The following is a 107794-nucleotide window of genomic DNA, read 5'->3' as shown; positions in this document are numbered from 1 at the left end:
AAATGGTTATCGGGAAAATATTGGGGCATACCCGGTCACATTCTATCGACCCTGATCCTGACACACAATTTTCATAGACGTTTTATGATTACCAACTTTGAGGTCAATGTAAAATCAAGTTGAAAAATCCCATTCTCGTGCCATCTTTCTATTTATAAATTTATTGCAGATAAAACAAATATATGGTTTATTAAAAGGTTAATTTGGTAGTGTTGTTGAATGGCGGATGTAAAGATGGTTTAGGTAGGCATACAAGTAAGTGATGCAGGGGTCTAGTGCTATTGAGCACAGGGGGGCCCCCCTTCTTAGCTATAATCCAAAAGTTTCTACTTTTGCTATTGTTTTTGCAACATTTTGCACAAGAGCCCCCCTTCATATTTTTATTGCACAACACCCCTGAATTTCCTAGCCCGTGTCATTCATTCAACTTGTATATTTTTCATCCATCAAGCGTTAAGTAAGATTTCATATCATCAGAAAAAAAGACCAATCTAACAATTTAGGGCAATTTAGTTTTCTCTTTGCCACTATGAATGGTGTTTAGTAATATTAATTTCTGATTTCTGTTGGTTGATTTCACCCATCAGTTGAAAACGGACGTAAAAAAGGACATTGTATTTCAACCCTAAGGGCAGAAGTCTTCGTTTTTATTCTTTACTGACTCTAATAATACCAATGTTAATTCTGCCAGTAAAGGCGAATAATCAGGAAAAATGTATTTGATTTCTCTAACAAGATCCTTCAATTTTTTCGTCATTAAACTACGATAACCTTTCTGTGTGCGTGAATTGCATCTAAATTTTTGGTTTTTTGTCTTTACTTCAAGAATCTTTCTAATGTTAATTGTTCCATGTTTCTTATTGAAAATTAGTACAAACAGTGGTAGCATGCATGGATGAAAGTTTAGTGCTAAATTCAATTTTTGTTCAACATAAGGAAAGGCTAAATGAAATAATCATTTGAGGTTCTACATAGAAAAGTAAAAAATTAGCATTCATAACACTGATTAAAAAACCTCCGAATGAACTATGTTTATAGAAATCACCTGTTTTAATTCTTAATTACCTTATTTTTAGATGTGAAATTTCAACATTTTCCTTTTGTTTATCACGCAGGAACAGAGCCTTGGTGATAATAGTGCATTTAGTGCTCGAAAATTAGAATATGAAACTTAATTTCGCATACCATCTTAATATCGTTTTATATTTGGGCGTCTTTTCCTGCTCAAATTGGACTAAGGCTTTGCATAAAACATGCATTGAAAAAAGTTGTTGCCATTTATAATGATTTAGTGTCATTAAAAGCGAAGTGTTGTACAGAATTCGTTGTTAAGTTAGTTAGTCTTCAAATCCAAATGGAGCCCTGTCTAGAGTAGCTGTACCATAAAACCTTGAGTAAAGGGACAACAGCTTTCATTCTTTACTTTGAATTTTTCCTTTGCCCTTTATAATCTCATGCAGTTTAGATTTGCGCTCGCAGTAGTACGAATCCTTTAAGGATTTAACAAAAAATAGATATTGGGAAAGTCTAACAAAGTTACGAAATTTCTGATATTTTCCGACAAAACTTGGTGTTTTGGGAGGAGCTGCCCCAGTCCCCCTACCACCACAGCAGATACATTAATAAAAACGAGATATATATTTTAATCACCCAATTACTGTGCTGGCCATTCCGATAGTTTCTCTTCCCAGGGCTTGGCCTATTATCAGCCGCGGACAGAAACACCTAGCTCCTATCGCCGCGACTCTTTCAACCTACAACTATCCGTATCTCTGGTAGAAAGTAAACCCGAGCCGTATAGGGCAATCGTCAGGCTCGTCAGCATGATTATTATAATGAAAAAAGCTCAAAAAGGGTTTTTCTGTGATTTTCCCAAGATGTTTAACGAAATTTCACAAAACTCGTGCTCATTTAGGTGTCTTTAAACAGTGAGCTTGTTTCCGTAATCTTAAAATAATCGAAGTACCTTTTGATCTCGTGTTTGGTTTCGGAGATCTTTGTTTTTGGTTTTCAAAGAAAGATATGTCATCTCTATCATACCACAAATTGAGAATTTTGCAGACCACGGCATAATAGAATTTCCACGAACATTATTGGTGGCCAAAATTGCTTTTAATTAAGAACAACGTTGAGGTTGCTTATTTCATTCATTAAAAGAAATATATTGTTCATACATAAGACTCACCTGTTAGGAAGAGAGCCCACTGCCATTGATTTGCGATACAATTTTTGTCTGTGGGTGGTTGATGAGTTTCGCCTGACTGCATTCGCAAAAATCATTAAAAATATACAATTAACGAGGACGCTGACCTGCTCGACTGATCCAAGATAGTGATAAATTGAGAAATGTCAATCTCCCTGACCCCTCCCTCCTGGCCAGTGCGCATTTACGAACACCATTGGGCCAGAAAAGAGCAACCATAGGAAACGAAGGAGTTTGGACATTAACGTTAGAAGCATGGCCCTCTCTCGATCGACAAATTCTGAACACTGAAGGGGGCAGTGAGGTTATCCCCCTCCAATGTACCCTAGATAAATGAACTCAACATTTCACTAAAATTGCCTCTTGGTAACTATCCGACCCTTATACTCTGAGGTATGCCTGACAAATAGCAATGAGTATGGTTAGCTTCAACTTCTCGTGCTGTCTTCAAACAGAACAAGTTATACCATATTCAGTGCCAAATGGCCTATGTAATGGGAAATGTCTTTGTTTCCATACTGCTCGACCTGATGATGTTATTAGTTTACCCTAACCCTCATCCTAACCCTATCCCTAACCTACCCTGGGTACCAGACTCACTATATATAAAAAATAAAATAGTGAGTCTGGTATCCCTAACCTACCCAGGGTATCCCTAACCCTACTATCAGGTCGAGCAGTATGGAAACTAGACAATTCCTATGTAATGTGTTAAGCATTCTACTCAAAATGTTTGACCTTGATTACATAATGTTATTTTGGTCCAAAATTGATAAAGAAGCGAAAATGATATATACCCAGAGTTACTGCAGCTAGATATAAGACTATTGAGAAAAAAATAAATTCTTCCCACATAATTCATTACATTGCTTTACTGGTTGATTCATATTTCATTATATCATATCTTTTAACATATGCCAAAAGTGTAAAAAAATGCGAGGTCTGTTGTAGCAGTACCCCGGCTACTAGGGCCATATAAATTCGAGCGTGGAAGGAGCTGACTCTCCTCCGCTTCTCCACTTGGATTTCCATTACCGCAGTTGAAATATTTAGCTCTGGTACCCAGAGTATTATAACAGCTACACTGTTAGTGAATGAAAAGCCAAGAATCACAATAAAACTGAAGAATAAGCGGAGATGGCATTTGTGCAAGGATGGAGAAAATTTTAATTTCCAAGCTTTCTTTTTAGTGCTAATGGGTCGCAGTTCTTTTCTTCAAAACATTGCAAAACAAGTTGAAGACCATAGCGACATTAAGAGAAACTTTACGAGGTGTGGCTAAACCTACTGCAAAGGCTTTGCAAACTGTTATTTTTTAAAGTACTATTATAACAGCTCTTTAGAAGAAACAGGTTGAGCTTGGGGGCGGGGTCTATCAGCGTATTCGGCGAGAACAGCTGATCCATCTTTCTAGGTCATCAAGTATTTATGATCTAAATTTTCATACATTTTTCCAAAGCATGCTTCAAAGAGTGAGACTTTCAAAGGAAGAACATGCTTCTACATCCTAGAAACATGGTGCGTCTTTTTATTTAGTGGGTGTACACGAAAAAGATAAATACGTCATTCATAACCTCGAAAATTTAACATGAAGAAGGAATCTAAGAAAGCGGACTGTTATATTAAATTGCTTTTTGCAACCATGCAGAGCTAGATCATGTTAAATTATTCAGAGCACAACTAAAATCAAACCTTATTATCTATCTAAAAAAGCTCCAACGATTGACTTCTTGTTGTACACTCATTTTTTCAAATGATCGACCAAAGATTCTTGTTGTACACAAATTTTTTCATAAGAAACAGGTTATAAGAAACAGTAAGCTCAATTTTTCGAATATTAAGAAACAACCCTACCCAAATTGAACAAAGCTGAGAAACTTTAATAATTTCCAGTTTTGATTTTCCGAGTTGACACTCAAAACAGTCTTGACATTGAACACCGCTGTATATTGCAACACTACACTAGAAATGCAGTTTGCATTCATTCTCAGTAAACTGCACCCTCAAGAAGTTTCCATTTAAAGATTTGTTTTGACTTCAACTTGACATTGATGAAGTTCAATGAGCTTAACTGTTGACAGACTTCAAAAGAGGTAGTCATTCTAGGGAAAAAAATTCCTTGATCACTTTGTTAGTTTATCTCTGAATGTGAGTGAACTATTTACTTCACCTTGGAAGCATGTTTAAAAAATTCACTACCTAAGAAATTAAAGAAACATGTAAGAAACTTTTCATAGCACAATGGCCGGAAAATTTAAGAAACTGCCTACCAGCATCGGACCTTAGTTTCTTATAAAAAAATACGTGTATATGAATGAATTTGGCCCTTTTCATACTTGCGTCAAATATACACGAAAAAACACCACCAACTTTTGATTGTTGATCTTCCATGTGATTGAATCATATTTACCTGGTGCTTCTTTCTACGAGTTTTTTCAGTTATATGTCGTTTAATACAGAACGTGTTATTCGTGAAATTTCTGGAAACTGTCATTTACAAACAATTGGTTAACATATTATCCAGTCAGACAAGTTGTACCAGATAAACATAAATCCATTTTAAGCCTAAGTTAGATTAATATTATTCTTTTATAATGCTTCCTTGTTTCAATAGACCACAACCAAATGGGAAACATCTTTTTCGTTATTACTGTTTGGTTGCCCTTTCGACAGATTTAAAGCAACCATTCCCTGGACGTCTCTGGCTAGGGACATGGAAGTAAACAAGGGAGCAAGATTTCTAGGGTTCCCGTAGCTAATAATTGATGTGGACCTGCAGTTTGTGTCCCCAGATTGATAATACAGAACGAATACCCTGGGCATTCATTTACCGAAGTCGAAAATACGGACAGCTGAGTTTGCTGGAGGTTTGTGGAAAGTGATGCCGACGGGATTCGAAACCACGATGTTCAGATCACGAGCCGAATCCCTTCACCGCTCGTCCACATTGGCTATGTGGCTACTACCGAAGGTTATTAGTTTTCACAAAGTAAGCTTCATTAATATATTAATAATTGCTTCTACATTGACAGAATCATTGTATTTGTAAAAACATAATTGCAATTTCTAATAACAAGAGGAGGGAAAAGAAAGAAACATCATGTTGTCGTTTCATGTGAGTTCAGCTGTAGCATGCAGTTGCAAAGAAAATATATTCAGAGGGCAATGAAATTCATGGATAACAAAGCTCTACCCTGATCATAACACCGGCTTGCGAATTCAGGTGAGCACACCACGGCTTACACGCGATGCGATCAAGGTGTCAAAAACAATTGGACTCGAAATGAACCGTGGTTACGAGAAACTACAGTCTGTCTTTGCTGGGTGTGTCCTATAGCAATCAAAGTGGACACTGTTTCCGACGACCATAACTCCAAAACAATCCTCGGTATGGCATCCTCCCTGAGCTCTTGAGATGCTCCGCCATGCTGTGTGATCGTGTCGATGTCGAGCCAAACCAATGCTACACCTACACCCTTTTTTTATAGAAACCATTAACTTGAATTTCAGGCTGGCTGTTCCTAATTTTCCTAAAACTATTGCGCTCTAGGGAGGTGTTCAGCCCGCATTTGCCAAGAAAGAAAGAAAATTCACCAAAAAAGCACCTCTTCATGTCAAAAACCTCTTCGTTTTTGAGATGAAACATTGTTCAAGATTAAATTTTACAGTAGGTCAGCCCCAGCCTGTTCTTAACTTGTTCTTAACTTTTGCCCAATTTTGAGGTTCTTGTTCTTATGAAATTGTTCTTAGAGAAAAGCATTTTCGAAATTTGCCTTTCTTTATTTCGTGCGAAAGAATGGCTCCGGGCATTCATGAACATGGATATGATAAACAAAACCTGCGAATGATAAAAAAATCAGTGAAAAGTCAAACCAATCTCTAATTTACAGTAAATTACGCCTTCGGCTGATTCTTTATGCCCATGCCGTGAGCATCGAGCAGACAGAGAACGCTAAAATTTGACCTAAGTTTTGTAAATGGGTGGCAATCATCTTTAAATTTAAATCTATAATTAAAGCTTTTTGTGAATTAGAGAACAGGAAATTTTATCAAACTACGATAAGCATTGACCTGAGAATTCGTATCATTGGCAAATTGAGTTGCCCTTTTAAGAAAAACCGACTAGGACTTGGTTTCTGAGTTTGACCATTCACCGATAATGTCCACCTCATGAATTTATGAGTGCAATCATTGATCATTAATCGCGGGTCAATATGGATTTGAAAAATCGTTAACCTTCTGTAACAATTTTGATCGAAGGCTCTGCATTTCTAACTTTTCTGAAGTGGATCCAGAGCAAATTTGAAGGTGCGGATCCAGAGCAAATTTGAAGGTGCGGATCCAGAGCAAATTTGAAGGTGCGGATCCAGAGCAAATTTGAAGGTGCGGATCCAGAACAAATTTGAAGGTGCGGATCCAGAACAAATTTGAAGGTGCGGATCCAGAGCAAATTTGAAGGTGCGGATCCAGAGCAAATTTGAAGGTGCGGATCCAGAGCAAATTTGAAGGTGCGGATCCAGAGCAAATTTGAAGGTGCGGATCCAGAGCAAATTTGAAGGTGGGGCAGTCGGAAGTGGGGGCGCTGAAAAATTTCCAAAAATTGGTGACCAGAGTACGCTGAATACAACAATTTCAGATCCATTTTCAGAATAAACATTATAACTTTAAGGTAATCTATGAAGCAAATTAACCTATCGGTCTCAAGAAACTTTTCACCTGATTCTCATTCTTCCAAAGGGACAGAAATTTCCAAAAAAGGGGCGCCAGACTTGCTTCAACTCGTCGAGAGAGGGGCAACTGCCCTTAGTTGCCCCCTTTAAATCCGCCACTGAAGTGGAGGAATTTGAACATTTCCTTTAGAATCGTAGCAACCTTCTATTTTTTCCATGAGCAAACTCATTGTGTTGATTACAAGCAGGTCTTGATTAGCACTGTGTCTTGATGTTGGACCTTATAGTGTTTGTATATACGAAGTAGTGGTGTTTCTGTGTTTAGGCCCACAACTTGCTACTTTATCTTTGAATTCATACCAGTTTCGATATTGTGGGCTTAACAGTGTTTCTGTATTTTGGAATTAAAAGTTTTTCTGTTTTTTAAGCCTGAAAGTTATTTCACACTTTATAATTCATCAGTGTTTCTATACTTTGGCCTAACGGTGATTCTCTATTTATGACCTAAAAGTGTATCAGTATTACAGTCATGCTTCTGCTTTTAACGATGCATACAGAAAAAACTGGCTCTACAATTTTTTCTCTATTTCAGATATATATAACGGTATCTCCATATTCTGCGCTAAACCGTGTTTATGTATTTTATCTTCAATAAATATTGCCCTCCTCCCTTAATTTTAATTGGTGGCTATATAAGATATCTAGAAATCTAAAGGAACTACATGAAATGGGCGACCAAAGACAGGAATTTCGTGAGGAAAAACTGCGGCTGACAGGGGCTGGGGGCTAGATGTAGCCCACCAATAATTTCTACATTGTTTTTCATTTGTCGTTTTAACAGAGTGCTGAATTGGAAGCAATTCAATTGGTAGCCCCCTCCCAAATATAAAATTCGTTTAGAAGAGACTGTTTGAAGCTCGTTGTGAAGCTTATTGTGTAAAAAATGAGAATATCTTATTTTCAAAATTGAGATATTGTTGGCAGAGAATTTGAGAGCACGAAGACTTTCTCTGCCTTTCTGGAAAACAAATGGATATCTCAAAGCATGAAGGCAGGATAGCACAATAGGAAATTATGATGAACTGCCTGGATGTGATATCCTGGCGCTATCGTGAATCAAGAACATGTGGCTTTGAATTAATAACAGCCAAACTCAATCAACGACAAGAAGCAATGGGATGGTCATCAACGAGAAGATTGTTCTGCAAACTCGTCTGCAAGCTGGAAATGAATCATTTTGACGAGAAAACAATAATCATTGAAGAGAGAAAAAACTCACGAAAGGCCACGTAGCAGGAAAATGTCTTGCATTATTGATATGCACTGCCAACAACTCGACATAAGCAGAACACGTTCTGGGAAAACGTGGGAGGGAAAGTTGCAGATAAAACGGAAATTTAGCATTATTCATCAATTATTCAACCAAAAGCAACGTGCTTGATGCAGGGTATTTTCGTTGAAAGAAGATATCAATAGATGCTGCAAATTGCTGGCGATCCTGCTACGCAGAAATTATTGCAGCAAGTATAATGAGTATCATCACGAAGGCCGTCGCTAGCTATTGTTTTCAAGGGGGGGGGGGGGGGGTACCAGGTCCCATTTGCCGAAAAAGTGGGTGAGCTATCCTTTAGTTGCCGATAGATTTGAAAACAAAGCACGCTTTGATGACAAAAAACTTCGTGTTTTTGAAACAGGATTTTTTCCATGGGCTGTTACACCCTTTACGCTCTCCATAGCGGTCTCCACGTCTACATATATTAACTCTCAGGGTATCAAATAATACTTGGACAAATAATAGGCGTTGAAAAGAATAAAGTCAACTGAGAAGAAGTGAACCACTGGCTTAATTTCAGTAACTCTAACTAACTACAGTCATTTATTTTCGCACATAAATCCACGTGTAAACGATACAAACCAGTTTAGATCTGCTTAAATCCCTATATCGATAACAACTACCGGCTTCTTTTCTACCCCAAGTCCGTATGTTGACGTTAATGCCAAGGAGTATCGACTTGTTTCCATGAGTGGATTATTCAGTAGATTTTTTTCTTATGGCAGTTATCCCTATCTGCGTATCAATTCATTCTTTTTCCACGATTCAAAACAATGCAATTAGCTTACAGTAACTGCAAAGCGTCTTGGAGCGCCATCGCCTTTTAGAGGGTCGTACGCAACCATCCCCCTCCTCCTTTAAATAATGTTAGCCTGGGGGAGGGGGGGGGGTGGTCGGTAAGAAAGTAATTCTTTTAATGCTACTTGTACGATATTCACAAATACTACCTACATTCAACCAATTAAAGTCTCAGCACTTGAAGTATTTAAAACTCTGCAACAGAAATCAAATCTTTCATGAAGGACTATTTTCCGCCAAAACTAACGAGTCATGACCTTCGTATTCAAAATCCCTTTTTGATGCCAAAGGTTAAAGCTACAAATTATTGAATCAGATCACTGTTTCAATGGGCCGAAAAAACCAGAACTCACTCGAAGATGAAATCAAAACAGCACAAAACTCTGAAGAATAAATGCATGTGTCATTTTGCAATGAATGAAGTAGCTCCGTGTTAGTGTGAATTAATGTTTATCCACAATTGTACTACATTGAATAAATCATATAATACAATACATCACCATCATTGTTCAGCGGCGTGAATCGAATAAATTGAGAATAGGAGCAAGTGGTATAAAAACAAGACTCGTGATGTTGGCTGTTCCAAATAATTTTTGCACGAATTGTAGCATTCAATTCTTCAATAGACGTCAATAACATATTTCATACTCAGTAGGGTTGCAATAAGCCTGTTGCTTTCGTTTAGAAGTTAATTCAGCTAATGACTGCATTAGCCTAAGCAAAATGCATACAATCTATGAACAAAATGGAAGATAAAAGTCAGAAATGTCAGTCACATGGCTACATAGGGAAATGCACGCCAAGGGACAAAGTCAGTGACTGTTAGGTACTAGCCAAATTGCGCAGGTCATCTTAAAACTTTTCAGATCCCTTCTGAGCTTACATTCAGTATTATCATAAAACCATTAGTAGCATACTTTAATGGGCTCTTCCAAAAAATAAAAATAAAAATAGGCCATACGTTATGCAGTGACGTCATCATTGCCCCCGTCTCAGTTACTTGCCCCAGTCCCTAAAAAGGCTGTTTGAGTGCTTATGCCACCCCACAGAAACGACATTTCCAATCCTATCACCTTTCATTGGACCTATTTCATTACCGTGTAAACGTCTATTAAAGGCCATTTCCAAATAACGGACACCTCCTAACAACGGACACCTTTCATAAAAGACACCTCCTCATAACGGACAACTCTGCATACCAGCTACCCCCATAACAGGTACCTCCCATAGCGGGTACATCCCATTACTGCAACATCATGATAATGTTCATCTCCCAAAAAACGGTTACCTACTGTAACTTAGCTACTATAAAACTTCTCATTTTTGCATAAAATAATGAGCTGGCACAAAAGAGTGGTGCACACCGGCTGCCTCTCAATCATCTCTGACATACGTAACGCTTGTCCTCCCTTCTTTTATCCTCAAATAAATTTTTCCTACTGGAATATAAGATGGTCGATAGCAACGTCGCAAAGGTTTATAGGGAGGCAGGTGAGGTGATATGTGTTTTTTTCTCTTATTTGTACGTTGGTCTTGCTAAACAAGCGATCTTCTTTTAAGCTCTTTATCGCGCTCCGGCTGCCTCTCAATCATCTCTGACATACGTAACGCTTGTCCTCCCTTCTTTTATCCTCAAATAAATTCTTCCTACTGGAAAATAAGATGGCCAATAGCAACGTCACAAAGGTTTATAAGGAGGCAGGTGAGGTGATATGTGTTCCGCTTATTTGTACGTTGGTCTTGCTAAACAAGCGATCGTCTTTTAAGCTCTTTATCGCGCTCCGGAAGCTGAGAAGATTGAAGATTGCAAGAATAAAGAACATTAGTGCTCTGGTTCTTTGTTGATTCAAATTATATTGAGTTTCGTAACACATTGAATTAGTTCTGTTTTGTCCTTTATCTCACCCCCAACTTATAACTTTGTTTAAGGAAATGTAATTATGAAACTTGCTATATGACAGCAATAGAAAACCCTACAAATGTGCATCAGGGGCGGCTTAAACAGAATATCAATGAGCTTCATACCGAAAAGGCGCCATTGTAATTTACTTTGCAAGATTCAGTTTTTGTAAGCCACTATAACTTATACGTCATGGTGCTGAGGGATTGCAGCAAAAGACACTTTTCACTTGGCGAAAACATTAATTCTCTCTGATTTTCCACCGGTGTGGATTTACATTCAACGAATTTCTTGCAACATTTTCAGCCTTCTAAGAACATGAAAGTCACAAGGACAGGAATCGACAATGTAGATCCCCCTACTAAATTGGCTCCGGAGCCCCCGTGAAACAGTAAAGATTGAAAGAGATTTTTCAGACAGAAAGAGCCAGGGGTGTAGAGTTTGTAAATGCCAAAAATTGACAGATTTTCACTTTTGCTATTGTTTTTCGCAAAATTTTGTGCAAGAGCCCCCCTTGTTATTTTCTTAGCACTACACCACTGGAAAGAGCGTTGATAAAAAGCTACCCTCAATTGGATGTCTTCTAAATATTAGTAATTTCACCATAACATGCTTCACAACTAACGCAGACAAGCAGAAGCAGCGATAAGGTGACAGCATCAAGCTCTAAACCCCTCTTGCTGGTTACTGTCAGTGGCGTACCCAGAGCTGCAACAGTGGAGGGGGGTCTGGGGCCCCAGAAATTTTTTAGGACCACGCCCTTCAAACACTCGCAAATGCGAGGAAACGCCGTTTTTGTTATTCCCCCATCATTTGACTCATGTTGGCTACGGTAAATAGCAAAGTATTTTACAATTGTTATTGACACAAGCATACAGTATACTACCTCCCCCCCCATAAGTTTTACATCATTTTTGGAAAAATCTCGAGAACCATATTTTAGAAATGTGGGGGGATACCAGTGATATCCAGTTACGAAATGCTACAATGCATTCAATATAAAACATTTTGTAACACATTGTAACACTTCGTAAACCGTGGTTATCTATGGTTACATTATACAACAAGAAAAGTTAAAATTGGTACTGCAATATTTTGCATCACGGTGTATACATTTCTTGGCTGAAACACGGGACGGCTGTTATGCATGTTCAGGGTGATCAACCATCTGGCAAATGATTTAAACTGGTTGCTTCGGGCACAGAACATATTTAATCACCAAAGGCTACTTTACACAACATATATCTTAACTAATCTTACATCAGTTTTAAAATACGCATATCAGATCTTGCTAAGATATCCTTTATGCCATCAATGGTATGATGCTGCAAAAGGTTGCATTTGTATGACTGTTTCACAGCGCAGTATATTGCGCAATTGCATCGTCCTATTAAATAGTTACAAGAAGAGTAGATGCAAGCAGCGAAACCATTCGGTGTATCAAGCTATCATAGGCTTCAGTATAATCAAATCTACAAAATTCTAAGCAAGTATAAGCCATTTATAGTAATACTAATGTATATTCATATATCGTCCAATACAAAATCTGATTCAAAAAATACCTTCTTTGTCTTCCCGTAACAGTTTAAATTTCGACATCAGAATTCGGTCATGAATGGAAAATGAGGGTGCTTCCTATCCCTAGCAACCTCTTTGCCATCAACCTACACAAAGATAATACAATTCTTAAACAATCTGACCCAGGTATGAAGCATGCAAATTTACAGGTTTATCATGCAAATAGACAACACATACGAAGAGGTTTGGAGGCTAGAGTCCCCTAGAAATTTCCACTGAGGACTAAGCCCTCTTACGGCTCTTTACTGGCCAGCTGCATTTGAGAGAACAGCAAAGAATGCTGGATATTCTCTCCACTAGAAGTAATCTTAATCATTTGAAGCAACGATACGAGGTCTCCGAAAATGCTGCAAAATTTTCTCCCTGCATGACACATTTGATCAGACCATCAGAAAGTTTAATCAGAAAGTGGTCATTAACCAACGACATAGAAAATCACTTGAAGTCTTAATCATGATGAATAATCCAGGCTATACATCTATAAATATATAGAAGGAATTCTGAAACGAATTGGAAAGCTTAAATAATACAAACTTCATAGCAGAAATGGCGAAGGGTATTAGGAAGCATTAAACTCGCACTGTAGATTCAATTTGGTTAAATTGTTATACTTTAACTTGATCAAAGCTTGTTTAAAATATTTTCTGAGCCCTTCTACGTAAACAACGCAACAGTAACAGAAAAGTAAGGAAACATAATTTTTGAAATCGTCAAACGTTAGAAAACGTCTTAAATAATTCCCTCATCATTTATGACTTTACTATCAAGCATAGATATCAAATATCAAATTGCAGTAAACACCCAAGCAAGGATAACTTCTTTGCTATTCTTCTAAGCGCCACAGGTAATAAATTGAATGAACCACAGAAAATGAAATTTTCCAGCAGAAAATAGAATATTAGCGCTTCTTTTAAATGTCATGTCAAACTGAGTTTAGCACAATCAAATTACAAAAACACTCTGGATATTCACATGGTTTTAGAAAAGATATTGTGTAACGGGCACAAAGTTGCATATCAAAATGCATTGTATCCAGGTTATATTTGATAAGACCTGTAGTGGGAAAGATAATAGCTAAGACACAACCCACTTCCGTTTACATGTTTTATTAACTTAAAGAAACCAATACAAATCAGCCTTACAGTGGTTTCTTTCCGGAAAGCATTTGAATTACTGACCTGCCACCACATTACGTGACAGGAGATATATTCACCTGAAGTTGAACTGACTCTGAAAGTTCCAAGCGCGAGATTTAACCTTCCTAAGCTTCTAAATCGTGTTAAGGAGTTTCACGTTAACTGGCTTTTTAACACGATTTGGAGATCTTGGAAATGCTTCTCTTTAAATTAATTCTTGATCATTGCATCACAATGGTTCTGATCAGCTCTTATCAAACCACTTTCAATGTTCTTCAATATACGAATCAAAATTGATTCTTTTACCATCTCAAAACAATAACCCTTCTGATACTCAATTTAATGTTTTCAAAACTGATATATTTTATCAGTTAAAAAATCTATTGAGTTGTTGATGACGAAAATTTGTGCGATTCTCTCAATTTTCTCATAGTTTAAAAAGGAAACCAAAGAAATTTGCTATCGGGAGAGTAGCAAGGTGCAATATTTTATTTGAAAACAAACATCAACCTATTTCATAGTTGCAAGAAAACTGTTATCATTTGGTAACCAAAAACAAAAGAAATATTAAAGATCTCTTCTTGTGTGGCAAAACCAGGTCTCAACACAAAGAGGCCAGAGCCTCAGAAACAGAGCATACAAGTATTTCGTTTTATAAGAAATGGCTTTTAAAAAACGGTAGGATCAGTTATTGGAAAGTTAAGAAACCACCCTGCCTGAATTTGAAAAGCTAAGAAACTTTTGTAAATTGAAAAATCTAAATTTCCCGGCACTAAAAACAGTTTTGGCATTGAACGCCACTGTATACTGCAACAATTGACATGCAGATTGCATTCACTGTCAATAAACCACACACACACAAGGAGTTTCAACTTAAAAGTTCTGATGATGTACTGTACATGCTAATTATTGTTGTATTGGCCTATTTCGATCCACAACTGGGTATATATTTTTCATCGTGTTCTTTCGGACCCTTATTCTGACGTTTTATGCTCTGTGGAGTGTCAGACGAAAAAGCTTTTAGTATGTTGTAAAATGTTTGCTTTTTTCAAAGCCATTTTCAAATTCTGTGCCGCAAAAAATTGTTTAAATTATTGTTGTAATTAACACATTTTATTAATTTCATCTCTGTACCTTGGAAGTACGTTTACAAAAATTCTCGATCTTAAAAAAATTTAAGAAACATGTAAGAAGCTCTTGGTATCATAATTGTCCGCAAATTCTAAAAACTGCCTAAAAGTAGGTGTATAGTTTATATAAACGGTTTCAAGCGATAAAATATTATGATTTTATTGTTTTACAGATAGGCTTAAAGATAACGATTTCCAAGTAGTCAACAAGCTGAATTGTTAACTTGTACGCAAAAGCAATGAAATTTTACTTACAACTACTTTTGGAATACATGCTCTCCATGGGACATTATACGATTCAATCTCTTCCATTTCATGTTTTGTCAAACTGAAGTCAAAAACCTGCGAATAAATCAAGGAAACTAACATTACTTAGCATATGGGGCGCATTTCCTAACGAATTTTAATAGTCACGAAGGAACACATTTATTCTTGATATGGATATGCTAGTCAGACAAACAGCTAACAGTCTACTATAAAAAGTCTGTTATAAAAACAGAAGAAATTGAAAGACCGAATAAATTAGAAGATGGAAAGCCATTTGCTAAAAAAGCCTGTCCGATACATACCAAAGCACAAGATAGAACGAGTTTACCTAAATGCCTCGAGTAAGCGCCCCCCTCAAATAAGAGCCCCCCATCGAATGAGCGCCCATCCTAGAGGTGAAGTTATTGAATAAGCGCCCTCCTCGAATAAGCGCCCACCCCTCGAATAAGCGCCCATCCTTCAACCTTCAGAAACGGTGCTTATCCGAATTTTAAACGAAACCATAATTGGATGGCAATTCAACAAGAAAGATTAATGCACAACACAATTTGCACTCAAATTTAATAAGCGCCCCCCTCGATCAAGGGCTTCCCTCGAATAAGCGCCCACCCTGAGCCTCAAAAATTAAATAAGCGCCCGGGCGCTTATTTGAGGCATTACAGTAACCGAATTCGTGGAATTCTATGACCTTTTCTTACAAATAATGTCAAGTGAACAGTTTCAGCGTTACGGTTATAAGAAATTTGAAACGAACACATATTTTCAAGATAAAATTATCTTGATATTATAGAATTAGAAATTAATGATATCATAGAAGTCTTTTGCAGATTTCTTAATTTTGATCACTTAATCCGTATGAACGCCATATATAATTCTAGGAATGATAAAACAATCGAAAATAATCTACATCAGCTGAGATATAGCCCATGGAACTCTTTCATTTTACCTATTTGTTGTAATTTGGTCTCAGTTCTAAATGTCTGCAAACCAAACCCTTCTGGTCATTGGTTATTTATCAGTGGTCAGAACTGCATTAACTGATTCTGGGGTATTCTATAGCTGTCTTTTAGATAGCATGGTCCAAATTCAAAAATTTCAAAACATATTTCTACGAATTCCTGATTTTTTAAATCTCTCTTTCGCTTAAATTTAAGAGTCTTTTAATACGAAACGTAATTTCGGTAATGCCGATCAAATGAGAAGAATTGTTTATAGATCTTCTTTCTGTTTTCCTTTTTCACTAGTAAACTGGGAAAATTATTGGAAATGGTGGTACTTCATTAAGTATGCTACAATATTACAAATCTCTACCATCCCAAATTAAATCAACTTTCAAAAAATGAAATAATTGGTACTGAGAATTCTCCGCGTTCTCATAAAATAAACTTGTGTAAGCTCGGTTAATCATTGTCCAATTATGATCAAGGGTCTACCTTATTTTAGATTAATTAGAGGTGTTGTCCCCTACACAGTCGATTTATAATTTTTCAGCATAACAATTTTAAAGAGAGAATTTAAGTGAGGCACGAATGTTTGAACAAAATATAGAGAAATAATAAAATTTGGTTTAAAAAATCAACAAAGGATTTTTCGTCATTTTTAGAATACTCTGACAATAGACCTGGAGGTTTGATAAACTACCCCCGGTCAAAACATTCCCTTACTGACCTAACTGGGGAGACAAGCAAACAAATAAAAGTCTTCCCATGGATAAGCCTCCCCCCGTGCTTGTAGCCAGCATGCAGAATGATTGTCGAGTTCAGTGCGCAGGCTTTTTGATTGCAAAAACGGGTGACTGCGCACTGGCTAGATGACATCTATTTTTTCCAACTATTTTTTCATTCTTCTAACAAATCTCAAACAGTGATCAAGGGCAGATTATCCTCATGATAAAATCAATACCCGAGAAAAGTAAAATACAGGAAAATGCTAGTTAGCTACTGAGGAGAACTTAAGGAAAATTTAAGGTTACGGAACTACTCCACGATAGAAGGGCGTAAAAAGCAAAAACTATACAGTAAGTTACTTGGCGTAAAATGACACTTTTCAAATTCCGAAATTTCTTCCCTCGTGTGCCATTTTGAGAAAACCAATTAGTTTCATGTTAAACCGCTCAATTTTATCAGTATATCGATTTTACTTGATCTCTATCATTTCACTATAGACTAAAGACATTTATATAAATATCAACTTTCTTGATTGAAACTTGAATGACATTGGGAAGCAAAAAATAGCTAACGGATTAAAAGATGGAAAAATTGAGAAAATCATACTTACGCCTGTGTTTCCCTAAAGTTAGAAATGACATGCACTTTAAACAGCTAAAAACTCGGCATATCCTCAATACAAGGATTTGAGGAATTCAAAATATGCATGTAATATTTGTTGCTTGTAGGCATGCAGCTTAATATGATGCCAAAACGAGAATTCTTAATAAAACGACATTACATGACTTTATTTAAATGAAATAGAATACCAGATGATTGGGTGCGAATAAGACAGTAAAAGCTAAATACATACCTCTGAATTTTGCTTGATTCTCTCTGGAGTGGCACTTTTTGGTATAACAGATACTCCTCTTTCTATTTGAAATCGAATGCAGATCTGCGCTGGTGATTTATTGTGCTTCTTTGCCATTTTGATGATTTTTGGATCATCCAAGAGATAGGGATCGCCCGGTTTGGCCCAAGGACGATCAGGTGATCCGAGAGGACTATATGCTGTGACTGGTAAATGGAAAAAGGAGAATAATCAATAAAAAAGATAAAAAATCAATTAATATGTGGAATATCTAGCGGATAAAAGCAGCTTTAGTGAGAATGGCTATTCTCCAGCAAATATTATATTTGATAGTTGGATATAATTTGCAGGTTGGAAACGTCTTCACGAAAGCAACAATGCCTGCCAAAAGTCTCAGTACAATAACGTCATCTTTTCAGAGCAAATTCAGCCATTCCCCTTCCCCCTTTGAACAATGTTGGTTCACTACAAAACGACGTCTAGGGGATTAGGAAGAATGTTTTCTTCCGTGTCTTCTATGGTATTTTTCTACTTATCAACATTGTTCCGGGGGAAGGGGTGCGGAAATAGGAGTATCCGGGAAAAATTGAAAAATATAAAAACACAACGCAAATTGCTGAGTGTTCCAAGAACTTTTGGCAATAATTGAAGTCCGGGATAACAATAATGCCTGCCAAATGTCTTGAAACACTAAACGCATTTTAACAATTTTCCCTCTACCCTTTCAAACAATGTTGAATTATTCATAGACAAACTCTAATCGAACGCAACTGTTCTTTACTTTCTAAGACTAGGATGGTTGAGGGGCCTTTTCAACATTGTTTTGGAGAAAGGAGGCAACTCGGCATTTGCTATAATGGTGAATTGAAAGTAGAGAAAGGTAAAAGAACAAAATGTAAATAACGCCAATAAAGGCAAAAACAACTAGGCCATTTTCTAATTACATTTCAAAGAACTGACTTGCTTTTATCTTTATTATTTGCTCAGCGTTGCCGAGTTGAATAAGCCAAAGGAGATTAACTAGGAAACTAGTTCAAATAAGAAAACTAGGGAGCAAACAAGCAATTCTAAATTTTGCTGCACTGCTTGCAAATACCACCTCTCATTTTGTTTACACAATATCTCAAAGTCAAAAAAATTACAAAAAATTGCAAAAAACCTAATAAAATTGCTTTAACCCTTTAACCGTTAACAAAGTGAATTCAAAAGGTTTTTTCGAAGTAAGGGAGTGAAGGTTGATGAGATTTTGCTTCATTGCTTGCAACGCATCTCTAGTATAATTTCAAGCAATTGTCAGATACTAAAATGGCCATCTATCAATAAACTATAAGCCAATCAATAAGTGTCCAGGTTGGTATCACACTTAAGCGTCTGGATTAGCCAAGTTTCGATTTAGAGATGGCTTTAGCCACTTAACTATCTAACAATAACCTTTAATGATAATCTCTTATCTATGCAGCCTTTATTAAAACCTGACTGAAAACAGGACAAAAATGACTATGCTAAAATTTTCAGCAGAAGAATTTGACAGGACTTACCAACAATATTTTTCTTTTTACAAAATTCGATCAGCTTGCTCTGATTCAAATATGGATGACATTCGACCTGAAGAACCGCAGGCTGGATTCTTGCTTTGCTGCACACTTCCTCGACTTGCAAGCTGTTGAAATTGGACAATCCTACAAACAAAAAAGTTACCTTAATTATATATAGTTTGCTTACCAAAAGCATACTCAAAATATAGAACATAGATTGTGAAAAGTGCACTTTTCACAATCTGAAAATGGTTTTATTCCTTAAGCCAAAACTAACCAGTGTTGCAAATGGGTATGAAAAAGGTAAAATCACCAAAATTGACTATAGGTGAGACAATTCAGGATTAAGATTGTGCAATTGGATTGCCTTGGCAGCTTAATCCTTATCTAATGCCTTCCAGAAATGTTGAGTGGAGTCCTTTTGTGGGTTACCTTGCTGCCTTCTTTTTGGGGTTTGTAGGGGGAACACTTAGAACAACAATAAAATAAGTTTTTGGTACCGCAAATTTGAAGATGACACGAAATAGCTGGAACATAGCATACTCAAAAACAAAGGAACCAGTCAAAAGCGTCTTTCTTTCTCTCGCGTTGCCTTTGATCCACTCCTGGATATAAATTTCCTGCTTACTTTCGGTCATTTTCCGACATTTATTCTCTGAAAAATGTTGGATAAAAAGGAGTTCAGTATGCTGTGTTTCCGCTATTTCGTGGCAAATTGAAATATAACAATAATTAGGCAAACTATGATACCAAATCAAAACAGGGCATGCTTATAGGCAGCACAAGATAAAAACCAGGCAACACAATTACGAAATTTTGTGAGGAAATATGCTGAAAAAAGATAGTATTGAAATTTGCGACCCAATGCTATTTCTAAACTAGGGTAAAAGTGTCAAGTCCCTTTTTATAACCATTAGTATGCTGTAAATAAATTATGAAGCAGTTCTGAATTTCCAGGCTACGGTAGAATTCTGGAACAAGAAAAATAGGGTAGGTCTAAGAAGTTTCATCCTGATATCACAATATGGATAACTGCCCCTATTTTCAGTTGAGGGCCTCAGCTATAGAGAACACTACACTACAGGACACTACAGCAAGCAGGCAAAATACAAGAGATGTTTAGAGAAATTAGTGATTAACAGGAAGATTACAGGGTAGCAAATTGACAGGAGATGCTTAGCTACAGAACTAAAACTGATTTTGCTGCATTGCAGTGGTACTCTTTTCAATCTTCAACCAGAATTATACACACAGCTGACATACAAACAATTTCACAAATTCCAATTTCTTTATCTTCGAAAGAGGGGTTAACCTAATCTGCCACCAAAAAACAATTCTTGGCACCTTACCTATTGATTTCACTAAACCAGCATCAACACATTTCTCCAAGGCTTCCCATGTTTCCAAATAATGTACATCTGAATAGAGTAAATGACCATGTTCATCCTTTGGAAATGGATTGTCCCCAGCCTTCAGACCAATAGGCCAATGAATGAGATAGAGATCCAAATACTCAAGGCCTAACAGTTCTAGGGAGGTCTTCAAAGCAGGCATAACATCTTCTGCACCATGCTTTGTGTTCCAAAGCTTTGATGTAATGAACAAGTCTTCTCTTTTTAAACCCTAAAAAAAAGTTACTATATTAATTAGAGTTTGCTGATTCTACTTAAATGACCTTTGCTTTCGAAATGATAATAATAATATGCATAATGCATATTTCTGCAAACATAATCCTATAAATCCTCAAGTAAGTCCCTTGCCACAAATAAGCCCTAATTTAGAAATTCCTTAATGCAAATAAGTCTTCATCCTTGAAAACTCTTGGATGGGGACTCAACTGAAAGTTTCTTTACCTCGTGCTAATGAAAAACACATTTTCAAAAAGAGCTAAAAACAAAAAAATTCCAACTTAAAAGGATTATAAAGGTTTTTCCCAGTGACTGTAATAGGTATCAACGTGCAAATCAAGCCAAATTTTACAAACAGACTTTTTCGCAAATCTAAAGATTTTTATTCCACCTTTAACAGAAATAAACAGAATTCTCTATTGTTGTGCACTTTTCCATTAATTGCATACTTTGTTATAATTTTTTCTGGCAAATTTTTGACAGAATATAAGAAAAGCTCTCTGTGAAGTTACAAAGATGTTTTGTTGAGCAGTGTACTTTGTTCCAACTTGATAAGCAAAGACAGTCCCTTCTGTGTCACTGGAATGCATAAATGATCAAAGGTTTTCTCTGGTACAAAAGAACAGCACCCAAGTGAACTGTCAGTGTCACAATCATTAAGAAAACTAGCCTCTTACAGTGCATTTGAGCTAAATATTAAGCTTCAATGTCTAATACAACAAGTTATGGTATTTAGGTGTAAGAACGCATCCAGACTTATAATAGGAATAAATATGTAAATATACAAATAATAAATATGAAATTATGAATAACAAACAAGAATGTAGCACTTCTAAAAGAAAACAAAGAAAAATCCTAGAAAAGGATTATATACAATTTTCAGCTTTATTTACAACTGTAATGGCAGCAAAGATAAAGAGTTAAGATCTTTCCCAATCTTACCCAGGGCCTCTTGACTTCAGCTTGGCCAAAGGACCATGGCCCCACTATTTTGAAAAAAGATAACAAAAGATCATATTTTACAGTGGCTTCGCCAGCTTGAAAAAACTGGGGTGGACAAGAAAAATTTGCTCAGCTTCAGACTCTTGGAAAAGCCTTTTTTAGTATATTTTTATCTATTTCAAAACCTTTGGGCAAGCAACTTTCTCAAGCAGCTTTTTTCGTAACGGTGGCCTTTTATGCAAGTGCAAAAATCGAAATGACCTTTGGGAAAACTGGGGTGGACATGTTGTGACGCTACTGGTAATTTGTCTTCCAATGGTGGTGTGCTAGTAATTACTGTTTGACAGAGTTGCCTATTGAAAAAGCTAATTTGTTTGCCTAGTTCAATTTTCCCAGTTAAAAAGCAGTCCAGCGCTTCCCTTTTTGCCCAAACCAACAGATTGATTTTGTTGTTTTTTCTCTCCTTTTTCTCATTTTTGCTCTTTTCTCACTTGCCTAAATTTAATGCCTTTAATTTAATGTCTCACTTGCCTAACAAGAAGGAAGTGGCTCCCTTGCCCCCACAAATTTTATCAGTTTTCTTCCTTTCACTATTGCCTTGCTCCTTTCCTTGGCGCTTTGCCCCAATCACCCTTTTTGAGTGCAGGCTCCCCTGCTTTACACAGAAGGCTTTCATGTGCCTATACAACAACTGTTTTTTGCGACAACAACTGTTTTTTGCCTTGAAAGTTCTTGTTCAGGGTATGCATATGAGCCTGTTATGATAAGTTGAATCAATTGCCTTTAACCATTCATGAGTGGACCATATTTAATTACATTTTTAGAACCTGTTGCGGGCCAGCAAAAACTGGACCATGATGGCCTGCAGGCCATAGTTTGGACATCCCTCCCCAACACTATCAAAAACTCAGAATAATCACAGAATAATGGGAAGAAAACTATACCCTAAGCTCCTGAAGATGAAAATTCTTTGTGGCCTTTAGAATAGAAGCTCAATGTTGTACCAGACAAATTTCAACATACTGGATAACAAAAATTTGGATTTTTTTTCTTTTTACCAAAGTAAGTAGCTCCCATTGCCAAAAATATTGCAAAGTCATTTGTTTCTTGTTTGAGCTCAGTTATAAAATTTAAAATAAATAATATTTGTGTTTAAGTTAAAGTATTTCTTCCAACTTTTGGAAATTTCTTGAGATTTCTTTGGACCTATGAAACTGAAGATCAGCAGGTTAATCCAATCAACTTTGCATATATTCAATTGTTTGACATCATACTGATTTCTGCTTGATTCTACTTCACAAAAAGCTATTCTTTGCATTTACCTGCATGACAAATATTACAGGAATGACCAGGCCTTATTCTAAGGAAATTTCATCACTGCACAATCAGTGTGGTTTTATAAAAAGATTACCTCTAGAGGTAGGCTGTGCAAAGTGCATGTCAGAAGCAAGCATGCAATAACCAGGGGTCTGGGGGCGCTGTAAGCCCCCCAGTGGGTCAAGGGGAGAGCCCCCAGAAGCTCATGAGATTTTGACATCTCTGGGGCCTTAAAATGGCTTAAGATCCTGAAAATTATCTTTCTGTACGATGATATAAAAGCACAAGAATACACATATAGCCAACCCACTAGCAGAATATCCCTGAATAACCGACCCACTAGCAGAAAATGACACTCACTAAGTGCTCTGACGTGCCGCTAAATTTGATTGAATGTTTTTAATACCATCACAAATCTTCTTTTTCCCCTCCGCATGAATGGAATATCAAGTCCATATTAACTATTTTGGGGCAGTGAAATGGTCGAAGAAAAGGGGAGAAAAGACGCAGAAAAGGATATGAGAAGACGTTTTTGAAACATAGTAGCTGTGAACTATTATACACCAGAAACTGTTGATTTGTTTGCTTCGCTTTTCATATCATTACCGTTATGTTCTGTTTGTTTATTTTTTGTTACTTTTTGTCGTATGAATTCTTTATGTTGCTGTTTCAACTAATTCATCACTGCACAATTTTCCATTTATCACGGCACATTTTGGATTTATCACTGCACCAATTGGTTATCACTGAGCCTTAAAACAAGGCCTGGGAATGACCAAGTGAGTCAGCATCACCATCTCTAGGCCACAATAAGGGTATTTGATTATGAGATGAGATCTACAAAATACACCCTCCCTCAGTCTCTGAGAGAGATTCAAATAACATCATAATACCAGTAAGCACCAGGTAAACATACCCCTTTTCCGATTTTCTGTTTCAGTGCATGCCCAACTTCTTTCTCATTGCCGTACACCCATGCACAGTCAATATGTCGATAGCCAAAATCAATGGCGGCGGCAACGGCCGCTTCAACTTGCCCCGGCTTGCTTTTCCAGGTCCCTAGGCCAAGTGTTGGGATCTCAGCTCCATTAAAAAGCTTAAATTTCTGAGTGGAAACCATTCTTTTAGTCGTAAATTTTAGCACAATAACTTTAATCTCAGTGCAAAACGCCCTCTTAGCTGTCTTGATTCTGTGAAGATGAAGCTCATTCTCTTCTTGAAAATGAGGCTGCAAAATAGCGCTGTATTCATTTTTTAAGGTCAGCGCTAAGAATTAAAATCCCACGTTTTTAGTTTTTCAAACGTTTCTTGCGAAGCATAATGACATGGGAAAGACTGAATGGCTTGGCTGTTCTGAGTATTGTAAATGATTGCTTAAAAAGGTGACTTTGGTGATGTTATCGACACTTTTGCCTTTAAGAAGCTCGCAAAGTTGCACTGCAAAAGTTTTGAAAATGAATGGGTAAAAAATTGAACAAAATATGTCGGTGAGAGAAGGACTCAAAAGTTGACTCCCTTTGACTGTCATGTAGCTGAATTTTCTTCATGATTTTGTCTTATTTTCAATTCAGCATTTATACCTATTTTGTATAAAAGGAACTCCTGTCCGAAGGTTTGTGAGAATTAAAAAAAGATGAACATTTAAACAACGCTACAAGCAATGCATAAAACCCAATTCAATTTCAATTTCGCTACAAGCACTGTATTCAATTTCAGAGCAAGGATGTCCCCAGGAACGAAGATTGTGTTTGGTTTGCCGCGGGCTATTTTCCATATGATTGTACCCTGTCGGCTATCGTCCACCGCGAAACTCAGGGACCTCGGAAACAGAGGGCTTAGGAGGCTTAACCCCCCGTTGATTTCCAGTATATACTTATAACCATACAAAAAATCACTTAAGGCTTTATTTTTAGAATTCTTATCCCCCAAAAAATTGTTTTCGCCCCCCCCCCCAATCCGTAATATGCTCCGTGGTCCTTGGTGAAACTCCGAGCATGGCAGAACTTTTTTCCACGATAATCCTACCCCCCCCCCCCCCCCCGTGATTCTTCAAGAGCCCCAGCAACTACGTTGTATGAGGGTCTGTCAGGTTAGAGAAGAGATTGGTACGTGACATACGCGAGAGGCGATGGATCAATGATTTCTTTAGATGTATAAGAATTCCAGTTTTGTAGCCTGAGCTCCAAAACCAACTACTTTTAGTAAGAGGTCTTGAACTCAGGCTACAGTTTTGCTGCTTTGACAATTTCGGCTTTGACAATGACAGCTTTGACCCTTCAAGGAATTTTTGCCTCGGGGAAATGTGATTTCATTGCCAGAGTACAAGGGAGTAAAGCGACAAACTTATGGATTCTCTTGTAAAAATGATATGGTGTCTGCAAGAATTTTCTTATCACAACCAAAAAAATCTTCGATAGGTTTCGAAATTGGGAGGAAACAAGAAAAAATCGAGAGACTGTTTTGAAATCAAAAGAAATAGATAAGATTCTGGAAGAGCGGGAAAAATCAGCCGAAATCGGGAGTTTCTCAGCAAAAATCGGAAGAGTTAGCAGGTCTGTAAAAATGAATATTGAAGAAGCATCTGTTTTATTTATCATTTTTACGTGTTCTACGATCATTCATGTTTATTCTGTATAAAACAATGGACGAGGATGAGGAAAGTGTGGTGCAAAGACGGAGCAGTGCTCAGAATTGTAGAAGACAGTTACGTAGTGACGTCATCACGCAGTCGGTATCTCTGATGGCTGCATTCCTGCTAATACGGTATTAATGATAAAATCAAAATCATTTGATTTTCCTTCCCGTTAAATGGTTTTTTATCATATGAAATATCCTTTGGGCATGTAACACTGCAAAACATCAAGATAAAATAAGAGTTCCATTATTTTATCTTGGTAACATACATACTAACAAGGGGGACAGTTGCCCCACCAGCCTCAGTGACTGTTCATATGAAAAAGATTTGCCCCCAGCTATGCTGAAAAGTATCCGCAAGTATCCTATTTATGGTGTTTCTAGCGAACATCCGAAGAAATTCCTTTTAGGATAACTTTAGAGCCAAAATTAAATTGAACGAATCAATATTAACTTGAATGAATAAGGATTAAATTGAATGAGCCAAGACAAAATTGAATGAATATCGGTAATAAATCAAACACATACATATATATATATATTGAAATCAAGTAATATCTTGTAATGAATATTGAGGCCCTATAAGAGGTGTTTGAAATCTGAAATAATTGAGATTTTCAAAATGAAAATATAAATATTTAGGTTTTTAAGTCTTGAAATATGAAATAACTTTGGTTCCCAGCATATTTTGGCTTATGTTATCTCAACGAAATAGATATAAACATGTTTTTATCTACATTGCTTGTTCAACATATTCTTACAAGGAATTCTTCCTATGACCACCAAACCACTGTTTTGTAAGCCATTTAAGATGCAGGATTTATTTGCTGATAATAATATTCAGAAAGATATTGTTCATTCTTCAATTTTTTTATCTAGAGCTAACATGTTTACCGAAAAGTTATTCTTATCTTGAAAATGTTGTTTCTGACCATATCTTTGAATTCAGTATGGCACCAATAGGTAATGCTAAAAGTGATCATAAGTTACGCAAAATGATCAAATAATAAGGCAATATTATGAAAAGCCACAAACACGCAACAGTGAAGAGAATTTGGTCCACTCCAACTGTTTTTTCAAACTCGATGTAAGTTTAAATCATAAAAATAAAGGCCACTGATCATTTTAAGCAGTGGCGGATTGGCTACCATTCGACCTACCGGGAAAAGCAAGCAAAAAAAGGCGTCAATAGGTGCTAAAGTTTATTAGCTTTTGGGCTTGTAAAACGGGCCCGGAAAAACTTTGCCTTAGCTCATCAAACAGTTATATATAACGTTTTGCAGCATATCTTTGAAAAATGTAAAGGGGTGCCTCAGCACCTGCTAGCTTAATGCTAGCTAATTGCTCCTGCCTCTATCCTGCAGTTACAAAATCATTTGCAAAAGATAGACATCAGCGTGTGGAATTATGATAAGGTATTGAACATGTGCTTAAAACTGTAGACTTGTCCGAAAGACATATGATAAAATATCTTGGACAAATGAATTCTAAGAGATTCTGTTGCCATCCTTTTCGTGCAAATTTATGACTTTGTGTACATTGATAGGCTCCTTCTGTATGAGAAACTGTGCGTAGACATGGTGAAAAGGATAGCGAAATTTCTCAAGAAAAAGTACAGTCTCTATTCCGGGACAGAAATTCTTTAAATTTGAAGAAAGAATGGAATACTTTAATAGCTAGTTGTAAATTTGAAACCAGTTTTTTCCAAAAAGCCAGTTTAATTTTCTATTAAATTTTTCTGAAGTTTCTTACATGAGGACATCAATCCTCAACAAACTCTGCTTGAATTTTTTTAAAAATTGTACAAGATTTTTTTTTTCAGCTAGTCATAATTTCTTTTGGTACGAAACTCCTGGTTTTAACGTACAAAAAGCAAGATGACTATGAGTTGTTAGTTGAATAAAATAGAATAGAAATAAAATAGCTTGCCACGGAAGTCTTGTTCAGAAAGTATTATTCTCTATCATACCTAGAGCAGTTTTCACTATCAAGGGATAGTTGATGGCCCAAAGAAAAAGGACTATTATTCAAGAGAGACAACACAAGAAATGTGCACATACTACGCAATCAAAAATCGGCAATATTTGAAAAATCCCCCTTCTCCCTAAACAACTATTTTAACAAACTTCCACAAAGATCATGAACGTAATAGCCATAACATTTGTGTAAGTCCCCCCTCCCCTCCCCATCTTTGATTACGTAATATATGAACGTCCTCATACCCAATATTCTTTCCATACCCAACACATCGATAATTTTATCCAGTTACAACCATGGTGATTGGAAGGAGCACAGGGTAGTGCTCAGTTAATTTTTCCAAAGTGTGAGCCCTCGGTTATTGGATATCAGGCACTGGGAATAATTTGCATTAGTCATAAGACAAAAAATAATATGGTTAGTCATAAGTCATTGGTTTCACAAAATTATTAGTCATTAGTAAGTTGGCAAACAGTCTAATAGTTAGCTAGTGAAATCCCTTACTACCTCCCTCAACAGATATCGAATTAATGTATGGCGTACTTGCTTTAAAAAAATACAAGCTAATCAGGTTTGTAGTGAAAGTAGGCTTTCTGACTGCTACCACATTTACTGCTGTCAATAAAACAAAATATGAACAATTTTTTGGCGCTACCAAATTTGAAAATTGCTTTTAAAAAAGCAAACAATTCAACTATACTAAAAACTTCTGAACCTCTTCAGAGTATAGAATGTCAGAATTAAGGTCTGAAAGAACAAGATGAAGAATAAATACCCATTTGTGGATCGAATTTTCCATCTTGTTCTTTTGGACCATTTTTTGACACTTTATACTCTGAGGAGTTTCAAACAACGAAAGCTGTATGTTTAAAATGTTTAATTTTTTCAAAGTCATTTTCATAACAAAATGTGTTTTTTACAAGATTTTCAGAAAATCTTACAGAATTTGCTGATCAACATTTTGTCAATAGCAAAGATTGGGAAACTTTGCAATATGGCTCAACTTAAAGGTGAAGCTAAACTTTTTACGTTCAACTGCTACAGAACTGTTAATACGCAACAATTCTCGCAAAAGTTTACAATTATGCTACAGGGTGAGAATATATATCTAAAAATCAGGGTGCGAAAAAAATTTCTTCTTTTGTCCGGCAAAAATCCTTTATCCGCCGACGGACAAAGTGTTGGAAGGTACAGCGCCCACCCCGTACTCCTTTGGCGATGCCCCTTTGGAACCCATCTGATAAAATTTGAAAATTAAACGATCATTTACCGAAGTGTGAAGTTTGATTGGGATTTTAAGTCAAGTCTTTGCGTTTTATTTTAGCACCTCTGAGCAAAAGAGCCAAGCGATTCACACCTCACCTACCAAAATACAAACAGCCAGGCTTGAAGTACGAAGCCTCCATTGCTTAAAATATAGCAAAGAAATGGTCACGTTTTCTTGCTTCTGCTCATCTATTAAACAATGTTGGTAAAATGTTTTTATTATACAGTGAAGTTGTCTGCTAAAATTCAAAGGGAATTTCTCGGAGTAATAAAGCAGCAGAAGGAATATTAAGTCGACTTTGCAGACAGTCAGTTGTTTGATGTTTGAATGATTTTTGCTTGATTCTACTTTACATTTCACGGTTCTTGTTCTCAGTGGCGTAGCTTGACCCTCCAGACTAGGGGGCGGGGTGGGTGGTTTGTCATGAGTAGTAAAATTTACCAACGAAGACGTAGATGGAGAGAAATGTAGGTGCTATTTCACCTACTGGTAGATGATGATACTACTGGTAGACAAACCAGAAATTGTTTGCACCAACTGAAGATTTACCGCCACCAATTCATGAAAAAATGGGGGGTCGGTCACACCCCCCGCAGGCTACGCCCCTTCATGTTCTCATTTATGATTTTCAAGAACTATCTTCAATCAACTTGAAACGAGGTAAATACGAGTACTATAAGTATTACAGGGATAAAACGTGTTCCTTTGTAATAATTAACACACTACAGAGTACCCATATCTATCCAGGCACCGTGGAGCGTTGAGAAAAGTGGGACGGGGGTCTAAAAAGTGGGGGGGGGGCTAAAACCGCCGTATAAAGAGAGACTTTACTGGTAGTTAATTTCTTAATATTTGGCATTTCTTGCAAAAAGTGGAAGCCTCCCCAGCCCCCCATATAAACTCCCTAAATCTCTGAGCAATAGATTAAAAAGACATCATAATACCAGTAAGCACCAGGTAGACATACCCCTTTTCCGATTTTCTGATTCAGTGCATGCCCAACTTCTTTCTCATTGCCGTACAACCATGCACAGTCAATATGTCGATAGCCGCAATCAATGGCGGCGGCAACGGCCGCTTCAGTTTGCTCTTGCTTGCTCTTCCAGGTCCCTAGTCCAAGTGCTGGGATCTCATCTCCATTAAACAGCTTCAAATTCTGATTGGAAACCATTCTATTCGCCGTAAAGTTTTGCAGAGCAACTTTAACCTCAATGCAAAACGCCCTCCTTAGTAGGTGCCTTGATTTTGAGAAGATGAAGCTCATCGTTTAAAAACGCTTGTTTTTTAAACAGTGAAATTTTTGGGTCCAATTTTTTTAACAAGTAACGGAAAACCAAAGAGGCTTCTTGTATTTACTGTAGCCTGGCTTTAAACGAGACACCAATGAGTTTATGCGTACGGGGGTCTATACGGTAACTATGATTACTTTTATATAACATCTTGGTAGGAATTCTTTATGACCTGCTACTTCAATCTAAGGCCCTGTTTCACACGATACCGGATTCATTTCATATCGGATTCACTGACCCAATCCGATATGAATATCAAGCTCTGTTCACACGATACCGGATTCATTTCGTATCGGATTCACTCCTGTACACACGATGACGCTACGCTTCAACACCGCTCCGAAAAATCCATTGTCTTGAAACAGTTGCATAGCAATGTAAATGCACATTCACAAAATTGTGTATGCACAATCAAAAAATTGTGTATGCAAACATAAATTCAGGGGCGGATCCAGAGGAAAAAAGATGTTCTCACCAACAAGAAAGGGGTTGTATGGGCGTAGACCCTGCAAAAAGAATTAGACCACGCCCTTTTAAATTTCTGAGAAACTTTTTTTTAAAAAAGTGTTTCATATCGATTACACTCCTTTTTACATACAAACTTGAAATTTTTCAGTACTGAAAGTTTGTTAACTTTCCACAGAATCCAGCACTTGTTTTTTGGAAATGGCAGAAAACCAATAGAACAGGGAATTGACTGTAATTTTTTGTGCATTTTACTTTTAAATTGTTAAAATAGCATCACACCAAACCCTTCTAAGGATTTTTATTTGGAAAAGTACAAACTGGAGCAGTATTTTCATGCATGCAATCCTCTTTTCTTATTACACAGTACATCTTTAATCTAGACAGCTAACATAAACAACGACGGTTCTCCGCAAATTTCATACTAAGTAACAATATGTAACGAGGCACAGCGCAGTCTTTCTCAAGCACTGCCTGTCCTAAGTGCAAACTGGGCCGTTTCTAAGCGCAAGCCTCTGTGGCGAAACGGTTAGCTTTCTTCTGATGTGATGTTTAGTCTTTAATGCCTATACCTTCTGAATTTCTTTCCGAATCTCCTTGAATCTAACTAACTACGTATATTCATATGTACAAGGAAAATACCAGAAAAGCACAACTAAGCATAAAATGTTACCCAATATAACTAATGACTACGCAACATGATGTAATCCTAATGAGGAGTAATCCTACGGAAAGGAAAAGTATAGCCGCTCGCAAGAAACCGCCATTCTTTAAAGTATCAGTCTTCGGATCATCTCTCGCGATTTTAAACCTCCATTTTACAATGGTAAAATAACAGCTGTATGGGTGGCACTGTATTCAAGTTAACATTTCATTATGTTACCCCAACCTCCCCCCCACTCCCACCTAGGAATACTCAATATGTTAGTAGAAAAATTCCACGATTTGCCCTCGGCACCAACACTGCCCCTCCTGCCCTTATCTATTGCAGGCATCCCTGTGCAAAATTATCGGTCACATTTTTTCAGACATTTGCAGAATAATGTGTCCTAATTTTTTAACCAAAATGGCACGTCTGTGTTCAAAATAGGGCTTATTCAATTCTCACTGAAGAACTTGAGATTTTATATATCTATTCTATTTACAAAAACACAGTGCCAATTTCACGCCGTTAACCCACCCCGCCCTCCACGGCACCACTCTTTAAATTCAAGTAAGAGCTAAGGAAAGTCTAATTTGTAAGTAAAGATAATATAAATTATTTCTATACACTTTCATTTATAATGTTTCCCTTTTAAAGTTGTAGTAAACCTCACTGAACCTGTGACAACAGCTCTCCATTCCTTGTTTTTAAAAGCATTATCAAACAGTGACGAATTGGCAAAAATTTTATTTCTTTCTCTCTTCGATAGCTACCAGCATTTTAATAAGGCATTAGTGCAATTAAATAACAGAATAATTAACACCTTTATTACTTTTCAAGCGTATCTAGTTCATTTCTAAATTCCATTTGTTCATCATTTTCTATTTCAACTCAATTTTTCGCGTCTTATTGTTTTCAAGAATACTGATTTTTTGGCGCCATTTCAGTTTTGAAAATGGAATTTATTTTCCTTGTTTAGACCTATTAGTTTTAAATCGCATAAATTTTGATTTCATACACAACTGGTCTCAAATCATTGCTTAAACTGCCCTGACCGTATGCATGTACCATCTTTGAAACATTCGAATAAATGTTTCTTGCTCCCCCCCAACTACCTGCTCTATAGTCTATAAAATCTTATCACATCTTCAATGTATTCTAAAGTTTCAGTTTGAGTTTCATCTCTATCCTCGAGACAAGGCTAGGCCCTTAGTGTTATCACTATAATCACTCCTTTTTTATTCGTTACTCTTCTGTTATTTCCTGTTCTACCTCCAGAATTCACAGATTTACCAATAGTTGAAAATTAAGGATTCGGTCAATAATTATATAAGGGGATTCGCTCGAGTTAACCCGAAAGAAGGTTGCAAGTAGTTTATTGTTGATAACTTTTGTGACTTACCGTAAATCCCCGAATTAGCCCCCTGGGTGATTATTTATTTTTAATATTTTTGGGTGGGGGCTTATTCGAGGGCGGGGGGTCTTATACGAGGGAGGGATTTATACGAGGGGGGGGGATTATAAAATTATTGTAGACATAAGAAGACTTTAATAAAAGACCTCGTTTATTTTAGGAGGAATTTCTTAATGAACATTAAATTAATTATTACAAAAAGTATGAATTTGTGTGGTAATTAAATAAAACGCCAAAGGCAACCTCAGATGGCAAAAATCAACAAATTGAGGGGTCAAATTCGAGGATTTACGGTACACCACAACTTTTAAAGGATTAATTTTTCATATTAATTTTGCAAGTGCATATAACGAATCGTGACGTATTCTTTTGCTAAACATGTGACATTTCAAAGCAATCAGTTTGTGTAATTTCTGATTTGTGTAATTGATGAAAGATTGAAAGCATAGAAAAAAGACTTTTTAGGAAACATCTTTCATCGCAAACACTCTACAGAGGGTGCTATTCCATCGAATTATGTTTACTTAGCTAACTCATTATAATAACTTAATTGAAAGGATAGTTAATGTAACATTACCGAACAGAATAAATGCTTCAACTTACGACGTGATGCATGTTGTCTAATTAAATTGCAATTATTTATCATGCAGCACTGAGTTAGGGGCATTGCCTGGAACACAGCCAGCTTGCTTGGGCCCTGGGCTCTTTGGGCAAGAATGAACAACTATGATGTAGGCTGTGTTGTTCTGCAGAGAGACCAAATGAATTCCAGGCGCAAAGAGGGAATTAAAACAGTGAATTTTTGTGGGATAATAGGTTAAGATGCACGGAATGAAACAATCAAGATTGGCAGTCCGTCAAAGCTGGTCTCTAAATCTGAATCGGTTGGTCAAAATAGTTTACTAATTAAAAGTTGGTCAGTGGGTCTTTAGCTCAACAAATCTTACAGAGATTAGGGTTACTCAAAGTTTACATGCCGTGAAGCCAAACGACCAAATGATGAAGCTTAAAAAGACGAAATGAAGACGGAAAAAAACCTGACGAAAATGTTATTCAAACAACAGACTTACCCAAACACAGCAATGGCGCTGGGGTTTTTGTGGGTTCCACCAATTAAAAAAATACTCCCCTCCACCAGAGGATTTTCAAAATTTTTTCAACATACAAAAAATTTGGTGTGAAGAATAAAAGGAGAAACAAAAAAACTTAAAAACAAGAGACAGCCTGTGCGGTAAGAGGAAATAAATAAAAATATTCAAATTTGGAATCATCAAACCTGGAGGTTTGCTGCGTCTAAGTTCCAGTAAATCAGGTTATTCAACTTTATTTACGCAAACATACAAATAAAAATTTCTGAAGAGAGTTTCAAGGACTGTTCCACGTGCCTCTCGAATAATCTAATTACTAGAACATCTAAATGTGAAAGAATATTCGTTACAAAAAACACGAAAACCAATTTACAATCTGTTATACAAAAGCATATTATCATTTGCGAATAACCCGTCAAAGTGATGTTGTCAGTCGATGGCTCGATGGAAACAGTAGTGGGCTTTAAGCTGCAATAAGAGAAGTGGATTTTGAGTTTACAAAAATACATAAGTACCTTACGAAGAGTAAAGGAAAGGTGGCAACAAAAAAAGATATTCTAAAATCTATCTTTAAGAAAAAGAATCTGGTTGGGATACAATGTTATATTTGTAAAGTTGAATAGAAAAACTAAGAAGTATTGGATAATGAATGCAGACTTGGATTATATATAAACCCATGGATATTCAGATTATTTCGAAAGCCTAGAGCTATATTTCATGTCTGTCTTTATTAGGTCATCGTTCTAAACAATTCTTTACCAAAACGTATGGAAAGAGAAATGGCACGATAAGAAAAAGCATGAATCGAGTTCCAAGCGAGAAAAACGTGATAAATCTCTGTAGTATGGATGATATATTGATCATCAACACTCTTGAAAACAGTGAAAGAAATTTGTCATTGGCCAATCATAGCTCTAACGCTATTTAAAAAGATTTCCCAGAACACGCTCTTTTTTCTAGGAAGATAAGCCGTTAAGTTGGCAAGATAAGCTGAAAGTGTCAAATAGAGGTATCGGTAAACTTACCTGCATCATCGAGGCTATCGAGGGCATCAAACCTTCCATTAGTGTCATCTGATTCTACCCCCTTGCTTGGATCTGAAACAGTACTGTCTGGATTTTCTGGCATATTTCTCCTGGGATGGTCTTCTTCATTCTTGGACCTAAAGTTTTTACTGCTATCGCTTGCAAAGTGGTCCATTCCTTGTGGGTCTGTCTCTCTTTTTCCTTGAAATGACTGTCTTTCCTCGTCATTTAACGGAGCTTCTGAAGATCTTGAGTCCTCCATCGGTTCCTCGTCAGCTACTTCTTCCTTAACAGGATGAACTCCAGTAGTGGTTGCTCTAGTTTTATTCAAAGGAGCCTTTGGCGTCGACTCTGCTGTTATTGGGTTTTGTGCCTTTGACTTAGGCGCCACGAGAGTTACCGGCACTGTTAAATCAACATTAGTAACAGGGTTAGTGACATTATAAGCATCATGATTACCATCAGTTGCATTAACAACAGCTAGGGTCGTTCCTTTGCTCTCAAGCTTTTTTGACGGACCTTCTGTTGATACGGGAATGGCGTCTGTGACAACAGGAGGCTTTGTGCTTACGAAAGCTTTCGAAATAGCAGACTTTGTGGTCAACCCTAGCTGTTGAGAGCTTGGCTCGCCAGAGGTTCCAGTAGGGTTTGATGTTGTTGCTGGTGGCTTTGATGATTTAAGGTCATAGGGTACTGTGATGTAAAAACAGAAAAATTGCAATGGTTTAGTTGATTGTAGAACGTAAACGAATGATCTGGAGTGGCTTCAAATAATCTGGAGTTGTTTCAGAGAAGCTAATGAGAAGGTCATTACAAATGGCAACCAGAAACATCCAACAGACAAAAGCTGAAAACACCTTTATCAAAAGTAGCATTCCTTGACCTTTTCCAAGGAGAACGAGCTACAAAATTTTAAGCAGTACGACAACGCCAGGACCTTAGGCGAATTATAGATAGAAATTAAAAACTGGAAAATATCTTACAATTGCCGAAAAATGTTCAATTCAAGGACAAACCGAAAGACTTGATATAATACTGTAGTAGTGAGCAGGGTATAGATATATTCCCAAATTCATAGAATACAAGCATAATGACAATTGAAAGCACTGCTCAAACCATTTAGTTTTCAGACTTCAGAATATCTAGCTTTCATTATTAGCAACAAGATTAATTATTATAAGGCGGTCGATAATCCATTGCATGACCGATGATTCACGATAAAACAACATCGCCAGTGACAGGAATTATAGGGTTCGGAGGGGTTTAACAACCCCCCCCCTCCCCCTACACTCGACATGGTATGAGTCTGACATTTTACTTCGAATGCCGAATATTGTTTCCATAAGAAGTCGAAAGCTGCACAAAAAAAAACTCAAAAATTAACTGAACTGGCCCCCATTTTAAATACTTAATCTCCTCCAGTGCTAAGTCCTCATAACTTTTGCAGCTCTGTCAATGTAAAATTGACAAAACATCGTGAAACAACTTAAAATGAATATTTACAAAAATTAATCAGGCCAATACAGAGAAAGAATTTTGTGTTAACCTTCAGTTGTTGCCTCTTTTTCAGGTGTTGTTGCCTTTTTTTCAGGTGTTGTTGCCTCTTTTGGAGGTGTTGTCGCCTCCTTTGCAGGCGTTGTTGCCTCATTTGCAGGCGTTGTTGCCTCCTTTGCAGGCGTTGTTGGCTCCAATGCAGGCTTTTCTGCCTCCTCTGCATGAGGTGATTTGGTTGGAGCACTGGACAGTTCTTCTCTTTTTTGACTATTTACCCCCTCCATATTTTCTATTCGCCTTGTCTAGAATTCAAACAAAACTTCACTGGTCACGGCACAAAGGTGGAATAAAAATGACAAAAACACTGCACAAAGGTGGAATAAAATATTTCTTATTTGCACATCGTTTTAGAATAAGCGGAATCTAGCCAAAGCAGCTTTCAGCACCTTGCTTGCAGAATCAGAGCCTGAATCTCTGCTTACAGGGGGAAAGCATAAAACTCTATACCAGGGAAGTAATTGTCAACCATTGATAATTACATTTTTTCCAGCCTTGCTGGTATCACCTTGAAACCATTCAGAATGGTAAGTGCGGATTGTATACGTGCAAAGGAAATCTATTTCCCCTTGTTTGGCATAAAATGCTTTCTTGTGTGAATGTGTGTATTTGTTTGGTAAAGCTACATGTATGGCAGGGTCTCAGCTCTATATTTTCTATGCAAAAATTGGTAGATAGATTGAAGATAGCTCTTACTAGCACAAAAGCAGAGATGCAAAGATTTTTCAATTGATTCATATATGATATCATGAAACTTTCAAACCTTGAGTGTTACAAAGCTTCCTACATAATTGAGAGTCTAAAAGCCAAAAAATGAACAAATAAAAAGGTAGGGAGCATACCAAGTTGCTGATCATGACCTGGTGCTTCTTAAGGTCAACAAGAATTTCTTTGACAATACCAAGCACTTTGGTCTCGGATGATGTATTCCCTTGCTGCATTGGTCCAGAATCTAGCTTCTTAGCAATTGCATTGATTCGCTCCTAAAGTATTTAAACCAATACAAAATAAAGATATGTACCACATGAAAAATTGCTAATGTCTTGCTTCTATATAATATGTCTGCTTATGAGTTTACTATGAGTACCATGAGTTTTTAACAAATGTTAACACAAGCCAGAATGAAATATCATTTGGTATCGACAGTCCCATAAAGACTTGCAAAAAAGCAAGAAGTCAGAAACCATCAGAAAACTTCTCTCAAGGAGTTTCAATAAATTAGTTGCTATTTATTTCAATGCATTGTATATTGCTTGCCCTTACCCTATGTAAATTGCTTGCATTACTAAGAGCAGCAATGTTGTGTTCAATTGTGATGATATTTGATGTATGGGTGTCGTTAATAGCCTTCAAATGAGCCTTCACACTTTCAAGCTCCTGTAAAAAGATGAAAACACAGATTACTAAGTGATAAATTTGCTTAGACACCACAATAATTTAAGATCTACAGAAGCAATTTGGAAAATTTTAGTATCTGCAATATCAAGGTGGTGGAGAGGAGGAGGTTGTGGCTGATGCTTCTATGAAAAATGGAAACTTTAGGAGCCTTGATTATGAAGGTACAATTGTATATTAGCTGAAGTAAAGTGGAGGAGAATTCACATAATGAGGCATTACAAATTCTCAATATTGAAAAAGATTAGGAACAGCAAAAACTGCCACAGATCAGGTCATGCAAATTAGTAGCCTGAAAATGTTCACATGAATGGATCCATAATTCATAACACAGAGATAAAAGAATCTACCTTATTCATATGGCTTGATTTATTTTTGAATAATTCACTATAGCCATCAACAATTTTTTTGACAAGCTTTGTAACCTTGAGCAATGATTCTTGTTCACTGTTTGCTTTGTCCAGTGGGGATGTTGTTACAATCAATGGTTTCAGAGTATCTGGTACTTCAGTTGGCAAAGGACTTCTGTCCCATTCAGAAACAGATTTCTGTAATAAATTAAAGGTAAATAGACACTTAACGACATAAAACTTGTTGTAAGGACTATTGGAACCTGTGGGGTTGAAAGGGCTTGGCTTTGGGATTTCACAAACCCAGTAAGGTTTTCACTAATGCTGCTATCTAAGTATCTGTAACAATGTTAGCTGAACTCTCCAACACTTGGTTTCAACTTGGTGTTTCATGCATTCTGGAGAGACGTCTATACACTTTGTTTGCAGTTCTCTACACATGTAGATTACCAGTTAGAAAATACACCAACACAGATTATAATAGTATGATTTTGTCAGGTCATTAAAGGGTCATTAATTACAAAACAGGCATATAAAAGTGAAGAAATACAACCTCAATGGCAATTAATGCGATTAAATTTTATAATGCTCATGTCAATATACAGAGCCATGCTAACATCAATTCAAAGGATAGGATGGTGCTTAGTTGCAGCTTGCAATAAAAGTCCATTCACATAAAAAGAATTAGCTAATAAAAATTATTTGTTTTGATAAGAGCTTAGACAGTTAACAAGCACTCAAAACATATAACAAAGAAACTTACTGATAGTTTTGACATATCTGTTTTCAGCGACTTAACAATTTTGGAAAGAACAGTGATTGTGTTCTTTGTTCCTTCACTGTCATCTGAAAGTTTTTTAATTTCTCCACCAGTTTCTGCCATTCCTTTTTGAAGCATTTTAATATCATTGCTTACAGAAAGTACTGTCTTTGATGACCCATGAGTTTCTTTTGGTTTGCTGATTGTTGCATTTAGCAGCTTCACCTGAAGCAACATAATCATCAAGAGATAAATTGTGATACACAACAGAGACAAATACTATCAAAAGGATGGCACAAGCCAATTTTTACAGACTTATCTGTATTCTGATGTGGCTATTAATTTCATTATGTATCTTACACAGGGCTGTTAACTTTTATAATTTAAAATTATCCCTGTAATATATGTTGAATTATATGAAAATAAGATGCTCCCAGAATAAAATCAACATTTTAAAAAAAACTTGCTATAGGTAATTCTCATACTTGGAAAGAATAAAAAATGGAATATAAGGTCCTAATCTTTGTCAAGTTGAAAACCCTTCTTGTTACATATTTTGTCATGCAGTGGACACACTGCTTTAAAATACAACCAAAAACAGAAAAAAGATGATAAACTTTGTTGAACTCAAGCTACTGCTTGCTTTGTAGCTGATCATAAGCAGGGAACAAAACACATTCAACATTTTGCAATAAAAAGCCATTTGTCTCTCAAAACTTCTCAAATGGTGCTTCAATGCCAGATGTAATTACAGTTGATTTTAATGGTAGAAAGATCTAATAATAGCTGAGAGATCATACCTGTGAAGAAAGAAACTTTATTTGTCCTTTGAGACTTTGTATTTCCTTTTCATTTTTGTCTATTGCTGCCAATTTACCCTGAACATCACCTTTTAGGCTTTTGCTTTCTAATAAATCACTCTGTTCATCTGACTTAACTGTTAAAACAAACAAAAACAAAAACATAAATGCACTGCTTTTACAAAATTTTGTCAAGTCAACATGTGAGAGAATGTTACATGTTACAAGTTACAAACCATGTTACAAGATAAACAATGGTGAATAAGAAAGGGAAGTATCAATTTAATGATTCACTGCACAAGCAATCAATGAACAGGGAATACATTCATGGCATAAATGATTTTGTTGCCATGCCAATTATATTTTGAAAATAGCACTTGGTCCTGTGCATGAAACTTTGAAGACTAATACTGAAATCAATAAATTGTGAATATCAATTGGTACAGAAAATTTAATTCATGCTCTTTCATCTCACTATAAAAACTACCTACAAAGCAACACAACTATTACTAATATTACTAAGGATTGACAATAGAACACTTTTTATGTAAAACTGTATACTGCTTTCTGATACATTTATTATTTACTATTTAAAGGGGTGCAATGGTCACAAATATAATCTAAACTGTAATACTGACAATTTTTTAATCATAATATTTTGTCATCAATATATAATTACTATAAATACTACAAACTACTTCATGCTATAATATCAGGTCACAACAGAAAGTAAAAAAAAACCCTTGATTTAAAAATTGGAAAACATTGCCAAATAAAAATTAGAAAGGGCATTTCAATAGGGCATTTTGTTTGGGCAAGGGCATTTCGTTGGGGCAAGGACATTTTGTTAGGGCATTTCAATAGGGCATTTGTGTATTTCTAATCTGATATTTCAACAGCGATTTCCATATATATATATATATTACACTTTTTGATCACATAGTTTTGATTATTATGAAATGAAATAAAAGATAATGATCAATTACTTCAGAGTATCAAATAATAAATTGCACCCATCAGGATCAACAAAACTTCTACCCCTCTGTTAAATCATGGAAAAACAGAAGAGATACCTTAGATAAGTATCGTGAAACGAAACACCGTTAATTTGTATTTGTAATTTGTATTCATACTCATTGCTCAGATTATAATACAAGGTTATTTTCTGGCAGGAAAACAAATCAAGACTAACAACAGTAACAAAAGAAAGAAACTAGATCTAAGTAACAAAAGAAAAACTAGATATTGTATGATGAATAAATGTATATTCCCTGAATATAAACAGAAGATGCAACAGGTGTTAAATGTCATGGAAATATAACACTGAGATATTCAAATACAGATAACCTATTCAATTTCAAATTTTGGTTTTTGTTTTTTTTAACTAAATAGCAAACAAAAAACTAAAAGATATATTTTATGTGGAATCTGTTTAATAGCAGAGGACAGTGGTCCAAGCAAATTTTTTATAACATACTGAACGCTTTTTCGTCTGACACTCCTCAGAGCATAAAACGTTAGAATCAGGGTCCGAAAGAACACAATTAACAATATATACCCAGTTGTGAATCGAAATAGGCCAATCAGAAAAACGCAAGCACAAGACCGGTATAGTTGACCAATCAGTGCTGCTAGCCTAAAGAAGAATTACCACTGGAGTCCAAGAGAGAAAACGAACTCATTCTGTCTACACAATGGCGGCTTTTTCATTTGTATGTAGATTGACTCCAAAACTGCTAGATGGAAGGACGGCCGGGCTCTGCCGATTATTCGAAACATGTCATCATTATAGAGTTTTGCACAATCTGGGGTGTCCAAAAGATGTCGACCGATAGCAGAATCACTTGTTTTAACAGTGTTTCTAGACCTACAAGATCGAGGAGGCTGTTCTCTTTGAAGGGCAGTTTTGTTTCTTATGTTGGAAGGAACATGCTGTTTTATCCTATCCCCCAATCTTTGGGTTGTGCGTCCTACGTAGCCAGAATCACGCTGGCACATAAATTCATAAATAACAGAACTCTTTTGGGTGGTAGGAATGCAGTCCTTTTTTTAATTATTTAATAGGATAAATAGGTGAGATAAAATTGGTCTCTTTTTCCCATTAGTATTGAATTTAAAAGTTGTCTTCGAAATTTGCTGATTTGAAAAAAAGGTCCAAGGTACAGTCTTAAAAAACCGATCAACTTAATAAAAGCTGTGAAAGATATACAATCATGAAAGTTATCAGTCCTAGTAGGGTTAGAGAAATTCGTAGCACACAAAGGCTGGAGTAACCCGTGAAAACCTTACCTTTATTTAATTGTATTTTTAATAATTCTATCTCCCTTCTCATTCCACTTACACCCAGTATAATGTAGCTGATGGACACCATAGTTGCGATTATGAATACAGCTATTACTAATGGAACAACTGCTCCACAAATTTCTCTACAGCAGAAACAGCTTCTTCTTTGGCTGCAAATTCGAAATGAACAGTTATTTAGTAGGCCTTTAAAAACAACTGCTACAATACAAGTGAACATCTATTTCTTAAAGAAAGTTCTAAAATTCCCAGAGCTTTGCATAAAACTTTTAAAAAATAAAAAAAGTACTGCGTAACAGCCTTAGTTTTCTTTTTATAAACTAAATCCTAATATTCTTAAGGAATTAAATTAAAAAAACAGTGAGGTGCGTTGATAGGCCATCTTCGATATCGAGGCCGTGCAATGAGACTTGGCCATAAACGATCAGAACACAAGAAATCGACAAAAATCATGATAATTTCCTTACCTTTTTGGCCCTTTAGAACGGATGAACTTTCTCTTCGGCAATGTAAACAATTCCTTCGAGTCTGAATCTTTGCAATCATCAGAGTCGCTTCCCGAAGCCATAAGCAAATTACCGTTTTGCGGCTTGAAATATTCGAAGTTGTTGTTTTGTTTTCCCATCTTACAGACATCCATTTGATGAAAAATTCAATAAAATAATGACTTTAACTAACGTAAAAAACTACTCCGTTCACATCCATCCATGACATTACTTGAAAGTGACTTTGTCGTAGAGTTTTATTTAGCTCTGGTATTTTGTGCACTGTCACCGATTTGAGTCGAAAGAAAAACATCCTTCGTAATTATGTCATCTTACTCAAGGAGAAAATTAGCTTTTCCCTCCGTCACTGAAATAATTTGTTAAGCGCACGGGGGCTCGAAAAAGAAGCCGACCCCCTGTTGATGTCCACGGGCACTCCCATATCCGATTAAAGTATGAGAAAGGGTATAGTAAAGGGTGAAAGGATGTTGAAGTTTTAGATTTTAACTTTTTGCTGCTGTTTTTAGGATTTTAAACCGATCAAGATATACACTTACGTTCAAAAAGTTTTGCTGTTATAATCAGGAAAATCGAAAGAATCCTGTGTTTTTGTGGTTATGCTTCATAAGTTGAAGCATTTTCTTAACTTTTTATTCCATTTTGGGGAAACGTAGGCCTAGATTATTTGTAGAAAGACTGTCCAAATCTGAAAAATTTTCCGTTGCAAAACCGAATCCAACGCAACGCCATAATTCGTTTATCGAATTCGTCCCAATACTTTTTGAACGTAAGTGTATTTAGTGGACAGCTTTTGTTGTGACCAGGTGGCAGGGGTCAACTGGAGAAGGAAATAACCATTAAAAAGTTGAATTCTAACATTCATCTTTCATAAGAAACCTTGCTTTTTGTCGCAGAGTTTCTAAACTTAATAAAACAGTGCGCAGCCCTCCATGGAGAACAAGCAGTGTTGACTGCAGGCAAATTATGATAATTTACTGAAATAAGCCCTGAAGTGTTGTTAATTTTAGAGATTTTATCTTGATTAAATTACAGAAAATGAAACTACAGTGTTTCAAAATGTATATTAAGCCCTGGCAAAACGACTAAACATTTCATTAAACATTTGTTTAGTGAAGTTGAGCGAAGTTTAGCGAGGGTGGCAAAACGTGACTAAACTTTTCACTGAACTTTGCTCAACAACACTTAACACGACTAAACAACACTACACAGGGGGGCAAAACGGATACACTTTCCACTAAACTTTTCATTAAACAAAAGTTGAGTGAAATGTTTAGTCGTTTTGCCAGGGCTTTATACAGCCCTGTGGGTTATTTGGTGGAAAGTTGAAGGGTGACCCAAGGGGCACTCATATATTTAGGATAGGGGTGCTCAGGCTGGAGAACAAACCATCAGCATTTTTCTCTATTCCTTTAAACTTTTCCCTTATTCAAGTCCATAAAAATAATTCCAAATTTCATGAACTATTAAACATTTGAAAAAAAGTAATCTCAAAAAATTATTAAAGAATTGACTGACCCAAAAAATTAGTTTCTCTCAAATTCTAGACCAAATAAAGTACACTCTTTTTTTATAAGAACACGAGCCTCAAAACTGGTCAAAAGTTAAGAACAAATTAAGAACAAGCTGAGGCTGAGCTTCTGCAAAATGCAATTTTGAACAACGTTTTTTCTCAAAATCGAGGATTTTTAGCGATGTGTGGGTGCTTTTTTGGTGAGTATTCAAATTTGTCAGCAAATTAAGGCTGTCTCACTCACTTTGTCGGCAAATGAGGCTTGAACACCCCCTTTGAGCGAAAAAGCTATCAGATTTTCGAAAAAATTAAGAACAGTCAGCCTGAATTTAAATTTACTGGTTCTTGTATAAAAAAAGAGTGTAATCCGAGTTCATCTATCGAGTGTAATCTCTATATTTCAGGAAATTTATGTAGAAAGCCTCCAGACGTATGACACGATTAGTGAGGTTAGCAGCGTACCGACACCTGCGCATATTGCGTATAACGCCTGCGCAAAGTCGCATAAAGGGTCTGAGGCCTACTTTCTTTGTATGACGTAATAGGTCACTGGAACGGAAGGCAATTTATTAAAGCTCAAAATATGTATTAACTAGCAGTAGAAAATTGCTACAAAACTAAGAACTTTCCATTATAAAACCAAAAATTCAAACATTCGTGACAGTTAAATCTTGTGCGAGGCTAGGTGATGATGACTATTAGCAAAGAAGTTGCCTCAACATCAATAAATCCAAACCTTCTGCAATGACAGTGCACGGAGATGGAGAGGTGTAGATCGATGGTGAAAAGATTGAGCAAGTGAAAAAGGTGAAATTCCTGGGATCGTATATTACTCAAGAAGGAGACAGCTGTGCGGACATAAAGAGTAGAATTGGTCAAGCTAAAACTTTTGCCAATAAAATGGCAAAAGTATGGCAGTCAGGAGAATTGAATACTCGTCTCAAAGTGAGACTAGGCAAGGCTATGTTGTGGAGCATAGCTTTGCATGATGACCACTTTCTCTGAATCACTGGATTTAAGACTTCTCATAAAATGAATCTTTAAGATCTTTTATGCATGGGCTCCGTCAAAGGTTGAAAATTGGGGGGGGGGGGGCACGGAAAAACATAACACCCATAACAAAAGATTTTGAAAAAAAACTCTATTGTTTTGCAAAAAAGTGGGGGGGGGCAAGGCCTGTGCTGTAGAACAGTGCTGTTAAGTATATAACAGCACTGTTCTATACTCTAAAGGTAGTGTCAGCAAAATACTTCAAAATATAATTTATGACGCTCTTGATTTTGATTAAATGCTGCACCTGCTAATCTTGGTTGATTGGGACTTAAAAATTTTGACACTATCAGGATATATAAAACTGGCAAATAAATTAAAAAGATGCTTGTTTGACAGAGACTGGGCCATTTTTATAGTATATATCTCCTACAACCCTGGTTTCCAGGTCCTCCTCTTCCCTTGTATAAGTCTGTTTCTTACAAACTTTTCTCTCGATGTGAGCATACTAAACATCACCCTTGTGGGTGGAAAAGCAAGAGAGATAAAAGAATAAAAGAGCAGGACTTTTTGTTTTATGCAGGTGATTGCCCTTGCCATCCTTGCAAAAACATGTATCACCCGCAAGAGAAAGGAAGAGCACTTAGGGAAAAATTAGCAACAAATGTCACTATTGTTGTTGTCACTATTATACAATTCACATCTTCTTATGGCGTCATCAGGACTTCCTTTGAAGCCTTTTAGCTGAAAGTTTATTAGAATGTGTGTCCTATTTAAGTGGGGGCGTTAGAAATTGGCCATTCTGGTCAGTTTAAAAATGTAAGACTGTAATAGAGGAACCTCCAAGTAAAAGACTGCCTTGAAGCTCCAAAAGAATGTGAAAACATAGATAATGCAATTAGGGAGGAGGAGGGAAAACATTTTTCAACAGATTTAGAATCTGATTGCGATTCATACACTGAAGAAGAAATTTAAAAAGTCAAGCTTCTAGAAGGTGGTTTTGATTAATTTCAAATTTTATCTTCTGTTTTTACTGAGCTGGTCAAACTTAATGTATTTTCTTTTCGTCCATCTCTAAAAGTTATGATATTAAAAATGTAAGGGTCAAGTTTTTAATGAAAACAATCATCAAATATTTTGGCTACAAACTGGTGGTAATCACACATTTAGAAAATCAAAGGTTAGGCAGTTGTGGTTAGATAATAACCTAATTATTCCACAGGTCCTGAAGGACTTTATTTAATAAATAGTATTAGACAGGTGATTGCTCTCATAAGCTGATCCATGCAGGCAGTTTGTCACCTTTGTAAAAATTTCTTTAGAAAAGGCATGAAAAAGGCAATGAAAAAGGCTCACATGAAGATTGCCAGAGATGCATTATACATGATTTGATGATTACCAAAATAAAGTTTGGCAATTTTGCTGCCAAATGATGACTTATATACATTTTTAGAATTTTTAGATTTTTACTACACTACCAGCAAGGATATTTAGCATTTTTAGAAACAGTGTGTATGATAATAAAAGAAGCGTTGGGAATTTGTTTTACCACTGGACTCCATTAATTAATAACTCGTTTATAGGTGGTACTGATTAATCAACCAGTTCAGTCATAAACTTTCGTTTTCTGATCGGCTTATTTTGATCTACAACTGTGTATATCTAAATACCTTACTGGCCATAATTCCGTCAGCCCTTATTGACGTTAATTTTGGCAAGTGGCGTTAATTAAGGCTGGTGTTTTTTGGGCCAATGTTAATGAGGCCGTTTTTCGAGAAAATAATTAGGAAAATCAGCGTAAATTTATAACATTCCTCAAATCTAAAGTGCAGCAAAAATTGAGGTATAAACGTGCTCAGGGATGTTTTTTGTTAATCACCAAGCTTGAAAGCAGGAGTCACGAGGCTATGGAGCCATTTGCAAAAGTTATAGATGACGATGAAGATGACGGCAGTGAACACCAGACAGTGGCAGAAAGTGAAGAGGACATTAGAGACAGGGTGCGAAAGGAGATTGATGAAGCACTCAATGCTCAGATTAAAGATGTAATACATTTGGATATTTAAAATAGTCACTAATAATGATAATGATGATTGCATTTGTTTGTGTGTTGTATACCCTTTATAATTCATGGTCTTTAGTTGGGGATGGAAATTTTCACGATATTATGACATGTTATAATTAACAAATTGAACACAATGCTTTTTGAGTTTTGAAATTTTACACTTTTCAATCAAGAAAATTTTGGAGTCGCCATTAATGTTGTACTTTTTTACATAAACTTAACAAGGGAAATCACAGCACCGATTCTTGTGAGTACCCCCTTGTTAAAAATAGTTTGATTGTTCTTTACATTCTGAACAATATGAACCAGAACATTTGTGTTTCCAGACCGGTTCGCATGCTAAATTCCACCATTCATTTTCGTACCCTATTTTTTAAGTGCTTTGGTACGTTTTTGTATAAACAAAATTGTCATGTGTTTGTGTACCCGGACCGATTTGCATGCTAAATTCCACAATTTTTTTTGGTACTCTATTGTTTAAGTGCTTGGGTACGATTTTGCATAACCAAAATTGCCATGCGTTTGAGTACCCGGATCGAAATGCATAAGGTTACCGAAACGCATATGACACCGGCCCTAAATGGCATAAGAAAAATGGGCCAGCAGAATTAAGGATGACAAGGTATATATTTCTAGCATGAAATTTCAATTCAAGTAATTCTTAAAATGTTTGCTTTTCTCAAAGCCATTTTTAAACACTATTGCTTGTGAATCTTGCTTTTCAAATTTGACAAGAAAGGAACCATACAATTTTTAGCACCCAATTCCTGTCTCTTATTGAGCATACATACTTAGTAAACTTTCTTAACTGGTACTTCACTACACGTCCGTCTACATCAATCAATCTGGAAAGTACCATGCACAACTACCAATTCTATACAAAAGTCTATCTACAAAATCAAATTCTACTGTAACTAACATCTTAGACATATGATCTGGAAGCATGGTATCATTATGCACCTTTAAATGCCTATTAGTTGATGCCACAAGCAATAACAGGTGTAAATCATTTACTTTTCATTGAAATTCTCATCAATGATAGATGACGACATAAACAAATAATAAGCCACTGAAACGTGCCAATAAACTTACATCTCTCTTTGAGCTCCAATACATCTTTCTGCATATTCATCATCATCCAGCCCATTATAAGAATAACAGCACACAGCACCCCAGTTATAATAAACACCATACAACTTCTCAACGAGCAAAATGATACTTTCCCTCCTGATAATTTTGCTTCTGCCATTGCTTTCCTTTAGTGTGAAAAAAGATAATTACGACTTTCATTTGTCAGTAAATTTATAATTTATTAACGATAACGTTCTCCAAGCATAAACAGACACTAAGTTCTATATAAGAAACGAAATCGTTGGCTGGACATCACTGTCAACACCATAACTGTATCACCATGTCAATCATGCCTTTGGGCAAAATGAATTCAGGATTATTTACGATAGGAGCGTGGATGCAGCTCTTAAATCGAAGTAATTGGTTATATTGGAAATTTAATTAATATTAGGTGTAGACGTTGCATTGTATTTTACATCTGTTGGTGTAGTTTTATAAATATCGTGCTTACCTCAAACGTGGACGTCGAGCTCTGGCGGGAGGAAGCTCGAACTCCTTAAATTCGTCGGAATCAGAAGCGTCTAGCTTAAGAAGCTGCTTTTTCTCCATTGCACCAAAACTTTAAAGCATTCATCAAGATTCTTATTTATACGAAATTGGCTCACAGTGTGTATATAGCTCCACCAGTATCCTAAATAAATTATTCAAGCGAAGATGTGATGGAATGCCAAACCGGAAAGTGAAATGTTGCTGCGATTGAAATGCTCCTTCGCATAGCGTGACCGCAACAATGGCCCACCGCAAGCGTCAGGTGCAGCCTCGTCTGCATCTGTTACCATAGTTATGGACGCCATGCAACATGATAACAGGCTAATTGGTTTCCGATTTGTAAAGGAACAACACATATCTTTATTTGTTAAGTAGTTGATCATGTTCGAACGTTGATCATACATCAAGTCAGTAATAAGGAGATAAAGACCATCATGTCAGACAAAAAATTCAAAGGAGCACCTTTTGGGACGCAGAAATCAAGGTAAGGGTATCACTTTTACATTTAGGCTACAGGCTTTTTCGGTTTTCTTAGTTTCTAGATCATTTCAGTTCATATATATTCTAAAAGTTTGCTAAGTAACGCTTTTTGCTAATATCTAACTTCTAGAGAAATTACAGAGTGTTTTTCAATCGTCAAACAATATTCAAGACAAGAAATCTTTAATAAAAGACTTGAAAATGCTTTCTTAATTGGAGAGATTCTGAGATTTAATTTGTCAATTTTACAATAGCTATATGCTGTTTGCGTCTATTTAGCCAGAAAAGTTAAATATAAAATATAATTTTTTTCTTGTATGTATGAGTCTCTTTCCTCATGATGGCCTTTGTATCCTTCAACAGGTTTGATGTTGCTGGCATTCATCCCAAGAGTAAAACACCAGGAACCATTACACAAGTATTTTATGATAAAAAGTCCATGGGCAACTTGGCAAGTCTGCACTTTACCATAAAAACTTCCGTCTCTGTCAGTTACTTGAAACAAAGCTCTTATGGAATTATCTATCACCGTTCATAAAAAAAATTCAAGTTATATAAATGCAGAACCATTGATGCTCTTTTTCTATTTTAGAGTACAAAACTAGGACCAGGCACTTACAATATAGAAACAACAGGCAGCTTTTGCTCATCTGCTGTTGCCAACAGAGCTTCTGGTCCAGGTAATAGATCAAATTTTGTAGAAGTAAAGAACAGCAAAATATTTAAAACACAGCCCTAAATATTTTTTATGCTAGTACAAGGACCTGTACATATAATAAGTAACTCTATATTCATTTCTCTAAATTACTATTGTCAAATCTTAGACATAGCCTTTTCTTTTCTCTGCTTCAAGGCTGGAAAAAAGCATATGAAACAAGCCAAAGGGCTAAAATTCCACATCTGCTTTACAGAGAAGAATGGGAGAAAAAGCAGGAACAGGTATATATTCATTACCTTGTAGAATGTATAGATTGAATAATACCAGTACATGCCAAAGTGAAAACCAAGGGCTGTGTTATGATGTTGGAATGATGAAATAATTTGTGACAAAAATATAATGTACATCAGATACCTTTACGTAAAAGTCTGCTTTTTTATGTGTGTTGATAATTTGCATTCTTATCTTATTTCTTTAACTATCAACAGAAACGTCTACTTGGACCTGGTTCTTATAACATCCCAGACTCAATGCAATGGGTAGAGAAAAAACCAGGTAGCACACATGGAATCTGCTCTACAAGGGCTACAAGATTTAAATCAGAACATGTGAGTCCCTTTTACAGGTCATTGCTATTACTTAGGGATATTTATTTCCCCTATTTCCACAGGATGCTGAAGAAATTTAAAATTTAAATAGAAAGAATAGCTGGTTTCTGCAACAACAAAAAAGATCAAAACTGAATGCTAGGTCTTAATTATCAAGTCAATTTTGAAATCATGAGTGATTAAGGATTCTCTTGTAATAATTGTTATTAACTAATTACTTCCGTAATATGAGCAAACTATTTCTAAGCCAAGGAAATTTAGCAGACAGTCAACAAAGCAGCTTTTATCAAATATTCTACTAAGCCATTTTCAAACTGAAACTATATATTGCTGTGTTATATTTCAGAGTAAGACACCAGGGCCAGGAACTTATGGTAAAGGTGGCATTCCACATTCTGCAATTGAAGAGAAGCAAAGAAAATCAGCAAGTACAGTAGGCATGTTGGATGCAGGATCATCTGGTAAAAGACAGCTCCCTGAAGTGGTACGTGAAGTTGTCTTTCTAAGCACTGTCTTCTATAACTGTATCACTGTAACATGCAAGGTTTTCTGTCACCATATATATAAGTATGTACGTTTTTCAAAGAAACATATTGATTCCTGTTCTGAACCATTCTATTTTTAAGATGGCATTGACAAGTATTTTAGCTGAGCTGTAAGTGGTCACAACATTTTCAGTCTCAAAATTTGTCAATCAACTTGTGTATTACATTCCACTTTCTCCTTTCTGTTTCAACAGGGTTCAGCTCTCTGTCCTGGACAGTACAATCACAGAAGTTTCACTGATGAATTATCAGAGAGAGTTATTAGCAAACGAGGACCATATGATTTGTTTACAGGAGACAGGAATCGCCCAATAACTGTTGGTTACTTTGCAGCTCCTGTGAGTACTTTTTCTAATATTCTTGATATGCCGGCAAACTGCTATTTTAGTTGAATTGGCAACATTTTTTTCCTAAAAATGTCCTTACTATTTTTTTTCCTTCCTTCATTTCTTATAAACATTTTGAGCAAAAATATAAATTTCAAATATAGTAAATTGTTTTTTTGCAGAGTAAGGTTAATCTTGGACCAGGGGAATACCATATAAAGTCATTTCTTCAAGAATGGGATGGTGAGTCTTTGTTGAATGTATTTTGCAGTCATATAATTTCACATCAAGCTTATTGTTTAACTGACAATGGATGTAGCTTGGCTCTGGGTAAGAAGGTCAGTAAACAGTCAAGCAAGGAAAAATCAAATAGCCTTGTCCAAGACATATACAGTTATTTATTGAGATTCAGCCTTTTTCTTTAAAAAAGGGGAGAAAACCCAGATAAACACAATGAGAAACACATATTATAAACCCTCCCCTCCCTAGTTAGTATGCCATATATTGTTACAAATACTGCAACATGCTGTGAATAATCAAAATAAAGCACAACAATGTCACCTCACAATCTCGTATGGAATACTCATAAAAGTTTATCTAAATAAATTCATGGTTTGCATGTTGTTGAAACTTTTGTTTATCTCAAAAAAGTGATAATTGATCGGTTAATAATTTTCATTAAATAGATAATCACAAACAACGTCATGGAAAATTTGGAAAAGTTGATCGTGCACCAGCAATGCCATCTGAAAGACTATATTGTTGTACGCTGTCACAGTGGCCAAGAAAATCGGTATGTGTCTCAATATCATGTCATTGCACCCACTTGCATATTTGCTATTTTAAGTATCATTGGTAAAAACAAGGAAATAGGTTATTGAACAGGGTTATCATTAAAATGTTAATTGTGACTCGTTCAAGGGTCCAGGGATATAATGCAGTTTAGAGATTTGACAAAAGCAGTAAAGACAATATAATTTGAAAATAATGTGAAATTGTACGATGAAAAAAAGGGAATTTAAAAAAAAACGTCTCGAGCGTACGAGACATAAACTAGTATATTCATTTAAAGACATCTAAAAACTCTACCAAAACTGGTGTTAAAGACTCGTTGCTAACAATGAGCCATTGCGACACCCACATATCCCATAATGCATTTTAGGCAGTCTGAAATCAATTTTGGTTAATCCGTGAAAGTTTCCTGCCATTGTTTTAATCGTCGCCTGGACAATTTGTCACGCTCGCAAAGGCTCATTGTTAGCAATGAATCTTTAAGTTCAAAAGTAACAGCTTTGATTTTTTGCAAGAATTGTCTACGGTGATTTTGACTGCATCAATTGTGCATAAAAAAAGTATACTAATAAAATATTGATCTCAGCTCGATCAACTTTGTCACCAAAATACAGTCAAAATCATTTGAAAAGTTTCCCACTGACTACCCTTTCTATGTTGTCTGTCGGTATATATGTATGGATAAAAAACTTCTGTTCAGCCATATCTCTGTTAAATATGTTCATATTTTTGTCGATAAGGAGGAGCCTGGGCCTGGTAATTATGACGTCAAAAACACAACCAAGCCTGAAGCGAAACAACGGCCTGCATTCGGAAATTCAGCAGACAGGATGGACAGACATGCAAGGAAATTCTTCCTTGGAAATGTGGTATGTTGTTTCGGACTGAATCAGTAGCGTATATAGCAATGTTGATTGTAGCACAAAAGTTTCACAGACATAGAGCAGTAACACTACAATTGAGAAAAACCTTGTGTTTTAAAATTATTATTGAAAAGAATTGAAAAGTTTAGCCCTATATTCTTTGCCTATAAGTGTTCATCTCTATATCTCTCCTAGATTAGCCTGCGCCCAGACTTGACTGGTTTCTCAGAGATGTATTTATTTAAAAAGAATATTTAGGCCCCCCCCCCCAGTAACCTGTTAGGAATTCTCTACTGGGAGCAAACCTAAATTTTCCATTCAAATAAAATAATCTCTGGAAACCAGTCGAATCTGCACGCAGGCTATCCTAATAGGATTTTTAACGTTAACTTGTGCTCACCAATGTGTAAACAAAGATCACCTGACTAGAAATGGTCTACTAAAGAATAAAAAACACATTATCAGGATCCTTTTAAATATATGTCAAGGTTTGCTAATTGATTCCAAACGGTATTTGGATATAACTTTTGATATTACTCATAAGAGCGTCGTGGCCTATTTTCTGTCAACAGCCTTTACTGTGATGGTTAGGACTTGTTTTCAGATTGTTTCTATAAGCTAAGATTCTATTAAATTCTGTTTTGCTCGTTTGCAGAACGCAGTGGGAGCTGGACGATATAACATAACGCACTGGAAAGAATCACAGAAGGTCAATGGATACAAAAGTGCATTTTCATCGAATACCAAGAGGTGGGACTCGGGAAGAGACAAATACCTCATGTAAGTAGTTTCAATTATTCTTGCCAATATGTCATCGATGGTTGAGTACAGCAATGTAGATCGCTGTGATTAAAGCAATAAAATTAACAAATTCTAGTAGGAAAATTTCTCTATCTTCATAATACAACCCTGGAACCCAAGTGTGTTTCTTGCTTATTAGCTTAATGGGCCGTTAGTGTTTTTTGAGCAAATGCTTCTTTTTAGCTTTGCTTTCTCCGCTCGGAATTAACATTCATCTGTCTCTTTTAGGGAAAGAATACGGGCAAAAGATGTCCCTGTTAAAGACAGAGTGTTTTTGGTGCCTTGTGACTCATAACAAAGTAATGTTGTTTTTGAATGGGATTAATTTTAGAATAAAACGTGTTTGCTTAGTTGACGCATATTTACTTTTTTTAAGGCATTCAGCAATTTTTTTAGGTGATGAATTTTATTTTTGTATGCTAAATACGGAATTTTAATTACCTTCAGGAATTAATTTACGACTAAATAAAATGTAAAAGGATCTTTTTAAATAGATATTTAGAAGTCATAATGAATTGGGGATTGCTGAAAGTGCACGTGTATCTTAGTCAGTTACTTTCTGTCTATTTAGTGCTTGAAAGCTAAGTTAAGGCTCTCCTTTCGTCAAGGATTTATCAGAAAGTTTTTACTGGTTTCACTGTGTGTAAAGGAGCATGACCAAATCTTAGAAGGAAAATAAAGTTTTTGATCTTTAGGCAAAGTTACACTCAGAACATTGTCCACCCAGTTAGTGCATATCAGGTAATCGATTAAAAGTATCAGAGCGTTGCATTGCATTTAACTCAACATTTAACTGCATTTAACAAGAGTTTCAAGATACCTTGTCTATTAAGAACCCTTGCGATTAGAATGAAAAATCCCAACATTGGCTCTTCTTGCTTTTATATAGACAATAGTAAAAAGGATTAAAGCAGAAAAATGATAAATTTACAAAAGATAACAACAGGTCCTTCGTGATTCGGGGGAAAGGATGAAAAAGGGTAGGGGTGGATGGATAAGCATTCATCGAAGCGGTGTTTATGTATGGGTTAATAAGTTACTTTCAATATTACCACTAAGTCATTCAGTTTATTTTAGGCAAATAAAACTGATATCTAATGAAAACCTTGTGTGACAAAATATGAGTTTGCATTAATGAACTATAAGGAGTGAGTTGCTCGTGGATTTAAGTGGAATTTTTAGTAATACTATTTAGGCTAATGGAAAAATATTATTTTTTTTGTAAATCTAAATGTTACTGCGAAGAAATCTTGATTTGTTGGCTTTTCTCTATTGAGTCCAAGTCAATAACTTCACAGGAGTCATAATCTTTACATTCAGTTTCACCGCAGTCAGAGACATTATCATTAGCATAAAAACCAAACGACTTATCATCGACGATCTTCTGGTTCCCAACTGCATCCCAAGAAATCGCAAAACAAATGTCAAACAAAATTTCTGTCAACTTGCTTTCTAACTCCGCAGTCTGTTCTTTTAGAAAAAGCTCCTTCCTTGACGCTTCGATTATCTCGATTTCCATTTCGTTGCATCTTGTCGTCAAATCCATAATGGAATTTTCTTTGGCGTGCATGAAGCCGTGTCGAACGAAAATCTCAGAATGCATTTGATTGATTCTTGCTTGGATGTTCTCATGCTCGATCCTGTATTGCTGGCCTTCATCCAGCTGTGTCATTATCGACATAAACAACTTTTCCTTTGTTTTCTCTTCAGTATCATACTGCTCTCTCTTATTCTTCAGCTCTTCCATTACTGCTCCATATTCGAATTGCACTCTCTCTCGCTCTTCTAGAACTTCTCTCAATCGTTGATCGTAATTAAAATTTTCCTTTAAACATAAATTAAAGTGTCTCCTATTTAAAATCGGCTCGGAAAGATCATGCCTCAATTCCCTGCTTATGCCTTTTAAGTTTTCCAAGAAAACGCATCTTTCTTCATAACATTTTTCGGTTTCACTTAACTTTTCATTAATCCTCTGCACGTCAGAAATCCTGCTTTCAACTTGCTCTTTCAGCTGCTGAATCCTTTTCTTCATGAAATCTTCCTGCTTTGTTTGACCAGATTCTTCCAACAACTTTCGTGCCTTTACTACCTCTACTTCTAGGTCTTCAAGCTGAATTTTCTTCTCTTCATAAATTTTTTCGAGCTTTTTCCTCCCTTCACGCCGATCAGTTATATTCCAGTTTATAGTCAGTAAATCGATCAATTCTTTATCTCTCTCGTTTCTTTCTTTCATTAACAAATAATTAGTTTCAAGATCCTCAATCGATTCTTTAGTAGAAGCAATTTTAGTAGAGATGCTTTTATTTAGGACATTTATTCGTTTAAAACTTACTTTTGCACTGTCCTTGCAAACAAGATCTCTATCTTCATTCATATCGACGACATCCAGCAACAAGCACTTCTTTATGGAGGTGACCTTCTCCTTGATAATTTCTTGTTTTCGTGCAACCATTTCATCGTAGTTGGTTTTAAGCTGGACATACTCTCCTTTCATGATATCCAACGACTTTTTGAGTTTCTCTTTCTCCCTTTTCAGGCCCTCTATCATTTTCAGCTGCTCCTTAGTTTTTACTGCTACTGGTCTTGTCGCGTCTTTATCACTGCCATTTCGTGGGGTTGCTTGCTTGACAGAATCAGAATAAGACATAGGCTTTAAGCAGCTTCCAACGACCTTGTGTTCTTCCACGTTTCCGACTTTCATTATCCCCGATCTATCGTCTAACACACCCAGTACAACTACTATAACCAATTAAGCAACATAATTCTTTACAATGCTTGTTCCTAATTCGAACTTCAAACTCCATTTTTCGACAATTCTAATGAATGCTGTACAAAAGGTAGCTACAAAAATGAAGCAGCAGCAGGTAGCACATAGAAATGAAAATAATGTCATTGATTCTGTCTGACCCTTAAACTATCATTTATTCTTCATGACACTTTACAGCAATAAAGCACTTTCATTTAACATCGCTCCGCCATTTCAAAGTTATTTCCCCTCATCTATCAACCTTGGTTCAGCAACGTTTGCACATATCTATTTTATGCACAAACCAAGCAGAAGGAGACATGGCATACAAAATGGTTCGAACAATTCATCCTGGGAACCGAAAACCGTTGCTTGTATACATTTTACTACTTAATTTAAGAACTTGTCATAAACTGCCATTCCTGGTAATTAATACAGATCTACAAGCAGGAGTGCTTTTCTTAAGACCTAGGAGGGGGCTGTGTTGTAGGCAATTTCTAAAAGCTTCATCCATGACCACATCCAGTATCACACCCAAAATACTTGCATTCCTGTTTACAATTGTCTGTTGTATGTATGGAATCATTCAAGCAATTCACCGGCTCAAAAGACTGATAGGGAATTGCTAATTCAAGGAAAATATGTGGGGGTTGGCAACACAGGATTCGTCTAAACAAACATGTGCTCACTTGCCCCCCTCAGGCGGCAGAGCCCCAAAAACTCCCTGAATTTTAACATGGGAGGGAGGCTGAACTCTCCTCCAAGTCACCCCTGTTTAAAATCTCCATCATAATCTCATTTGAAATATTGCTCAACGAGTCACATCAAACATCTTACTGGAAACAAGAAAGCCAAATGTAACAGAGGTTTTATTGGATACATCTTTTGGCAATGATACTTGTATTCATATCCAATCATGAAAAACAAATTGTGATTAGTAATCATAGATTATTTTCACATCATTTTTTTTGATCATTTGAATAATTTCATCACTTTCAATTGTCTATGATAACTATGATTAATTGATACATTTTTTAAAATCTGTAGAAAAACGCTAATAAATAATTGCATGTTCATTGGACAAACTGATTCGTGTAGAGAGGACCTGAATTACCCCGGCTGTTGTGGTCAAGCCTGGCAAAGCCACATCCGTCTTTAGAATTATTAAGGGAAGAATGCATTTTAAGAGAACAAATTTTTTTGCAGGAAGACAAATGCAATAGTATGTTAGATTTAAATCATAAAATTTAGACAGATGATTGACATTGTCATAGATGATTATTAATTGTTGCCAAAATTTTTACAACCATATAAATAAAAATGAAGTCTACCATGCGTAATTACAAAAATTATATCATAGCTCAAAACTGAATGAAGATTACAAACACAAGTCTTGACGAAACTCTGCTGTTGAATGTAAAAGCGCTTTTTTAACATTTTAATTAAAAAGTCTGATGTTATAAGCGTTAAAAAATAGTCAATTGGAGAGAACTGAAGCCCTAACCTCACCATCGATCACGTTCCAAATATTGGAAAAGAAGATAGCGGTCGGAGGCATTATCATAGCTGTGTATATTGTCATATTTTAATCAAGACTAAAGGAGTACTGAAATTGGAAAATAATTTTTAAAGTGAGATATTCTTTTAGAAATGATTTGGTGGAAATGTAATTCTAAAACAAAGTAAACCAAGACTAGATTTACGTTGCTCTAGAATTGCTTTATCATTATTTTCATTATTTTATCATTCAAGAACCATATTACCATTATAATATATTATCATTATAATATGGTTCTTGGAGATAACAGTACTTTTCACCTGTATAAAAATGAATTTTATAATCGTTTAAAAGGGAAAGAGGAGAGATGTCAAACATATTCAAAATCTTGTATAATGCATCAGAAATTCAACAGGCGTTCACGTTTGAAGCCTAATTGAATAATGTCTAAAAACCGATAGGGTAGACCGAGAAGACAGCGCATAAATTGTTCCTCCAGCATCGTCGTTTTTACATAGTTACACAATTATAATCATTAAAATCAAACAATTAAAAATACAACTTATCCTGTGTATTGTTTCCTACTCCAAAGAAGCCGACTCGACTGACACTTGGCTGTCCTCTAACGTGGATCTTAAAGATGCCTCTATAGATTCATCGAGGCATGAAATGGTGATTGGACTTGATGTACCGGAAGCATGACCCGCGGAACGCACGCTGAAAAAAGACGCAATAGACATAAATTAATTCAACATAATATATTAAAAAATAATATAAGATAAATGAAAATCTAAAATTTCTAATACGGATATTAGATGGTATAAGTAGTGTTGCCCAAAAAGGTAATGTGTGAGCTAACACTTTATCTAGCATTACGTAGGCTCTTACCAGCCACGACAGGAATTGTGAGCGATGCTTCTTCGAATTGGGTCTCTGTGTCTTCCAATAATGAAACGTTCAATTCTGGTCGCTGGTAGCCGTCCCAAATCCTGTTACGAAAGGAGTTCCTGTGTGTTAGACCTAAAAATGTTATTATGTGATTCTGCAGGGTGACAAGAAAGATATAAAATTTCTCTGCGTATATCTTAAAGTTATAAGCTTCTAGCTATGGGTTGAGTATGTTTCACAACAATGGGCCTTGGAGTCAGTAAACTGAAGTCCTCTTAAGATGAAGTAAAGCAGCAACAGCACTCAGACACCCTCCGATTCAAAAACCTACCAAGAGCTCTACGCGTATTTTCGTTCTTCTTATTACAAAAGTCATTTTGATACTTGCATTTTGATTTCTGCAAACCCAGAACCCGCTTATCAAGTAAAGGCAGAAACTTGGGGGTCGGGGGGAGGGGGGGGAGAACAATCTTTCTGGATGCTAGAAAACTGCTAAATATATCAATTACATGTAGACCTACAATACTTCAGATCCCTTACCTTCAATCTCTCGTAGGTGTCTCCAACTATACCGATAAATGTACTGAGTACGACATAGATGAAAAACGAGATGAAACCGTAGAGGTATAGTTTGCTGAATATCAAGACGGCAGTGCCCGAGCTTCTTTCAACATTTGTGAAAGTCGGATACATGTCATCGCCATTAAGGAGTGAGAACAGGCATTCCATCGTAAGAAGCATGGTGCGAAACTGCGAGGTAGGAATGACATACTATTTAAAGCAAAGTCGATTTTGTGGTTCATTCAAACATGAGGTAACAGAAAGCGTTTACCAAAAGTCAGTGAATTAGCCCCCCCTGGTGGATTTATTACTTTGGGACGCTTTTTGATGGCGACTAACTCGAGCGAGGAAGGAGGGGTGGTTTGTTTGGTGACAGCACTTGATGGAAAAATAAGAAGAGGAGAAGATCATTCTTAGAACAATTATATCATAAGGTTTAAATTTGAAAATTTAACAAAAAACATTTCTTTTCGACGATAAATCCGAAGTAGCTATAATTCCTTGTATAAGTCAAAGGATAATTGTGGGCACATACAATCGAATTGAAAGTTTCTAATGGGACTAACACTACCTAGCTCTGGGTTTCCTCTCTAACGAAAATTTTCATAAAAAAGCTAAGAATATTTCTAGATATACGGGCATTAAACTCAGGGATTCAAAAGAGTCGAAATTGACGGTCAAAGATGCATACCTTGGTATGGTAGGGTCCAAGAACGATCCAGCCACAGAAAGTGAACCCAATAAAAATAAAGATCACACAGGAAATAAATCGAAGAAGATTCGGTGTCGCCACTCGCAGTGTTATCATGAGAATCTGACGAAAAAAGACGTCATCATCATCAATTTGCTAGACTAACTACTGTTTTGTTATACACATTATCTTATACTAAGTTTTTCTTCACGTCAATCAAGTGTAAAAACTTCTTTAGACACATAACAACCCATCAGCTACCCTGATAAAATCTTTAAACCAAATACATTACATTACATATAGTTGAATTTAAAAGATGATAACTCGTCAAATGCTGTTCTTATAGGGGGTCGTGTTTAAATTGAGGCAGTCAGGCAGTTTTTCAAGTGTTCTTTTTATTGATTTTCAAAGCAACTAATAGTTGGGGGTTCTCTAATATCAATAAGGAGGTCGTTTCAAGCTCTAAGTGCAGAGTAGTTAAAACCTTTTCTCGCATGATTTATATTAGTCCTGGAATCTAGGAAGTCTCGCACAAGGAGCGCTGTAGTGCATCATTACAAAGTGGCAGTTATTCTTTTGCAAACAAAATGTTTAAATTATCTTGCAAACAAAATGGCAGAATTTCTCTTTGCAAAAAAAATGGTAGAATTTCTCTTTGCAAACAAAATGACAGAATTTCTCTTTGCAAACAAGATGGAAGAAATTATTTTGCAAACAAAATGTTAAAATTCTCTTGCAAACAAAATAGTAGAATTTCTCTTTGCAAACAAAATGGTAGAATTTCACTTTGCAAACAAAATGGAAGAATTTTTCTTTGCAAACAAAATGTTAAAATTCTCTTGCAAACAAAATGGTAGAAATTGTCTTTGCAAACAAAATGGTAGAAATTCTCTTTGCAAACAAAATTGTAGAAATTCTCTTGCAACTAAATGGCAGAAATTCTTTAGCAAACATAATGGAAGAAATTCTTTTTGCAAATAAAATGACAGAACTTTTCTTGCAAACAAAATGGCAGAACTTCTCCCGGCGTTCTATTCTATAAACGATTTCACATAAAAGTTTGAAGCACATAATAATTGTATATTTGTATAAAGCACATAAAATCAATTTTCTGATGTGCCAGATTTTGAGATATGTCATATACGACAAAAACCTTGACGTAAAATCACGCCATTCTGTGCACGCCATTCTCGAATTGGACCCCTCAATTTGATGATTTTTGCCATCTGAGGCTGCCTATTGCGTTTTATAAATGACCACAACAAATTCATACTTTTGGTAGTAAGTGATTAAATGCTCATAAAGAAATTCCTACTAAAATAAACGAGGTCTTTTAATAATGTCTTTTTAATATCTACAACAATTTTATAAGCCCCCTTCTCGTATAAGCCCCCATCCAAATAATATCAAAAATAAATAAGCCCCCAGGGGGCTTATTCGAGGATTTACGGTACTTTCCTTCACTGCAAAAAACCTATGCGATTCTTATTATTCACGAGACTAATAGGGCAGTTGTTCAGTCATCAACTTGAGTGAGGGAACAATGCTAAAGAGAAGGGACTCACATTGTATGCTTTTAAATATGTGAGAAAGCGCAACAATCCAATCCAAACAAGCAAAACTGCAACTCCAAATACAATACTGCACGGGTTGTAGTAATCCATGTCCTGAAGCAAAGAACAATCAAGATACGTTAACACACAGCTTGGCAGGCAGAGGACAAATTAGGCAACTATCGTTATGTTATAGGGAAGGGCAAGGAATCGGAGCATTTCACGGATTGAGGGGGCAACAATTTTTTTTGGGGGGGGGGGAGGGGGGACTAAACATGCCAAAAAACAAGATCAAGGCAACTTTTGCACAGTTTTGAAATTATTAGCGAGGGGGTTAAGCCCCTTCACCCCCCTTAACTTCCGCAGTCCCTAGAAAGAGGTTGCTTGTAAAAGTTTAAAAATGTACGTTAAAGAAGCAAAATGACTAAGAAATTAAAGAGATAAACGAGTCTAAAAACTGCAGCCTGGTTTGTAAAAAGAATAAAGGGCAAAATGTGAAGCAAAAGTAAAGCGTTGCGCAGTAGTTCTAGCAAGGACAACTGATAAGAAGAGTCAACTTTCTGTAGCCGAAGTTGAAAAGGAATGAAGCTCGTCCTTATCGAAACTATGTCTTGATGCTTAATCCCATTTGTATTTTATTACCCCCTTAACAGGAACCCCCTATAGATATTTTCTAGCGTTTGTGACCTACTTGGTGACCACATCCGTGAGATCACCTTGGAAATTCTATCCGTGCCTAGAGTAGAAATGCTAATAATACAATAGCCGTTAATACGATAACGTGGCCGATTCTTGAGTAAGGTTGAGCTGTTGTAAAACTTTCTATTTACTTGATTCATCGTGTAAACCTTTTCATATATGTCATTCAGTATTGTTTATAGAGTCCATTTTCATTAAGTTGCTGATAATGATAATTATCACTGAACAAACAAACTTAAAGACATTCTCTGCCATTGGAAATTAAGAGACGATCCAGCAACACTGGCAGCTTTGCATTTTCCCCACTTATTATAGAAGCTACTAAATTAAAGAGTGTGTATATCACTTGAGGCATGTCTCCTCAAAAATGGATGGATGTGGCAAACCCACACGGGATACTTGCAAAGAAACCAAGCCTTTCAAAAAAGCACAAAAAGAGCTCGATAGCTGTTAAAAAGTGTCTAAAACCTTAGAAAAATGTCAACAACAGCAATGGGATGCGAAGCAAAAGAATTCTTACTCGTTCATCAATCAGGACTTTGTAAAAGGAACCAGTGATTGACAAGCAGTCACTGATGACGATAACAATAAACCATTTGTTTATGAACTGAAGCATGTCCCATCTTGTCAGAACTTCGTCCCTGTATTCCTTGAAGTACCCTTTAGCTTTCTAAAAAAGAAGTCGACACCAAATTTTATACCTAGTAAGATTTAATTGATGGATACCTGAATTTTGAATAAAGTAGAATACTTTCCAAAAGACCAGTTATCATGGCAGTTGGAGAGATGAGAATTAAAAGAAAGAATACCCTTCAAATAAAAATGAGCGGGCAAGGAAAACAGATGCTTCTTCAAGGAAAGAGTATATAGAAACAATGGAAAGGGGTGTTCATTTGAGGCACTCACCCGAAGAACAGAATTTGTATAAAGCATAAAAGAAGTTTTATCTGAATTTGCTACACAGCGACAAATTGTAAAGATTATCTAGTGGTAAAATTTTAAAAACTATTCTGCTTTTTCTTAAAACTTCTCATTCTCATAGTTTTCAGTTTTCATCGATAATTAATACCTTCTGAGGTAAAACGAAGAATTAGAGAAAATTTATAAAAAAGCACTAAAAACAAAACAGTATGAAACACTATTGACAATTATTAGCCGTGTCCCTTATAGCAATGTTCTCGGCGAAGTCCCTCGGCGAGGGTTCTTTAAATTACAGAATATAAAGCAATCAAAGCAGGTTAAGAATTGTTTAAGAATTTACTAACCTTTGCAAGTTTAATTGATTTCACAACAGAGCGAATACATAGCGAGCATGATATGGCACATATGAGAATTACAAAAATGTCAAAGGCCTCCAGCGACCCAGCAACCAGTTTTGCGTCTAAGAAAGAAATAAAATAATATGTGGATAGAGGCAGAGTGTGTATTGACTAAATGAGTTATTAAACAAGGGCAGGAGGAGAGCACTTGGAAGCAAAATGTCAATTTAGAGAGGGCACAAGGCAAAGCTTTGTTATGGACTTGCGGTGCGAAATTTGTATTTTTGGCTAACTTATGTTCGATCATGATTGCATTGATCAAAGAAAACTGTGCGTGCATTTGGGTATTTAAGGATATGGATAAGAAATTCAAAATTCAAGACCATGTCTTGTGACAAAAGTTTTGGTATCAGAGAGAAGATAGTCAGACAACTAGGAGCATTGGCATGCTAGAAAAGAAACGTTTTGGCGGCATGATGAGCGATTCAAAAAACACATTTTCAAATTTGTCTGAATATTCTCTCGCTGATACGAAAATCAGTTTAATGATCACTTGAAACACTGTAATGATCTTTAGTCAAGAACGTCGAGAACATACACATTCTCTATAAAAATTACACAGGTATACTCTTTCGGAGTCTATTGGCAAGATTGAAGGACGATGAATTATGCAATCATCACAAATTTCGGGGGAACAATTTGTCAACTCTCAAAGTTCTCTTTTAAAATGGAAATCCGCTTTTTTTTAATCCCACATAGAAATTATAAATTCATTTCTGCAGCTGATAATAGGATATTTTGGTTGGCTGTATCTATCTGCCAACGATTAAAGAAGAGTTAGCCGTTGCTTAAAAAATGTTGTATACAGCGGATAGGCAGAATGGGACCCCAAACATATTAACAACATTTAGAAGAAATGTTTGTTTCTCATTCGTTTTGTTTCAAAAGAGTAAGAATTGGGGGGCCTGGGCGGAGAGTGGCATGCAACAGCAGCCACTAGTGTTGAACAAAATGTCGGGATCAACAGCCAATCGTGCAAATAAATCTATGCAGTATTCACCCAACATTCATCATTTTGAATGACTTAAGATGTGTTCATAATTGAGTATCATTTTGGAATAAAACAGGCCTAAACTCCTGATTTTTTGTCGCTCGTAGACCTTTGTTATGTATTTCTTTCATTGATGGGCAGCTAGGGAATGAGAACATGTTTCCCTCCCTTTCATCTCTATGGTTCTTATTCATACGAGCATGGTATGGAACATATTGGTGTATCTTAAAGTATGCGAACCGTTCTTGTAGTGAGGGCAGTCATCTGTCCAAATATCATGCTCTGTCGTCAGCTCAACTGGCAGTCGACCATCATGTTTGGTATTGTCAATTTTTATCTACCAAAAAACCAAAAAGCCAATAATAAAAATGTGACAATTCCTCGAAAAAAAATTCGCATTTGAATGAAAATGGGGACTTTAATCTTGTTAAAACTTGCTTTAGAGAGACGGGAGTAGCATTCTTTTGCTATCATTCTTTTGAATTAACAATTCGAATATTATTTTAGATAATAGGCATCCACGAAAATTCCGGACGTTAAAAATTGTCCGAAATTTATGGCGCATAATTTTTGGTGGTCCAAAATTTCATGCACAAATATTGCCTGTAAAATTTTCTGATAATTAAAAAGAGCATTTGCATTTTATCATAAGAATATACGTCAAAAACAACTTTTCTTATTTTCCCCAAATGTCTTCCTTACTAAAAGTAACAGCATTGATGAAATGACGGAATAAAGAACCATTTTCAAACCTAAAGTATTTGTTTTTTCATTAGGTGTCAAAATAGTTGTACTTACTGATATGTTGAAAATAAAACATTCAGATTTGCGTAGCAGTTTAAGTCCAGCCAAATAAATAGACTTCAGCTGGAAATTCAGCTCTACCGATTCCATTCTAAAAAGCAACAGTATGTGAAAATAAGTGCCCAGACACAAAGAAGCAGAATCTTCTGATAAAGTTCTGATAAAAGGATTTTTCTGTGAACATATGTGATACGAAAACAAGGTTGTTAACATTGATTACGACAACATGGATGAAAGTTGAGCACTGGTGAACAAATATATATACAGTGTTTCAATAATATGGGTGCTGTTTGAAAAAATACTAACAAAATTGTTTTGCACCATCAACAAAATGGGATATTTCTAGAGTGGGTGCATCCAGCAAAAATAAAGGGGTGCCAATAAATTATGGAACTGCAGTGAGAATGAAAAAGATATACTTGCCTTTCAAAATATCTTTTTTCAAAAGCTAGCAATGATGGGGTAAAATTTGAGTCCATTCTCTTGCAAACTGAAAGGGAAAAAATTTTTAAAATCAAATTAGCTGAATTTTGAGGAATTATCTTAAATAACAACAATTGCAGCAAAGGTCTAAAAGTCACAAAATAGGCTGTTCCTAGGCAACCCAATTAATATTATCAGGACCAGAGGAATTCTGATTTGAGACAGGCACCCTTATCAAAGTATTTACATTTACAACTCTATGGACCCACCTGACATGTCTCAATAGTGATTAATGTGAAATCTAACAGGTCCTCCAATCTTGTAGGCGAGAGACAAGACAAAAATAGCACAAAAATAACAATCATTGTCCAGATTTGGTAATGAAGAGAGTGAGACAAACTCACAATAATATTCTAATTAAAGCAGAATATGCTATAAGAAGCCAAAAGTTATACTGGCATGTCGCCAGTGACCATCTCACAGACACTGCAAAATAGCAGGGTATGGGAGTGACCAGTGAGATGGCCCCTTTTCTCCCCATTTCAGAACTGTAAACTAAGTGTATTTTCCAGAGGTATATCTTGAGAAATATGACCTACACCTTTATCAAATTTCAGAAAAATTACATTAAACCATGTCTTGACAAAAGTAGTGAGGTTATTAATCTGCAAACTACCCCTTCAGAACTGCAGAGAGCAATACTAGGCCCTAGGGCAAACACCAGTGCGTTTGCATGTAGACTCCTTGCTTGGTAATGCATATAGATTTCAAAATATCAGAACTTGAATAGGTTCTTTAATTACAGGCCCCAGAATGGGCCAGGGCCTGGGGCACTTGCCCTGGCTAGCCCCATCTGTTGATGATCCTGTACCTGCTGCATATCATAGGTGTCACAACTGCATGTCACAGGCTTGAAAATTCAAAAAGAACCAGTAAATTTACAACCAAATGAAGAAAAATAAATATCCCAAAATCAGAAAATACTGTATATCCAAAATCATACCTTGCATTGCTTCATTATCCTCCCTGGCATCCTTGGCTGCTGAATTGTTAGTTTTTCCGTAATTTGTACAATACAAAATTGGCTTGAATGTGTGATTGCTTCCTGGGTAAGCATAAGCTCCAATGGCCAAATCCTTCACATTTTCATACTAAAATGAAGTTTATACATTGCAAAAATAAAAAACAATTGAACATGTCCTTAAATAACAAACTTTTACCAAGAAAATACACTAAAAACTTGCAACTTGCCACAATGTTCCCACTTCTATAGAAAAGACAGATTGTACCCAAAGGTGATTACATGACTTCAATCCCAATACCATGATCAGCTTTTCTAGCTTAATGTTTTATAAAGTATAATCTTTATTTCATTAAGAATAATCCATGCTATTTTCAAAATACATTTCACCTATGCTTTACCAATCTAAGTATCTTAATGTTTCAATTCATTACTGAGGTTGGGAATGTCCATCTTGTTTTTGGGATTCCTTGAAGACCTTCCACTCTTTATTTCAATCCCTTGTTTAATTGATGACAAGGTTAATTAGAAATGTCATTGCAACCACTTTTTGTCAGCATCATATAAGGAAAATTCTTCTGTTTATTAAAACTCATTATTTTTTACATTTTGACTTGTCATAGTCCCTGTTTATTTCAAGGAACAAGATCCCCCACTCCTTTCGCATTTATTCCTGACATGTTTGTAGCAAGGCCTTAGAGGTAAGGCAAGAATTCTAAAAAAACATTTTACATTCATCATCTGCAGCCTAAAATGTATCTTTATGAAAAAACAAAAACCTTTCACTGTTAGAAGAACATGAATCTCATGATAAACTACATGAATTTTTAACTTACTCTTGCTTTAACAAAATTAATGCCATCCAAGAATTCTTGTCTGCTGTAGAACGATATAAATTGATTGTCACTCCAGCCTTTTACAAATAAATGATGAAATGCATCTTCAGTGTGCTTGAAATATGTAACAAAGGCAAATCTGTCCAATGCAAAGAGACTGACCTAGCAAACAAATTAGAGGATAAGATTAAAAAACAATTAATAGAATAGTTTCCTTTCTTTTTTAATAAAATAATACCAGCCAATGGAACTAGCAACTCGCTGAGGTCTTAAGCACAGTTGGAATCAGCCTCCCCTCTTAACAAAACCTTTTGTTGTGGTACCACATACTCCTGAAAAATTTTCCAGGTTTATCTTGTCTATCTAAAAAATCCTGACTTACTAATTAGCTACCTATGTATCAGAGATGGGAAATATTTTTTTCGACTCATCTACACATATTTATATTGTTTACAGATTGTTGAACATCCAGTGAACAACCATTTTAAAAGTGACATTACAACAGTTATGGGCTGTATACTTAATGTGATATCAGTTATTGAAATAATCCTGAGCTCTCAATATATAGAAAAAGAATCAAAAGGAATTCATATCAAGTAAATGTTTGAAAGATAAATCACCAACCAGTATACTTAGTGGCATAGTGTTAAGTGTTTGTGTATTGACAATATCATTTTGATGATGTCAAAAAGATAATTTAACTTGATTAGATTTACCTTTGACATTGATAAGATGAGGCAACTTTGACTACAGTCTTGGGGCAAATGGATCGATTTGGGCAAATGGTTAAAAATTTCTGAAAACCTCTTTAATACCCCCCAGGGGGCATAAATTAATCTTGAAAATGCTTAACTTTTTTAACATCATATAACAGGATAGGCTTTGTCCTCCTTAGCCACTTGACTCATGACTAAATTATAAATAAAATTAACCTTCTAATCCAGTCTGCAAAGTAAGGCAGTTCCCATCAAGATCATGCATGTGCATAGTCTTTCAGTCACATTTTCTGTATGCAAACCTTATTTAACTATTCATATGGCATGTTCTGCAGTGCTTACTATAGTGCTATCAGAAGTTCTCTTTTAGTAGCACTATAGTAAATTTGGTGTGCTGGCTTCTTATCAAAAAGCTCATGAGCCAAAATAGCCAAATGTACTTATCAACATAGAACTGTTTCATTAGCCGAACATTCCACTAACAATGAAACACAAAAATATTTTTTAGGATGAAAGTAAACACTCACCTGTATAGTGACAATGATAATTTTCAAGATCTGAATTGCAAGTTTCCAAGGCTTTCTCCCTCTTTTATACTTCTCAAAAGGAGTCATGAAATGATACTCAAGTTTATGTCTCATCTTTTGCTCTTCATTTAAAAGTTGCCTTTGTCGCTTTGCCCTAAGTTGTGATTCCCGCATTCTATATGTTTTATCCCTCCATGTTTTGAATAGGTTCCTGACATTTTCAAGAACTGATGGTTTTATTTCAGCTGTACTCTCATATGATGGATATCTAACATAAGGAGCTCCATTTTTTGGATAAATTTGGCTTTTTTCTTGTTCAGAAATTTTTATTGATGCAAGCCTTTTCAAAATACGGTTTCCATTCACCCCATCTTGTCCTTTGTTTTCATCCATCGAGATTCACAGGAATGTCATTTATATCTCTAGTTGCGTTGCACCATCATACTTTGCTTTGCCTACTCAAGCTTAACCTGGAAAAAATAATGAACAAAAAAAGTTGCAAAAAACATGTCTTCTCATGTACTTTCAAGTCACTTAGTGAAAGTTTCTAACATGTAAACATGCCATAAATTGTTGAAAAATACTTAATTCTAGTTATATCAAAACGACATGAAATTGATATTAACGTTTTTTGCAACTATTTCTTGCAGTTTCAATTACTTGAAGGCTTCATATCCACTTTTGGTGTATAAACAGAGAACTATATTAATATGTGAGTCTAGTTCACAGGTGAAAAAGGCCAGCCAACTCAATCAAGGTCGTTAGAAAAGGATTTCAAGACTGTTGCCTGCGACATTCAGAACAAAATATAAGGTCATTACTCGAAAAAAATGACGAAAACAATCTCAGTCGTGAGATGAAAGATAAATTGACTTTGATAACAAAATTTACAATTGTTTTCAATTCAAATTATTAAAAAATGCAACCTAAAACTTGAGGTAAATAATTAAATGGGTATAAAAGTGCATAAACTGCAAGGTATTCTAGATTCTTTACGCTTATATATATTTGGAGCACGAATAGTGCGCCTTCAATTATCTATAGCCTAATTGCATCATCATAATTGAAATTTCATATTAACACACAAACATGTAACAATATATCTGGAATGCGTTTAAGGGCAACATTTACGATAAGGTGCTAATGTGCAAAACAAACAATATTGTTGAAAAACACTAGACGTACACCTTTACCTGAATCTCCACTAAAGTTGATCGACAATAACATCACATGATGAGAATGACCTTTCTTCGGTTTCAGGTTATTATTGTTCTTCAGTTAGAAGGACCTTATGGTTTGCTCTCGATTTCAAGTGAAGTGGTCTCCTTTTCAGAATTCGGCGGCAGGAAAATTCTGAAAAATGTTACAATCACTGATCTCAAAAAAAGATCAGTGGTTACATTTACAATGAAAAAAACTGTTCACTGACAAACATTTTCTCTTTTTTAAATTGGTATAGCTTGATCCGTTTGAGATTCCAAAAACGACTATTTAAATCCACAATAGCTAGAATATTTCAGCATTTCTAATGACATGTACACATTTCAATGATTTAGAAAGAATTGTATTACCTATACACGCACTCATCTTTTAAGAACCAGTAAATTGAAGCTTAGGCTGGCTGTTCTTGATTTTTTCGAAAATCTGAGGCTGGATTGTTCATAATTTGTTCTTGAATTATGCGGGTGTACGCGGTGTATTAGCTAACTGCTGTGCTCTAGGGAGGTGTTCAGGCCTCGTTTGCTGACAAAGTGAGTGAAAGACCCCTTATTTGGCGGCAAGCTTGAAAAATCACCTAAAAACCACCAATAGATTACAAAAAACTTCTTGTTTTGAGATGAAACATTGTTCCAAATTAAATTCTACAGTAGCTCGGCCTCAGCTTGTTTTAATTTGTTCATATCTTTTGACCAATTTTGAGGCTCGCAACTTGAAATGTTGGAGACAGCTTTGATTGGCTACGAGATTATAATTCTCCATGCCTTATTGACCAATCACATTTCAAAAATTCGATAACAAACGTGCTTCGCAGCTATATTACTATTTGAGAAGTATTTGTATGTTTTGTTTCTATTTGAAAATATTTTGGCAATTTGTTTTGTAACTGTTATCAGATACATGTTAAAAGTAACTGACTCAGCTCTGGAAACATTCTTTTTGAAAAGCTGAAGCTGACACTGCGGCTCTGGTACCCAGGATACAGTAATCGGAAATGACTGTAAAAAACAATTGAAAAGTTGTACATAATTGGAATTATGAAACATTAGACAACAGTGTGTTGTGACTTAAAGCGAAGCGACTTTTAAGATACTGTAAATTGCAGTTCAGAAAAAATGGTAATTGTATTTGAATTATACTTATGTCCAACCAAAGAACATTTCTGAAACGACAATTTGAAGTTGTAGAAATAATTTAAGACTTGAAGAATGTATTCGAGTTTTCAAATTGTTGCTTAGTGAGCTGTTAGTAAGATATTGTTCTTACTTAACTAAAATATGCCTCTTGACTTGGAGTTGCATTTAAGTAATGTCTATCTGCTCTTAAACTGCGTCACAAAAAGCAGTCTAAATTTCCTCCAATAAATTTGAATAACGAGCATTCATTTCCATACGGATAAAAAATGGCACACATTACGTGGATGTTCTCACAAATTCGTTGAACGATGGCAAGGGAGGGCATAAATAATGTTCGCTCATGCGACAGTCAACTTTCAAAAAGTTTTTAGTAATGCGTCTTAAAGGACTTTCTCCTGGACATATTGGTAAATCTCCCATTTGTGTTTTAACTCTACTTGCTATGAAATTATGTATCAGTTGCAATAAAAATATGGTGCAATAATTGTTGCCATTGCGATGTTGTATCGTTTAGCCACACAACATTTCTTGCATGATGCTGTAAGTCCTGTACCAAGTTTAACAGCAAACAGAAATGCTGCACTATGTAACAACTGTTTGGCAAGACCACAAAAAAGGGCCACACAAAATATTTCGTGACTAATAGACTAATGACAGAAATGGGCCGAGTGACCAGTAACGAAGCTAGTGCACTCTTTTTCTCCGCGTCTTTTAATCCATTCATTAAAACATCTCAATAGTTTGGTTTTTACTTGAACTATAGCAGCATCTTTTCTAGCCAAAGGACTTCGATAAATCTGGAATTGAATCTTTGATCTAAAAGCATTGGAAAGGGAAAACATTTATACTGCTATAGCTACAGCTACGTGGTTGCTATGGCCGTGTAAGCAGGACCGTACCTCCCACTGGGTCGACAAACAAATAGGATCCCCAAGAAATATTCGGCAGTTTTATATGGTGTCATAGGGCTCTCTTACACGAGTCAAATGTTTGCGAAGAATATTGTCTCCGCAAGGCGGACAAAATATCTACGTACAGTTTTCAGAATGATTCATGGGATGGTCAGTCCCAATTAATTCACAATAATAGGGGTTGACGTAATATTCATGACTAGGGAATTTTCAGAAGATAATTTTACAGACAAGGCAACTAGATATAACTGAACTGGATATCATTAAAAAATTTAAAACAATGAATAAACCATCAATCCTAATGTTGTGGACATGGTCTTGCAAAGCGAGCTGGGCCAAGGTGACAGTTGGCCCCAAAAAATTTTGAAGGCTGAGGTTTTATATGGTATCATAATCTGCCCGTAAGCATAAGGGGCCGCGCAACATATTTAGAAAACAAAATTATAACCAACTTGTGCTTTAACAGGTTTTTTGAACCAAGCTTTACATTACTTATCACTGCGCGAATGCACAACCAACCTTTACATGTACAAGCTGCAAAAATTTATATAGATGACTCTGTCTCATATGAACTGTCATAGCATCCTAACTTGACGAAAGAAGAGAGGGATGCTTCTAAACAACCTGATACAACTATCAAGCAATATAAAATAATCTAAAGTCTTTGCCAAAAACTTTATACAAACTCTTATGTTACCTCCTTACATTTCCACTTATTTTATGATAGGAATTATATGGGCAGATTTTTACAATCGCGTCCTCCCGCTACGAAGAGATCATAATAAACAAAACAGTCACAGAATAGGAAATAGGCAGAAGGGTAACTCTCGTCGGTTCCTTTGTTGTTTTTGAAGCCTGAGTCAACAACAGAATTATTTAATTCCCCTTTAACCTCGATTTCATTAGACGAACTTAGCCACGACAAAATTATCATTCATTAATCAGATATAAACGAATTATGATACATAATTGAATTTGTTCACTATCATGGGGCATTTCGTCTTAAATCAAGTTGTCTACTTTCATTCTCTTTTAAAATTTTCCCGACATTCTAAGCCTCGTATAAGTTAACGCAGGCGCAAGTTTTTTCAGGCTCCACCTGATAGGCAGGAGTTCCCCTTCTGCCTAATTCCTATTCTGTGACATAGTTCCTTCAATGGAAACGAGGATCTTATTTGAAACATTTTTGATTATATTAAGAAAATAACCAGGATTTTAGAGGATAGGGCCAAGAGAAAGGAAATATTTAAAATCTTTATAAATAAATAAATATTTAAAATTAGCACGAGGGGATGAAATTGCCCAATCTTCTAACATGTAAAGTGAAAACATTGGATTATAACAATGATATGGTCAGCGAAAACATTGAATCAGCTTTTATAATTCAAGGAGCACAAAGACTACTGTACCAAAGATATGGTCTCCCCTATGGAGCTTTTTGGCAAAACCAATTTCAGCATTTATGGAAATGTTCCTCTTTTATTCCCAACTCCCAGCCTTCCTTATTAGTCCCGATATCAAGACTTTATCCCAACCAGTGAGAGATTCTGTCCCTATATAAAGAGAAACCATCTAATTTTTTTGTAAAGGCAAAATTGCTTCAAAAGGTCCATTTTCCAGTGAACTTGAATCACTTATACTCAAAATGATTTTTCATCCTTCTACGGCAACCATGGTGCTATCTCCAGTGGTAAATCTGTCGAGACGTTTTGTTAAGATTAAGGACGTATTGTTGTCGATAAACAATTGAGCAAAAAATTCTAATTTTTCATATGCCTAGCAATAAATATATTTTTCGGCTCATGTATTGGATTTTATCTAGCTGCAGAGACAATGTTTTCAGCTTTCAATTAATTTTTCAATAACTCATAAAACTGTTTCTATTTCTAAGAAGCGAGAAAAGTGATGCAAGGACGGGTCGACTAGCAAAAGAGACTATCTTCCTTGTCGGCTCAGAGTCAGGGCACAGTGTGGTTGCGCAGTGAGGTTCAATAACCCATTTATTCAGTAGAGCTTGAGTAGGGCTAGCTTTTTTCGAATTTTAATCCATTCATATGATTCAGGGTACACACTTTTTATGAGAAAATAGTCTATAGGAATATTAAGGCTTTAAATCGCTGAAATTTAAGAATAGATTAAGAATAATGCAACGCTCAAGCTTCATCAAGAATCAAGTTTTTGGTTTACTTGAGTTTTGTTCAAAGCAAGAAAAATGCGAGTTTTAATAATTAAAAAATGTTGTGGCTCTGCAAAAATTAGGTATTCTAAAAAAAGTTGGGATGTGGAAAATGCTTGGGTACAAACACGTTGATGTGTCAAAAGATGTTTAAAAATGTTTGGATTGATACAACGATAGCTTGCTGCGAAATATAGTGAGGACCATTAGAAACAGTTACTTCTTATCCCCCTTTTCAAGTAGATGGCGTTTGGTGTCTCGTGATGTTTTGCGAGGCCCTATAAGAGGGGACGACATTATTTCATATTTCATGATGATATCTTACAATTAATTCATTTTTCAAATTACCAAAGTAAAGTATTTCGAAATTGTCAAATGTTCCATTCTACCCCCAAAGTAGAAAGTTTTTAGGAGGTGTCAGGACACATGGGACCGACTCACATACAAAATGGACTGAGTCTTCAAAACCAAACTTTGCAGATAAAATATTGAAAATGTGTAAAGAATATGTTCAGGAATAGCCAAAGGGCCCCGTACTTAGGTTAAAATAGGGAATTGATTCTCTTTGGAACTGTGGTGATCCTTTGGTACTTTTGAGGGGAATCTAAGGACACTGGATGAGAAATCCATCTTTGTTTTGCTCAACTTGTTTTTGGGGAGCTCTTTTCAACTAAAGAAACTCGAAAAACATACACGTATCAAAACTGATAGTCTAAAGTCTTTTGCGTGGAGGGTACAACCTGAAGGGGCCAGTCTTCGTCTATTTTGTTTAAAATAAGAATAACCTCGCGGAAAACATGTCTAGACCCAGATAAAAAAAATTGAAAAATGAACAATATCTGTTTGGAGATTTGAAAATTTAGAAGACAGATTTTATCAGCAAATCAATCCTGCAACTTAAATGGTTTACAATATTGTTGTTTAGTTGTATTAGAAAGAATTCATAGTATATAGTTGTGGAACAATTAAGGTAGATAAAAACACTTTTATGATCTTATCTGGTATTTTTGTCTATTTTGATGAGATAATATAAGGCAAAACAATTTGCGGTAGATTCTATGCTATTGGCTTTTTTACTAATCATGAAGTATGAAAAGCCGCCTCTTCTTTTAAGCGCCTCTTGTGAGAAAATGCCCCAAAAAAGTTTGGAAAATTTAAAAGAGCAACCCAGGCGTAATATGGTATCCTAAAAACTCTACATATCAAAAGTCACTTGAGTCAATGCTGTTATCAAATAGATAATTCTAACACAACATTCAAAGATGTATTCAGTTATTTTGTTATTTCATATTTCATACTGGGAAACAAAGTTATTTCAAAACCAAAAAATCTAAATAGTCATATTTTCTCCCCGAAAACTTTAATTAAATCATATTTCAATAATCTCTTATAGGGCCTCTTTGCTATCGCGGTCGCGTCTTCGCGCTTAATTTCATTGCGGATTGCGGCATTTAGTTGATTTTTGCACGGTTCTGCGGCTTTTGGTCCTCCTATAATAGGCCCCCCCTAAGGTCAGATAAGTGCCCCTTCGTCGGGGAATTTTAGGTTCCAATACTGGGTTCATTCATTTACACCAATGAGAGAAATTTGAAGATGGGTTTGTAATTGTCATTCCATATTTTAGAGCCTAAATAGCAAATGCATTTAAAGCTGTAACGAAGACCATTATTTTGAATAAAAGACGCCCCACCTAATAAAATGTACCCTATGTTCAAGACTCTAAATGAAATAACGTAAATAATTATGAAAAAAATGTTCTCATTAAAAATGAAACATCATTGAAAATCTTCTTGTTCATAAAGAATATAAGGGTTCTGCCTGAAATTTCTAAGTTGGAAGGGCATAAATTGAAATTACGGTTAACAGATATAAAACAATCTATCTTACTGGAGCAGCAAGGACGCCAGGGCACATTTTTTTTGGGGGGGGGGAGCTCTAGAAAAATTGGCAAAATTTTATGGTAATTTTTCCACCATTATCTATGATGACACAACATGATTGCTGTAAGCAAAAAAAAGAGGGTCTACAGTTCCCCCAGCCCCCTGGTTCAGATGTGCCTGAGTAGGGGGGGGGGGGGGTATGAAATCCATTGGACAGCGGTAAACTAATACTATCCAGCAATATTTACCATCACAGTATAATAGAGAGAAGGAAAGTTATACAGACATGTCCCTTGGTAAAAATACAGGATTTGACACGGAGAAAGGTGGAAATAACACATCAGTGAGCTGCTAAACAGTGGTAGAAATGTCAAGATCACCAGAGGACAAGAAAGTGGGGTGCTCTTGTCAGGTAATCTGGGGCTACCAGCCGCTAGATAGAGTATTTTTCCACAATCTAGTTACTGATGCTACATAAAAACAATTTATCTTCAATCAGAACTAAGACATAGACAAGAATATCAAATCGTCTTTCATATACAGGTCTATGAAATCTGTAGACTATTTCATATAACATAATTTTATTTCAATTCAGTTTAAAACTGCATACATGATAGCTAAAATTTAGATAAAAGAATCAAGGCCACTTCTACAAACCTTAACGGGAAACCGAGATAAAAAAATTACCAATGAAATTGGTGTGGTAAAAGTTAGGGACAACATTAGGGGCTACATGACTCATTTTATCTTAAATCACATCATTTCTGATGTACAAAAGGGCTATCCTTAAACTTGTAACAACACCCATCTGTCATTACTAGAAGCTAAAGTGTGAATTACTTTAAATAGGTTTTAGCAAGCGAAAAAATTTTTGATATTTTTGCAACGAAATTGGGGATTCCCAAACTATATGACTCATTGTAGTAGTGGCCCTGATCACAAATGCACTACAAAGAACATCTTGCATTTTGATGCAAGTGTAACGGAATAAGATACTTGAAGTAATGATATTAGGTATTTGACATCACAGGCATACTGCTCTTAAAAAGCTTTAGCTTAATGTATAACTGACTTCTTGACACCAAATAAATATTTTCCTTGAATCAAACCAATGACTAATGAATTTCATTAATTAATCAATAAAGATAGATATTAAACCTTAAAGAGAGCATTGATGTTGGAAGCATTTCAAAAGTCTAGGAGGTGACATGAAGGCAAAAGGAGGCGCCGCTGTTAGCTTCAAATATGTACTGTTTAATAATGTTTCTAAAGAGTGCCCCCCTGGGCTTCCTGGTTCCTAGGTCAATGAAAAAGCAGATACAATATGTCTCTACATTTAAAAAATAATGGCATGTCTTCACCCAATCACCAATTACTAATTGTTTTTTTATAAGGAAACTATGTTAAAAATAACTTTCTGAACATTACCTAATAAATTCTTGATGAAATTGTCTAGCCAAAATCAAAACCTTGTGGTAAAAGAGGGAGTGGCTTAATTGGAATTTTTAAGACTGCCTATTATTCAAGGTCTACCTCTCACTAGCCAATATAGTGGTAAAAGCTTAATGTCCAATTTACTCTTTTAAAATACATATAAAACTGTCATACAGTAGGAAAATTATACATAATATCTGTCTTATAGAAGATAATGATTCTTTAATAATTGTGTAAGAGTTTTTGGATATTCAATTCAATAACTGACATTTATCTAAAATTCCTAATATCAAAACCAACAAACAGTTAAACTCTTCCAATATATCTTCTGGCAGGGTTCTTTGGTCTCAGATTTGTCATAGCTTGCACATTAAAATGGGGGATGTGGAGGTCCTCCTGGACATTGCTAGTTACTTCAAATGTGGCAAGGACTTTCATTGACTTAATCAAATCTTTAATGACATCTGAAAAATCTTCAAAGCCACCAAATGTCTCTGTGATATTTTCATCTTCACTGTTGACATTTCCAAATATATCATGAATACTTGGAACATTTTCAGCAATAGATTTGGCAAAATTTGAGCTTTCTGTATAGAGGTGAGTTGACTGAACACTCTTCAAAATAAAGTCCCTCAAAGCATATGCTGATTGCTGTTTTGAAAAAGTACAAAATATAAACAGCTGGTACTGCAAGGCTTCCATAGCCCTCTTGACATTAAATCATTTTTGACTAGATGCCACTGTTAGTTTGTTAATTGAAGATTGATATTGAAAAGAATTATTGCTATCTATTATGGTAGGTAGGTACAAAATAATACAAGACAGATCATCCTAAATACTTATAAGCATATAAGATGCTTCGCAATACCATAGTATTTGCTTTCATAATATAATACAATATATGATACAGACCCAGTTATTAGACCCTCGTGCACCACATAATTATGGTAACATATACTTGCTGTCAATTTTGCTTGAAAAACAATGATCATTTTCAAGGAACCATAAATGAAAAGGAAAGGGATAGAAAATTGATATAGCCAGATACATTTGAAGGTATGTACATACAGTAGACTTTGGCTATGGTCACTCTGATTAAAGTCACATTAATATTTACTGTCACAAAAAATATTAAGACCCAAATGTGTAAAACTGTCCATTTAAGTTTGCTGTCACAGCTTATCAAGCAAAACTTGGTGTGAAGATAACTGCAGTACCATTACAGCTGTAAAAATTTAGCAAATGCTACTTGCTGCAGGTACCCAAGGGAAGAAATTTTCTACTAAGATTTAGCTTCAAAGTTTTCAGATATGAGCTGTCACTGACAGTTTCAGGATATGTCAAGGACTTTATATAGCTGTCGAATGATCGAGGTTAAGTGTTTAAAAATCTAACATTTTCATTTACTAAACGAAAATGTCAGGCTTCCTTCACGAGACCCTTTGACACTTAACTTTTTATGTAAACATAAAAAAAATATTACATGAAAAAGATAAACTTTTGGATGTTAAAAGAATGTTTTCAGAGAACCAAGAAAATTTCCAATCATAAAACGTTCTGCAAATTATAACAAAGTTCTGCTAAAAAAATGAGCGATGGAGCAAAAATTGTAAACTTTCGTCTTTTGAATTTTAAAATTCAAAGACATCAATTGCCGTAAAAGTACTTACGGATGGGCTTTCCTGTTGAATATCTGACCACAGCTTACTTAAATCGTGCATCATCTCTGTTCCTAGAAAGTGTGGTACAATTTCTACCGTGACTTGCTCTGGCAGCAATGGCCTAAACACGGCTTGAGCTGCTGTCTTTACTGAATTTGCCAGCCCAGTACCTTCTATTCCAAAGAACGACGTTATAGAAAAAGACATGGTTTTGAAGACAACTTTCTCCCTCTCTTGGTGTTTATTTCGCTGGCCAGTTGACCTGAATGCTCAGACCAAAAGATCCAGCGTTAGGGTTAGTTAAAGATAATATGGATACCTCTTGGCCTGATGGTCATGTGTCAACATTAAAAAACTTGGCGTAGCTCTCATGGAATATTCTGCATAAATTTGTTCTTTTTTGGGGCGGCGGAGCATTCTTTTCGAGATCAGTGAGTGGGGGGAGGGGGGCACATGTTGATTTTCGTGGGCAGTTAAATTACTCGCTTAAATGGTTGGAAAACCAGCAAAATATGCTAACAATGCGTCCCCGAGCTTGAGGAAGGATATCCAAAGTCTAATAGGTGATAGGTGTATCTATCTGCACGGCAGTAGGTGCATTCATGAAGATGACAAATATTCTAACTAGAGTAAAAAACCAAATCTGTTATTTGTGGCTGAGAGTTTTTTGCAAAGGAAGCAGAATGGAACAGGCAACTCTAACAATAGACGGGAGAGATATTCAAAGCAGGAAGGGTTTGATACAAGTAACAACTAGGTGAAAACAAAAATAGTGTCACACGTTTAGAAAAGATTGCCAAATGTCATGACAAGAATGTTCGATTGCAAGCGACAATCACATTGTTGTAAATACGGTATCTGTCTGTAATGATGGGCAGGACGGAACTCAATATTCCTTAACGTTCCACAAACAAAAACTTAAATGTGCAAATATGGTACATTTTGGTAGCTTTGAAATGCATATGGTTTTTACTTTCTGATACTTTGGGGCATACAAACATGTTGATAGTTGATATTCTTTTGCCCATCATATCCTTCTTGAATTAAAAGATGCAGTGCAGGCCATAAACAGGCGCGCAACCAGAAATTTCAGAGGGCAGGGGTCCAAGACACAAAAAGGGCACTAATTAAACTTCATTAAAGGTCCACCGGGGCATTTGTTTAGGTACACCGAAAATATGAGCAGTTAGTAAATCTGTAAATATTGTACGCCAGACAAGGGAAACTGATAAATAGAGAAAAGTTGTGGTGTACGGTTTATTTTGTGGTGAGGTGTGATGAAGTTTAGGAGGCCCGAAGGAGGGGGGAAATGGAAAAAACAATGCCTTTTGCGAGCGAAGCGAGCAAAAATTTTGCCACCACACCCTTGCAAATAGCTTAAATTCACTAATTCGTTTAAGATGTTTTACTTTTTAATTGTAATTTTGTTACTTTTAATAAATTCCATTTAAAAACGGAATTCATTGCTTTGTGAGGCTCCCTAGACCTCGAGGCCCTAGGGCAATTTGCCCCTTTGTCCCCCTCTCGGCGACCCTGCTGTCATCTCCTTTTCCCAGCGCCAGCTCACTTTTGAATAGCAACCCATCATCTTCCATATCCGAAGACATTTTGCGCTTTAAAATATTATTATTGAATTCTTTGCTTCGCACTACAGATTGGAGGAGGTTGAACAGTTCCACGAGCCTTGACTTCAGCTGGTTTCTGTCTCCAAGTCTTGCCTTCAGCTGATTTGTAATACTGACAAGGAACGGAACAGCTGAACATCAACTTTTTGTGCCATATTTACTGCTTGCTAATACCAGTCCGAAAATATTTCTCTGCATTCGCTCGTTTCATGCAAAGGTCTTCTATGACCCTGTCAACTATGTGACAGGCTTGAAAAATGTCTTGGTTTTTATTCTTGTAACTTTTTACCAGAGGTCGTAGAGGCTCTATCCCGTTCAAAATCTTGTGCCTTTATTTTGGTTTTTGAGTCCCAGAACCATTCTTCTTCGAAGTCAGTGCGTAGCGCATCATAAAATACGCTGTAGAGTTGGGGCTTGAAGATAGACTCTATTACTGCAACATGATGACGTTCGACCCAACAAGTGCGTGAAAGTTTGACTAAATCATTTATCTGTATTCCTGCGAGGTCTATTACATCTCCGGAGTGTGTCATTAACTGTATGACCAACCATTTTAGCGTAATAGTTAAAGTATTCAAGCAATTTTCCAGGAAAAAGGGCACTTTTCCCCTTTTGAGAAAAAGGGCAGGGGTCTGGACCCCAGGACCCCCCCCGTAGTTGCGCGCCTGATAAAGAGTGTTAATCAATGAAGTTGTGCGTGTTGTACGTCGAAAATGAATATAATTTGATAACAATTTTGTACAAGGAATGAATATTTGGTACAACGTTTCGAGCATAACTCTTCATCAGGTTAAAATTGTAAAAGAAGGAGAAACGGTTAAGAAGAGAATAGAAGAGTAGAATCTAAATATAAACTACAATGGAACGTAGTAGGAATACGACGTAGAACGTAAGACGAGATGGAAATATGTGAGGGGGTGGAAAGCGTATAGATAAGATAAAGTAAAAATTAATAATAGCTGGATTAGGAAAGAAACGAAAATTGTTTATTAAGATCATTAGGAATAAGAGTACCAAGATAAAAAATAACACGTTTTTCGAGGGTTTTGCATTTAGTGTTGTTATGAGGTGGGTAGCAAAGTCCAGTTATTTTCATGTTGGCTGGTGTATGGCCATCTTGGTTGAGATGAATTGAGACTGTGGTATTTAGGTCCTCTCTTCTTGATTCTTGAAGGTATATTTTCTTCTCTACATTGCGGAGATGCTCACCAAAACGGGTATTTATCTGATGGGACGTCTCCCAAATGTAGTGAAGGTCGCATTTGGTGCAACTGATACAGTAAATAAGGCAGGAAGTTCTGCATGTGAAATGTTTCTTTATATGGAAGTAGCTGTTGTGGTTGCTAATCGCGGTTGAGGTGTGAACCTGGGAGCATTGTCCACCAGAGGTCTGGAGGTATGCTTCATTATTGAAGTTGAATGCGTTTGTTGTAAGAACAAGTTCAGCGAGGCGAATGAGGGTGTCAGTAGGTGGATCTTGATGAGTGCATTTGCAAAGAAAGTGCTTGAGAGCAAGTAAGCCGTCTTTGAGTGGAATGATGGTGTAAAGTGATTTTATATCCATGGTAAAAAGAAAACGGTGTGAATCAGAAATCTTTAGAACACGAAGAGCTGCTGGTGAGTCTTTTATGTAAGTAGGTTCTTATTTAACAAGAGGTGTATAAAGATAGTCAAGATAGCACTTCACCCCTGGGTTGAAAGTGATTAGAATTAATTTCTTCTTTGATGGTTTTGATGATATGGCTATTGAGAGATTTAGTAGGATCCTTGTCAAGTTTCTGATAAGAGGAAGAGTTCAATTGAGAATGGCCTTCTTGCAAATAAAGATCTTTACGCCAGACGACGATGCACCCCACTTTGTCAGCAGGCTTGATAACGATGTCTTGTCGGGATTTGAGTTTACTAAGTGCATTCCATTCGTTTTTAGTAAGGTTGGAGCTGTTAGACTTTTTCTTAAAGTTGACTTTAGAAATCTTATATCTGAATCGGTCAATTTATAGGTCCAGAGCGCGGTCTTGACCTGGTGGTGGTGTCCATGTTGACTTTGTTGGGGAAAGGTTGTCAATGACGTTGGCAGCAGATGCTGATGGGTCCGCTGGATCATCGTCAGACGATTTGTTATGAAAATGGGCTTTTAACCGAAGACGTCGAAAAAAAACCTCTGCATTGTGATATATTGAAATTCGTCAATGGAGTTTCCTTTTAGGGATAAATTTGAGGCCTTTGTTTAGAACGGAGCGTTCTTCAGTAAATAGTGACAGGTCTTCTGATATTGTGAATATTATATTCCTTGGCTCCGACTCTTGAGGAGTAGCTCTGGATGGTCGATGATTAAGAACAAGTTGGCTAAATTTGTGATTTTTTAGATCTTTAAGGAATGAGATAAGAATCCAGTTTCACGCGGTAGGTAATAATAAAAAGAGTGTAGAGTGTAGTGTAAAGAAGGTAGTGTTAAAAACTTTCGCACAACCGGCATGCTTAGCGGCAGTTGTTTTGATAAATTGACTGTGTTTTGTATTTTCATGCAGTACGATATTAGGCCGGTCTTTGAATTATGATCGCAAAGCGTGCCGGTTGCGCAAGAGCCTTTAATCTAAGATATACATGCAATATGAGATTCTTTCGATCGCTCCAAACAATGAAAGTTCCATCTAAAGAAGAACCTTGCAGAGATTATGTAGAGGACTAAGATTGCCGGAAATCATTGAACAAGCCTCCTAGAGGATGTTTACTTTGAGACGTTTTTTGATTGGTTCTAGTTCGATGGGAAGCTTAAACGAGGGAGGTTGCTTGAAAAGAATTTTCGAAGTCATTTGAGATGGCCTAAAAACATGTAATGCAAAAATTGGCAAATCAGGATAGAGACTTTCTTATGGGTGGGGTCTTACAAAAAATGCACCTCCAGGTTGAGGACTAATTTGAGAGGCTATAGGATGGAGGTAACTGGGAACTTTGCAGTAGTATTTTACAAATTCATCTTTGTGAGATCATAAAAATACTTGCAACACAAGAGGAAAAACTTTAAAGAAGCAAAAGAGAACAAAGACTAGTTTGATAAGAAGGCTTTCTTCTTAAATATTCTAAGCATATTTGAAGCTAAATTGAGCAAAAAATCGCAGCTTTTCTTGGCTTGAAACAAGGAGACTACTTAAAACATTTTACTACAACCATGGATACTTTAGGAGACACCCCAATTAAAAAATATACAAAAGTGGCAAGTATTTTGGCAAAACAAGATGAAAAGTTAACAACAGGTTTTCAACAATGCGCGTTTTGACTATAATTTTAACAAAATCAGTTCGTCGAAAAATCGAAATTTTTGTTAAATATTGAATCTTGGACTACTGCTGTCAAAAATCACACTATCTGACTCTTGACTGGTTTGATCTAAATTTCAAACCCAGATGATAAAAATCAAAGAGTAACTTGCTATTTTTCAAGTACCTTTCCTTTGTGAACCACAATCTGATTTCTACTTGCAATGGAAGCTAAATCTAGGTGAAGATAGGACATCTCTGTGTAACAAGCCTGGCGAGTTATTTCGTCATAAGGGATAGCAGGTAAATTTGACTGGGGCAGGAAAATTCGCATTGGACTGACAGGGGAGGGATGTTGTGCCAAAAAGGGAACTATAGATTGACTGGGGGCAATGAACCTCAGTTTGTGGGAGATTTCAGGAAATGTATAAATGCTTGGGACAATTAACGAAGTCTGGAAATTTCTCATCAAGGATTCCTTGTCTGGAATCTCACACAAGGAGCATGAGCTTCAAATCTTTGATTGGTTAATACAGCAGACACACCCCCGAGCTCTGACCAATCAGATAACGGAAAACTGTAAACAAACGCCAACGAAGGCCACTTCTATTCATTTTAGCGCTACTCACTAACATTGCCCGATGTAAAATCTGTTACGATAGATTTCAAAAATTGGATATTTTTACACATTAGACAATAGACAAAGGCATCAAGGATTCCTTGTCTGGAATCTCACACAAGGGATAATTTAAACCGGGCTTGTTACGCAGGGGTGTGCTATGTGTGAGGCATACGAGTAATCTACTGCACAAAGTATATTCGATCAAAAATATATCGATTATGCTGTGATTAAACAATCACCTAATCAGCTGAACTTTGATGAACATATGATTTCTGGCAGCACCTTCAACGACTCACAGAGCCCGTTAGGTGGAGCTCCCCATCCTCATTTACCAATACAATGTACAACTCCGACACGAATACAACCGAATCACCAAAAATTTACATTGCAATCTTAATGATCAAAATTACATATTTACCACTACAAACACCCTTAAAATGATACATCGACGGTCAAAATAAAAATACACTATACTCGCTACGCAGGGCTATTCAATACGACGGAAAATGTTTTGTTTACGACTTTGGTCTTGCTTAAATTGCATGCAATGAAACCTGTTCACGCAGGCTGAAATACGTATTGCAATAAGAATAAATCATTGTATCTAGGTTAAGAGATGATGCATAGGAAAAAGCACCAGAACTTAAATTTGCAAGTTGCAATGCCCACTTTGAAGCCATCCAAATAATTCAAATGGAAGTCTTAATCAAATATCTGTTCCCCACCGCTGTTGAGGAAGGCCAATAACATAACTTAACTGTTGTTATGGCTGAACGACGAAAGTGCAAGCAAATATTACATACACAAAGCCTACACTAACTCTGTTTTCATGCCGCCTGCTTTTTCTGGCTGGCCGTTATCAACCAATCTTAGCTAACCTACAGTTGCAGTGTTGTGGTGCCATCAAAATAACAAAGGGGCTCTTGCACAAAATGCAACGAAAACGATGGCATGCACTGCAATTCGGACGCCCCTCATTGATAACTATCCTCAGTGGCGGTTTTCAGGGGGTCCAGGGGGTCCAGGGGGTCCAGGGGGCCATGGTCCCAGGCCCGCACTTATGGTAGCCAAAAGGGGCCCCACACCTAAGAAAAAAGATAGAGATTGTAAAGAACAAGGGCCCACAGTCCCTGAAATCTTCTTGGCCCAGGGCCCCGCAGTCTCAAAAACTCACGACTGCCATTGCATTTAAAAAAAACAAATATACAATGCATTAGCTACAGTGGCAAGGAAAATGAAATTTCAAATCACTACAGAGTATTTAATGCAGAATTTGTAAAGTAGTCCTAACTAAGAGACTCTGTCGTGTTTTCATAACCTCTTAAGCAATAAAACAAAGCCATTAAACGATTTATTAGGAAAAATTGATAATGAAACAATGTCACCGTTGCAATAATGGGGCGAGGATTGGTACAAATCTAGCACTGTGTATTCTCATATACTGCACTTTTACCATCTTGCTCCATATCGTCGTGGTCCATGTCGTCAAGATCGTCCTTTGACAAATGGTCCACAATTCCTGCTCCAATTGAATCGCCAAGAACATTTACAGCAGTACGTATACGATCCCTAGATAAAAAGCATTGGTGCAGTCGTTACAAAAAGGATTTTGGCTGTAAAGAGAGAATCATGCTGGATAGTTTGCAAACACTGTTTATAAAACAGCGTTTACCCATCGCTACTGTTGGAAAGGCAACCCCCTGGTTCGAGGTCACATGATAAGCTGTCACGTGACAGGAACAATTATGCACTTTTCAATTAGAAATTTACTCATTATGAGTTGAGTTTAGCACGGGTTAGAATCGCCGTTTTATAAATATGTTATATTCTGTTATATATAAAATATCAAAAAGACAACATGATTGATTTTCTATCTCAAGCCCTCAATTAATAATCGATTTACAACAGCTACACTAAAAAATGTACCAATTCAATTTATCATCTCGAATTGAAATACACATAAACTTCTTTGCACTAAACTTTAGACTGCAGATTCGGATAAAGAACCATAAAAATTTAGTCTAAATGTAATTGTTGGTACTAGTGATGTTGATTTTATGACGACATAAACTTAACAACTTAGAAAACAATTAAGGTGTTTAGTTATTGTGGGTGAAAAGTTTCACCTGGAGCTATTTTAAGTTCTCAAACTTTATATCGTCATAAAATCTACAATATCGAAATATGTTGCACTTTGCGTATGTTTCTTCAACAATGAACCACGAGAACAGTGCAGTCAATGAAAGGGACCGCAAGGACGATCATTACGTGGCAGAGTTTTAATATACTTGAATGATAAGTGAAATGCGTTGCAAAAAATAACAAAGTATCATTGTGAAATCATAAATTTATCTTCCTTGGAAGCAAAAAGAACAAATCTTCAACCAAGACGTCAAGAGACAGCTTCTCGATTAAACCTCGGAGCCACTGACAAACGAAAAATTTGCTTTCTTCTTTAAAACACGTTATTTTAACTACGAGCGTCCCTCACTAAAAATCCTTAACATAAAAAGCGTCTTGTAAAAGTAATCTTGAAGCTAGACTCCGAAGATCCGATCATTCTTCGAGCTTTGAACCTGCTGTCCAAAGTATAAAAGGGATTCCATGAAATTTCATTACAGAACAAAGGCCCTGATTTCAAAACAGGAAAATCTTTTCTCTGCTATAACATTATAGGTAGGCTGGATTAAAGATATTGTCTGTAAACATACATGTCCAACAGCACATTGGAAATGAGTACTGTATTGTCACCGCTAGAAGTCTTAACAACTTAAGCCGAGTATCAGCATACCGCCAGACTAAAGTTAATCATCCTTTTACTCTGCATGAAAAGGCAGTTTTCTTCCCATCAGAATAATGTTTATTGGCTGGGTATTAAGTGGTATTTCCAAAAGATTGTTTATTTTGACAAAACAAACTCTGTATTTGCTTTTTACATACGGCTCTCTGTATGGGTATTAGTTCTGAATAGGAAGAACAAAATACTACTCTCCTTCAAGAAAAGATAAAGTTTAAGTTCTTTGTAGCCGCAATATGTTGTAGGATTCATGCTTTGAAAGAGAGCATGTACAGGCAGAATAAGGCATACTGATTCCAAATTCAACGAAAGTCTTTAGGAGTCCCCGATATTATTCAAAAAGGTAAAGTCACGGCATCTTTGAATTTATTCTGTTGACAGGAAAGCTCTAAATTTTTTCGGAATAGGTGGGAAAATATAAATGTAAAAGAACACGGAAGGTTTACTTAACTTAGGCTAACAAGCCGTTTCAGCTTTTTGCTGCAAATTTACTAAATTCCAAATATGCAGATCTATGAGATTCTAAATCTAAATCTACGCTTAGCTAATGAGAGTGAGGTGATGCGACTTACAAGAACCAATCAACAGCGATGATCAAGCTGATTCCGTCTTCTGGGAGGCCAACTGTTTGAAGGACAATCAACATAGTAACGAGACCAGCTTGAGGAATTCCAGCTGCTCCAATAGAGGCAAAAGTCGATGTCAAGCTAAAAATGTAAAATGTAAATAGGAAAATGCATTTGGCATCTTGTTTTTCATTTTCTTTTGTGAATACTGTTGTGCTAGCAATCTAACAAAAGAGAAAATACTCTGGCTTTAATGTCTGTATTGTTTGCTATCATCGAAAGGTCCAGGCAAATTACACGGTATCTGAGGCTTTAAACTGAGTAAATAAGAACTTCAATTTTACTTTTTGTGCGCTTTCTGGAAGCTTGAAAGAAATCTGCATAAAAATTTCTTTCGATGTAATTGCAGATATCTACGTCAAATAAATGACCACGTGGGGCAGGAATAGAGAATTGGTAGAATGACGATAGCATTCTAAAAACTGAAACGAATTATTTATGGTAAAACATAATATAATAACATGAAGTGCTCTCTTTAACCAAGGATGCACTCCTGACATGTGCTATGTGCTGCGTGCTGCATAGTTGATATTAAAGGAAGTTTCCTTTTTCACAAAAATAATAAAAATGTATATATCATATGTATAGCAAGCAAAAGAATATAGAAATCTTTCATTATTGACAGACTTGTAAAAAGCGACGTTGTAAATAAACTCCAAGTTTTTCTTACCTGATCATGACGATTTGGCCAAAGTTGAGAGAAAAATTTGATGCTTGTGCGATGAAGATGGCAGCAACAGCCTCGTAAAGCGCTGTTCCATCCATGTTGATTGTTGCACCAATAGGAAGGACAAATCTTGTCACTCTTTTGTCAATATGGTTATTCTCCTCGAGACACCGGAAGGTGACAGGCAGCGTCGCAGAACTGAAATGCAAGAAACATGGCGATAAGGTTTTATCCCTTTTCGAAAGCAACCATAAACAACGCCATTAGAGACTTTGGCAATAGCGATTTTTCATGATTTGTCTTACAAAATTAAGAACTCAAGGTAAACACAATGGATGGTTAAAATCTGCAATATGAAAAGCTTATTAAGAATTTTACACTTTGACTGGTGAGTGGTACCTCGTTATCATAATCAACATATTGAAGTGATTTGGACATAAGCAAAGCACTGGTGGATGAATTCGATAAAAATCCCACAAAGTTGCCCTCTGGGCCTTTTACTGTTCATCACTAGCCACTTATCTGAATTCATGATAATCATAACTTTTATTTGTCACTTCTTAACTCACCTAGAGGAGGTCCCAAACGCTGTCAGCATAGCCTGTATAATTCCTTCTAAAAATGAGAGCGGGTTCTTGCGCGTAAACAAGAAGTAAAGTCCAGGAAGAACAATCAAGGAGTGTATGGCAAGGCCCACAATGACAGTCACTATATACATGCCGAGACTTTCAAACGTAGCTGCAATGTTTTCCATGGCGGCAAACTTGGCTGTTATCAAACTCCAGATTCCAATAGGAGAGTACCTGAACACATGGGAAAATAATGCTGCTTATTACTTAACGAATTCTTAAATCGCAAATGAAAAGATTCTTGAACGAATTTTTAAATCGATGCGAAAGGAAGAAATTTGAGTGTCATTTGTTATTTGTTATTTGTTATTTGTTATAAAGCGACTTTCTGTTAATAAATATAAAAGAGGTTTCTGAGCTTTCTCAAAAAATCAGTCAATCACCATGGGAATGGAAATAATAAATGTGTTGATTTAGCGAATGTTTGCATAATTTCTGAACATTAGAAAATCTCTTTAAGGCCTAACATGTCTTGGGTATTAATGTTAATAAGATACTGGTTGTAATTCTTTCCAGAGATACCCCATTAAATCGGTGAGTTATCCCTACAGACTGCATTGGGATAAACTGCGATAAATATTTATGCTTACCACATGACAAGAGTGACCAAATACATGACAATATCGTTCAGGGCTATGACGAAGTTGATAAACGTTGTGGCGTGCGTTCGCGACTCCTTCTTGCTTTTCATTCGGCCAACCACGACACCAACAGCAAGTGAGAAGACGACAAGGCCAAGGACGTTTGTACCAGAGGACACTCCGACTGAACCACTGACCCTTGTTCTCTTGGTATCTACGTAATATTCCTTGGTATAAGAGCTGTTGATTATTTCTGTTAAAATGGTTCTCCCTGCCGCTCTGGAAGAATTTCTATTCCCATCATTTACCGTCACATTAGTTTTCTTTGTGATGATATTTACAGCTGACTTGGTCTAAAAACAAGAATTTAAGCACTGAAATAAGAAATGACTAAACCTGCAAAGGGAGCTGGAGAAGCATTTGTTTTCGTAAAAGGCAAGAAAATTCTCTTCATGATAAAAAAATAGAAGTATTAATGAGTTCATGATCAGACAGACAGATTAGACGGACAGAAAAAAACTGGAGACTTCCTTTTGGGGGTCCGAACTCTTTGTAAATGTTTGTGACAGCGATCGGAGTTGAGAGTCGGACACCTGATATCAGAAGGTATTCTCCACTACACCTTGAAACGCAGACCTTAGCATTGACTTATTGAAAGTGACGTTGAATATGGGAGCAGATAATTTGCAGGGCTCTGGTGCAGCATAAAAAGAGCGGCAGAAGCAGTTAGGCATCGATGGAATTTCAATCAACACTGACGATACATCCTCCAAATGCAACTTTGTTTGTCAGCAGAATTGTCACCAAAGGTAAGACTACGATATGGGATTGAGCAGCACTATTCAGATGGCAGATGCCACATTTAGGAGACTTTTAAATTGCCCCTCATCCCAAAACCGTCAAGGATTTAGCACACTTGCATCAAGGTTGATCTGATTAAATCTGATTAAAAGAAAAATGGCATACAAATATGGATACTCCTGCAAAAGACCATAAGGACTCCCCCCCTCTATGCCATTCCAACAAAATATCGCCTGTTTACACAAAATTCAGGATGTGGAAAACCCGGTTGAATGTTCTTACCTGCTCAAAGCACGCTGCAATGATGTTTGGAGGGAAAAGATTTCTAAAAGATAGAAAAAGGGGATTCAGAAATGCCATTAGCAAGAGGGGTTAGTATTACTTACAATTTCTTTGTCATTTTGAATCAATTTGAGACACAAAAAGTAACACCTCTTTTGTTTAGTCCTGATTCAAAATGAGTAGACATTTGGTTGAAGAGAGGAAAAAGCGAAATTTTCGCTATCATCCCTGCATACAATACAAAAAAAAGAAATGGAAATAGTTTTTTTTTAAAAATAGATCTATGTAGACTATCTCTATGTAGACTTACTCCATGAGCCTCTGTTTCGCTACTGCATCACTTGACGAACGCTACAATAGAGAGGTTTCGCTACTGCCTTATTAGTCTCTGTTTTAGCGTCCGTCAAGTGAGGCAGTAGCGAAACAGAGGCTCATTAGGTATGTCTAATCTCTATGATTACAATGGGGCACTTATGTAAATCATTATTGCGCATGCACGTTGTCTGTTGAATTTGAAATCTGACGCTGGGAACCTGGTATAAAGATTCTTTTCGCTGCATAGGCTTAGTCAGGCGTTACTTTGGCGTAAATAATTGACGCAAAACACGATTGGATCTATCAAAAGCTGGACAAATAAAAAATATTAAAAAACTAATATCCCCTTTTATGGTTGTGTAATCCTTATAAACTTGTCCCCCTTGTAAATGAACACCGCTTATCTAGGTTAAGGTTTTGTAATCTCCTTTGAAATTGTTTGGAAACTCGCCACTGTCACACGCTGGGAAAAATATACTGCGGGACAGTTGTTTTTCGAACAAGAAAGAATTTTAACTAGAGGCATCAAATGTCATCAAATCACGTTGATTAATTTCTGCCTAGATTTTCAGCTTTTAATTACACAACAGAATTGTTGCTGCAGTGGCCTGCGGGGTATTGGACTGTGCTAAGTTGTATGCTGGGATACGATTGTAAAGGGTTTATGATGGCAAAGAGAATGTAAAGCTCAGTGGTATTTGCTGCATACAGATGCTTTTAAGCAAAAGCATAGTGCTATCAAAACATAGATCTAATGTTACTCGGCAAAAGCATAGATCTAATTTGGTATTCGATGCATTAACTTTGCAATCTGGCTTAAAACAATCTTTGACCGTGTGCGTAGCGGATGCAAAAGGATTAGGGGGCCGTATGGATCTTCTCCTAATACTACTGCTACATCGAGATAGGATTTCTCGAAAAGAGCTTGAAATTATTTATATTTTGCATTGTTAGGGGGCTGCAGCCCCCAGCCAGGCAATCAGATCCTTCTTTAGATGACAGCAGGGTGGGTTGAAAGCAAAATCCAACCTCACCACACTGCCAAGTTAACCGATTATTTGAGAAGCCTTCATATTCTAACCAAAATGTTTGGGATCTCTAAGGGAATAATTCATTTTCAGTTATAAAGAGGATCATATTAGTTTTTGATGTCCTTATTAATTGCAGTGGCCTTTCGTAATTTCTCAATTTAAAAATGCCTTTACTTGGACAAGAGGTCTGATAGATGAAGAGTTTTCATCAAAATTCCTTATCCTAAATCCTGGATAATATTAGTGTTTCTAAAATATGTTTTATTTGCAGTAAGTCTAGATGATCAACAAAACACAATTTTCCTAGGAATTGCCCCCTTGAGCTTCAAAGATGGGGGGGGGGGGGGGGGGGGGGTTGGTTAAAATTGAAAATGTAAATTCTGTAATTATTATTAGGGGGAATTGGTTAAGAAATAGAAATTTTTTTCATTTTATTACTTCTGCCCTTTATTGAAAAATTCTGATTCTTAGTAGAAAGCCTACTAGATATTTTGATTTCCTCTGAAAATCACACTGGTGGCATAGTAACAAAGAGTATTTTGAAGAATCCGAAAATTCAATATTTGACAGGGAATTTCACAGAAATTTAGCGGTAACCCATTTTTATCGTATCTAGGGCTAACCGAAATGATACAAATGCAAATATTTGACCAGATGTTTTTCAGACAGCAAGATCCAGTTACAATCAACACAATCAACAACGACGTCCTCTTTGTCCTCGTTTTCGTTGCCATGTCCTCGTTTACGTCGGCATCCATTATCCCCTCATTGAGTGTTTCAGAAAAGAAAAATGAATGTAAATCTCACAGAAAAGGATAAAAATTTACCTTATTAGATCGAGAACCGAGTCAAGAGGAATAACATCCCTCTGTTTCTTTTTTTCTGTATTTGGTGCCGCTTTTCCGCCTGGATTGATAATTAAAACAAGAATGATTCCAAGAATGACAGCCAAAATAGTAGTGCCCATGTAGTAACAAATGGCTCTTCGTCCTAACCGACCAGATGCTTGTTGATCAAGGGCAGCCATTCCGACAATCAAACTTGAGATAATCAATGGAAGAATCAACAATTTCAGCATTCTCATCAACAGTTCACCAAGGAATCCAATAAGCACGAGAGCTGTAGTTTTATCTGGTTCCTCCAAAGACTGCACCCGTTTATTGATGCTTATACCAATAATGAAGCCAAGTACAACGGCTATGATTATCAAAAACATCAGCAGATCTTTTTCTATGATCCGTCTCCATTTTGGCTTCTGCCTCTCCGGTGGAGCTTCTGTCTTGAGGTGGCTATCTGAATTAGGCCCGCCGTTTTTGGGATTGTAATCTGAGCCTGGCTTCTTCAACTCAACTTCGGCTAGGGTAAAGAGAATCAAAATTTTGAATACAAATTGCATTATGATTTAAAAAGGTATTCTCCATTTTGCTCTAGAAGACAAAAAACTAAAATTCATAAACTTTTAAATGCCCTGAATCAGCCAAACTTTAAGTTCAATTATATAGCAATAAAGTATCAATTTTTTTGCGGTACAGAATTTGAAAATGGCTTTGAAAAAAGCAAACATTTTACAACATACTTAAAGCTTTTTCGTCTGACACTCCTCAGAGCATAAAACGTCAGAATAGGTTCCGAAAAAACACGATGGAAAAATATATACCCAGTTGTGGATCGAAATAGGCCAATCAGAAAAACGCAAGCACAAGACCGGTATAGTTGACCAATCAGTGCCGCGAGCCTAAAGAAAAATTACCAATGGAGTCCAAGAGAGAAAACGAACTCCTTTTGTCTACACAAGAGAACAGCCTCCTCGATCTTGTAGGTCTAGAAACACTGTTAAAACAAGTGATTCTGCCATTGGTCAACATCTTTTAGACAACCCAGATTGTGCAAAACTCTATAATGACGACATGTTTCGGATAATTGGCAGAGCCCGGTCGTCCTTCCATCTAGCAGTTTTGGAGTCAATCTACATAAAAACGAAAAAGCCGCCATTGTGTAGACAAAAGGAGTTCGTTTTCTCTCTTGGACTCCATTGGTAATTTTTCTTTAGGCTCGCGGCACTGATTGGTCAACTATACCGGTCTTGTGCTTGCGTTTTTCTGATTGGCCTATTTCGATCCACAACTGGGTATATATTTTTCCATCGTGTTTTTTCGGAACCTATTCTGACGTTTTATGCTCTGAGGAGTGTCAGACGAAAAAGCTTTAAGTATGTTGTAAAATAAAGTATCAATATTAAATCTGAAACTTCCAAGCAAAACATAAGAAGCTGATGCTAGTCAACAAACCATGCAAAATACTAGAACTTAGTGGCCTAAAATGACAGCCAATTTTTACCAGCCCGTCCTCATCCTAGGCTCAAAGCTAACAGCTTTGCGCTGAAAATATTTGTTTTTACTTCCCGAGTTCATTTGAAAAAAGCATTTGAACGACGATGGACATTTTCAAGGTCTTTTGAAAACACTCAAACAAGCTATTCCAGGTCAGAAGTAGGCCCATTACATCAAACTAGTAACTTTGCAGAAACTCTGTTTGGATGATGAATCAACGCCGTCTTAGATTTTATCACTCAATCCCAACAGGGTATAATAAATAACATCATTATTATGATGAGATTGAAGTCTGATTTATACATCTTTCTGATATTGTTAGATCCTGTTTTACTGTTGCATACTATTCAAGTTCAAGGCTTTAGATCTACAAAGTGAACATACTGCTTAATTCAACGACCATACCACAGACTTCTCCTAGCCTCTAAGTGAACTATGGCCAGTGTTTAATGAAGACCCTATAAAGTCCTTGATGTGTTTTAATTTAGAATTGTTAGACAGAATTCTAGAAGAAATGTTTCTAAATAGTCTGGCCCCGATGGGTTATCGAAGAGACCATTGAGGCGTCAACTGTCAAGCCCAACGGATTGCTGTCTACAAAGAATTTACCGATCATGTCCCCTTTCTACTGATATTCTCAAAAGCGTCTTAAGGCAGATCAGGCTTTTACTCTCAATTTTAACCGTATAAATCCGGGCCTTCTTAAATTACGCTATACGTTTGACAAGATTTATTTATAAGACATTTTCCATGTCATACATTGCATTTAACCATCCTTTGCTTGTTAGCCCCAAAGGACAACTGCTAAGGGCATAAGACAGGGCCGTCGAGAGGCAGCTCGGGCCCAGGGGTGATTCACAAAACTGGGCCGCCTCAAGAAAAGTTCCTGTGGCACGCCCTTCAGTCTACAGGAGAACAAGACTCGACGCCCCTGGCATAAGAACGTGTAATAAAGTGAGGGGGGGGGTACAACGGCAAAAGAGTATTATTTTCTATCATAGATAGAGTCATGCAAAAGGCACACTTTGAATATAGAAAGGGGGAATTTTCATGAAAAGGAGTAAAATTTGTTGCTGGAAAATAGTTGGGCACGTCCCCACTGACCCCGGTTCTTGCACCATCAGCGACTGTAACATCCTTGTGTATAGCCACCAGGGTTGTAGTGCTGGGGGGGGGGTCAGGGAGGCTGAGTCCCCTTGTTAATGCTGAAAATTGGCAGATTTCTACTTTTGCTATTGTTTTTCGCAACATTTTGTGCAGGAGCCCCCCTTGTTGTTTTAATAGCACTACACCACCAGTGGTCGGAATAACGGCCGGTAATCGGTGAAAACCGACGGAAAAATGAAAAACACCGACGAGGCACTGGCATGATTTATGAGAAAAAAACCAACAGGATATTCTGCTGATTGGCATTTTGTCCAGTGGAGTTTTGTCCGTGACATATTGTCCGGTGACATTATGTCCTCCTGCGTTTTGCCCGCACCCCATCCTACACGATTTGGTTCTGTTTTTCATTATATCCTTTGTATTCATTTGATTTCCATGCTCGTAGTTCAAGCATTACACACGATCAATATCTAGGTTAGATGATCCCAAAATGACTCACATTAGAAATAAATTGCCAAAAGACGCAAAATTTTCCAGTGCTTCGCCCCGAACCCCATTGGGGGTGGTGGGGCGCCCCCAAACCCCAAAGCTGTTTTGGAACTCGCTTCACGAGTTTTTATTTCCGCCGATGACACAATCTTCCCTTATTTCGATCACTGCACCACTGATAGCCATAACCGTTATTTGGAAATACTACTGCTCACCTGCGTCTTTAATGCTCACTGGCGTTGCCGCAAACTACCTTGAAACCAAGGATACAACAGGCACACAGTGCGAACGATTTCCAACTCTAAATAACATTCTTTTCGATGATACAATCTTAATTTTATTTTACTCTTCTATGTATCCATGAGCGAGAATTTAATGCACACTTTGCCACGGTTATGATTTAAAGTTGAAAAACTCCATTCACGGGTAGGAATGAATCACAACAAAATAAACATGCAACGAACGCTACGGTAACTGCGGCGTGGTGAATAAGAAAACAAATAATAGCCCAAGATGAGTCGAGCTCTTGACCTCTTTATTGTATCTTCATCGAAATGTAATGGTCTTTTGAACTAGTACAAATTTTCAGAGCATGAAAAGTGACATCCAGACAAGTTCAAGTCCAGGTACTTCAACAACAATGTGTTGTAGAAGTGCAAGGCATAACTCAATGTCCTATTTGCGGCATTTAGAAAGATTCGGACTAGGCCACCAAACTTGTCTTTGCTACAACTTACCGTTTGGTTTCGTAAAAAGTGCAAATGTTGTAGGCATGGTCGTCCAGTAACGCGCAATTTAGATCGACTTGTGTATGAAAAATGACATCGTGTAAGTTTGGCATCGGTTGCAGACAGCGGAAAAGCTTCGGTTAGGAACAAATTGAAGGAATTCTTTAAAAATTAATCAAACGTGAAAGAAAACAAAAGAGAAGCCTGAAGAAAACAAAACGCGGTTCTTGTGACCGGTTAAAAACTACACAACTGAAAACTTGAGTGAATATTCTTAAAAGCAAAAAACCAACTATTTTGTTTAACAGAAGGAAAATAATAAACAAAGAATTGCTAGAATTAATAAAGAAGGTGTTTTCCATATAATGAAAATGTAACTTCTGAGGAGGCTATGAAAGTAGCTCGGGAAAAACCTGTAACGCGCTTCTCTAGTTTCAGAAACGTCATTTCTTGAGAGCATAGTTGATACACACTATATCAACTTTGTGGAGAGCCTACTTTCTTCAGTGCACGTCACGTCTGAAGAGCTATGTACACAGTTTTTCTTACGTTATGTCTTTCTTAAAATATGGCAATACGTTCAGTATAGGGAAACACCATTAACCTCTGACTTGAACCGGTCACAATTTCACGGAGATCAGCTAAGAAAGGAACTTCCTTTCAACATTATCTATCCAACTTTCTTCCTATTACCAGAGAGCTTTTGTGAATAGACCGCTGATTTTATATATACGATTCTGGCAAGCTGATGGTTGTGACTTGCATTTTACACAAAAGAACACAGTTCAATATGGCTAGAAAACACTCAGGCGGAATGACTTTTCATAGATAATTTGAAGTTCTTCTTTTTCCTTCAAACCAAAACTAAAGTGTCACTGTCGCGGAAAGCAAATTAACCTATCGGTCCAAGAACCTTTTTCATCTGATTCTCATTCTTCAAAAGGGGCGCACAATTTCCAAAAAAGGGGTGCCAGACTTGCTTCAACTCGTTGAGGGAGGAGCAACTGCCCTTAGTTGCCCCCCTTAAATCTGCCACTGCAAGGGCCCCCCTTCTCGTTAGCATACCATTTGAGACAGTTCTTCCTCTAAATCAGTATGGACTGTTTTCTTTGCTAAGTTGATAAAACCATTTTGATATTATCCTGTTTGGTATAACTTTAATGTCGGTAATGGATTGTAAGAATGTGGATGCAAATACATAACTTTTCTTACATTTCTTTACAGCAGTAACAAGGATGCTGTTTATTGAAAATTTTTCTGGGGCAAGCCAACAGATCATATTCTCTACTAACTCATATATAAATCTGTCTGCCTTTTATACGAAATGTTTACAAATAAAACTGTGAACTACTGTAAACAAAATGTTGACCTCCCAATGGAAACTTCTTCTTAAAAGCTACCCGAATTGTGAGTCTTTTAATTTTTGAATAGGATATTTTACACTCTACCTTTCGCCATCATTATCTTCATATAAGAGAACAAGCGTAGCATTACTTAACTTAGAAAATGTTTTGGAATTTTCCTGTTCTCTGTTTATATTAATGAAAATAAAAATAGGCCTAAACTTACGCAAAATATGAAATCAGTAAACACGTTCTTATGTTTGTTTAGTGTTCGCGGAATCAGTCTTCTAATTATTTGTGTGTGAATGAAACCCCGTATGCCGGGGCGAAATATTAGCCTTTACTGATTTACGTGTATTTATTGTTGTTTATTCTCGGCGTATTGCGGTGTTTCATATTTGCTACATTATAATTATTTATTGGTTCTTTGTAGCCAAGATCCTATATCTAGTTTCAACTTAGTAAATTGCAGTTTTCTTCGTTCTGTCTTTTCACTTACAATATAGACATCTTACATCTTACTATTACACAGGAGTGAGTATGCAAAATCATTGACATTATCGTTCATATTTTATTTGGAGCATTAGGAGTATACTTCGCATCGTGATATCAGGCATCATATAACAATATGGTAAATAAGTGTTTAATTCGATTTATATTTTGTTTATTCTGTTGCTTCTGGCTTAAAGGCATTTGACATGCATAAGTACAGCGAATCCAAAATAACTTAGGCCAAATTGATCAGAGAACGCGCACAAGAAAGGAATTGGAAACTGTTCACGTGAAACCACTGCGCGCTGCTCTGGGATTTCACCGATTTGCAGAAAGGCGGAAACTCTTCACATGTTTCTCTCTGTGCGCAATTTGATTGGTCAACTCTCGTGGTCGTGTGCCTGCAAGCAATTTTTATCTGTGTTAAATGCCTTTAAAAAAATATTCTTGCTGAATCGAAGGAAAATTTACCGAAGAGCACAATAATATTGTGGGGGGTGTCGCACCCCTCAAACCACCTGCAAATCTGTCCCTGACTGTGTGTCACTTACGTGTTCTGGTTTGCTTGGGTACTTCAGTTTTATAACGCTTAGGGAAATGTCAAAACTAATCGATTCATTAGTGTTTTTTGTCAATTAACTTTTCGTGTAAGGAGAAAATTCATTTTATGATAGAAACTATTAAAGAAGATATAAGATGTGTGAAGTTCCAACAAAAACTTGTTGGGTAGGATTTTAGTAGCTGCAGATTCGCTTCCGCCCTTGTGCTGTAGGGTCATTCCATATGAAATTTAAGAAGGTTGTAACCTACTATCCCAGAATTAGCTGAATTTGATATCAACTGTTGGTATCATTAAAAAACAAAATTTCCCAAAATTTGAGATCAATATCCTAAGCCATTGCAAAGTTATGACAAATTAAAATAATCATGAAATATGGGCGTGGCCCGCCCTAATTTTCGCACATCAAAAGACAATCCGTATTCAAAGAACAGTTTAACGATTTCTATGTACACTGTGATTTTGAAAATTTGTGACATATACAAATTGATATTGAGAAATCCAGAAACGGCATTAGAAATAGCATAATTTGAATAGTTTATCTTTTATTCCACTGTAAAATGACTAATATGATTTTCCCAAACACGATGATCTGAAATGTTCGAGTGGCTATTTTGGGATGTCTCCAAGTTAGTCAACAGTTTTCCTGTATACCATTTTGAAGAGCATGCTTGGAACTACCAAAAAATATCAAAGAACTAATTTGCATCTAAGGGAGAAACTAGTAATCAAGCTTGAAAGATTTTGTCTTTTTGAGTTACTTCCATTCCGGTTCAATAAATAGTGTTTTCCCAGTCTACAACAAAGGAACCAAAGTGATACCTAATACCTAAAACATATTCTTCAAAATGATTAAAAAGCAAATAAAGCAGTTAATTTAATGGTTTAGTTTGGTTTTATGAGCAATTCATTTATATTTTGCACATCTTCATTTGTAATGTCATAAGTTCGTCCAGTCTTTGTTACTGGAGCTTCAATGCTAGATAGAACGTCCAGCTCTGAAACCCAGCAAACATCTTCTCTTTGAGGCCAGTGAAAACTTAAACATGGTCCTGGAGGGTGTAAGAAACTAACTTTGAAGTCATTCTCTTCCATACAAAATTCCTGAACCATTCCTATCCACCACTTCTTATCGTATCTACAGGCAACAAAGTCACTTGCCTTCACGGAGGTGATAGAAAGGAATTTGCCTTTTTCACCAGATATGTTAAAGGTACCTAAAAACGTATCCTCTTCAGCAGTGTATTTGAAGGCAATTGTACTTGTTGACACTGGCTCAAAGTAGTGATAGCTTCTAGTTCCAGGAATGGTGCGACCAAGAGAAAACCTGTCCATTAATTCTTTTCTGACATTCTCCATTCTTTCCTTTGAAATGAACAATGTTTGAATGTTTTGAATATTTCTTTCACAAAATTCAAGCATTTTTGTCACATTGAGGATTTGGTCAGAAAATGGTCTCTGTAAACTTGCACGTGATGTGAGTCTCTTTACTGTGCCCCCAATACCATCACATGGCGATTTCCCATGGCTGGTTGCAAAGAAAGACCAAGTTGCATCCAAACCAAAGTCATCCTTGTGACTGCACAAATTCATCATGTTTTTGTAATTCTTATATTGTGCAGCACAACCATCAGAGAAATACTCCACTTTAGTTATAGATGGAAGTTCAATCTTAATGATACTTGTGAGCCTTCTCTGGACCTCAAAGACAAAGTTTGTGTCATGTTCTAGGTCATCAGACAAAAAACAAAAGGAACGGCTCAATAATTCTGCATTTTGCTTGTAGTATAAAACTACTGGATGTAATGTGCAATATGGTCTACTCCAGTGATATGATTGCACTTCATCTTGTACAGTAAAAGTATAGTTCTCTGCAAAGTCACCTAGAACTATTGCAGTTTCTTCAGTGATCTTCTTTTTTCTTGCTTTGAGGTAGTTTGCCTGGCACTTAGCTATATATGAATGAGAGGGTTAGGGCATCTATAGTTTCAAGAAGCTGCTCAACAAATTCGACTACAGGCATCGTTTGTGTGAACATCTTGGTTCTGTCTGTTGTTTGCCATTGTTGAAAACATATATTATCTTTATTAGTTAATGCTGCTTCTACTTGAGATCTAAGGGCTTCCTTTCCTGGGCATTCGTTACATCTATGAATCATACATGTCCTGCTTTCCCTGCTACACACAATTTTATCTATCATTTCTTTATAATCCAAGTCAAGCGTGGCTGCTTGTACCATCAAGATAGCATTCTGGTGAAGAGTACATACACAGACAGTATGTGTACCACTGGCACCAACTGTAACACACCATTTAGGTCGAAGAGAGCAAAACTTTGAAAACCCAATGGTAACATCAGGATGATGTTGTTTAAAAAGTGCATACAGCTCTTTGATATTGCAGAGAAGTAATCTTTTCTGTTCATGCTTATTTTTTCCCACACTGACTGAATCTTTCATACCAGGCATCAGTCTTGAAAATTCATCATCTTGGAAAAAGGAAGTGACAAGGTCAATTGCACTTTTCTGCAAAGTCCTACTCCCTGTTTTCTTTTCTGGCATAGCTAGTATACCACATGAAGCTCTTATTTCTCTTGACTGTCTTACAAGATATTCAGATACCCCAAAAAAAGAAGAGGCATATGCAACTGTCCATGATTCAGGTGTGAGCGTTAGAATTTGAACTTTTTCCCTATTGTTTAGCGTGGAATTTTGTAGTTTTTCTTTAATTTTCTCAGTCAACTTATCCAGATCATTAGCCTTTACCCTGATAGACTCTGATATATTTTCATTTTTCCCTTCTTGTATTGAAGGTAGATGCCATTCTTCAATATTTGCAGCAGCTGCAAAAGATTTTTTGAATCTATCCACAGTTTTTTCCATCTTTGAAGTTGCATAGGATACATGCCTATGCTTTGGCATACTGTGAGTTTTTATTGGAGAAATGTCCATAGTCTCAAGGCTCCTGTTGAGATTGGATCTTTTCTCTGACTGTGAAACTGAGGATTCAATTTCAGAAATATCAGCATCCACAGTATCAGAAATTTGAATGTAAGATGGTTCAATATCAAATGCAGTAGGTTGTTCATTACATTGTGCCATGCCATAACATCTCCTACAAAGCTGCCAACCAGGAACACATTCAAGATTCTGCATTGACAATTTATGTGCCAAGTCCAGTGAGATCTTGTGGCCACCCTTAACTGTATTCTTATGTACTTTGAACATGTTACAACATTTAGAAATTTTTTTCTCAAAAATTGAACCCCACTTTTCTTCATGATGAAAACAAATCCTCAAGTTTTCAGAGTCAGCTACTGAACCTTTCAGCCCACTTCTCCAAAGGAATATACTCCTCTCATCTTCTGAAAACTCAGAAAGGTTTTTTAATCCAATTTGTCGTGTATATGAGGTTTTATGACAATCATCATCTAAATGTATACCAATGTCACAAGAATCCATACTGAGGCCAACAACTGAGTATTTTTCTCACCACCTTACACTAGTACTGTTTCCTCTAAACTAAAACTTCATAGCAATGTCTGTTTATTTAGACCTCTGTAAAGAACTGTAATATTGCTGTTTCCTGTCTGTCTAGTTATTATAAGTGAGATGACAAGGTGTTAAACAACATATTGGTAATACTTCCTGAAACAGGAAGCCTTTCAGGAAACCACATAAATCAAAGGAAGAGATTTCAATATTAGCACCTAATAGAGAATGTCAACATTACTATCAGAATGCACAAAAAATATTTTCGTCTTAGATATTTGGAAAGTGGGCAATGGCTCATATTTCTAAATACTTGATATAGTACAAGCACTCTCCAGGACCATGTAAAAGTTTTTACTGGCCCCAAAGAGAAGAAGTTTGCTGGGTTACAGAGCTAAACAATCTATGCCGCATTGAAGCTCCAATAACAAAGACTGCACAAACTTATGACCTTATGAACAAAGATGTGTGAAATATAAATGAATTGCTCATAAAACCAAACTAAACCATTAAATTAAGTGCTTTATTTGCTTTAAAATAATTTTGAAGAATATGTTTTAGGTATTAGGTATCACTTTGGTTCCTTTGTTGTAGACTGGGAAAACACTATTTATTGAACCGGAATGGAAGTAACTCAAAAAGACAAAATCTTTCAAGCTTGATTACTAGTTTCTCCCTTAGATGCAAATTAGTTCTTTGATATTTTTTGGTAGTTCCAAGCATGCTCTTCAAAATGGTATACAGGAAAACTGTTGACTAACTTGGAGACATCCCAAAATAGCCACTCGAACATTTCAGATCATCGTGTTTGGGAAAATCATATTAGTCATTTTACAGTGGAATAAAAGATAAACTATTCAAATTATGCTATTTCTAATGCCGTTTCTGGATTTCTCAATATCAATTTGTATATGTCACAAATTTTCAAAATCACAGTGTACATAGAAATCGTTAAACTGTTCTTTGAATACGGATTGTCTTTTGATGTGCGAAAATAAGGGCGGGCCACGCCCATATTTCATGATTATTTTAATTTGTCATAACTTTGCAATGGCTTAAGATATTGATCTCAAATTTTGGGAAATTTTGTTTTTTAATGATACCAACAGTTGATATCAAATTCAGTTAATTCTGGGATGGTAGGTTACAAATATGTAAAAAATCTGATGATTTCATATGGAATGACCCTGTATTGAGATGAGCGCAGTACACACTTGGTTACAGGCCTGGGGTTTCTTATTATTTCGCATTTTTTCAGTCTCATGTGTTTCTTATTTTGTTTCTTATTTTTTCAATGGAATTTCCTGTGTATAGTAATGTCCGGACAAAACATTATCGCTCTTTGTTTTTCTGTTGCTATTCTTTCAATTTTCAATTATTCCAGTGTTTTTTTTCTTGAGTTTTGTTGGATTTCAGCCTGCCTTGTTTCTTATGTTGTTCTTTTTTGGGCAAATATCAGCCTGTTTCTTGTAAGGGCTGTTTTTATAAAAAGCATGTTCCACAGAATAAGTTAGTCATTTCTATTTTCTGTGTCAAAAGCTTTGTGCCAGTCAGCTAATCATTTTGATGGGTTTTCACAAAATTTTTGTGTTCTGAGTCGCTTTTAATATTAAATCTTTTGCCTGAGTACTAAAGTCTTTTAAATGTTTCTGTCTGTCCAAACTCGTCTTTTGTAGAACGTTTGTTACAAAAAGAGTGTACCATGAACATAAATTCACCCTTTCAGGTAGCATAGAAAGTGAAAAAGACTGTAAAAAGACTGTAAAAAGACTGTAAAAAGACTGTAAAAAGACTGTAAAAAGACTGTAAAAAGACTGTAAAAAGTGAAAAAGACATCCTTTGCAAAAAGACTGTAAAAACAAATATAGATTAAGCATAGGTACATAAGCTTAAAATCTTATTTGAACCTTTTCATTTACCAATAACATCCTTCTTGGTGCAGCATACAAAATTGCAGGAAAGCAAGGAAATCACGAGCCTTTTGATGAGTTTGGAATGCACATTTAAAAATCTATGATTCTCAACATGTCAGAGTTATACAGAGGTCATATAAAGAGACCCAAAGTTTAAAGTTGATAAGAATCCCTGAGAAAGAAAGTTAGTGTCTTTGCTACCGTATTTCTTTATCATAAAAATACTTTAGAAAATGAAACATACTGACGCAATAGCAGCTCAACGCGGCTCAACAAGCGTACCTCAAAATTTTTGGAGCGAATTTCGCGCTTGTTATGCTTGTTAAAAAACCCAGATAAATAACAAGTCAAACTGTGGCCGAAATTCGAGTAGAAATTCATAATTAATTCTTAAATCTAACCAATTTTTTGTGCATTGATGTTGTTAAATAAAGCAAAGTGTGTATCCCCCTTCTCTAAAAAGACCCCTTCACTATAAGGCCCCCTCTAGAACCTCAAGAATATCTGGATTTCGCAAATTCACATATTTATAAATGAAACAGCTTTGTCATCTAGCAGGGCTGGCAGTGCCCTTTGTAGAACAGCAAATTAGCGGAAAACTTTGTTCCTGTTCCTAGCGTTATTGTACCAAGGGGGCGTATGACGTAGTTTGAATGGTAATGGATATGCCTTGCCAGATATTCAATAAAGATTCAACAGGATCCATAATGAGTATCTTGAGCCATTTCCTCACAGCAAAGATTACCACTTCGCTTGAAATGAATGAGCGTGGTATAAGAGACTCTCAACCTTGGCCTGACGAATAATTTGACGGAAGTTGGGTAGATGTGGGTAACGGATGAATAGAATCTCTTTCTGTTGGATGATTAGTGTTATTCAAACAATGTATCACACGAATTGTTTGATTTCGCGAGCGGTGTAAGGAAAACATGCCAAAATATGTAAACAAAGTCACCCATTTGTTAGGGTATTTCAATGAATAGTAAACTGCGATCAAGATTGTCAAAACGAATACAAAAGCAGATCAGAAAAAGGGATATGAATAACAGAACGTGATTGGAATTTGGCCATCTAGCCATGCATAAAACCGCGCGTAAAATTAGAAATCATGCCCTGCGTTGCTGAAGTTACAGAAACATGAACACAGGATAAATTATCTAATCTTGTAGACGGAACTCCTACCGAGTTCCCAATTCCTACAGACCCACGAGAAAGTTTCAAAACACCCTTTTTGAAAGGCCGAACTCGTTCAACGTTCATACAACCGCCTCTTGCATTCAGGGTATGCCTAGAAAAGCCACGATGGCATGGCAATATGATAATTAGAAATCGTTTTCTTTGTCTCTATCTCTCTCTCTCTTTCTATCTGAACACGCTGCTTTTAGCAAAGTTAAGGTACCCGGGAAATATAAAGTAACTCACGTTCATCATAAAATCCAGTATTTTCTTTTCCAGATTCAGCCATGGTTTAATAACGCTTTCGATACCAATTTGTTCTGACGACAGAAGCTCGAGCAAGGAACTACGCAATGCTCTTGATGACACAACTGCTGCAGAAGTAAATATTTGACAGTGATGAGTGAATGGGGATCCATGCCTTACCAGGGGGTAAATTGTTCAATCTGCACGGTACACTCGAACCGGGGGCCACATACTGAGGTTGTTAATAGCAACAAAGGACGATGATGGCTGAGTGTTTATCTTATTGTTGCAAAAGGCAAACTTTTCTAAGTGTTTACTGTCCAGTCCCAAAATAAGTTCCACAAAGTGTCACGCAACTGCATTGAATGCCTTGGCAAAGTCCGAGGGTACCCAAAACTCTCTTTAATGACATAAAACTTGCACGCCTTGGTGATGGCTATCAAATTGAGCGTGCTAAATTCATGTACGATATTTACAATAAGACAAAACATTTGCCGATCTTTCCCAATCATTAAAATCAGACATAACATTCAAACCAGACAGGCAATTTCTGGTTCATTTGCTCGGGCTGCAATCCGAACAAATATCAAACGCCAGGGGCGTGGTGGGAATTTTTATGAGCCCGGAAAATCAAGTTTTCAGGGGCACGCCATTTTTATGATGATTGTTTCTTGTTGTCATCACTTATAATATGTTAGAAATGAGTGTCGCGGAGGCAGCGTGGTGCCTTACTACGCTTCTTTTCTCACAAATCTGATGTTACAAATGATAAAAGCAAAAGCCAAAGGGAAGGAAAATCCAAGGAGCCCACACGAAAATTGTAAGGGGCCTACCGGGAAATTTCCTAAATCCCGGTGGACCACCACGCCCTTGTCAAACACCAAAGCTTTCTAAATATACTCTAAGAACCAGTAAATTCAAGTTCAAGCTGACTGTTCTTAATTTGTTCTTAATCTAATAGGGTGTAAGCAGTGCGATTGCTAGTTTTTTCGCTCAAAGAAGGTGCTCAGGCCTCATTTGCCAACAAAGTGAGTGAGACGCCCTTAATTTGCTGACGAATTTAAATATTCACCTAAAAAGTACCCATACATCGCTAAAAATCCACGATTTTGAGAAAAAACGTTATTCAAAATTGCATTTTGCAGAAGCTCAGCCTAAGCTTGTTCTTAATTTGTTCTTAACTTTTGAACAATTTTGAGGCTCGTGTTCTTATAAAATTGTTCTTATAAAAAAAGAGCGTAACTGTGTTCAAATCTAGAACTGTATATCCCTTTGTACAAATCCAAATTTAAACACATCTTTATAAAAAATACAAACTG

General features: G+C 36.3%; 6 protein-coding genes, 1 long non-coding RNA gene and 1 pseudogene across 12 annotated transcripts; 2 read left to right on the top strand and 6 right to left on the bottom strand.

Moving 5' to 3' along the window:
* Window positions 1-12335: 12335 nt before the first annotated feature.
* On the bottom strand, window positions 12336-30188 carry LOC135694760 (aldo-keto reductase family 1 member A1-A). 2 transcript variants are annotated; one of them, XM_065213624.2, is made up of 6 exons: window positions 29803-30188; window positions 20420-20693; window positions 19074-19214; window positions 17536-17741; window positions 15004-15090; window positions 12336-12568 (listed from the first exon to the last, which is right to left on the bottom strand). In XM_065213624.2, the coding sequence occupies exons 1-6, from the start codon at window positions 30097-30099 to the stop codon at window positions 12503-12505; spliced, it is 1071 nt and encodes a 356-aa protein (XP_065069696.2). In that variant the 5' UTR covers window positions 30100-30188; the 3' UTR covers window positions 12336-12502. The 2 variants fall into 2 exon arrangements, with proteins under 2 accessions (XP_065069696.2, XP_065069697.2); XM_065213625.2 differs by lacking the exon at window positions 29803-30188 and adding an exon at window positions 23874-24173.
* Window positions 30189-33104: 2916 nt separating this feature from the next.
* Window positions 33105-48816, bottom strand: LOC135694756 (uncharacterized). 3 transcript variants are annotated; one of them, XM_065213619.2, is made up of 10 exons: window positions 48570-48816; window positions 48080-48243; window positions 39616-39752; window positions 38819-39040; window positions 38056-38253; window positions 37574-37687; window positions 37153-37293; window positions 36306-36555; window positions 34760-35452; window positions 33105-34202 (listed from the first exon to the last, which is right to left on the bottom strand). In XM_065213619.2, the coding sequence occupies exons 1-10, from the start codon at window positions 48665-48667 to the stop codon at window positions 34198-34200; spliced, it is 2022 nt and encodes a 673-aa protein (XP_065069691.2). In that variant the 5' UTR covers window positions 48668-48816; the 3' UTR covers window positions 33105-34197. The 3 variants fall into 3 exon arrangements, with proteins under 3 accessions (XP_065069691.2, XP_065069690.2, XP_065069692.2); XM_065213618.2 differs by lacking the exons at window positions 48080-48243; window positions 48570-48816 and adding exons at window positions 41905-42068; window positions 42384-42747; XM_065213620.2 differs by lacking the exons at window positions 48080-48243; window positions 48570-48816 and adding exons at window positions 41905-42068; window positions 42384-42731 and having other exon boundaries at window positions 34760-35164.
* Window positions 48817-48904: 88 nt separating this feature from the next.
* Window positions 48905-54870, top strand: LOC135694758 (ciliary microtubule-associated protein 2). The gene is made up of 12 exons (XM_065213623.2): window positions 48905-49091; window positions 49451-49538; window positions 49680-49767; window positions 49941-50026; window positions 50234-50353; window positions 50700-50837; window positions 51093-51236; window positions 51407-51467; window positions 51911-52017; window positions 52757-52885; window positions 53535-53659; window positions 53909-54870. The coding sequence occupies exons 1-12, from the start codon at window positions 49042-49044 to the stop codon at window positions 53973-53975; spliced, it is 1203 nt and encodes a 400-aa protein (XP_065069695.1). The 5' UTR covers window positions 48905-49041; the 3' UTR covers window positions 53976-54870.
* Window positions 54871-57685: 2815 nt separating this feature from the next.
* LOC135694757 (mucolipin-3) lies at window positions 57686-70276 on the bottom strand. 2 transcript variants are annotated; one of them, XM_065213622.2, is made up of 14 exons: window positions 70147-70276; window positions 68954-69423; window positions 67711-67872; window positions 66857-67004; window positions 65854-65920; window positions 65425-65521; window positions 64867-64963; window positions 63582-63697; window positions 62837-62986; window positions 61630-61731; window positions 60065-60187; window positions 59353-59562; window positions 58813-58913; window positions 57686-58641 (listed from the first exon to the last, which is right to left on the bottom strand). In XM_065213622.2, the coding sequence occupies exons 2-14, from the start codon at window positions 69344-69346 to the stop codon at window positions 58506-58508; spliced, it is 1902 nt and encodes a 633-aa protein (XP_065069694.2). In that variant the 5' UTR covers window positions 69347-69423; window positions 70147-70276; the 3' UTR covers window positions 57686-58505. The 2 variants fall into 2 exon arrangements, with proteins under 2 accessions (XP_065069694.2, XP_088965713.1); XM_089109587.1 differs by having other exon boundaries at window positions 70139-70159.
* Window positions 70277-76793: 6517 nt separating this feature from the next.
* Window positions 76794-79723, bottom strand: LOC148959792 (uncharacterized). Its single transcript, XM_089109588.1, has 2 exons — window positions 79379-79723; window positions 76794-78359 (listed from the first exon to the last, which is right to left on the bottom strand). The coding sequence occupies exons 1-2, from the start codon at window positions 79574-79576 to the stop codon at window positions 78015-78017; spliced, it is 543 nt and encodes a 180-aa protein (XP_088965714.1). The 5' UTR covers window positions 79577-79723; the 3' UTR covers window positions 76794-78014.
* A 1957-nt stretch (window positions 79724-81680) lies between these two features.
* Window positions 81681-84279, top strand: LOC135695051 (uncharacterized). Its single transcript, XR_010517225.2, has 2 exons — window positions 81681-82611; window positions 82995-84279. It is a non-coding gene; the product is annotated as an uncharacterized LOC135695051 (long non-coding RNA).
* On the bottom strand, window positions 84045-106636 carry LOC135695048 (excitatory amino acid transporter 1). Of its 2 annotated transcripts, none has more exons than XM_065213992.2 (8): window positions 106476-106636; window positions 93430-93958; window positions 91257-91299; window positions 90183-90526; window positions 89533-89766; window positions 88967-89161; window positions 88243-88377; window positions 84045-86442 (listed from the first exon to the last, which is right to left on the bottom strand). In XM_065213992.2, exons 1-8 carry the CDS (start codon window positions 106516-106518, stop codon window positions 86292-86294), a joined length of 1674 nt encoding a protein of 557 aa, XP_065070064.2. In that variant the 5' UTR covers window positions 106519-106636; the 3' UTR covers window positions 84045-86291. The 2 variants fall into 2 exon arrangements, with proteins under 2 accessions (XP_065070064.2, XP_065070065.2); XM_065213993.2 differs by lacking the exon at window positions 106476-106636 and adding an exon at window positions 97266-97407.
* LOC148959791 (uncharacterized) lies at window positions 98805-106469 on the bottom strand (annotated as a pseudogene).
* Window positions 106637-107794: the final 1158 nt, after the last annotated feature.

Source organism: Rhopilema esculentum, chromosome 8, assembly GCF_057945365.1.
Source record: "Rhopilema esculentum isolate cy_ngs chromosome 8, ASM5794536v1, whole genome shotgun sequence".
NCBI lineage: Eukaryota > Metazoa > Cnidaria > Scyphozoa > Rhizostomeae > Rhizostomatidae > Rhopilema > Rhopilema esculentum.
The sequence above is the reverse complement of the archived record's forward strand: the minus strand, read 5'-3'. Positions and strand labels throughout refer to the sequence as shown.

Bases quoted from the DNA above. Each gene is read 5' to 3' on its own strand.
- LOC135694760 (XM_065213624.2), bottom strand. From the start codon at position 30,099: ATGAGCTTCATCTTCTCAAAATCAAGGCACCTACTAAGGAGGGCGTTT. The intron at 17,742-19,073 runs GTAAGTCCTGTC...TCCATTTACCAG, and splicing joins TAAAAAGAAAAATATTGTTG to TCACAGCATATAGTCCTCTC. The intron at 15,091-17,535 runs GTATGTATTTAG...ATTTATTCGCAG, and splicing joins GAATCAAGCAAAATTCAGAG to GTTTTTGACTTCAGTTTGAC.
- LOC135694756 (XM_065213618.2), bottom strand. From the start codon at position 42,556: ATGGATGTCTGTAAGATGGGAAAACAAAACAACAACTTCGAATATTTC. The intron at 39,041-39,615 runs GTATGATCTCTC...ATGTTGCTTCAG, and splicing joins TAAAGTTTCTTTCTTCACAG to GTGAAGCTGCTAAATGCAAC. The intron at 37,294-37,573 runs GTAAGGGCAAGC...TAAATACTTTAG, and splicing joins ATGCAAGCAATTTACATAGG to GAGCGAATCAATGCAATTGC.
- LOC135694758 (XM_065213623.2), top strand. From the start codon at position 49,042: ATGTCAGACAAAAAATTCAAAGGAGCACCTTTTGGGACGCAGAAATCA. The intron at 49,539-49,679 runs GCAAGTCTGCAC...TTTCTATTTTAG, and splicing joins AAAAGTCCATGGGCAACTTG to AGTACAAAACTAGGACCAGG. The intron at 51,237-51,406 runs GTGAGTACTTTT...GTTTTTTTGCAG, and splicing joins TTGGTTACTTTGCAGCTCCT to AGTAAGGTTAATCTTGGACC.
- LOC135694757 (XM_065213622.2), bottom strand. From the start codon at position 69,346: ATGGATGAAAACAAAGGACAAGATGGGGTGAATGGAAACCGTATTTTG. The intron at 65,921-66,856 runs GTATGATTTTGG...TTTCCCTTTCAG, and splicing joins GGATAATGAAGCAATGCAAG to TTTGCAAGAGAATGGACTCA. The intron at 62,987-63,581 runs GTTAGTAAATTC...CTTCTTTTTTAG, and splicing joins AATCAATTAAACTTGCAAAG to AAAGCTAAAGGGTACTTCAA.
- LOC148959792 (XM_089109588.1), bottom strand. From the start codon at position 79,576: ATGTCTTTTTCTATAACGTCGTTCTTTGGAATAGAAGGTACTGGGCTG. The intron at 78,360-79,378 runs GTAAGTACTTTT...TTTTCAAAACAG, and splicing joins TTCAACAGGAAAGCCCATCC to CAATCAGCATATGCTTTGAG.
- LOC135695048 (XM_065213992.2), bottom strand. From the start codon at position 106,518: ATGGCTGAATCTGGAAAAGAAAATACTGGATTTTATGATGAAC. The intron at 91,300-93,429 runs GTAAATTTTTAT...TCTATCTTTTAG, and splicing joins TCGGTTCTCGATCTAATAAG to AAATCTTTTCCCTCCAAACA. The intron at 90,527-91,256 runs GTAAGAACATTC...TCTTGTTTTTAG, and splicing joins TTGCAGCGTGCTTTGAGCAG to ACCAAGTCAGCTGTAAATAT.